The sequence below is a fragment of the Macaca thibetana genome, chromosome 17 (assembly GCF_024542745.1).
Source record: "Macaca thibetana thibetana isolate TM-01 chromosome 17, ASM2454274v1, whole genome shotgun sequence".
Classification (NCBI taxonomy): domain Eukaryota; kingdom Metazoa; phylum Chordata; class Mammalia; order Primates; family Cercopithecidae; genus Macaca; species Macaca thibetana.
Genome location: NC_065594.1, coordinates 31,883,389 through 32,027,567, shown reverse-complemented (window position 1 = coordinate 32,027,567; position 144,179 = coordinate 31,883,389). Strand labels below are relative to the sequence as shown.

Sequence of the window (144,179 nt, the reverse complement as noted above, 5' to 3'; positions counted from 1 at the left end):
ACTACTGGAAATTAATCTTTTAACCAAAGGTGATCAAGAAAGTTTAGTTATGATTGTGTTATGTTATTTAAAATATGTACTTATTTATTCATTCAGTTATGTTTATTAAATATGTATATTGTAGTTATATTTTTATTAAAACAGAAAAAAGGAAACTATTTTAAAAAGTATCAAGAAAATGTGAATTTAAGATAACAAAAAATTATGCGTTTTGTTCCAACACTGTTTCAAATCTTTTAAAAAGATTAACGTTCGTTCCTTGACTGGAGTGCCAAAGTTATTCCCCACCTTTGCGGAGTCTCCTAGGTGATTTTTCATCAGCTTCATCAGTTTATCAGTTAGAACTTAAGAACACACACACATACACACCCTCCCTTCCAAAGTGATCAAACATCTTCCAGAATATTTTCCTCTCTAGGTAGAATCTTTTCCTCTCTGTGAGTTTTAACTTGCAAAGAAAACTTATGCTAAAACCATACAGAATCCTAGTGAAACAAAAAGAGACCTATTATAATAAGAAATGTATTTATCCACAATAAACTCCATCTCACTGATAAAATATGTATAGTGATGACCACATAGCAAGATAAACATGCCTGGAGTTTCACCAACAATTTAAAGACTCCTATGCCATTCTTCTGTGGCTGTGAATGTTCAAAATTGAGTCACAGTGGAGAAAAAGGTAAATATTCTGCTATCAAAGTCATCATCGGGTTTGGAAAAACTAATTTTACCTGAAATTATTTTTAAAAATAGACTTCTTAGTGTTAAAGAGGCTCTGAAAAAAATAGTAAAGGTCAGGCAGTGTCAAAGCCATCTCAGATGTGCCCCTAGCAATTTTGTTCTCAATATTGTATATCTCTGGCTCAGAGAGAGGGAGGTTACTAAGTGATGTTCACCCCAAACATCAGTTTAGAAAAGTCCACAGCCCCTCTCCCCTAGAAGTTGCCACTTTCACCATTGAAGAGTCCTCATGGTTAAGAAAATTATATAATAATCATGTTCTTGTCTTCAGTCTAAGTTCTTGCCACTTTGCAAATTCATTTTCTCTTGTTTTCCTCTTTGGAGACAGAGAACAGCTGGTTGTCATCTTCCAAATGCTGTAACAATCCCTCATATACTTGAAGATAGTAATTAAGTCATCCTCTCAGCCTTCTCTTTTTGAGAAACTCAGATTTCTTTTTAACACAAATTATCAAAAAAATTGCCACAGCCATGGACGTGAAAAATTGTTATTACATAGACTTCCTCTGTAAACCCCTCTTGTTTCTGTAAATACTCTCTCTTTAGAAGCAAAAGAAGCAGCACATTTGCCTTGATGATTTTGAGCTCCCACTGCCTGGGTTTCTACTTCTTACAACATAACATCACCAGTGAACTTGGGTTCTCCATTAGCCTCCCACGCGCACTTTGCAGTTCTCAGGTAAACTTATGTGACTCTTACCTCCCAGTCACCTTTCACTCTGTACCTCCACCTCCTCATATTCTAAAATGAGAAAACATGAGGAGTAGGTTCTTTGGCAACCACGACAGGAGTGCAGTACCAAATATTAGGATACTTGAGCCAAGTGTACCACTCTCAGCTGGGTGAACTTTCATCAGAAGACATTAGTATGGCAATATGATTTTAAAACAACAAATGCCTTTTTTAGTCATATCAATAGTTTTTTAGAATAGCACTCAATGCACAGGACATAAAAGAAAAATAAATCATGCTTACTAGCTGTGTGATCTTAGGCAAATTATTTAATCTTACATTTTCTTCATCTGTATGATGGGAATATTAACCCATCGAGTTGTGTTAAGAAACGAATTAAATAGTATGCTACCTGCCACACTGCTGACAAAATTTTTCTGTCTGGCACCCAGATGGCATTTTCATCCTTTGGTGTAGTGTTCCTCATGAAAGTACAAAGAATTTATGAATGTATTCTCCTGGGTCACATATTTGCATTTAAAGAGGAGCTTTCTAGAGTTTTAACACAAAAAAAGTGACTCTAATAAGCATTCCAAGTAGAAAGTCAAACTTGTAAGGATGATGTTTTGAGGCAGGATTACCCCATGAATACAGCAAGCTCACTCACAGATGTGTGGTTTTATCTCATACAGAAGGCATAAACATGTTTATTTCGAGAAAATATCCTCACCCTCAGTGATCCTGTGTAGTTTATAGCAAGATTTTCTCTGAAATACAATACCACATATTTTGCATTGTATTATCCCACACTAGTAAAAAGGATAACCCTAATCTTGGAAAGATTTGACATGCCAATTTATCTGCAGTATAGATCTAGAATATTAATGCATCATGCTTTTACTTCATTTTGCTTTGAATAAAGTAAGACAATTACTCTGCTTGAGAATGGAATATTTCAATTGTGAAAAAGTTTAAAATCTTTTTGTATATAACTAAAATTTAACTATTTATATTCTCTCTCATTCTCTGTGTGTGTGTGTGTGTGTGTGTGTGTGTGTCCCCTGAAAATAAATTGAGCAGGTAGAAAGAAGATCCACCTTACATGCAGATTTTAATAAATATTATTTGAGAATATATTATTTGAGGAGAATTTGACTATCAACTTACATGGAGTTAATGGATGACTTTTAAAGTTTCAGGATTCCATGATTAACCTGTTTGCTAGTATCCATAGATAATGATTAATGATCTGTCCATTAATTAATGCCACTTAAATTTAGGGACTGCAGAAAAGAGGTGGAGGAAATGTATCTTGTGTAGGAAACAGTCATCATTTTTGTTGGAAAAAGAGGGCAATATTAATTTTCTAAGTAGGCAAGTGAAATGGCTCAACTAGCTACAAGATGAAACACTTATTTATCTAATATAAGCATCTTAAATGTAAGCCAATACAAGCCATCACTTTGCTAGAAAGTTTATCCTTTTGTGTTTACAAGAAAACTATCTGACTGGGTACACAAAGATATGTGTGTGTGTGAATGACATTTGTAAAATGTGGGCTGAGTAGAGAATTTTATATGTGTATATATATTTAAAGCTATTTCTGCTCTTCCCTAAGTGGCAATGTTAACTTGCTACTTAGTGATTCATTTAATATTTCACTTTCATTTTTGAAAAAAAAAAATGACAGTAGCATTTGAACAAGCTGTGTTTGGTTTATGAAGTGTTCTCCCTTAAAATGACTATCAACCTCATAGACCCAAAACAAATGAACACTGAAAGGTAAAACAATATTGATGTGAATGCGGAAAATATGAGTATATTCTCTAAGTATTTCAGCAGCATTTTTCCACTCTCATTGGCAATGCTGACTCCATTCCCCCTGCAAATGATATAATTTGTTGTTTGATTAAAGTTTAATCAATGTTAATACCTTTTCAGGAATTATAAAATTTTCCTTCAGGAAAATATGAGTCATATACCTCCTCTTTGGCATCCTAAGAACTGTACAGAGGAGGCAGATGACTGGGAAACTCTTCAATAGCTAGCCAAGGTGCCTGGACAGAGAAAACTGAGGAATTCAGAAGGCCAGACTCTTAGGGCAGCAGAGACAGAAGAGTGCAAGATTTGTTAAAGTAACTTTTACCTTAACACTCTTCTAGGTGGCAATTAGACCATTTATTTTGTTTGATCACCTGTTTCCTTAATATTGTTTGAAAGTTCTATTCCACTTCCCCGCCATCGTTTCTTCTGCCATTCAACCCCCCCTCTGTCTGGCTTGTACTTCTTACTGATTTGCAAATGTTGCATATAATTTAGTTGTGATTTTAAAGGTTACATTAATAGGAAAAATGGTCTCCAAGACTTTCAAAGTTATCTTCTATGGCATGTTGTATTCATTTTTTGAATGTTCTCACTCAATCGGTATGCCTTTCTTTCCTAGTCTTCTACTCTTTCAGGTCTTGCTTTCAATAAGATTTTGGCTACCTCTCATATGACTCCTTTCTACTTGTTATCTTCTCATTTTTTTTCTTGCTAAATATAGTCATTGGACTATTGATAAGGCACCTATTGTATATCACAACTGAATCCTTCAGAATTACACAAATATATTTCATTTATACTTTTATTCATTTTACAAACTCTTAAAATATACCAGAGCTATATTGACCAGTAGGGATATAAGACACATGTATAATACTTACCAAGAAAATTCATAAATAATTTCTAACAATGCACATCAGCCACAGTCCACACAGCACTGCTCCCTGTAGCACAGAGCAGCTCCCCACCTCCCAGAAGTCTATAATAACATGTTTCCCAACCTTCTTCCCAAGCCAAAAGAAAGGAGATGGGAGGGAGAAGAGAATCAGTATAGTGTGTGTCAGAGCAGCAGTGGATCTAAGAGGCAATATCAGACATAGACTAGTGAAGAATAGAACTTGTGAACACGATGAATCAAGTGTAATAAACTTATTGAAAGAAAATAATCAATGTGCACCATATATACAGCTGAAGGGGGAAGGATATACAAAATGATGAGTTCCCTTAAAGAAAGAGTGTATGTGTCCAAAGAGCTCAGAGAATGAACTTAGGCAGAAGTATACTGAATCTGTCAGCAATTTGCTTGGGAAACTTTTGTTATAAAAGCAAGGGTACGCATGAATCTTCCTAAGTAAACAAAGGAGGAAGAAGAGAATAAAGAAGAAAATTGAGTCAAATGAAGGTAAAAATGCATAAATAAAGGAAACGATAAAGGACACATGTTTTTAATAAAAGGAAGAAAATTAAAAATCCACAAGCATATTACTAATATAATGATCATGTACATATATATACACCTGTGTGTGTTTTCATATGTGGAGAGGAGGATAAGAATATAGAAAATTATCATATATATATATATATATATAAATTGGATTAGTATTTGAATAAATTTTGTGAAATTTTTACATTCAGGCTATTAATGAATTCAGATTCATAGCACGATGGAATAATGGACTACACCTACCAGTATGTAAGTTTGAACTGCTTTTCAATTCCTTTTGTGTTCAGGTAACTTTGCAAAAACATATAAATGCATAAGTAAAAGTAATTAATATATAATGAACACATTTATTATGACCTCGTTATTATAGTGTACAGGCAAAACTCTCATTCCGTGAAGCATATGTCCAATTCAGCCTAGCCCTTTCAAATTCACAATCCCGAATTTTTCTAAATAACATTTTTCAAAAAGAGTTTTAATTTTTGCAAGAGTTAAATCAATCAAAATGCTAAACTTGGAAGAAAATGGTATACTGTACAAAAATAAAAGGATAATTAAGTATAATATTCTAGAATACTTAGAACTGTTTACTTCTTGCAGGCAATGATTTTTCCAAATAAAAGCTCAGGGTGAATTAATTGTTGTAAAATAAATACACAATCAAGCAAATAACATTTTATAATTCAGAATCAAGCATATAATGGAAACCATTTCAAAGATGCCAAATTCAAAGGAACTGGCAACTGGAAGTAGATTTGTGAATTAGCAAACGTGATGATCTGGCACTCTACATCTCCGGTTTTCACTGTTTAAAGCACACTATAGGAAAAACACACAGGAAATTAAATATATGCACTGTATGAAAAATTAAGCAGGTGGAGGAACAGGGAAGGGGAATGAGTGAACAAGTCTAGCGGGAGCAGAAAAGCAGGGAAACTGGAGAAGGAAGAAGAGAGGGAAATGAAAAAATATTTGAGTTCTCAGAAAATATAATTATCTTCTTTGTTCAACATCTTCTATTGATCACCATCAGTGTTGGCAACTAGCTTGAAGCTGTGATCCTGAGTTGATATTTAATTAAAATCTAGTTCTATTTTAATAATATGGTAAACACATCACAATTCTGTTTGTAAATAACATCAGCAGATGAAGGATAAAAGAAGAATCAAAACTAAGTGGTAGGAAGTTTACAAAGAAGGCAAGGAGCGAATCATGCAGAGAAAAACAATAATTAAACCCTGCTTCCAATTTATTGTTATTGTGGCTTTTATTAAGATTCTGCTTTAGTACAAAAGTTATTTTCTTTCTGTCTTATTTGTCTTGCCAAGGAGGAAAACAAGCCAAAATAGCATTACAGTCCTCTTATCAGTAATATAAGAGTGAAGTTTCCCTCAACAACTCACTCCCAACTCTCCATGGGCTGGGTTATTTTCTCGGTGGCCACCCTCAACTCCCTCTGAGTAAAATGTTTTTTTTCCTCCAAATTCTTATGCCTAATTACATTAAAATACCAAGTAATGGGAGTTATATGTGAATTATCTAGGAACCATTGTGCATCACAGATAGATTCCACCAGTCAGCCTAGCCAACTTCTTTGAAAAATCACCATAATTTCTAAGAATCCTGACAGATTCTACTTCATAGATATGGTACAGACTCCTAGGAGCCATTGTCATGCATATATGTTCATACTTATACATTGTATGTACGTGCATGTATAAAATGAGAAAATATTTTTTTTTTGTAATTTGCAAACTTCTTTCTAAATATGAAATAACTTTGTATCTATAATGTTCATCAGTATCATAAATCTGTGGGCATCAACCCAAAAGTGGGCTAAACTATGATTTCTTAGTGGCCTGAAATAGTTACATCTATAGCAAATCTTTGTGTTCTCCAAGCAGGAAAGACTTGCTAAATACCACAGCTTTTCTTTCTCTCCCAGTTATTGGGAAAAGTTCCTCATAAACATAGAACCATTGAAATTTCTACTTTATCTCCTTCTTCCCATTGATCTATTGTGCCTCAGTTCCAGAGTAAGAAAATGGTAAGCAAATAGAAATATCAAATGGATAGCCTCCAACCATTCAGGGTTGAAAGGAGCAGTTGGAAATGCCTTCCAATCCTGTCATGAAGGGAATGAAATGCAAGTTTACTGAGAAAGCACAGTCAAATCATCTATCTCCATATGCTCTACCTCACCTGAGCGTCCCATCAGGCAAAGACTTCACAGAAGCTCCATGCATTTGCAGAAAGGAGAAGGAAAGCATCTGTCCCTCCCCTTTTCAGACTCCCATCTCTTCCAAAAGCATAGGGTCTAGTGCACTTCTGTGCACCATTATTCTGTTCCAAAATAAGCAGATCTTAAAAACCTAAGATTGCTGTACCAGGGGATTCTCAGGGTGAAAGGAATCACCTTTATCATTTGCAAACATCTCAGAGATGTGTGTAGCAAAGTGTCTGCACAGGCGGTAGCAAGAGGAGAGGCTTGTTTTACTTAGTTATTCTATTCTTGAACTAGCCAAAAAATTCAGAAAAAGAACATTGAAGGGGCCAAAAGGGACGATTTTTCTTTCTCCAAGAGAAGGAAGACTGGCAGAAGGAAAGTAAAGCCAGAGCTCCAGCTCCTCCGCAGCTAGGCACACTCTAATTACTTGAATGGAAAGAAGCACACCAATTCCAGAAACATAAAACAGACAGAATAAATTCAAACACTTAAGAAAAGGATGTGATTTGGCTAAATTATTATTTCTGCCTTTCTACACTTCCAACCCACTTTAATTCAAGCAGTTCACATCTGGTGTTTTATATGAAGTCAGGAAGAAAACCTCATTGAACTGATGCAGAGCAGCTCTAGGCTGGGAACTAGGCCCATGTGCTCACAGAGGTAGAGAAAATCACAGAACAGACTGGCCTGCCAGGCTCCAGTTTTCAGAGCCCAGGATTTGCACCTTGAGTACCTTCACTTCAGTTAGAAGAAATTTAAAAAGAAGACATAAAATGTTTATAGTAAGTAAAAATCATACTGGACCCACGATATTAAAGAGTGATGACCTTATTATTCTGCTTTGACCTCTAACAATTTAGGATGCTATTTTTTATATTCTTTTAGAATATCCTTACTTTTGTATTCAAAGTTTAGAAAGAGATTTAATTTTTAGTCATAAAACTTTTAAGGCTGTAATTACAAAGTTAGAGTTGAGATATTCTACGTACTGCATAAATCTGTAGGTCAAAACAAAATATAGCCATATGGAAGCTTGACCCACTGTACTCTCTACCTACATTGTGTTAAAATGAGTTCTGATAGCACCGTGGGTCTCTACTAATGTTTAAAGTTGTCAGGCTAACAGAATAACTGAAGGAAAATATTATGTTCCCAGTAACATTTTTCAAAAATCTGGGTGCATAATTTGAAAAACTAGATTGATGCATGGTATTCCCTCAAGAACTAAAAGGAGAATTTCTGCCCTAGAAAATTCCATCTCTAATCTTACTCAGAAGGCTTGCTGCCAACATCTTATATTTTTCTGTCCAAGTTTTATTCCCATTTATAAATGAGTATTTCAAAGTGATTTATCAGAAGCTCCTTAATTCTGAGTCCAATCTGAGCCGATAAGATAGGCACCATAAATTTGTGAGTACTCCTGGGGTATTTCCCAGTTTAGCCTGGCTTCAAGTTGAGATCCTTTTGTGAGTTAGCTCTCATTATTTTCTTCAATTCTCAGGGATCAGTCAGAGCTTCAGTTCTTATTGCCTATATTCCCTTTAGAGGAGTTCTGAGTTATTTCAGATTACTCTCTGTTTGCCCAAATTAAAAAACACACACACACACACACACTCACACACACACACAGAGAGAGAGAGAGAAAGAATTTTTATTTTCCTCAAGATGTCAGTATTATATGTACATCTGGTCAGTCAGGGACACATTTCGTACTCTGCATAATGGTCTTGTATAAAGAAAGGGTCAGCCGGTCCCACTTCCTCCCAAAATCTGAACTGTATGTGGAGCCATTGCCAAAAATGGATGGTGAATTCTGTGATCGGGGGACTAGTCAAGGCCTTGGCTGGGAGAGGAGAAAACATGGTTCAAACTTCAAGCATGGGCAGGAGGGGATGAAGAAACAATTGGACTACAATAGATGTGTTTATTGGATGTGCAAGAGGCAGGGAGTGTTACAGTAATTGCAGGACCTGGTGAGAGGTAATAAAGGGAGCAAGTAAAGTAATCCAAAGAATGTGTAATGCATTGGTCAATTAATCACACAGGTAAGGGCACAAAGGAAAGGTATCATGGTATTTATGAAAAGCAAGCTACTAGTTAGACATACCTCTTTAAAGATGTTGCTGATGGCTGGACAATCTTCAAAAACCAAAATACCTACATGCATGACTCCTATTAATCACCAATTCAGTCTTGCAAGATGCAACTTTACTTCTTACCTTTGTTTTCCACCTAAAGCTTTGGAGTCTCTAGGATTTTTCAATTCTTGGAATCTGAATTCTTTCAAAAAATAATGGCACCACAAAAGTATATTCACTTTAGCAATTGTCTTCCGTCCTATTTACTAATGATGAAAAAGCATCCAGATATTATAGAAAATGTGACCATGACTCTAAATGAATAAAATCAGCATTATTCAATAATATGAAACATACCCTGTGGCTACAAATGTGTTTGTCTTTCTTTACAGCTCCATTAGTTTGGACCTGAACTTCAGCCCTTTGGAAATGTCAGTCCTGCATAGGTTGTAGAGATAGTCGAATTTCTTATCTTTGATTTATTAATATGAATCCAGTCATGAATTGGTTTGAATTCACAACCAAGGGCATTATGTACCAGCACATTTTCAAAAGATAGTAGAGATGAGACAGAGCTAGAGATAGCAATTGGAAATGGATGTTATTATAGATAAATGAAATATAAATCTTGTATTATTTACACATCTGCACAGCAAAGAACTTTTTAAGAAGATCATGAATATCTCATTAAGGACATATTTTTGATACTTTCTTAAAGAAAATGTCCCTAAAACCACTTTTAGTTACCTTATAATCTCTATAGCATGTATTGTAGATTCTACTCTAGACTTGATATTTGCTTAGAGTTACCTTCAGAAAATAGAATTGTTGAAAGGTGATTGTCAAGGCTTAAATCAAGGGTAAACTCTTCGAGTTTGAAAGAGCAATCACAGATTTTCATTCTATTAATGGATATAAAAACTACAGAATGCCATACACAGCTTGGCTCAAGTGTTAATTGCATAGAATAGAAACAGCAGATCGGGGTTTGGGGGACATGTGAACAAGCTATGAAGAAAAGAAGAGAGCAAAATGTCGAATCACAAGGAAAACAGGAATGTCAGTACGTTGATGTGACAGAAAGTTAAGAAGTGAAATTAAAATGTACAGGAAGGCAGATTATTTTTCCTTCAATTTTTAACATTTCCTTTTTCTGCCATGGCCTCTGATGTCATAAAAGCTATGTTCCTGTATTTAAACTTTGCAAGTACACAGAGGCTTGAGAGTTCATTGTTCAAAAATGAAAACAAAAGTTAAGCAAAACTTGACCAAATATTGAAAAGAGATTTCACTTCAATTTTAAATAGTACCTAATTCATCCCTGCTGATTTTTCATTCATGTTGGCAAGGTTAATTTGTGTCTCATATTATTACACTCTTTACTCACTATTTTTGCAAAGAAATAAAAATAAATGCAATCTCACCTTTGAAGAGTGATAATTACGTTTCTGTCACTTATATGAAAGATCTTAGTAACTCTCTCCTGCTTGAGACTTTTTGAGTTATGGGTCTTTCACCTTCATGACAGAAAGATAATAACCATACTTCACAGGTGAGGCATTCTGCGATTGTGAATGGGAAGAGAGACTCCCAGTTTCTCTTGGCAAAATATCCTCCACTGGAGGTTGGAAGAATCAGCCTACTCATTCAAGGCGCTGATTCCTCAGGGAGGTATTCTTTTCATCAGATAACAGTTTGTGGATTGAAAAACCCAAGATTATCTGAGAACGGAAAACGGAAACACATATACACACACAAATGTGTATATATACACATGGTTATACATAAGCATACATAATCTATTAATTTAAATAATATAAATATATGTGACATATATATATATATATGAAAATAAGCTTCAATCATGGTGTCATTATGTATGGCCTCACAGCAGGCCATATATTGTCAACATAATACCTTTTTCTCCATGACAATCCACTAAATAATTGAAGATTTAATATGCTTATAACCTTAAGCATAATTTCATAATTATCTCATAATTGAGATACAAAACAGGACTTTTGTAAAGATTAAATGAAATTATTCACCTATCATAATCAACAAACTGACACATAATAAAAATAATTTAATTGCTATATTATATCATTTCTTCAGACAGAATGACTTTGTTCTGTAGCAAAGATTTCATGGAAGAAATTAGGCTTTTAGTTACAATTAAAAAGTGATAAACAACCCATTTGTTAGGTTCAACCGGTAAATTGTGTAGCACAAAACAAATTTAAAATTTTATGATATGGAAGAAGTTTAAAGAGTCAGTTTAACATACTAAACCATAATAGATCTGGGAGGAACCTCATTCTAAATTTCATTTTAAAAAACAAGGTTATTCCTTACCAAATATTCAAAGTGCTTCTCCTTCCTTTTTATTTCCCAGCTTCCTTGTATTTAGGATGGGGTCATGTAATTATTTCTGGCCAATTGTTAATAACCTCATATGTATGCTATTGCTGGTACAAGAGATTTAAGAGTGGTTGAATTCTTCAAACTCTCCCAGCCATAAGATGGTATGTCTTATATGAAAATAACAGGGTCTTTGGATGGAAACAGCCCAGATTTCTCAAATATGGTCAGAGATTTCAACACCGCTATTTCAATAACTGAGAGAACAAGTAGACGTAAAAGCAATTTTTAAAAATTATAAGGACTACTTTGAAAAAAACACTGTCTTGACTTAATAACTTGTTCTAACCAACTTGACATAACAATTCTACCCCGTAACAGCAAAAAATACATTCCTTTAATACATCTGGAGTATTTAGCAAGCTAGACAAATTTCTGTTACATACAAGAAATCTAAATAATTGGAAAAGTATGTAAACCACACGTTTTTTAAGTTAGAAGTTAATAACAAAATGATAAATAGCCAATCCCTTAATATTTATAAACTAAATAATATAATTCTAAATAACTGATGGGTAAAAATAAAATTTAAAAATCAAATAAATTTTAAAAATATTTTGAACTGAATCAAAATAAAAAATAAAACATATTAAAAGTTGTGGAATGCAGCCAGAGTAGTATTGAAATGGTAAACATAACATTTATTTACAGTATTAAATAACTGTATTACAATAGAATAAAGTTTTCAAAATTGATGACTTTTGTTTTCATCTTAAAAATCTTTTAAAAATATAGAAATTTAAAGCACACACAAAAAGAAGAAAATAATGAAGACAAGATCAGAAATCAATGAAATAGGAAACAGAAAAGCAATTAATACAATAAAATCTGGTTATTTGGGGAAGTCTATAAAACTGAAAAAAACTAAACATATTAAGAAATGAAAGATAGAGACATAAATTACCAATGTGAAAAATGACAGAGATGGTAACACTATATCTTCTAAAGATATTTATAGAGAAATAATGAAATATCAACAAATATGTGCCAATTAAAAAAAAAAAAACAACTTTTTGCAAACACTCGACCACTTCCTTCGGTGCCAGTAATTCTGGCAATCAATATAAAATGTAAAAACTATTTGACTGACACAAACTATCAAAGCTCACTCAAGAAGAAATAGGTAACCTATGTAGCTCTTTATCTTTTTTAAAGAAATTAAATTTGTAGTTAAAAACATTTCCCCACAGAACACTTAATCCATAAGACCTTGCTAGTGAATTTTAGAAAATATTTTAAGAGAAAAATAATACGGATTTTACATAAACTCTTCTAGAAAAAGGGAGAGAGAATACTTCCCAATTAATTCTACAGGGCCAGCATATTATGGTATCAAAATTGGACAAAGACATTGTCTTAATCCATGTTGTGTTGTTATAAAATAATAGCTAAGGCTGGGTAATTTATAAGGATACGTTTATTTAGATCATCATTATGCAGGTTGGGAATTTCAAGAAGCATTGTGTTGGTATCGGCTAAGTTTCTGGTAAGGGTCATGTGCTATTTCAAAACACGGCAGCGAAGGTCAAAGTGGAAGTGGATTATTTACAAAGAGATCACGTGGTAAGAAAAGGAAGCAAGAAAGAGAAATCAAGCAAGGAAGTCAGACTCCAACAATCTACTCTCTTGGGAACTAATTAATTCCCATGACAGAAAAACTCACTCACCACCACCTCCCCTAAGCCCCACCTTATCTCCCACTGAGCCTCACTTCCCAACGCTGCCGCATGGAAGATCAAATTTCAGCATGAGTGTTGGTGGGGACAAACCATATCCAAACCATAGAAGACATTTAAAAAAACCTATAGGCCTTTAATTCTTATGAACATAGATGTAAAAACTATTTGAAATTTTTTTAAAAATCTAATATAATATAACAATATATAGAAAAGAGAATACATTACAACCAAGTTGATTTTATCCCAGGAATGGAAGATAAGCCTAGTGTCTTAATATCAGTCAACGTAATTGACCATATTAACGAACTAAAAATGAAAAGTATATGATCATCTCAATAAACACAAACAATAATAATTGACAAAATTCAAAATGCATTTCTCATCAGAAAATCTTAGCGACAGTAGGAAAACCTATAACAGCATGTTTCATGATGAAAGCATGAATCATTTTTATCTAAGAACCTTAATAAGACAAGAATGTTCACTCTTACCACATTTATTTAATGTTTTTCCATAGATTCTAGCCACCACAATGGGTCAACAAAAAGGAGTTTTAAAAACATCCTTAATGGAAAGGAAGAAATAAAGTGTTTTTTTGTTTTTTGAGACAGAGTTTCACACTCGTGGCCCAGGTTGGAGTGCAATGGTGTGATCTCAGTTCATTGCAACCTCTGCATCCCAGGTTCAAGCAATTCTCCTTCCTCGGCCTCCCAAGTAGCTGGGGTTATAGGCATGTGCCACCAAGCCCGGTTAATTTTCTATTTTTAGTAGAGACAGGGTTTCACCGTGTTGTCAGGCTGGTCTCAAACTCTTGACCTCAGGTGGTCTGCCCACCCCGGCCTCCCAAAGTGCTGGGATTACAGGCATGAGCCACTGCACCTGGCCGAGTATTTTTTTTTTTTTATTTGAAGACAACATGACCATCCATGGAAAAAAAAAAAACATATGAACTTTATTTTAAAAGCCCTAGAACTACTAAGTTTAGCAAGATTACAGGATACAAGATCAATATACAACAGTCAATTGCATTCCTATATTCTAGCAACAATCAGAAATTGGAGTTATAAAACACACAATGCCATCAAACAGTATTAAATTTATAGGGATAACTCTGGCAAAAGATGTTGAAGACTTGTACACTGAAAACTACAAGACATTTCTTGGAGAAACTAAAGAACTCCTATATAAATGGAAGGATAAACCATGTTCATGAATCAGAAAACTTGTTATAATCAAGAGACATTTTTCCCAGTTGGTCTACTGATTCAGAACAAGCTCAATCAAAAGTGAGCACCTTTATTTGTAGAAATTGAAAACAATTCCAAAATCCACGTGGAATAATAATGAGCCTTAAATTTAAAAAATGTTTTTGAAAGAGAATCATAAAATTCTGTGAAAGAAGACAAATTTTCAAAAGCAATCAATCAAGAAAGGATAGTCTTTCAACAAATGGTGCTGAAACAATTGGATAGTCATACACCAAAAAGAAGAGAAAGAGGAGGAGAGAAGGGGAGAGGAAGAAAGAACTTTGAGTCACACAAATATTAACTCTCAAAATGGATCATATACCTAATTGTAAAACCTAAAGCTATAAAACTTACTATAGAAAAAAAAGTAGAAAATATTTAAGATTTTTTGTTAAACACGGCTTTCTTTGCAACAACACCAAAAGCACAATTCATAAAACTTTAATAAAAAACAATAAAATTGGCAATTTTATTTCACTAAAATTAGGAAAGTCCTCTTTGAAAGGCACTGTTCAGAGAAAGAAAACATAAATCCCAGACTGGGAGAAAATATTTGCCCATCATCTATCTAATGAAAGACCAATATTCTCAAAACTCAACAATAAGAAAAAGTTAATAATCCAATAAAAACAAGAGCAAAAGATTTGAACAGATGCTTCATAAGAGAGTATATAGAGTGCAAAGAAGTACATGAAAAGGTTTCTAACATCAGTGTAGTTCAAGCCATATTGGAACCTGAAACGAACAAATCAGTAATATTAGTACTATATTTAAAATTTAATATTTTGTTTATCGTGAGTATTTTGCAGCAATTTTGTTTTAAAATATTATACTAGAATATGATTTATGATGGTTACTGAATTTTTTGGTATCCCTTTAAATTTTGTGTCCAAAGTTAATGTCTCACTCACCTTATCATAGTATTGTCTCTGATTAAAATTATTAGTTATTAAATAGAAGGAAAATAAAACCCACAATTAAATATATCTACACCCCTATTAGAATGTCTAATGTTTTTTAAAATATTAATATTTTTTAATATTAGTAAGGGCAAAAAGTGACTGGGACTCTCATACACTGGAGATGGGAGTGTAAAGTACTGTAAGCCCCATTTTGAAAAGCAGTGTGTCAGTTTCTTAAAGAGTTAAACATACTGCTACCATATGACCAAATTGTTCCACTCATATATTAACCCCAGATAAATGAAAGCATACTTTCATAGAAAGACTATATACAAATGTTAACAACTTAATTGGCAATGGCCCAAATCTACAAACAACCAAAATGTTCAACACATAAATAGGTTAACAAACTGTAGTTATCCCTAAAATGGAATACTGCTCAGCAACAAATAGGAATAAACTACTAATATGTGCAAAAACAGATACGTCTCATAAATATTATGTCATTTGGGAAAAAAAAAAACAGAAAAAATAGCTACCAAATGATTCCATTTACATAAAATTCAAGAAAATATCAACTAATCTATAGTGATAGAAAGCAAATCAGTTTGCTTGGGGTGGTGGAGGAAGTTGCAGGGAGAAGTGGGAGGTAGATGACAGAGGGGCACAAAGAAACTTTTGGTGGGAATAATATGAACTTTGTCTTCATGGTTGTGATGGTTTTTCAAGTCAGCACATCTGCCGAAACTTATGGAATTGAACACTTAAAATTTGTACCATTTATTGTAGGTCAATTACACCTTAATAAAGCTGTTTAAGAAACATATGGTTGTACAAGAAAGGAGTCACTTACTCTATCCCTTGATATACATCATTTAGAAGTGTCAAGGGAAATGTCTGGAAGTAATCAATGTTGGACTCAAGAAGATAATACATTACGCGTGGTGATAAAAGAAATACAAGTGAAGTTCAGGGTACAGAAAAAGAGGCTGCTATTTTTCATTATAAGGCTTTTATATATTGTTACTTGAAAATTATCTATATAATGTATTGGTTTAATATAATTTAAAATAACTTTAAAAAACAAATTGTTGGTTTCCCTATAAATTCTAAAACTTCTTAAATTCTGAAATTTCCTGACAAAGTCTGATGCAAGGTAAAAGTTAAAACTCACATTATTTTGGTGGTGATACTAAATACTAAAATACTAGATACAATAATACTAAAAACTACAAGATAACAGTGTGTAAAAGAAGTTAAACTTTATTATTTTATGCGAAGAGCCACTGATTATTGGCCCTGTTTTTTTATCTAGAATTATCTAGATGTTAAACAAATGCTATTAATTTTCCCCTAAAATAATAGTTCCTGAAATATTAGGAAACCACCACTATACCCCAAAGTACTTTCAATATGTTGGTTAAAAAGCCATAATTTTATACTTCCTGGGAGGTTCCCAAATATGAAAAATACTTTATCACCTTTCTTTGTTTGATCATATAGTACTCTTATATTAAGAAAGAAGTATGCTCACTGTATGGGTAAAGATAGCATTTTATTAAAAGTAAATAAACTTCATTCACAACAGTTGTTAGTGGTGACCTCTGAAATAACCTCGGTGTCACCATCATACATCAGAGAGCTGTATAATCGTGGGCTACTCATTTAATTTCTTTGGGCCTTAATTCCTCAAATATTAAATGGAGAAGTTAGACTAGTTCTCTAAATCTCTCCTGACTTTAGATGTATTTGGTTCTATAATATGATGACTAAAGGTATATTTTATTGAATCTAAAACGCCATTGATTTATATGATGTATTATTATTTACCTACCACAGAGAATAAAATAAATGCCAAGTAAACTACATTTTACTGTCCTTTGAGATTTTTGTTTTAAAGGTATTGAAAGAGCATTTAAAAACATATTAGGTTTGGCTTTCCTCCCTCCGTGTAGTGTTCTTGCTTATACATCGAAAAGAGAAGTGTAAATTAAATAAATTGTTAAAGGTTTTGCAAAACTTCTTGGTATTCAGAAATCGATTCTTCCAAACTACATTTTTTACTCAGCCAAGAACATGGATGCAGCACTTCTTAAAAGAGCATTTTGCTATTTTTTCAGAGTTTTCTCCAAGCTACTTGTACCCATTCTTCAAGATTTCATCTTGGTGCATTCTTAGAAGAGTTTCAGACTAGCAATCTCATATTCTTTTTTCAAACCGTTCTTAAATGATGTGTTGATTAACATGTCAAGGAGTTACACTTTTTCAGTTATGCCAATACATTCAAATGTGGATAGGCAATGACAACCATGGCAAAACTACCCCCAGACACCATTAGCTGGAAAATGTTCTTGATTTCAGAGGAGTTAAAATACGAGGGAAAACACATTCATCTTAGAACTGATGAGATATGACAATAGCAATGAAGAATCAGTGAAGTATATAAATTACTAACCTAGAGCTTTATGGCAGCTGTACTAATTAAATTAACAAAGGCTCAGGACATATGCCCATGGACTGTCTCTCTCTGTCTCTCTCTATGTCTCTCTCTCTCTGTCTCTCTCACAAACACAAACACACACACATATACACACACACACACACACACACACACAAAGAGGGGGTGACATAGAGAGATGTGCATGCCTTAAATAGACCAAGAATTAGGATATGTGCAAGAAATATTCTTAATATAGGAAAACACCTTTGTCAATTTAGTTTGTTTCGCAGAGTATTAATGATTTTAGTCATACATTAAATCAATTGTGGTTATGCTCAGTGCAAGGAAAAATTTGAAAGAACAATCAAAATATACATCATCATCTTAACCATGTAATAATTTCTGGTGTGCATGCCTCTTACAAATACTAAAGTATGAATATGAACATTTAAATACACAATTTCCATTTCTCCCATCATACATTCTCACGAATGAGCTACTTCTAATGGAAAAATTCTCTGTTGATTTCTGCTTCCCAGTAGTCTCTGTGTTTTGCCTGGTCAACTGGATTTCATCATATTTCATTGCGTGAATGAATGTTGGTTCCTCTCAGGAGTCAATAAGGACTGTTTCCTCTAAGAATTAGAAAAGCAAAGCATTGTAAGGTCATTAGCAGTATTATTGGGGGGCAGGCTGTAAATAGGAAATAAATATACATAGGTCTTCATCACTTTTACTGAAAATGAATAGGCAGAAAAAAATACCCAGCTGATCGGTAACAAAATATGTATTTACTTTTGCTTGCTCAAGCTTGGGAATGAGAGCAGAAGCAAGCTAGCTCTGGGACCAATTTCTCTCTGCCCTTGCTGCCCCGCAAATGACATTCTTACCAGACCATTAAGAAAACTGTTATAACTTCTAGTGAGACCACCTGCTAGGTCTCAGTGCTGGGACGATTACATCTATCGGAAATAATGACCCATAACTAGAATAAAACACATTAATAACATCACATTTACCCAGGATAATGCATTTCACCATTTTATATCGCAGAGACCAAGTTAATCAGTAAAAGCATTACCAAAAAACGACGCAACTAACAGGCACAGAGTAGATAATGAATATAAAAGCAGAATGTTCAGGCTATTTTTTTTCCTTTAGAAATGAGAAGATGTATAATGGGCAGTAATGGATGGAGCATTAGGTTGGGAATGGCTAATCCTGCCTTCTGTCTGTGGCTTTATATGTTAAGGAAAAGCTGGACGTGCCTTCCTCTGGACATAAGAGAAAACATGAGGTTGTGCAGTACAATGGAAAGAGCCCTGGATTAGAAGTTGGAAACCAAGGTCTTATTCCAGCTGTGTTGTTAATGAGCTGTGTGATCCTGTGCAATTCACTTCACTCTTCTGAGTCTAAATTTCTTATCTGCAAAATGAGCAGCTTAGATGAGGTGATCCCTGAAATCCCCTCCAATTCTCGTATGTTGTGATTCAAAGCAGACTGTCGACCTGACATGGGAATGCTGTGAGATGTAATAAAAATGCCTATAAAACCTTGAAGCTTCAGGATCCTCAGAGCTGCAGGCAAAAAGTATAAGATTGCAATGGCATTTAGGAGGCTACTTCAACTTTGGACCTAGGCCCTGGTAAAACACGGCGACTCTCAAAAAATGACACACCTGAACCACAGCAGGGCAAGCCTATGGTTCTTCTATCACTCACTTTCTTAGGCAAGAGTTTGGGTTGACTGTATTTTGTTTTGGAAATTTTCATATGTAAAATTACAGGACAAAACTAGCCCAAAATAAAACTGAGAGTATGCAACCTACATAAACCTCAATTCTTACAATATATAACACACAAAATTTAACCTAACAAGTCCATATTTTTGGAGTTTAAGGAAACACGAGAATAGGAAATTATTTAAAGATCTTGAAGCCCTTGATCTTTCCTACTTCTCTGTTTTGTTTCTGTGACTAAGAACGGTTGTCTTAGAAAAACACATTTCCTAACTCACTGCAGCAGCGTTTCCACTGAGACATAAAGTAATCAGAACAGTCATGAGGAATTGCATATGATGAAACCCAAAGATCTAAAGATTCCAAGGCCAATGCCTAGTGTATCTCTTATCTGCTTCATCCTGGTTTGTAGATACTCAATTCTTAGGACTACTGTCAATATTTTGGAGGAGAAAAGTCAGAGTGACCTTTTCATTTCAATCAAGATGCAAAGTGTTGAGTTGATTTTAGGGAAAGGGTAGAAGTGGTTACAGTACATGCTGGCATTTTACATGCAGAAAACTGCACTGACACCTGCACACCAAACCCTCTGGGACATTAACAACTCTAATCTTGCTACCTAATGCTCTTTCATTTCAGCCTCACATTATTACTTGAATCGAATTTTAAATTAGTCCACTTTAAGAACAAATTACCAAAAGTTTAATTTTCCTGTTTCAACAAATCCCACTACAAGCACCAGCCACCTGAAGCCAAGTGAATTGTACAGTTTTGTCCAAATGCTAGTGTATTAAATATTAAAATCAACTAATTCTCCCTCAAAACAAATATGCAACCCATTTATACTAACAATCTTTGGTCAATCCGTATTTTAGCCAAACATAATCAGAAATGGTTCTTAAGTCAAGCTCTCCTTGTTACCCCAAAATAAAATACAGAAGATAATAGAAAAGCTGATAGCTTCTTGTAGTGAAGCAAAGTGACCGAAAAAAGATGTAAAAATTAATGATATCTGGCTGACATTATTTAAATAGACAATGGCTCTATCAATAAAAAGAAGCCCTAACAAATGTGTTTCATGACAGAAATATATTAACCACTTTTCATCATCTGGAACCTTCATAAATCAATAAGAGATAATATTTACTCTATCCTGCTGGGGTGTCTTTTTGTATTTCTAATAGAATTCATTTAATTCTGGTTTCCATAGTTACGACAGAGTTTTAGAATGAGTTTGTTTCATCATAATTGCTGCATGTTCGTATATAAACAGCCGAACTCTACCTTCAACTAGCAGCATTCATTTGTGAATAAAGAAAATCTCTTATCATAAAGTAATTGAACTAGAATTCAAAATATACCGCTAAGCCCTCGCCCTCCTCAGAGAGTTGGAAAATATGTCTCAAACTTCTTTTTTTAGCATAGTTATCTCTGAACAGCACATCAGGAGTACAAGAAGAAGTTAGAGGAAGATTAAAACTGTTTAAAGTGGTGTGGATATTTGCAGAATTTAAAATAATTTATTTTTGGCCTGTACCATAAGGCATAAAGAAAATTTTGTTTCTTCTAATTGCAACCTTTGATATGTCTTTTTACTAAATATTTGTCAGTTCATGTAAATATTACATTTGAAATGTGTTCTTTCCCAGCCAATTCAGTGCCAATTGGTTCAATATAACTTTATCCATTTTAAAAGCACAACAGCCGGAGAAATTACTGTTAAGCCTGATATCTTTTTCACATTAATTTCAAAAGCCACAGGTAAAGTAAAGGAAAATAAAAATGTGTTTTTTCTTGTTACTTTTTTAAGGTAGTAAAGAACCAGAAAACATAAAATCAGAAGGGAATAATTGGATCCCACCGTCTTAGAAATCACAAGGAGCAGTATTTGTGCCCTAAGCAAAGCTGGTACAAAAATTTCATGGACAAACAAATCTATGCCAGTAGTAAGTGAAATAACAGTTAAGTTAAAGATAAACTGTTTAATTTTTTTTTTTTTTTTTTAGAGGGAGTCTCGCTCTGTTGCCCAGGCTGGAGTGCAGCGGTGCGATCTCGGCTCACTGCAAACTCCGCCTTAGGGGTTCACACCATTCTCCTGGCTCAACCTCCTGAGTAGCTGGGACTACAGGCACCTGCCACCATGCCCAGCTAACATTTTTGTATTTTTAGGAGAGACGAGGTTTCACCATGTTAGCCAAGAAGATCTCGATCTCCTGACCTCGTGATCCGCCCACCTCGGCCTCCCGAAGTGCTGGGATTACAGGCGTGAGCCACCGCGCCAGCTACCCTTTAATTTTTTAAAAACAAATATGTATGTTTATCACTAAGTTTTTTTCAGATGTATTTAACCACTTGTAAAATTCTACAGTGATGCACGTGAAATCCAAAAGAACAAGTCATGAGAATATGGAAGGACAAGGAACTTAAACTAAAATTGTCTTTTCCCAAATGGCAGCTTTAAACAAATAGTCTTAGCCATGCTATTTTGAGAGATACACAAGTTTTAAATAACTGTAGATACCTCAATTATTCTAGAAATGAAAATAGAAATACTTTCACTTACTTGCCTTATACTTTTTCTATTTAGAGGTTACTATTCAATGTATTCTACTTGAAACTCTTCGTTCTCTTTATATTTGTAGAATGTATTGATTTTGCGGGGAACCAGTTTCCTATGTATATGTTAGATTTGAATTGTGACAATTTGCATGAAATTCTATTAAAATGCATGGTTTTGAGCATAAAGAAAAGATGTGCTAATAATTCAAGAGATACAGTGGTAAATAAGACAGTTCTTGCCCAAAGGAACAGATACTAGAAGAACTTAGAAAAAAAAATGGGGAGATATGTTATAATAGGTAATACTATATATTGTCATGAGTCACTTAATGACAGAAATACATTCTGAGAAATGCATCTTTAGGTGATTTTGTCCTTGTGTGAACATCATAGAATGCACTTACACACATCTGGATGGTATAGCCTCCTACACAACTAGCCTGTATGGTATGGCCTATTGCTCTTAGGCTACAAACATGTACAGCATGTTACTGTACTGAATACTGTAGGCAACTGTAACACAATGATAAGTATTGTATATGTAAATATGGAAAAGGCACAGTGAAAGTATGATATTATAATCTTATAGGACTACTGTTGCATATGCAATCAGTTGTTGACCAAATCGTCATTATGCAGCACACGACTGGTTCCATCATATGGGCTGGTTTTGGAATGTGGTAAAAGAAAAGGGAGCAGAGTTTGTTGTGGGATTCAACACAGCAAAGAGATATACCCTTTGAAGAATTAGAAAAGCCTTCAAGAAAGAGGTAGTGTTTGAACTGAGTGTCCTATTAAAGGTAAAGTCAACAGGCTAAGAATAGTGAGAGACATTTGGAAAGAAGGGAAAATATTAGCAAAAATAAAATTGATGACCAGAATAGGATATGTGAAAGTTTGTTCCAGAACCTGGACTAACTTTTCGATGTTGTTACAACCAAAGGCAAGAGTATTAGTCTGTTTTCACACTGCTAATAAAGACATACCCAAAGACTAGGTAATTTTCAAAGGAAAGAGGTTTAATTGACACACAGTTTAGCACGGCTTGGGAGGCCTCAGGAAACTTGAACAATCATGGCAGAAGGGGAAGCAAACACATCCTTCTTCACGTGGTGGCAGCAAGGAGAAGTGCTGAACAAAAAGGGGAAAACCCCCTTATAAAACCATCAGATCTCATAAGAACTCACTCACTATCATGATAACAGCGTGGGGATAACCACCCCCATGATTCAATTACCTCCCACCAGGTTCTTCCCACAACACATGAGGATTATGAGAACTAAAATTCAAGATGAGCCAAACCATATCAGAAAGTTATTAAAAATACATTTTGATTTCGGCCAGGCACAGTGGCTTACACCTGTAATTCCAGCACTCTGGGAGGCTGAGGCGGGCAGATCACGAAGTCAGGAGTTTGAGACCCGCCTGGCCAACATGGTGAAACCCCATCTCTACTGAAAGTACAAACATTAGCCAGGTGTGGTGGTGGGCACCTGTAGTCACAGCTACTCGGGAGGCTGAGGCAGGAGAATTGCTTGAACCCAGACAGCAGAGGTTGCAGTGAGCCAAGATCATGCCGCTGCACTGCAGCCTAGGCAACAGAGCAAGACTTCATCTCAAAAGAAAAAAAAAAAAAAGAAAGCCATGCAACATTTGTGAAAATTTTAAGTCCTTTTTATAAATTGAGGGTAAAGCATATTTTCACCATGCAGCAGGGACCTTGGGAGAGGAAAAGCAATGTTTGAGTGATGCCGGGAAGCCACTGCAGAGGTAAAGAACTGGCTTTGAAGGCAGCCTGTTTCTGCGTGAATACTTGCTCTAGGTGAAACTAGAAAGTTCCTTAACCTTTTTGTGCCAGTTTTCTGATATAAAGGAGGATTATTAATAGTACTTACAATTTAGTATTCCTAAATTGTCATAAGTATTAAAATATGGACAAAACACATAGACGAACGTCCTGCAAATTGTAAGTGTATATTAGTTCTTACTATTATCTGTAGAACAGAGCTGAAAATATTTCGATTCAGATACAAATATTGTTTTGAAAACTGTCTTTTTTTCTTATAAGTAATATCATCCTGCTCTGGAATATCTAAGAATTTCAGTAATGAGGGGAAAACACAGTAAACTAAGCTGGTCAATTAAAGATAACATCCAATTTAAAAGTCTTCTTCAAGTATCTTTTTTCTTGTTGCAGTGGTTCTAGAATCTGGCTGTACTTTTTAATCATATGAAGAATACTCAAAGGTAAGAATGCCAGGATGCCAACTTCAGAGATCATAAGTTAATTGGCCTTGGCTTTACGGAATTTTAAATGCTTCCCAGGTGAATCCGATGTGCAACTAAAGTTGATCGCCTCTGATCTAATGGTTAAATCATCCACCAATTTGAAATTTAAAATCCCCATGAGAACCGTTCACCCCTTTTCACCAAGGTTTTCTCTTCATTATGTCTTTACCCATCACATTGATACTGGGGAAATTGTGACACCTTATAGTGATGTATCTTTGATTTGAGTCTTGACTATTCTCCCCTATCATGAGTTTGGTCCACTTTTATTGGGAGAAGCTTGCACTGATGCCTACTAACATATAGACCCCGTATGAACCCTGCGTTCCCTGTCCTGGTATCAGCCCACATAGCACTTAATCTTACCTAGTCTTGGTAGGCACTTTGCTTGACCTCCTGCTGAGGCCCACAGTCTCACACATGTGCCACATAGGCTTTCTGCTAGTCACTGGTCCTCTTGAAACCTCCCTAAACTCCCTACTCTGTCCTCAAAGCCATGCACATGAAAACCCTTGGGTATCTTGCAAACTCTGTGTAAGCCTTGGTGGTTTGTGGTCCTTCTACAGGTGTGTCTATCTAGACATCCTTTTCCCTCTGCTCTTGTTCTTCTACTCCTCTTGGGCAATACTGGAAGCAAAAGATAGAATAATCTGGGATTTGGCCAGATTTATATTATCTTATGACTGAGACCTAGGATTGTAGATTCTAGTTATGCACAAGGGACTCGGGAGTCACCCCACTCCAGTCTGTCCTCTTCTGGTGTACCTCTTCCTTCCCCACTCCTCATCTTGTTTCTATTATCCTCTTTGCCCCAGGCTTCTCATTTCTATTATTAAGCTTGGCATTGGTCATATCCTCTACACTTTCTATACTATAGCTAAAAGAAAACTCTGTGATCCAAGTCTCCTTGGATTGCCTCTGGAAGTGAAAAGGGGAAATTTCTGGAATTCAGAAAAATCTTTTTTCTATTAGTGAATCCTGGCATATTTTCTCACCACAGACCGAAAACTCTTCATTTGTAGTCCAAACTTGAAAAGTAAACAAATTCTCTTTGTATTCCAGCCCTAACATTTCTGCCTAGATCCTTCCTGAGGCAGTGGATATATCTGGCTGAATCAGGGGACAGCCCAATACAAGGAAGTATAAATAAGAAAAGTACATTAATATATTTCAAACTATATTATTGCCATGATATATGTAATTGCAAATAATTTCAGCATGAATCTTCCACTTATCCTGAAGCACTTAAACCTTCTAGCTCAATAGACAGAATATGCTTTTTTCAGTCTCATGCATTCATACCACTATTTTTTTCTTTCTATCTCTCTCAATTCAAATCTATGTCTGTTAATTCTTATATATTACTCTCTAGATGCTTTATGTACGTGTCACAACATGCCAATATATTCTAAGCATTTAAGAGTAGGAATCTTGTCTTGACTATCTGTTGTAGTCAGCTTAAGCTACCATAACAAAAATACCATAAACTAAGTGACTTAAATAAAATTTTACTTCCTTACAGTTCTGGGGCTAGAAGTTCATAATCGAGATCCATGTAATTTGGTTTCTGGTGAGGGCTGTCTCTTTGTGTTGCACATGGCCATCTTCTCACTGTGTCCTCACGTGACCTCTGTGATGAAGTGAGGGAGTGCAAGCTCTCTGATGTCTCTTCTTATAAGGGCTCTAATCCCATCCTGAAGGTTCACACTCATGACCTCTCAAACATTCCACCTCTGGGTGTCACCATTTGAATTTTGAAGGAACATAAACATTCAGTCTATAACACTACATCTTTGGCCCTCAAAAAAAATCTGCATCCTTCTTATATGCAAAATACAACATCATTTGGGGCTATCTCAGCCCCAGAAGTCTTAATTCATTCCAGCATCAACTCTAAAATCTAAGGTCTGAAGTCTCATCTAAATATTATCTTAATTTGCAGGTGTGTGTTAATATCAATGTGAAGATTTGTCCTGAAGTAAAATTTCTCTCCAGTTGTGAATTGGTGAAACCAGACACATGTTCTTCCAAAATGTAATGGTTGAGACAGGCATAGTATAAACATTCCCATTCCAAAAGAAAGAAATATGAAAGAAAAATGGAGTGATAGGTACCATACAAGTAAAAAACTTAACAAGGCACATATTATTGGACCTAAAGCCTGAAGAATAATCCCCTTTTTCAGTTCAACTTTCTGACCTCCAAGCCCAATATGGGTGACAGCATACCCCAACACAGCTCTACTGGGCAGTGGCCCACCCTTTGAAACCTACGTGAGGAGAGCCTTGCTTTCCAAGCCTGTGCACTCTAAGAAGCCTGTGGTAGGAGTGTCCAACCTAATAATCTCTGAATCACCTTTGGGGTCCTTCTTCCCTTTCCTTGAAAGATAGCACACGTTCATATCTGAAGAACTCTATGGTCTGGTCTCATAGAATCCAAGTCCAGCAGCTATCTTTTATCTCATCTAACATTCTCTGTCCCCTTTAGTTCAAGTTGGCAGTGTTTAACTGACATAATTCCATGTTTATTCCTGTCTTCTGTTGAGATGACTGACCCATGAGTAGCATGGTTGATCTCTTTTTCAAATCTAGGTTCATGCTCAGATGGAAAGAATGCATATTCTGTTTTTGTTGGGTGGAGTGTCCTGTAGATGTCTGTTAGGTCTATCTGATCAAGAGTCAAGTTTAGATCCTGAATATTTTTGCTAGTTTTCTGCCTCAATGATCTGTCAATTACTGTTAGTGAGGTGCTGAAGTCTTCCACTCTTATTGTGTGGTTATCTAAGCAACTTTGTAGGTTTCCAAAAGCTTGTTTTATGGCTCTGGGTATTCCAGTGTTGTTGCATATATATTTAGGATAGTTGAGTAGTCTTGTTTAATTGAACCTTTTATCATTAGGTAATGCCTTTGATTGTCCTTTTTGATCATGGTTGATTTAAAGTATGTTTCATCTGAGGAAACATATCTCAATAAAAGTGTTCTATCTTACTGAATGGGAAAAGCTAGAACCATTCCACCTGATAATGAAGCAAGAAAAGGATGCCCGCTCTCACCACTTCTGTTGAATATAGTACTTGAAGTCCTGGCCACAGCAATCAGGCAAGAGAAAGAAATAAAAGATATTGAAATAGGAAGAGAGAAAATCAAACTATTTCTGTTTGTAGATAATACAATTCTATACTTAGAAAAACCCATAGTCCCTGCCCATAGGCTCCTAGAGCTGACAAACAAATTCAGCAAAGTTTCAGGATACAAAATCAATGTATAAAAATCAGTATCATTTATATACACCAGTAATGTACGAGCTGAGAGTAAAACCAAGAATGAAATCCCATTCACAATAGCAACAAAAAATAATGAAATACTTAGAAATACAGCTAACCAGGGAGGTAAAAGTTCTCTGCAGTGAGAATTACAAAACAATGATAAAAGAAATCAGAGACAATGCAAACAAATGGAAAAAAATTCCATGCTCATGAGCAGGAAGAATTCATATTGTTAAAATGGCCATACTTCCCAAAGCAATTTACAGATTCAGTACTATTACTATCAAACTACCATCATTTTACACAGAATTAGAACAAAACTGTTCTAAAATTCATATGGAACCACAAAAGGCCCAAATAACCAAAGCAATCCTAAGCAAAAAGAACAAAGCTGGAGTTACCATACTACCCAACTTCAAACTATACTACAATCCTACAGTAACCAAAATAGCATGGTACTGGTACAAAAACAGATGCACAGACCAATGGAACAGATTAGAGAACCCAGAAAGAAAGCCATGCAACCACAGCCATCCGATCTTTGACAAAGTCGAAAATAACAAGCAATGGGGAAATTACTCCCTATCCAATAAATGGTGCTGGGATAACTGGCTAACCATATGCAGAAGACTATAAAACTGGACCCCTTCCTTTCTCTATATACAAAAATAAACTCAAGATAGATTAAAGACATATGTAAAACTTAAAACTATAAAAATTCTAGAATATAACCTAGGAAATACTATTCTGGACATAGGAACTGGCAAAGATTTCATGATGAAGACACCAAAAGCAATTGCAACTAAAGCAAAAACTGACAAATGGGATCTAATTAAATTAAAGAGCTTCTACACAGCAAAAGAAACTAGTGACAGAGTAAACAATCTACAGAATTATAGAAAATATTTGCATACTATGCATCTGACAAAGGCCTAATGTCCAGAATCTATGAGGAACTTAAGCCAATCACCAAGAAAAAAAAAAATTAAAAATGGGCAAAGGCCATGAACAGATAATCCTCAAAAGGAGACATATAAGTGTCCAATGAGCATGTGAAAAAATGCTTAATATCACTCATCATTAGGGAAATGCAAATTAAAACCACAATGAGATACCAGTTAGAATCGCTATTATAAAAAGTCAAAAAATAACAGAATCTGCTGAGGTTGCAGAGAGGAGAGAATGCTCATACACTGCTGTCGGGAATGTAAATTAGTTCGGCCACTTTTGAAAGCAGTTGGGAAGCTTCTCAAAGAACTTAAAACAGAACTATGCTTTGACCCAGCAATTCCACTACTACCTATATATTCAGAGGAATATAAATCATTCTACCATAAAGACACATGCATATGTATGTTCATTGCAATGCTCTTCACAATAGTAAAGACATGGAATCAACCTAGGTGCCCATCAATCTAGTCCTAGGTGGACTAGATAATGGAAATATGGTACATACACACCATGGAATACTATACAGCCATAGAAATGAACAAAATCATGTCCTTTGCAGCAACACACTTGAAGCTAGAAGACATTATCCTAAGTAAATTAATGCAGGAACAGAAAACCAAATACTGCATGTTCTCACTTATAAGTGGAAGCTAAACATTGAGTATACATGGACACAAAGAAGGGAATAATAGACACTAGGTCCCACTTGAGGATGGAGGGTTGGAGGAGGTAGGTGAGGATCATAAAACTACCTATCATATACTACGTTCATTACCTGGGTGATGAAATCATTTATACACCAAACCCCGGTGACATGCAATTTACTCATGTAACAAAACCCCTGAACCTAAAATAAATTTGGAAGAGGAAAAAATAAAAACACATAGACAGACCACAATAACAATACATCTTCAAAGCACCTAGTTGATTATTATAGTCGAGCACAAGAATTATGTGAAGAAAGCCTCACTGACACATATTTGTAAGTCTTTAAAAGGATTCATATAAATGTAAGATTTTTCAATGTCCTCAGGAACAGTAATAATATTTAAGAAAATAAGACTTTGATCTACACTCAAACTGTTGTTGTTATTAAATGTAACCAAAAGACAAAACAGCCACTTTGAATATACTGGAGTACAGATATTAGTGATATGTTAACATGATACTCTTTTTCCGAGTTATAGTGGAAGAGTAAACACAGTAACTGTAGCAACCTGAAACTCCTTTTAAATAAAGAAGTACTAAGAAAAATTATGCACCTTCTTTTGGGTTACCTTTAGTTCAAAGTGAAATGGTATGAGATGGGATGAAAAATCCACAAGACATTAGAATGATAAATAATAATAGTGTCAAACCTAGTGTACTCCAACATCTGAGATCTGCTGCTTGGGCATTAGTTGCAATTAATAAACATAGGATTGAAGGAGAAACTCTGGCTTTAGCCTAATGGTTTAATGTTATAGGGAATAGCCCTGTCTCTTCTACCAGATCACACAAAAATGGAATATGATATCAGAAAAAGACAAATGCATGTTCAACCACATCCTTAGTATCCTCTTAAGAATAAATGTTCTCATTTTTTGCAGTATGAATAGTCTGAGAGTTTTCCAAATCTTTATTTTCTGGTTCCTTTTTGCTTAACAATTTTTTTCTCAGTTCATCTCTTTTCTTTCACATTTTACTATAAGAGATCAAGAGGAACCAAACCATTCCTTCAACAATTTGCTAAGAAATCTCCTCAGCTAGATACCCAATCTTGTTGCTCACAAGTTCTACCTTTCACGAAACACTAGAACACAGTTCAGACAAACTCTTTGACACTTTATAGCAATGATCACCTTTCCTCCAGTTTCCAATAATACATGTCTCATTTCTTTCTGAGATCTTATCAGAATTGCCCTTATTGTTCATATTTCTAGCATGTTTCTCAAAACCTATCCCAAAAACTGACATCAGCAAGATGGTAGAATAGGACTTCCCAGCCCATATCCTTCTACTGAAACAGCAACTTGAACAACTGTCCCACATATAAATACAACTTCACAAGAGCTAACAAAGCCAGGTGAAAGATTACAACACCTGTGAGCAACAGAGAAATTTTAAAAGATGAATTGAAGAGGTTAGAAAGGAAAGTTTTATATTACCCAAGTTTTCTCTCTCCAAATCCCAGGCAACACAGAATGGAAAGGAGAGAGGGAAATGAGCACTAGACTTTGCTTCAGACTCTGGGTTTCTAGGCCTATCCCACGGCCAAGATGGTCTGGCAGCCCCAGCCTCCAGACTATTCTCAACATCTGTCTGATCCACAGGGCCTCAGGCCTCAGCTTAGCATCAAGCCAGCTTAGAAACTCTAGTCATCTGGCCAGCACTTGCAGATCCAGTCTTCAAGCCAGTCCCTATGGATACAGGCTCCAGGTCCGCCAGCACCAGGCAAATCCCTGAAGCTCCAGGCTTCAGACCTACCCCAGATTTCAGACTATCCCAGAGCATAGCCTCAGGCTTTGTACCCTTTGTACCCTTCCCCCCCAGTCAACAACACTAGCCTCAGACAGCAGGCTGCAACCATGGACACAGGCTCCAGGCTTACTCTAGCATATCCAGGGTTCAGGCTCATTCTAGTAGACCCCACTGCCAGGCCAACCCCCAAGGATGGAGGCTGCAGGTCTGTCCCTGCAGAGCAAAGACTCAGGCCCAACTCTGTGGACTCAAGTCCCAAGCCTGTCTCAGTGCCATGTCAGCCCCCATTAATTCAGTCTCTAGACCCACCTAGTGGCCACAGGTGCCTGACCCATCCCAGCAACTGTCAGCTCCTTTGGACTCAGGCTTCAGACCAACCTCCATTGATACAGGCTCTAGACCTACAACATAGACCCAGGCACCTGGCCCACTCACATTCTGACCCAGGCACCAAGACAACCTTGCTGAGGTCTCCAGCAGCTGGCCCATCTGTGGGCCATGCCAGACAGGCTGCCTTGAATCTCTGGATGGGGTGACTGGTGAAGGACTTTCCTAAACAAAGCCAGTCTACAAAGGCTGGAATTCATCCCTATTTCTTCAAACGTACACAGATCAATATAAGGCAATAAGAAACATGAAAAACCAAGGAGACACAGCACCACCGAAGGAACACAATATGCCAATAGCTTACCCCGAAGAAGTGGAGATATGCAAAGTGCCTGACAAAGATTTAAAGATAATTTTTTTCAGGGAAGCTTAGAAAATTTAAATAAAATATAGAAAAATAATAAAATAAAATCAGTAAAACAATAAATGATCAAGATAAGAAATTTAACAAAGAGATTTAAATTATTTTAAAAAATCAAACAAAATTTGGAGCTGAAAAACAATGAAACAAATAAAAAATGCAATAGGAATGTCACCAAGAGAATTGATCAAGCAGGAATATCTGTGAACTTGAAGATAGGTTATTTGAAAATATCCAGTCAGGAGAAAAATTAAAAAGGATAAAGAGGAATGAATAATGCTTGCGGTATTAATAGCAGGGCATCAGAAGAGAAAATATTTAATTTATAGGAGTTTGTGGAAAAAATAGAGAGACAAAGGGATAGAAAGCTTATTTTAAAAGATAATAGCAGAAAACTTTCCACATATAGGAAAAAATATAAATATTCAGATACAGAGTACAGAAAGGCCAAACATCCCCAATCAGATTCAATCCAAACAAGATTACATCAAGAGATATTATAATGAATCTGTCAAAAATCAAAGACAAAGAAAATATCTTGAAAACAGCAGGAGAAAAGAAGCAAATAACACATAAGGGAGTTTCAATAAAGTTAGCATCAAATTTCTCAGTAGAAACATTACAGGACAGTAGATAGTGGGATGATATATTCAAAATGATTAAGAAAAATAACTGCTAATCAAGAATACTGAATATTAGACCCACTTGTATGGTTCCTGAAAGAGACTCACTTCAAATGTAAGGATACACATGGATAGCAAACAATAGACGACAAAAGATATTCAGTGCAAATGGAAAGTCAAACAATGTAGGGGTGACTTTATAGGTTGAGTATATATTATCTACAATGCTTGGGACCAGAAGTGTTTCAGATTCAAATTTTTTTTGGTGGGGGGAGGGGAACTGGAATAGTTGCATTATACTTACTGGTTTTGCATCCCTAATCAGAAAATCTGAAATCCAAAATGCTCCAGTGAGAATTTTATTTGAGCATGGCCATTGAGCATCACGTAGGCATTCAGAAGTTTCAAATTTGGTGCATTTCGGATTTCACATTTTCAGATTAGAGATGCTCAACCTGTACCGTATACCACAAGTACCATTGTTACCATTTTGGTATATTTTCTTTCATGAGTTCAGAATACATTATGATCAAATACATAGCTGCCTTTTTCACTTTAGAATATTGTGAGGATATACTCATGCTATTAAAATGTCTGAAAATGCTTGTTTCACCTGTTTTTACTCTTATAAATAAAACTGTGATGAAAACAGCAACAACAATATGAACAAAATGTAATATTACTTAAATTTATAATTGTCATGCACAAGCCTCACTCTTCAACATGTATTATGTCATATAATCCTCAAAGACACTTTGTCAGTCATTATTAGCATCATATGCATTTTATAGATATGGAACCTGGGAGATCCAATTATTAAAATAATATGGCCCATAACACAACAAATATAAAGATGTCTTCTGTGGCGTGTGACACTACATTTTATAGTTACTAAATCTCTATTTATGTGGACAGTGGGACTCCTGTTATAAAGTGATTTGTGTTCATGTGCTCTTGCTCACTCTAGGCTCAATTATGTACCACTCTTTGAATGAGGGTGTGAACTTTTCTGCCCAATACAGCCTGGCAGTCGTCTCCAAGGGAAGGTTGAGTGAGGTCAAGGGATAGCTATAGGCCCTGTCTACTAACACCACCACTTTTGAATATACCTCTCTTTACTCCACGTCACACAGATGGCAGGACCCACCTGAAGCACCAGATATACCAAATGACCTACATGTAGGACTGCAAAGTAAGTGGCCCCACCCATGCTGCCCACAGCACTGACAGAATTTTTTTATAACTTCATCCTTGGTGTTCTCATGAAACTCCAGAGTAACAAAGATAAAGTAATAGACTGAAGAAAGTATTATTCTCCCCCAATGAGTATGGCTTTTCTTATTCCTTCTATTCTACACTTATCCTAAAGCTATCTTGAGTAATGCTCTCCAAATGGAAATGAGCTAACCTGAGATGGACTTATTAAGCAGCCAAGTTCTTTCTCCATAAAAACCTAACTTGTAGATTTTTAAAAAATATTTTTCTCCAGCTGTTTAATTTAGCTTAGTTTACATCCAACAACTACAACAAAAATGGAAAAGAAAACCTCTACCAAATGATATGAATACCCATATATAGATTTTTCACATTTGCTTTCAAAAGAAAACAAGATTTGAAGCTAATTTATGGTGATGTAATACCTTATATTTAGACTAAGACCTGAATCAATGAAAGCTTTCACAATTTGAGCTACCATGGATTGTGCTTGAATTAGGTTAGGCAATGTCTAACATTCTGTACTTCAATTTACATTCACCAATAATTACCATAATATTTTTATTCTCTCCCAGAATTCTGCTACTCGCTTCTCTGCCCTGGCCTCTAACTTAGCCTGCCACTGTGAAGTTTGTCTTGGTTCATTAATTCCTATGTAGGTTTCTGACATGCCTCCAAGTCATGGAGAGGATTTGTGGCTCTGTAAAGCTCTTGCAAGCACCTAATCCATGAGGGTCCTTATAGCTGTGCAGGAGTCACCTCTGGCTCTGGGCTGCCCATATCCACAGGCACAGCTGACTGGTTTTCTCTTAGGTCTCAAGGCCAAGTATTGCACTGGACCCAAGACTTTAAGGCTGAGTAAGAAACTGAACTCCTTAGGAATGGAGGGAAGCCTTTAAGCCTTTTTACCTTATTACCCAGCTCTTCTCTTTGGGGTAGTGAGAGCTACAGCAAACAAAGACCCTTTCTCTCTCTTCCCTGTAGAATTTCTTGACTAATATTAAAGCTGTCTCAAATATCCAAGTTCTGCTATCAATTTTATTTCTGATCATGTCGTTTGTGGCTATTCTTTCCCACCAGTCAGGACAGACTTGTCCATGTTACCAGTGCACTTCATTTCCTTTATTCATTCTCAAATCCCACCTGCCAACACACTTAAGGATTCTATAAGAAGTCACTCAAGTTTCTTATTTATTTCCTTCTCATATGGTCTAGTTTATTGAAAAGAAAACTAGCTTAACATTTGAAATAGATACAAAAGAAAAAATCTAGAACCAGCTAATAGAAATATCATCATCATCATTATCATCATCTCTAACAATTACATAGTATTAAAAGGTACCAGGCACTAATATAACTGCTTTACACATATGAATTCTTTCAATCCTTACAAGTTAACAAGGGAGGTAATAGTATTGTCCTTATTTTACAGATAAGGAATCTACAGCACAGAGAGAATAAATAATGTGTGCAAGGTCACAGAAACAGTAAATCATAAAGGCAGCATCAAAACTGGATTTAGACACCCTGCTCTAAATCCCAGCAACATGCAGCTTTCCTACAATGTCAATTCTTGATGGCTTCCACAAATCACTATTTCATGTAACCAAACACTCTGTCTTTTGGGTTTCTAATTCTCTCCTGAGTGCATATCATGGTGAATTTACCCTAAAGGGATACTCAATGAGAAATTGAGCAGGTATAATTATCAAACAGGCAAGTATAAAAACTGAGCTTGAATATCCACAACAGAATAGAAACTTTGACACCTGCATACCAATATGTAAACTATATCAAAACGGTTTTTTTTTCATTTCCAACACTTATTTTCAGTTTGGGGGTACATGTACATGACGGGCAGGTTTGTTACATAGGTAAATGTGTGCACTGGTGGTTTGCTGCACAGATCATCCCATTACTCAGGTATTAAGCCCAGTATCCACTAGCTATTTTCTTCCTGATTCTTTCCCTTCTTCCACCCCTCACCCTCCAATGACCCCAGCACGTGTTTCCCCCACACCATGTGTCCATGTGTTCTTATCATTTTGCTCTCACTTGTAAGTGAGAACATGTGATACTTGGTTTTCTGTTCCTGTGTTAGTTTACTGAGGGTGATGGCCTCCAGTTCCGTCCATGTCCCTGCAAAGGACATGATCTCATTCTTTTTTATGGCTGCTTAGTATTCCATGGTGTATATGTACCACATTATCTTTATCCAGTCTATCACTGATGGGCATTGAGGTTTATTCTATGTCTTTGCTGTTGGAAATAGTGGTGCAGTGAACATATGTGTGCACGTGTCTTTATAAAAGAACAATTTATATTCCTTTCAGTATATACCCAGTAATGGAATTGCTGGGTCAAATGGTATTTCTGTCTCTAGGTCTTTGAGGAATCGCCACACTGTCTTCCACAATGGTTGGACTAATTTACACTTCCACCAACAGTGTAAAAATGTTCCTTTTTTCTCCACAACCTCACCAGCATCTGTTACTTTTTGACTTTTTAATAATAGCCATTCTGACTGGTGTGACATGGTATCTCATTGTGTGGTTTTGATTTCCATTTCTCTAATGATCAGTGATGTTTAGCTATCAACAACTTTTATGTAACAGTATGGAAAGCATTGCCCCATTTTATGGAGGAGAAAACTAAAGCTCGGAACATTCAAATATCTTGACCACCGTCACGTATGTAATGGCTGAACTATTTGATTATCAATTGTATATTTTTTTCCACTTTAACACACTTTCCATTCAATAAAGATAGTCTAGTAAATTGTATAAATGTCATAACATACTCTCTTACACTTAATCCTAGAGGCAATTTTCTTCCGCTATCAATATCCTGTGGTACTCAGAAAACAGATCCACCATCTCCATAGCCTTCTCTTCAAATTCAGATTACCCTCCTGAGACATTCAAATGTGGACAGTGGCCTAAGGTAGAGGTAAGAGGAACTGTTAGATGGGCCCGGCAAACATTACACAGAGACAGTCTATCACGTATGCTTCACAGCCACACCCTTAAAGTTTTCTGTGATTCCACAAACAGCTGAAAGTATTTTCTTCAATTTCTCTAGTCAGCTCATTCAGTGACGGAACATTCAAACTAACTTCTCTGCTAGGGGATAGCCAATCACTTTGCCCAAAACACATTTGCAAAGAGCAAAGTTTCACTGTTCACATTTTTTAGAGTCACTATGGTGTGAAGTACAGAAAACAAACAAAAAAAAAGCTTTAAAAAAGCAACAATCAACTAATTCAAGTCTACTGGTAGTAATTCACTATCAGTGCGAACATGGGAAAATATCCCCCAACCCCAGTTTTAGTTAATTTACCTATAAGTATATGCAAATAGTATGTATTGATTAAAAAATAAAATAAAAAGGAAAGAGGAGGTGGACCAAAGTTTGAAAGTGCTAATGTCTTATCTTTCAAATCATACAGATAATAAGTATATTCGTTAAAATTAAAAAAATCTATATATGAGGTGGGAGGATTGCTTGAGCCCAGGAGTTCAAGACCATCCTGGGCAATATAGTGAGATCTAGTCCCTACAAAAATAAATTTAATTAGGCAGGCATGGTGGCATAAACCAATAGTTCTAGCTACTCAGGAGGCTAAGGTGGGAGGAACACTTGAACCCGGGAGGTCCAGGTTGCAGTGAGCTGTGATTGTACCATTGCACTCTGGCCTGAACAACAGAGCAAGACCCTGTCTCAAATATATATATATGTGTATACGTGTGTGAATATATATACACACACACACACACACACATATATATATATATAGGCTTTATGCCTAACTCTAGGCTCTATTATGCACCACTCTTTGAATGAGGGCTTGAACATATATATTTTTATTATTTACATCAATATATAATATACATACATGCATACACATAATATTGATATTAATTTTTTGGATTAGAGAGAGACAGTAAATGTCACTGTATCTTCCACTGTAGAGTTTAGAACCAGCTAAGAAATAAGAGAGAAGAAAAGGGTAAATCCTTAACAAAATGCCTGATTTTTTGACAAAACTGTTCAAAGACCATAACTTTAGTTCTGCAGCTGCGTTGGGTTCCTTGAATGTCTCCAATATTGGGCATGATTATTCCTCTACTTATAGGTAGAGTAAAATAAGCTCTAGCCACTGGCATCTAGACCAAACGGAAATCTACTCCTGTGTCCTGAAGACATGTGAGCTCTGCCAAGAGCAGACCCAAAAAGCACAAAGCCAAGCATGCTAAGCTCCTTCTACCAGATTTATCAGTAAGATAAGTCAATAAATTCCCTCAAAAGAGGAGTCAGTGAGGAGGAAGAGCTGAAAGTGTTCCTTTAACATTTTTCTTCTGTGGAGTGGAAATTTACTCCTCATTATAAATTCACAAGGGTGATGTTTTTAGCTCAGAACTCTCTTATGCATACCTAATTGCATGTTGAATATTTCAATTCAGATATAACACAAGTACCTAAAATTTAAAAGCCTGAAATTGAATTAGTTATCTTATTTCTTAATTTATTCCCCCTCTAAAGTGCCCCATCTCAATAAAAGGTACCACCCTCCTTTCAGGGACTCAGACCAAAAATCTAGGCTTTCCTAATGCTTCTCTATCTGACTTTATTGAACTAAACACAAGATCTTACCTAATTCTACCTTCTAAATATTTCATATAAATCTCAATTCTCTCCCCATTCCCACCATTATCATTCTCTTCCAGGACATTGTCTTCTCCTGGATTTTTGTCTTACGTCCTATTTTCCTTTTTCTACTCTTGCCCTCTACCTTATCATTTACTTGAACTAATTCTCCTAGCAATTCCCAAATTTACTTTCCAAATATGTAAATTGAGTTCCATTTATCTGATGCCAAGCTATGATTTCTTTGGATTTCAGCTTAAATCTTAAAGGACTTTATAATCTTCTGTAGAATTAGTTTACAGCATCCTATTATTTACTTTGTCTTATGATAATATTCATCATACTTTAATTGCTTTTAATGTCTGTCTTCTCCACTAGCTTCTGATTTTCATCAGAGAAGAAACCAGGGTCAAATTGTTCACAACTGTACACAGAAATTCAAGCAGCAGAGCTGGAGCATAACAGGTGCATAAAAATATTTAATGAATGAGTGAGCTCTAAATTATCATATTAATCTTTGCTGATATTGAAAATATCTAATATGAACTACAAATGAGTCAGTCAAAAACCTCTGACCAGTCAGCTTGCAGAAATGATAGTCTAAGAACTTATCAGATTTTTCTCCTGCAGAAAATAACTATATAAGATCTGGAAACAATACAAAAATCAATTTCATAAAGGTACTGGAAGTTAAAAAAAGCAGACAGATTCTAGCATGAGTACATACTCAAGAGGAAGAAAGTGGGGTGATTTACAAATAAGTTCCCATCTTTATGGCTTTTAGCTTAGGAAAGTACAGTTGGTACAGTGAGATGCTGATTGAAAAAATATAGTCTCTGTTGCCTAGGTAACCAGACAACTGAAGCAAAGTGAATCATGGTTGTTGAAGACAGCAATGAAATCTCAGAAAGAAAAGAGAGAAGGGGGATTCCCCGTTTGTGTCTACCCACATCTCTGATTGAGGACTGGGCCGTAAATATCTAGAACAAACCAAAGCAGAATTTCAGCTAAAGCAGAATTTCAATTCATGTAATTCTGAGCTGAAATCAGAGCTACCACCCAAAAGTCTGGGTTTTCCCTTTGTGTCCAGATTTTTTAAAATGCCTGCTCAGAAAGAGGAGAAGGAAGAGGAAGAAGAGAAACAACAATACTAGTTGGAAAAAATAATAGAATCCTGAATATTCACAACTTTACATTCACAATGTCTAGGATATAATCCAAAATTACCTGATGTCTAAAGAACCAAGAAAATGGAAAATATTCGCAAGACAAAAGAAAATCAACCTTCCTCAATCCCTAAATGAACATAATGCTAGAACTACCAAATAATGAGCTAATGATTACATTTTAATGCTAACAATACTATCACATCACATTTCAGTGCTATAGCAGTTAATCTAATTAACTGTTAGAACTTTTCTAAATAATACAAAGTAAAATAAGTGTACAATACCTTTTTAAATATATAAAAATCCAGCAAAGAAACAGAACATATAAAGAAGAACCAAACGGAAAGGTGAGAACTGAAAAGATACAATATTGAAATTTGAAAATCATTGGATGGACTTAACAGACAAATAAATATTACAAAGGAAATAGTACATGAACTTAAATGTACATCAATAGAAATTACCTTAAGGACTTCTCATGAAAACCATGGAGGCCATTAAGAAATTGTAACACATCTTTAAAGAGCTGAAACAAACCAACAAAATCTTGCCAACCAGAATTTTCTAACTAGTAAAAATATTTGTGAAGACTCACAGAAAATAAAGATATTTTGGATAAAACAGCACATGATAAGAACATGTGCTGTCAACATTACTCCATTAAAATAAATGCTAAAGGAAGTTCTTCAGGTTAAAGGCATACGATGTAACGTGAAAACTTAGACACTCAGTGCAGAAGAAAGAATATCAAAAATGTTACATATCTTGGTAAATGTCGAAGACTTTTTTTCTTTTTGATTTATTCCTCTTAAACTATACAACTGCTTAGAACTAAAATTGTATTATCTTATGGGCTTTATAAATGTATTTAGATGAAATTAATATTATGATATACATTAATTTTCTATAGCTGCCATAATAAATCACCAAAGCTTAATGGATTAAATAGCACAAATTTATTATATTATAGTTCTCTAGGTCAGAATATCTGATTAGAATCTCACCAGGCTAAAATCAAGGAGGTGGTATGTGTTTTTCTCTTAAGGCTCTAGGGAAGATTCTGCTTCCTTGCTCATTGGGTTATTGGCAGTAGTCTCTTGTATGTGTAGGACTAAGATCTCTATTTCCTTCTGGCTGTCAACTAAGGGAATTCCTAATTTCTATGGGATACTCTTATTCCTTGTCTCATGAACCTCTTTCTTTAGCTTCAAACAAATAGCAGGTCAAATCCCTTTTTCAATCTTTTTTTCTTTCTTCCATTTCATCTCTGTAACCTAGCTAACAAAAACTCTCCTCCTTTAAAGACATTATGATTAGATTTGGTCCACCATATAATCAAGGATAATCTCCCCATCTCAAATATATCGGTGAAATATGTTTTCCCATAGAAGGTAACATATTTTCAAGCTCCCAGAAATTAGGACATGGGGATCTTTGGGAGCCTATAGTTCTGCTTATCACACAAAAGTACTAAAATTTGGGGAAAGAGAATATACAACTATAGCATTGAAATTTTAAAATATTTTACAGAAAGTAATACAATATTAATTGTAAGAAAAATATAAAAAGTTAAAAAAATGCAACTGCAAAGACATTTTTAATATTGCAGAAAAATATAGCTAAAATTTTATAGACAATTTTTAAGAATTGTAAAACAAATTCAAATTTTTTAAAGTCTGTCAAGAAAGGAGGAAGTGAGGACCAAAAACAAAGACAAAGAGAAATAGTAACAAACGGTGAAAATAAAATTCAAACATACTGATAGTTACATTAAAGTACAATGAACTAAACACACACCAATTCAAAGGCAAAAATTGTCCTAATAAAATTTAAAAGATAAAAACAATTATATGATACCTGTAAGAAATGCATTTTTAATATAATGAGCAGACTGAAAGTAAATAAAGAGGAAAGGACATACAAACAGTAAGCATAGAGTGGAGTGACTGTTTTTACCAGATAAAATATATATTCAAAGACAAAAATTATTCTTAGAGGAAAGAAAGTCTGACACAGAAGGCCATATAATATATGATTACATTTATATGAAGTGTCCACAAAAGGCAAATCTGAAGAGACAGAGAGTGAATGAATGGTTTCCAAGTGCTTGAGAAAGTAAATAATGGAGAATTACTGCTAATAGGTACAGAATTTATTTTGAGAATGACAAAATGTTTTGAAATTAGATACTATTGATGGATGTAAAACTCTGTGAATATACCAAAACTAACTGAGCTCTGCACCTCAAAAGAGAAAAATTTATCATATGTGAATTATATATCAATACATCTATTATTTAAAAAGTATTCTGAGAGTAAATGTATAACTCATAATAATAAAAGGGTCAATTTATCATAAAAGACAGGATAATCATAAATATGTATGTACTAATTAGTTTTAAAATGCACAAAACAAAAATATTACCATATTTAAGGTAGAAATAGACAACCTCACAATCATTGTTAGCTATTTAAAGACCCTCCTCTCACTTGATAAAACAACTAGACAAAAATATAGCAATAATATAAATGATCTGAACATTATCTACAACATTAAATTAATAGACAACTGATGATAGATGATAGATTAGAGAGAGAGAGAGAGAGAGATAAAAGAAGGGAGGGAGGAAAGGAGGAAGGAAGGATGGAAAAAAGGAACTATACCCAATAGCAAAATACTCATTTTTTAGAGTACTTAAGGTGCTTTTCCCAGAATGTATCATATAATGTGCCATAAAAGAAGTCTCAATACATTTAACAATATAGAAATCACACAAAATTTGTTTCTGAACCTCAGTGAGACTAAACTGGAAATCAATAATAATATAACTAGGAGAAATATAAATATTTGACCATTAGAGAACATACATTTAAGTGATAGGTGCATTAAAGAAGACACTCAAGAGAAATTATAACATCATTTAAACTTAATGACAATAAAAATATAACATATCAAAATTTACAAAATATAGTTAAAGCAGCATTTACAGAGATATTTATACATGTAAATGTCTATGCTAGAAATAAATATTAGAAGATAATTATTTTAATTCCCATCTTAAAAACTAGACAAAGAGAAAAATGAACCTAAATGAAACGGGAAGAAGAAAATAATAAAGGAAGAAATCAATGAAATGCAAAAGAAGAAGAACAATAGATTATTATCATTAAAACCAAAGCTAGTTATCTCAAATATAAGTAAAATTAAAAATCACTTGTCTATGCTAATAAAGAAAAGAGGGTCCAGGCACAGTAGCTCACACCTGTAATCCCAGCACTTTAGGAGGCTGAGGTGGGCAGATCACTTGAGGTCAGGAGTTTTAGACCAGCCCAGCGAACATGATAAAACCCAGTCTCTACTAAAAATACAAAAATCACCTGGGTGTGGTGGCATACACATGTAATCTCAGCTACTTGGGAGGCTGAGGCAGGAGAATTGCTTAAACCTGGGAGATGGAGGTTGCAGTGAGCCGAGATTGCTCCACTGCACTCCAGCCTGGGTGACAGAGCAAGACTCTGTCTCAAAAAAAAAAAAAAAAAAAAAAAAAAGGAAAAAAGAAAAGAGAAACACATGTGAGAATATCAACATAGAAAGAGGGTACATCAGTACAGATCCTACATACAATGAAAGCACAATAATGGAATACTATAAACAACTTTATGTAACATATTAACATCCCAGATGAAATAAATTCCTTAAGGTCATAAAGTACCTAACTCAACCAAAGAAAACACAAAATCCTTGAATACCTTATATAAATTAAAGAATGAATGTATAATTTTAAAATCTTCCCACAAAGAAAACTCCAGGATCAAGTAGCTCTGCTGTTGAATTCTATCACATATTTTTAAACCAATTCTAGACAAATTCTGTCAGAAAATAGTGAAGAACACTTACAAAATTCCTTTATCTGGACAGTGTTACCCAGATCCTTAAATCAGAAAATATTATAAGAATTATAAAAGTATAAGCCAACATCCATCATGAACATGACTGCAAAAATTTTGAACAAAATTTACAAATCAAATCCAACAGTATAAAAACAGATAAAATGCATCATGACCAAGTGAGACTTATCACAGGAATGGCTAAGTAGGTTTAACATCTGAAAATCAATGTAATTCACCGTATAAAAAGCATAAAAGAGAAAAACTATATTTATCTTTTTTTAGTGGCTTAAATCAACACACATTTATTATTTTATGGTTCTGGAGGTCAGAGTCTCACTAGGCTCAAATGAAGATGTCACCAGGTCTAATAGCTTCTGACGACTCCAGGGGCAAATTCATTTCCTTGCCTTTTCTAGCTCCTAGAGGCCACCTGTACTCCTTGGCTCCTGCCCCCTTCCCCCATCTTCAAAGCTGGCAGCACAGCACCTCCAAATGTCTCTCTCTGACTCTCAACCCTGCCTCCATCTTACAAGGACCTTTGCAATTAAATGCTCATCTCTGCATCTCGGGATCCTTAATCATTCATATTGCACATTCCTGTTACTGTGGGAGGTGCCTATTACAGGCTCTAGGGATCAGGCATGGACATTTTAGGAGGTCATTATTATGTTTACCACCATACTTCTCTCAAGGGGCTCCAAAGAAGAAAAGGCTTGGGAATGGGGCTGGACTAGGGCAGGGAGTTCACCCAATCAACAAGCCTCTATCAGAACTGGGAGTGCCACAGGTGTTCCTATGGACAGGCTATGAAGAAGATGCTGCTGAGCAATTAACTCAAGCCCCATATTAGAGTATCTGGGTTTGGTGAGGTTTAACAGGCCCAGGAGGTACAAGCCGATGCTTACTGTGATCAGTGGTGAGTTCCTCATCAGTGGAGGTATGCAACTAGAGGTTATGAGATGTTTGACCCTGGTCATCTTTTTCTCCTTTTTAATTTATTTTGAAATAATTTTAATTGTAAAACTAGTACAGAGAGTTCTCATACGACGTCACCCAGCTTCTCCTAATGTTAACATTGCACGTAACCACAGTACACTGACACTGACATACTTTAACTCACTACTCTGCAGATGCCAGTGGAGTTCCACCCATTTACCCCCAAAATGTCCTTTCTCTGGTTGGAGACACCACCCAGGGTCCCACATGCATTTGGTTGCCATGCCTTCTTAGTTCCTTCCAGTTCAGTACAGTTCCTCGGTCTTTCATCGCCGTGACACTTTTGAGAAGGGAGCATTGGCCTGTTATTTTAAGAATGCCCATGAATTTGTGATTGAAATTTTTCATGAACCTTTCAATAGATGCAGAAATAGTATTTGACATGAGTTATAATAAGTATCTGAAAATGAAGAATAGGCAAGTTTCCCAACTTATTTAAAGACAGCAATGAAAATCTGCAGCTAATATCATACACAGCTGTGGCATGTTCAAAAACTTTTAGCCAAGATCAGGAAAAAAGCATGGATGTCTATTCTCCCCCACTTCACTTTAATATTGTACTGGAAGCACTAGCCAACTCAGTAAGGCCAGAAAAAGTAATAAGAAGAATAACGATTGGAAAAATGGAATCACATTGTTTATAGAGGACATAACTGTGTTTATAGAAAACCCTTTAAAAATCTACAGAAATATCTACTGGAACAAATAAGTGATTTAAGTAATATATCAGCATACAAGATCAAACAGCAAAATCAACTTAAGTTTTACATATTAGAAATAAGAAATTTAAAAATAATCTTTAAAAATGTAACTATTAGGCTGGGTGTGGTAGCTTATACCTGTAAATCCAGCACTTTGGGAGGCCAAGGCGAGTGTATCACTTGAGGTCGGGAGTTCGAGACCAGCCTGGCCAACATGGCAAAACCCCCATTTTGACTAAAAATAAAAAAATTAACAGGGTGTGGTTGTGAATGCCTGTAGTCCCAGCTACTTGGGAGGCTGATATGGTAGAATCACTTGAACCCAGGAGGTGGAGGTTGCAGTGAGCCAAGACTGCACCACTGTACTCCAACCTGGGCAACAGAGTGAGACTCCATCTAAAAAGAAAGTAACTATTGCAATAGCAGGAAAAACAAGTAAATTTAACAAAAGATTTATAAGAACTGAGTGATGAAAACTACAAAAAATTGCAAATAAAAATTAAAGACCTAAATAAATGGAGAGACATACTATGCTCATGGTTCAGAAAACTAATATTAGTAAGATGGCAATTCTCCACAAATTGGATATATAGGTTCAATGTAATTCTAATAAGATCCTAAGAGGCTTTGTTGAATAAATTGACAAGTTATTTTATACTTTACATGAAAAGAGAAAATAACCTAGAATAGCCAAAAACAATCATGAACTCAAGAGTAAGCTTGAAGTATTAGCTTTATTTGCCTTCATTACTTAAAACAAAGCTGTAGTACTCATAGCAGTGTGGCATTGGTATAAGTTGACAATCCACAAACAAACTCACGCATTTATGGCCAATTTATTTTCAACAAAGGCACTGAGGTAATTCAATGAAGAAAAAGTCTATTCAATAAATTGCACTGGAACAACTGGATATCTGTAAGAAAAAAAAATAATAATAAACCTCAACCTGGGTTACACAAAGATGTCTTAGACAAGACACAAAAGACTACTAAAATAGTGACAAACGAAACTTCATAAAAATTAAAACCTTTTTCTCTTTGAAAGACAGTTACAGATCATATAACTGGCAGATGGGAAATTGGAATTCCATTTGAGGTATCTTAGACCCTAAAACCCTAGCCTTTTTCACCACTCCATGTGGTCTCTGGTACTCACTCCGGAGTAAGGTAGTCTGGTCAGAAATAAACAGCATATATCAGCATATGTATCTAAAGAAGCCTAGGAAATATTTGATATGATGAGTCAAAGATCAATGATATTAGCTAACACATGTATTACATAAAACTAAACTTTCTGGAAACTTTCTGCATAGTGTAAGAAAGTAGATACCTTTTGCTTCTTCATATTAAGTAGATAACCAATAAAAAAGATGACATACAAAGGAAAGAAAGGCACCCAGAATGGAAATAGCACTGACTGAGCAGGGATCTGGACCCTGTTCTTAACTCCTTACTGACAAGGAGTATGGCCTTAAATTTCTGCACATTAGATTCCCTCTACCTAAAATACAAAGGTTAACTTAGAAGGACAAACCCTCATGCTCCTTTCAGATTCATAATATTAGAAAAGATTCTCCAGTCCTTTAGTCAACAACTTTTATTGCCAAGTTCTAACTGTGCATAGTTCCTTAGGTTGAGCGAGGAGTGTTAGAACAAACAGAGTCCGAACCCCAGATTTGAAGTCAGGACCATCACGATGGCTGGCGCTCCCCTTTGGCAGTTGAGCTGCATAGTCCCTGCTGGGGCACCGTCTGTCACAGCCCTATGAAGCCAGAGGATAAAAGGTGGGAAATGTTCACTAGCTGTGGTGTTTTATGTGGTGGGTTATTTTTCACCAGCTGCAGATGGCTCTGCAAGAAAAAAAAAGAGAGGGCATCTCAGTGACTGGCAAATCGCACCCAACAGCTTCACCAGAGATGAATGAGCTCTCTGTCTAACTGGGAGCTAGGCCTGGAGATTCACTTTGGGGAGAGTCCAGCCTCCTCTATATTTTCTGACAATCTCCATCCAAACTCCCCACAGGCCTGTGGTGTCTAGTACTGCACAATCTCACAGCCCCCATGTACTCAATTCACAATGATTAATGATGCGATGCAGTGCCTCAGACTCATCCACCCATTCTAGAAGTCCCTATAAAATAGCAGTTTGTACCTGGCCCACAGTAGGTGCTTGACAGGATATTTATCCAAATGTATTACATTGAAAAGTCCTTCACATCTATCATTGAAAACTACAGATGGAGCTTGTTCTTTCACCTCTGTCAAATATTTTCTGAAAATAAAGCTATTTAAGCATACGAGGTTGAACCTGATTCTATCTGATTGTCGCTGTTATTCCAAGCCGTCTTCCATTGTCCCAAATTCCTGCTTTAATTTTGAGCTAACTGAAATTGACCTCTTTTACATCCAACACAGCTGGGGTAATGAGAAGTTCTAAAATTAACAATAACAGAGTTAGGGCTTGACCTAGCCATTAAATGGTGAAATTTGTTTGGGGCATCCAAAATATTTCCTTTTTGCACCAGCCAAAATACCACTGGCTGCTCTTTTTCACTTCTCTTCAAAAACTTGCTTTCAGAAAATGCTCTCACATCCATCATATATACCATAGCATAAGTTTGTCAATGTGATGGAATTCTGAGGAAATTTACATCCTAAGGCATAATTCTAAATGTTTCATGAAAACTTTAGCCAACCAAATAAGCAATTCAGTTGGGAGAATTCAGGGAGAGGTTCTGTTTTTGTTTGTTTGTTTGTTTTGTTTTGTTTTGTTTTGTTTTGAGACAGAGTCTCACTCTGTCACCCAGGCTGGAGTGCACTGGCACAATCTCGGCTCACTGCAACCTCCGCCTCCCAGGTTCAAGTGATTCCCCTGTCTCAGCCTTCCGAGTAGCTGGGATTATAGGCGTGCGCCACCACACCCTGCTAATTTTTGTATTTTTAGTAGAGACAGGGTTTTGCCATGTTGGCCAGGATGGTCTCAGTCTCCTGACCTCGTGATCCGCCCGCCTCGGCCTCCCAAAGTGCTGGGATAACAGGCGTGAGCCACCGTGGCTGGCCCTGTTTGTTATTCACAATGATTAATGATGCGATGCAGTGCAACATAGAGACTATGTTACCTAAAAGTAAAATAGGCCTTAACTTTTTGTGTACTCTCCTCCACTACTTCTTTTGACCTTTAGCTACCTATACACCTGATTCACCGTGTTAATGCTTTTGATGCTAAAAGGCGAAATGGATGTCTAATGACTTTAAAAAGCTACTACCAAGAAGTGACTAACGGTCTGGAAAGACACAAGCAGGCAGCATCATGAAATACACCTGTGCCTTCAAAGAGTTAATGTATTTCTGAAGGTTTCCTCCGCCTTAGAAAGATATTCCTCACTTTGAAGTAGAAAAAAATCTAGGCGTACCTGAAGAGGAATGCTAAAAGAAGAGAGGCTGCTTTTAGGAGATATTGAACTCCAAACTTTAAATGATTTAAATGCAATCCCCATGTGCAGCTGCTAAACCAAAGCACCTCACCCCAGGGAAGAGATGAGAAATTTTGAGGGCAATTGAACACTGAGAATTCTCATTGTGGCTTAGCAAAAAGTGACTTAGCACATGTGTTTCAGTAATTATGAAGCGTCGGAGTGCTCACTGGCTCTGAAACACAGTCACAAGTATGACAACTCGGGTGCTGGTGTAAGAAGCAATCAGATGAGGCAGGAATGAACACCTTTTGCCTTTGCAATCTGCTCATGCTCTGGGCAACTTTTCTTCTGGGAATGGATGTCTGGGTTGTGCACTCACACCAAGATTATTCATTACTTTTTAAGATTAGCTGTGCAGAGCTAATCAGGGGAAGAAGAAAGGTAGAATATTTATTAGGTAACCACCATGTATTCAGCGCCTACTAGGAACCTGGAATTTTACATATACTCCTTAAAAACAAAAAGTTAAAAAAGAAATTGTGAGATCTCACACACATTACAGAAAGATATAGAAACTGCAAGCTCCTCTGTCACTCTGCACAAATCATAAAATACAATGTTGCTAGGCACTCAGAGGGCCTCTGCAGATCCATGCCTTAGAATCACCTACCTCTCCCCTAAAGGTTAGCCTCATTTATGTCACTCCTTTTACCATATATATTCCTTGTAAACATGCATTTATAAAGGCTTGGTTTAGTTGTGCTTGTTTCTGAATTATATATAAATAGAATTAAGCAGCATGAACTCCTTTGTATCTGGCTTCTTTCATTCAGAACAAAGTTATGTTTATGATGTTCGTGTTTTTGTTTATAAATGTAATTTGTTCATTTCATTGCTGTCATATTATATTACATGACTATATCACAATTTGTTTAGTCAACTGTTGATGGGCTTTGGGTTAGAACTACTATAAATAATCAGCTATGAACATTCTTATACCTGTCTTTTGAGGCAGGTGGGCATGCATTTTTAGATATATACCTAGTGATAGAATTGAGGGTCATGATAGACTAAGGGCCTATATGGTCAAGTTAGTGTAGACAAGTAAGTCCATTATGTTATTCACACCTACAGACATTTATGGAAACTATACACAAGTAGTTTGAAATCAGGAATCATCCAACTGATAATTATCTTGAATCTCATGCAATGTACCATAGTAGACCTGCAAATGGGAAACTCACAAATGGTGACTAAATCAGAACCAACAAAAGTCATTCATTCATTCATTTGACTTTTTTCATTGAATACTAGCTATGTACTACATACTGTGCTAGGAGCCTGCATTGTTCTCTGCAGAGTAGGGCTTTCTAATAGAAAATAAGAATCACAGAATCGCAGCAGGTGTATAACTGAAAAGAGATAATATAGTTGAGGCCATTTATTAAATAATGAAATTCAGAGCCACAGAGAAGGAAAGGAATTTATTCAATGTCTATAGAGAGCTGTAGGATCCAGGTCTCTTGGTTCTCAGATCCAGAGAAATCTTTTCTGAGAAGGAAGAGTGGGGTCAAGGAAAGGAAAGTTGTGTGCTCATATTAATTAAATTCAACTGTTTCTGAGATTCTATTTTCCCTTTCTTCTCCCTTTTAAAGGCTAAAATAAGAAGTAGACAACTGACCAAGGTACAAAGTTTGTTTCTTCTCTCAGTCTCCAAAGACTTTGCCTCTGACATGGTCTACATCTTCCTTCCCCAGGTACCTATTCTAGCAACCCTGAGGTGCTTAAGAAACTCAATCCAACTCTTCTATAACATCTATTGATTTTGTTAATACTCCAAAAAGCCTTGCCTTCTAAGCCTCACCCACCATGTTGCCACAGCAGCTATGGCATGAAAGAACCACAACTGCAAGAAAGTAATGCACCTTTCCCAGATCAGATACAAGCTTTCTGGCAAATGAGATTTACATGGTCACTTTAGCCTCATTAAACCTAGTTCAGTTTGTACCTTTCCATACATTTCTCAAAAAGTTTTGAACAGTTACAATTCAGTAATCATAGAAGCTTCATTTTGACCTATTTTTATTTAAGAAAAAAATAGGACAATGCTATTTTCTTCCAAGACATCATTAGTACTCTTGGGTTTCTTCTCACTAAAAATTGGAGAGTTCAATATTCTGTTCAATGGTAGAAAGAGCATGGGAACTGGGGGACAGAATACATGATTTACATCCAGGCTTCCAGACACACCATCACCTCTGTCTCAAGGTTGTTTATTATGTATAATCCATTTGAAAAATTGTTTAATAGTAAGTACTTAAAAATGTTACCCCCTTTCTGTTTTTTCCTTTATTTATTTTGGCTTAAATTGAGTTCTGAAAAAAGTGCTAATTTAACTCCTCAGAATAAAAAGACTGCAAAGTCTTGTCAAGCTCTGTATGATTCCGCAGAAACAGTGTTGTGTCTAGTTCCAATGGCAGCTACAGTCCCCAGCCTGAATGCAGCAATGTATGAAAAGGAGCATAACTATCTCTGGGAAGACCAAACTAAATTCAGCTTCTCTTGATGACAAATCTCCACTTTGAGAATCTGCTTCTTAAAACAACTATGTCTTTTCCATGTTTATTCTTCTTCTACCTCCCCAGCATTTCTTTTTTAAAATCTGGGGAGTCTCAAAAAGATATGAGAAAGTTCTTTTTAATTCGTCTGTCAGAGTGTTATTACCCACTACATAGAGTCTCATAAGTTGTACCCCATAGAGCAGGCAATCAAAGATTTAAAAATGACATGTTTAGATGAGCATTTTTAGCTCTGGGCTAAAAATCACTACTGGAAAGTGCTGGAACATGGCTCATCTTGCTGTGAAAACACTCAATCAGGGCTCAACCTACAGCAGAGTTAAATTAGTAGAATGCTTATCTTTCAAAGTGTTCAATTGGGAGTACTCAAATTTTGATGCATTTTAGTTGGGTACTAATTAGCAACTAGCTGACTGCTAAATGGACTGTCACCTTTCCTTTCAACAATTCACTGAAAATTAGTCCCTCAACGTTATTTGAACACAGAGGAAATGGGTTGGGAGGGCTAGAGTTAAAGATGGGATTTCATTTGGTGCATTTATGTGAGAACTTTTAGTGTGCCGCTGATATTTAAGGACTTCAGTAAATGCAAAAGAGGGGAAAAGGTTGGGAATGACAGACAGTGAGTTCTGCTCAGCAGGCGTTGACGCTATAGTCAAAGTATGAATGGATCCAGTTCTTTTTAAATGTTAATAAGCCTTTACACTGGAAAGGATTTCATATGTAGTTGCTATAATATCAGGCACTGGCCTATTCTGCGGTTGCTGAGGTAGCTTGGGTGTTTGAATTATTGCCAATATTAGGTGAGAAGGAATTCAAAAGAGATGTTTAAATGTTAATACAAAAAAAAATCCTACATTTGAAAAGTAAATATAGACTATAGGTATTTTCTTCACATCTGTTTCTTAATTGTATTATTTTGATATAGAATTGAATTTCAGTCCATCATGACATTAGCTATCTTAGTAATAGAAAATGCATGAAAGGCAAGCATAAGCATGGGCTGAGGTAAGTAGGATTTCTCCTTTCCAGTGCTTAGAGAAAAGTGTTTTCCTGAGTGTGCAGTCATTTTATTGCAGGGTTTGGATCTCAAATCTTCACATTCTTCCCTAACTTCTTAGACAGCAAATGTCAAAGAAACAAAGTGATGTGAGAGGAGGTGAAGTGATAATAATTTGGATCTAATAAAAATTAAATGATAATTGTCTTGGCTTCCAGAAAAAAAAGTCAAACCTATCTTAGGCAGAGTTTAATATTGGAATTATAACAACAAAAAATTGACTCAATATGCTCTTACCAGATGTATGCCAGGGTCTAGATGCCAAAGTCACCCAGGCCAGAAATGGTCCCTACCCAGTCATCTAGAAAAAAGAAAACAAATAGCCGTTGGAGAGAAACTGATTGCATTAGTCCAAACGCTGAGTCCAGTAAAACAGAGAAATCAGAGTTTATTGATGTTGAGCAACAGCATTGAGCATTTCCCATAAGACCTTCTGAACAGGGTGATCTTAACTCTCAGGCTAAGAGACCTATAATTTTAGGTGTATGAAACAACTCCTGGTACAGAAACTTAATTGTCAAGAGAGAGAAGGCAGATCCATCATGTGGGAAAAAGGAGGACAGAAAGTATAAATTACAGGACTATATAAATGTATAGATTCCATGAAATACAAATGATGATGGGTTTTGGAAATAAAATAGCAGATTAAAGTTCATCTTAAAAACATGTATGATACCAAGCTTAAAATAAACCTTGAAAAAGAAGGGTAATGAGAAGGCGTATGTCCTGCCTAATAATAAAACAAATATAACTGTGACGACAGTAGAATGCTTATGTTTGGCCTGTGAGCTAAGAATGTTGTTTGTTGTTTTGTTTGTTCGTTTGTTTGTTTTACATTTTTGAAGCTTTGGTAAGAGGCGAGGGAGGGAGTGGAGGAAGAATCAATGCAACAGAGGTGTATATGGCCTACAAAGTCTGAAATATTCATTGTCTGCACCTTTTCTGAAAAACATAACCTTCAATTTATAATGTACATATACATTATTTTATATTTTTAAAATATATTTTATAATATTTTTTTAAATTGACTGCCTAGTCTCTCCTCTGCTGGAGGAAATGAGAGGAAAAGTCAGTTACCTATGTAACAGTGATCTGCGAATCTTTGCTTGGGGCAAACACTGAAATAATAGGATACCATTTTCTTCCTTTACCAGCTCCACATACTCACTGCTAAGAAAGATGACCTACATTCCAAAGGACTGGATCGAAGGTTACATACCAGGTATGAGACAATAATCATTGGAAATAAAAGCAGGCCCCAGGACAGCTGATTTCTCTCCTCTCTCCTGAAGAGGAAGTTGAAGTGAACTGAAAAGGAAAGGGAGAGGGTCGGGATTTGTGGAGAAAAAAACAAAATATTTGCTCCTCTTGATGACTCCAGCTCTCCTAGGATGTGCCTTTCAGGTCCTTCTCAAAGTTTGGTGGTTCCCTGGGACACAAAAGACCACCATTTTGTTTCTCATTTACTCCTCCATAGACAAGAAAGACATTGGATGGGGTGTACTGGGAGAAAACAGAGCAGTGGGAAGAGCAGACTGCAGACAGTGCCAAAGGAAGACGCAGGACTCAGGAATATATTCCTCCCTGCCCTTACTCCCAGCTCAAGGCACAGATTCATGCATTTCTTTACCTATGGTGTGGGCCCAGAGTGAGCCAGCGGAGTTCAATGAGGTCACGAGGAATAAGTTAGCCTCCGTTGCTATCCCTATCCAAAGGTTGTCTGGCATAGCAGGAAAACTCGTACAGCAAAAATAAGAGGAGGTACGCTTGTGGGAGCAAAGCACTGAGTGAAGAGAAACTGAGCCTTTTTAAAATCACCAGTAGGTGCAGGAGGGTGTCCAGGCAGCCAGGACACTTAATGGGCCACCCCTTAGAGCTAACAGTAAAAAGTGATTGAGGGCAGCCAGATGGCAGCATGAAAGCTGTGTGCTCTTGAAAATTGGATACTAGTAAGTGGAAAATGCCCAGAAAAAGGGAATACACCACTTCATCAAAACCTCTGCCCATGTGTTTTCTGTACATTTAGATGTTTCTGAATTGCCAATGCTTATCCGCTTAACAATAATAAGCAACAACTTAATAATAGCTAACTAGTAAGAACTAAACTACCCTGTTGGAAGAACTAGATAAACATTACTTATGGGAAAGGAATCACTATTATGCTCTCTCTCTCTCTCCTCAACAGGTCAGCCTCCTTCCTACATATTAGTTATATTTAGAGTGACCACAGAATTTATTTGGAAACTTTTGAGAGTAAAGAGTATGTTACTAATGATTTTGCCAGAACCAGGAATAAACAGATTCTGTCTGGAGCAACCAAGAAGGCATGGTTACCCTAGCAATATTTGTGCCCTTTCATTTTCACAACCACAGGCTTCGTAACAATAAAAGCTGTCGCAAGGAAGTGCCTACAATGTCAGGTGTTTTACCTATGTTGTTCCATATTATCCTCAAAGCTACCCTATCAAGTAGGTATTATTTTCACAGTTTTATAGAAGAGGAATCTGAAACTCAGAAAGGTTAAGTAACTTGCCTAAGGTCACACAGCTTTGATCCAACAAGAGAAGATTTTATCAAGCCGGTAATATACGTGAAGTCTTTTGCTAGCTGTTTCCACATTTGATATGCCATGTTAATACTTAACCTTTGAGAAGTGGGTAAGGATGTATCTTTACAGATGAAGAAATAACATTTCAGAGGAGTTATTATGTTATTCAAATTCAGCCAATCCAGGAAGTACAGAAGTCCAAGTTGAACCCAGGGCTCTCTGAACCTGATGTATAGGGTTCTCAGCTTCCCATGCTGCCCTTCAAGGGGCTGAAAGGGGATGTTCTCAGTCTTTAATTGCTGAAGCCCAATTTGGTAAAAAAAAAAAAACAACAAAAAAAAAACAGAGTGAACAGACAGCCGATGATGAACTTCAGGTTTTCCATTACTTTTATCATTGGAGCTTTGTACCTGTCAAAGATACATTTGTTTAAGATGCCTAGAAAAAAAAGCCCTGCTAAATTATCAGCACCACAAATGAGGCATAAACCCGTAGCTCTCCATACCAGAACAAATCTCACTAAGATGCTACCAAAATTAGAGAGAATCATGTTTATGTGCAGTGTTCCCAGATAGCCTCCTGCAAGGCACACAGCGAACAGAATGCACTCATCCTTACTGACTCATATCCAGGCCTTTCAAATGACTTACATGGAACCAGGGTAACTACACACTCCATCTCTTCAACATTGGGACATGTAGCTGCAAATCCTTTTCGACCCTCAAGTAGATGAACGGTGTGCATACAAGCTATCTAAATTTGTGAGTAGCCAGAAAGAATTGAAGGTGGTCAGGAAGTGTGCAAAAATTAGAGAAACAGTGCCTCAGCCTGCCTTCCCTGGTGACCTGAAGGGAAATATAATAGAGTTGGTTTTTGTAACATGTCTTATTACTATATTAGGATCATGTTAAGCATACTGTCAAAGCCTGATACAGGTGAGGTAATCCTAAAGAAAAGACTAGAAAAAGTCTAACAGTGAGTTATTTTCTGAGGGAAAATAGATATTCCCAGGACACCCTCGAAAGCAGAGGTCTGTCTCTGAAAATTAGTTCATCCTTCAGCTTATGAAGTCACCTTCCTGAACATGAGATGAGATTAGGACCATGGGTTTGCTTTCAGGCAGAGTTGGATTAAAAAGTTAATTCTGGGACTGACTGACTTCTTTCAGCTTGGGTTAGTTTATCATCTGTGAGACTCAGTTGCTTCCTCTATAAAACATGATCCTAACACCGACTTCCAAGGGCTGTGGTAAAAACTAACCCGAGAGATCATATATGTGCACACCAGGCAAAGAAGACAACATGGAGTCATGTAGTAGAGGCTTAGTGAAGGTTAATTTTCCTTACATTGCTCTAAATGTGTGACCTTCTGTGAGTCACTCAGTTCCTCGAAGTTTCAGTTTCTTGATTTGCAAAATGTAAATAATAAAATTTGTGAGCATTAAACAAGAGAATATATGTAAAGTACGAATCACAATTCCAGGCACAAGTCTAGCACTCAGTAAATATTACTTCATATCCCTCCAGTGCTATTTCTCCAGGCAGACTTTCTGTTCAGCTGCACTAGTAGATACTGCATTATATTTGCCCAAAGTTTGCACAGAATCATAGGAGTTAAAATACTGCTGCTATTCCTGAGCAATGAAAGAAGTGAATGGTGTCTGCCTGGTTTTGGCCGTCACACCAGTTGAACCAATCTAGAATATGTGGCCTTTGCATTAACCCAGAGCCTTCCAGCCTACTTCTACCACTCAACTGCAGCACAGTGACCCACCTCCTGCAGAGGCTCGTTATCATAGACACTGATTTGTCATGCTGGGCCTTGCTAGCAGCTTTCTAGTCACTCACTTCATACTTCTCGTGGCAAATTATATTTGACTTTCAATTTAAAATCCAGAACACTCTGAAATAAAACCTCAGTGTAATCATGGTGATAAAGCAGTGGCACGTGCAGTTTTGACAGGATGAGACTTTTTGTTGTTGTTTGTCATGAAGAATCTCCTTCTGCATAGACCCATGCCCAAATCTGACCTCCAAAAGCCCCACACACATATCAGGGAATGACAGAAGATTCACTCATCCACACTACCTTGAACTTATAGGGAGCTCACAGCACTAGAAGTTTCTTTTAGAAGCAGAGGATTACTGTCCTATTGAAAGTCATGGAGTCTTAGTTAGGCTTGGTTCAGTGAGCATGAAATGAATGAAGTTAGAAATGGAAAGAAAAGCCATATCTCAGCAATAAAGTTTTCATCTTATTTAATCAAACACATATTTGCATATTTCTTTGGCAAAGACATCAGGTTCTCCAGTTGACAAGCTAAAGCAAAATCTGCCAAAGGAAATTGTTTTGGTTCTCTCTCCTGAATAAGAAACATTAACTCCAATTTTTCAGCATTAAACTTTGGTGGCTATTACTGCTATTTTCAAGTCCATTTGACTATCAAGTCCATTTGACTTAATGAATTTCAAAAACACAATCTGGGATTCCAAGTATTTAGAGAAAGGATACTTAATTTCAATAGATTATCAATTGCATGAAAGTTTGCAAAGGTTGGTCAACTCTGGTTGAGCGATCAATCCAAAAGTATTTACATTTGGTCCTAAGCTACAAGCATACTTACATTTAAGTATGGATGTTGGACTTGTATCATATAAAGTACTTGATATCTTTAGCATCTTGGCCTTGGAAACCTTAAAATTAGCTACAAATTAGGGAATTATTTAAACCTAACTTTTACAAGCATTCTTCATGATACTTCTTCACATATAATGTTGTCATACTGATTTATACATGATCTCCTCCCTTAATGCCTTCCAACTGGAAAGCAAACCGTTGAACAAGCCAAATTTAATTCTGATATTGAAAACTTTATAAGTGCCAAAAATATAAAGCCCAAAGATAATTCAACTTGCCATTGGAGATATGCAAATTATATATTAAAATTTACAGCTTATCAGATATTTTCTATAAAAGCATTTCAGCTGCATAGAAAATTGGTATTTATAAATATTTGACAAATTTCCCTATGCCATAAATTTAAAGAATAGGCAAAATGCTGTTTGCCCCCAATGACATTGTAACCAAGGGAAAGAGTTGTGTGATTCGACCTCCAAAGAACTGTGCAGGGACTCCCCTGGCTGTATTTTCTTCAATCTCCCCATTTGCCACTGATTTCAATGGTTCCTCTTTTTCTCACACCATCTGGTATAATCTGGCCATGATTATTTTTATGACTTAAGAAGAAGAAACACTGCCTCAACACACAAGAGGTTTCCAACTTTAGTCTTTGAGAGCCATTGCCAGGAAAAGAAAGTTGGGGATGAAGACAAAAATTCCAGAGACTGACCAGATGTGAGCAGCACCTGTTAATGTTCCCCTAACTTCTCTGTGACTGGGGTAGATCTGTATCATACACTATAATCAGAAAGCAGTACTGTGCTCAGCCAGCTTCTCATCTTATGCTCTCATCTTAAGACTTCACAGTCTTACTCACAATTAAATTAATATGACAGGTTATCTTTCTTGTCAATAAAACCATTGTCCCTGGAATTCCTCTTCCAACCATATATTTTTCTCAAGGCCCTTCTTTGGTCCAAGATCCATGTTAATATAATAGTCAATATCAATTGAGTATTTACCTTATATTGGCCAATTTACCAAATTCTTTATATATTTTAACTCAAAATAACGATATTATTACCATTTCCATTTTATTCATGAGGAAATGAAGGCATAGACTGGTGGAAGCATTTAATGTGAACTCCAGAAGACTAAGTCCCACAAAGTTAGGCTTAGCATCTTCTTACCCTTACTGTTCTCCAGAAACAGTACCTTGTTTTCTCAGCCTGGCATTATTAGTAAGGTCACATATTTGATTCTTAACTTTTGAGCTTCTGATTCCTAATTACCTTGGTGAAAATGTATTTTGAGTTCTAATTATGAAATTGGCACTCAGTCATTACTTTAAGGTACATGAAGCCAACCAAAAACCCATCTCTAACTACCATCATTGGCTTCTTCCACCAACTGATCCATGGATCCTGACTTATGCTGGCTCAGAAGGTAAGGAAGTTTTGATTCAGTAGAGTCAAGAATATTGTCCCATTCCTGGAGTCAGGGATTCTCTTACAGAAGAGAAGGGAATAGTGCTCTGAGATGAGCCCTCTAAAAATACCTAATCTGCCTCATTGGGAAAGATTCACAAAGGAAGAGAGGAAGTATGTTGTAATAGGAATTATAAAGGCACTGTGATGTGGCCTGAAAGTGAGAAAGACACCAGAAGTACAAAAAATTGTAACAATAACCACAGAACCCATTTGTGAAGCATCTGATATATGCCAGAAATATACCAGTGATTGTGACAATGATGATTATGATGCTAACAATAAAAAAATGCTTATATAGTGATTCTTATGTGCAGGCATTGTTCTAAGTTCTTTATATATCATAACAAATAGAATCTTCACAACAATCCTATGAGTTATATGTTATTAATATACTCTAGAGATACGAAAGGGACCCTTATGTTGAGCAATTTGCTGCATGTTGGCTCAAAGATGGGTTCTAGAATATCCTCTCATAATGAAGCCCCAATTTGCAATATAAGACATAGTTTGGTACTGAAAACCCAAAAGACTTGACACTTCTCTGAACTTTCAGACAAAGATGGGTGGGGACGAGGAAAGAAAACAAATAACAATAAAACCTCTACTCAGGAATAGCTACCACAGGTATTTCAAAACACAGAAACAAACTAACTTTATAGAAAACAACCAAATTACTCATGAAATGAAAGACTATGTCTTGGGATGTAAAAATGTTGGAGATTTCATAAATAACTTCAAAGTATATATTTAATTTAATTAATTAATTTATTTATTTAGATAGGGTCTCACTCTGTCACCCAAGCTGGAGAGCACAAGCTGGAGAGCTGGTGGCAGAATTCTAGTTCACTGCAGCCTGAAACTCACTGTAGCCTGAAACTCCTGGGCTCAAATGACCCTCCCACCTCAGCCTCCAAAGTAGCTGGGATTACAGGTGCACACCACCACATCCAGCTAATTGTGTGTGTGTATGTGTGTGTGTATGTGTGCGTGTGCATGCAGGTAGATGGGGCCTCATTATATTGCCCAAGTTGGCCTTGAATTCCTGCCCTCGAATGATCATCCCACCTTGTTGCCCCAAAGCATTGGCATTATAGGTAGGAGCCTCCATGCCCAGACTTAAAATAGATATTTTATGAATCTGAAAGAGTTAATGACAAAAATACCATTCTTAAAAGAACAAGAGATTATGAAACAAAAGAGACAGATATAAATCTAATATTAATAAATATGAAAAAAGCTGTCAATTAGAAATTCAGAAAATAAAAAAGTGTAGCCACTGAAAAACTTTTGCAATAGATGATATAGAGTAGTAATATTAATAGTACGGTATACGATTCCCATAATTGATTGAGAATCATTAAACTGAAAGATAGTCCTAATGAACTTACCCAAAATCATTATAATGAACACAAAAATGTGAAATAAAACCTGTTGTAGTATTAAGAAACTCCAACTATAAATTCAAGAATAAGCAGAAGCAATATTTGAAGAAATAATGACTACAACTTTTTAGGAAAAAATTAAAAACAGGAAAACTCACATTTAAAAGACACAGTGCAACCTTGGGTTAATTACAAAATAAAAACAAAAAACAAAAGCAAACGGTAAGGTATACATTTGTTATTTGACTCAGCAATCTTTCTATTAGAAATTTATCCTAAGGATACACATCAATAAACTAAAACAATATATGCACAAGTTTATTCATGGTGGAACTTTTATTATACCAATATATTAGAATAACTTCAATGCCCATCCATAGAAAGCCAATTGAATAAACTTGATTTATCATCGTAATGGAATATTATACAGCTGCTAAAACGGATTGAGAAAGATCACTATGAATTCACATACAGTGATTTAGAGGATACGTCATTACATGAAAAAAGCACAGAAAAATATAAAGAATATGCAGTGTTTTCTGTTAGAAAGTCTGAAAATATGTATGCACATATGTTTATTTTGGCAAAAAGAAATACAAGACAGATTGAAACAGAAACAAAAATAACAACAAACAGGTCACCTAGAACTGGTGAGTAGGAACAAGATGAAAGGGTTAGAGAAGGGAATAAGGCTTCTCAGAATACACAGTGAAACAAAATGAATATAGAAAGAAAGCAATGTAGTCAATAAATTAAATAAATTGGTTTGAAAATGTTGGCAAATCTGTTAAGTAACATCTTTTTTTTTATTATTATTTTTTTTTTTTTGAGACGGGGTCTCGCTCTGTCACCCAGGCTGGAGTGCAGTGGCCAGATCTCAGCTCACTGCAAGCTCCGCCTCCCGGGTTCACGCCATTCTCCTACCTCAGCCTCCCGAGTAGCTGGGACTACAGGCGCCCGCCACCTCGCCCGGCTAGTTTTTTGTATTTTTTAGTAGAGACGGGGTTTCACCGGGTTAGCCAGGATGGTCTCGATCTCCTGACCTTGTGATCCACCCGTCTCGGCCTCCCAAAGTGCTGGGATTACAGGCTTGAGCCACCGCGCCCGGCCAAGTAACATCTTTTTTAAAAGAAGCCATTATTACTATACTTCGTTAGTTTAAAAATACTCGAAATAGAATTCTATCACAACAAAATTTTACAAATGCTAATTTCTTTGTCTTATTTTTGTAGGAAGAGTTTCTAAGATCCTTTAGTCATGGTTTAAAACTATATTAAATATGTATGATAGAAATGTAACAGTAATCTCTAAGAAAATGAAAATAATTTAAATCTTCCAAGCTAATGGGAAAAAAGCATCAAGACAATTTTGTCAAAGAGATGAAAAAAAAAAAAAGCTAAGTGAAAGAGAACCAATATAAAATGGCTACAACACATCATAATGTTTCAAATATAAGGAGATTAAAACCAATTTGACAAGGCTGAAGAAATAAATAGTCGAAGATAAAGAATGTCTGAACATTGGACATAGAAATATTCACACATGGCCAGGTGCGGTGGTTCATGCCTATAATTCCAGAATTTTGGGAGGCTGAGGAAGGCAGATCACAAAGTCAAAAGATCGAGATCACCCTGTCTCTACTAAAAAATACAAAAAAATTAGCTGGGCGTGGTGGTTCACGCCTGTAGTACCAGCTACTCAGAGGCTAAGGCAGGGGAATCACTTGAACCTGAGAGGCAGAGGTTGCAGTGAGCCAAGATGACGCCACTGCACTCCAGCCTGGTGAATAAACGAGACTCCATCTCAAAAAAAAAAAAAATTTATATATACATATATACACACACACACACACATAAATAAAAATGTGCACCACTGCCAGCTCTCCCATCCTCAGACAGTCAATTCTCTCACTTTTGGGAACCATGTGGAAAAAGCATTGGAGAATTTGGAGAATCTGTAATTTCACAATTAGAAGAAGGAAAGTAAATATTTTGAACAAATATTATTGAAGCAAGTAAATATTTGTTCAAATTAATTTACCAATGAAAAATGAAATATTAAAAAACCAGAAGCACCTTAAGAAAATGAATTTGGGGACAATATTCTAGGCAGGGCTGACTTGACAATATCCTGAATCCTTCTGCCCAGAATCATACAGACACAAACACACAAACACTATTTTCATGTGATCTCATGGTTTGAAATTCCACCAGTGAGAGATGCATATGGGTTAAGCGTCTAAATATACGAACACATCAGGGTTGATGGAAATTCTCTGCTATATGTGGAGGGCTTAGAGGGGAGAGGGTGAGGGGAGTACTAATTTTGGAAAGTGAAAAGAAAGGAGTGAGTGCACAGAAAATGAAAGTGATGGGAAATTAGGCAACTGGGTGCAAAGACAAAAGGAAAGGAGAAGGTGCCAAAGATACTTCATCTACTCACAAATCTTGCTTTAAGCTCAGATCATATGTTTAAAAGATGCAGGAAAAAAGGAGTTATCTCATTCTCTCTTCTGACTCCTCCCGAACTGCATGGCTCTTGATAGCAGGCGATGGCATTTATGGCTCTGCTATCAGTCCTTCTGTTATGCCAGGATTAGAGATGCTTTGGCTGCCAAACACAGAACTAAATTAACCTACACCAATATTTCTACAAGCTATTGTGTTCCAAGACAAGCCATAGGCGTGAAGCAGATGTTCTCAAAGCATATATTTGACAAAAGATTAATGTCCAGAGTGGTATGTATTCTAAACAACTGATTTACACACATAGATTTTGCACATAACTCCTGTGTTGGTTGAGTTTTTCCTCTTTAGAATTACTTTGATATTTTTCCCCATTCATTTTTCTTTGAAAACCTAATGTGTGCTGGGTACCTCAGTGGATGAGGGCTATACATGGGTAAGTAAAACAAGACCCTGCCTTCAGAAAGCCTTGACGGGGTAGCAGAGGAATTCACTGCCAAGGCAAAAATTACCAGATGAAAGAGAGAGAAAAATGTAAAAGTTGGCAAAGAATAAGAGTTCAGTTGGGTGTGTTTTCTTTCAAATCATTTATTCAGTTTTTCTCATTGCTTTCTACTAAAAGCCTGATTTCATTAAGAAAGTACTCATGAAATTTCTAAGACAACAGACACAAAAGAAATTTTTCAACAAAATCTGCCTAACATATCTCCCCCATCTTACTCCTTCCACCCCATGGAGCAGACAGCTGGAGTCAGCTGACTTGTTCATATTTGTGTATTTGCAGGGTTTAACCTCTTCACTGCACCAACAAGCCAGGCATGACCATTGAATTGTCACTGTTCTGCCCACAATCCATACTCTCCTCAGAGACAACACTGTTGGCAGTTTTTTAAAGGATTGATGTTGCATAATAGGCACTATGCAAAAAATGCTCAGTCCCCAATGCAGCCTGCTTGCCATACTCCAGAGGTTACACTTTGCGAAGTTCATGCCAGAATGTTCTGCTTTCACTGAGTGCTTAAATGCTCTTAGCAGGAAGAGAGGATAGGATTTGTTCCCCATTGAGACTCCGGAAATAATAAGTAGTTTGCAAAAAGTGAAACCTCTCAGTCAGCGATCTGTGCTTGGGAATGAGCCTTTGACCCATAGGAATTTGTTAAGTTTACTTTCAAACTCTTCATTTTTAAAAAAGTTTTTTCCTTGTTGTTGTAGAGAATTGTTTCATTTGATGCATCACTAGCCTTCTCCTGTTGTTATTTTGTTTTTTTGTTTTTTGTTTTTAAATCAAGGGCTGTGTGTTGTACTTTGCCCTCCAAATAAAAACCACTGTGGCTACAGCCTTTGCTGAGAACCTTACCCGGCAGAGACTGAAGCATTTGCTGCTTCTGATGAATCTGATCAAGCCCATCTTCTTCCAGTATCTCAATTCTGAGTGCAGCCCCTTGATTAAAGGAAAAATCAACCTTCTGCAGCCCTGGGCCTAACCCGACTTTTTCCCTTGTGTAGTTTCGTCTCCAGACTTTCCAAACCTGGCTCCTTTCCTGGCTGCTTCCTCCCTGGCCCCTTGGAACAACAACTGGCATTTAAGCACCAACATTTACAAAGGACTTCCACACACAGAATGGGAGGCAAAATAGACTAATCACTTACTGTGAGCCAAGCACTGGGCAAGACACTTGAAAAACATTACTATACCTAATCTATAAAACTCTGTTGGGTTTTTCTATTCCCATTTTACACATGAAGAAAACAAAATATACATCTCCTCAAGGAAATCTAGCCTCATGATTATTGTGTAAACTACAACAAAATGCATCATTCCATCATCTCAGTATCTGTTTCCTAAAAAGACTTATGATGATTAGAAGCCAACAAGATATTTATGATTCTATCTCCATCTTTTATAATCATCTCATTCTTAATTAACTCAGCAACATTTCTTAAACATTTAACCATTTGGACTTTATTGAGTCCTTTTATAGCATTCAACTTAGTTTATGGAAACCACAGTCTTTCCTTTTGAGCTCATATTTCAATGGCTTACATAATGATATATTAAAACATGCAAGTGCTGTAGCAAGTGCAAGTGGCAAAAACAGGCTTGGGAAGAGCCCAACTGGCTTTTCATGAGATAAAATTTCAACTAGTGGCTGCCAGAGTGGGGAGACATACTAGAGAGTAACCTTCTAACCTCTAGCTTCCGAATGAGCATTTCAGAAAATGGAGGTTAGCAGTTTTACTGCTAAATGGTGTGTATGGCATGATCATGTTCTTTCCTCGTGTGTATGCCTGTATTATTATAAACAAAGCAACTGAAATAGGCAGAGTATCCTTTAAATGTTTACAGACTCCCCTGGGTTTGCTGCTTTTAGCTTAATTAGCTGGCATATGAGGGTGTGGCCTCTGGAACAGGAGGTATTTTTAAGTGCTAGACAGAGACTGTGACCAAGAGCTAAGTCTGGACTAACGCAGGATCCAAGGTTATATGAGATATCATCCCACATCAATCAGAATGGCTATTATTAAAAAGTCAAATATAACAGATACTGGTAAAGTGGCAGATACAAAAGAATACACTGCTGGTGGGAAGGCAAATTCGTTCAGCCATTGTGGAAAGAAGTTTGGCAATTCCTGAAAGAACCTGGAACTACCATTTGACCCAGCAATCCCATTACTAGGTATATACCCAAAGGAATACAAATCATTATACCATAAAGGCACATGTACACAAATATTCATTGCAACATTACTCACAACAGCAAAGACATGGAATTAACCTAAATGCCCATGAATGGTAGACTAGATAAAGAAAATATGGTACGTACACACCATGGAATACTACACAATTATAAAAACGAATGAAATCATGTCCTTTGCAGCGACATGGAACAAGCTGGAGGCCATTATCCAAAGCAAACTAACACAGGAACATAAAACCAAATACTGCATATTCTCACTTATAAGTGAGAGCTAAACACTGAGTACATATGAGCACAAAGAAGGGAACAATAGACATTACTTGAAGGTGGAGGGTGAGAGGAGGGTGAGAACCGAAAAACTACCTATCAGGTACTATGCTTATGTTACCTGGGCGACTAAATAACATGTACACCCAACCCCTGCAACATGTAATTTATCTATATAACAAACCCACATATATACCCCTGAAACTAAAAGTTAAAAAACAACAAAAAAAGATGGACAGTGCTTTGTAACTAAAATGCATTTGTTTATTCATCCACTGATTCAACAGTATTTACAGAGGATTTTCTATGTTTTTAGGTGAGGAGGATGCAGTGATAAAAGCAGACATGGTCCCTCTTATAGTTTTCAGGCTTTAATGAAACTCTTAAAAAATAAAAATTATATTACAACTACAACAGGTGCTATAGAGAAGAGCTTCTTGGTGCTTCAATTTTATGTAGTCAGAAAGGTCAAAGGAGATATTCCTGGGTAAATGATACCTGTGAGAAGAAGGTGTAGAAATCAGCTCCATAACCAAGGGAAAGAAGTACATTCAGAAGGAGGGAGAAACATGTAAAAAGATGCTGTTGTGGGAGCAAACAAAGCAATTTCAAGGTAATAGAGCTATCAATAAACATAACAAAGTATCTTCAGTCAGAAAGGTTATCTCAGAAATAATACTGGGCTTGGTAATAAGCATCTCACAAGTTGGAAGGGGGAACTTACAGAGTTCCCCTTGGTGACAATCCACAGCATCAAAACCAAGCAGTAGCACTGAATGTCTTAAAGAAGGACATGTGAGAACTAAGCTCAGGGATCAAACTCCCAGGGCACTGGGGCTGTACAGGGAATGAGAATGACCAGATAGGTCTACAGAAAGGTCACCAGGCTGCACATCAGGGGACCCGGGTCATAGCCCTGCCTCTGTTAAATAACAGCTGTTTGACATTTGGGAAGACATTACTCTTTCTGGGTCCACAGATTATGATCACCTTTCTGGGTCTAAATTGTGACTCTGCCCCTTATTAGTATATAATCTTGGGCAAATTACAAAACTAATCTGAATTTCAGTTAATCCCTTTGAACAAATAGAGATTAAAAAATCCCTTCCTCCTTGAACTGTAAGGATCAAATGAGATAATATGTGTAAAGTGCTTAGTTGTAGCAGATGCTGTTGGTCCTCCACCTATATGCCTTGTAGCTGCCAGTGTTCCCTGACAGACTTCCAATTGCCAGTAACTTCATTTTGTGCCTCAGGACATTGTCTCCAAAATCTTGAAAAGTCACTTTGCCCATGCAAAATTAACACCTGCCTCCCTTCCACAGCAGCCATTAGGCAATGGTTCAGAAACTGCACATAAATGCTTCAGTTTCTTAGCCCTTTAAATGGATTACTTCTGAGGTTTGGGTTTTACTCCTTTTCTCAGATTTTCCCATAGAATTAAGCTCCACCCACCCAAATGGAATAAACCACTTGCATTTGAATCTTCATCTCAGGGTACACTCCTGGAAGAACCCAAACTACGACTCTGTACAATATCTTTCATATAATAAGCACTTAATAAATATTTTATTAATTAATGACTTATGTTTAAGAGAGAAATCCATTATATCTACTAAAGCAAATAAGTTTTCTAAGACTTTAAAGATTGTTTCAGTTTCTAGGAGAACTCTAAAAATTGTTCTAGCACAAAATAACTAAAAAAGATTTATTACTTTTTCCTGGTACAAATAGAAAGGTAGCTATATGGGCAAAGTAAAAGGTAACTAGATTCAAAGCACAAGTCATCTGGACTGTTAAGAAAGCCAAGCAAAGACCTGAAGATAGCAGCAGATGGCATCCATAAATTATTTGAAGGAGCTTAAAGAAGCTGCAAAAAGCAAAATGATGATGCTTCCTCTGGGAGACAGCCCAGACTCCTGTTAATACTCCAAACTTGGTAGCAACTGGCCCCTCTTTCTGTCTTCCAATATTTCAGGATAGCCAACCGTATAAAAATGCAATATATTATGTAAGTTTACATTATAGAATTTAAGCACCCTCATGGCAGTGCTAGGTCTAGAGAAGGCTTTGCTAATCAATGAGGGGGAAGCTGTGGACTTACAAGGATTTTTCAAGCTTGTAAGAAGCTTACATTCACAACCAGCTACCTTGACAATGTCAAGCCTCCCCTTTGGGTAGGGTAGTAATGGTAGCGAACTCTAGCCAATTAGAACAGTATACAAAATAAGTGAACATTCAAGCCCTGAGCCATGTGGGCCCTCATCATGGAACTGAAGCTAAGGATAATTATTCTACTATTTTCACTATTAATTATTACTACCTTAATAAAAATTTCTTACAAAAACTATGGTCAGCAGTTTTTCAGATGGAAAACACTAATTTATCCAGTAAAATATGTTTCCCAGGTATTTTTGTGCATATTCAAGCCAAGAGAAGGAAACTAACTTTCAGACTTTAAATTGATCTTCAAAAATAACAATTTTTATCACCATAAAACAGAAAATAGAGGGTGCAGAGAAACATGTTATCAATGCCACAGGTATGCAATCAGCAAAATATAGACCATGGGAAACTCTACCAGACAACTAACCAAGTTTCTTATGAAAATTGAAGAGAGGTGGAATGTACATGTGTATAAAGGAGGGGAACTATAAATTAAAGAATACTTCAGGAGACATAGGACAATAATGATCACAATTTTCACTATTTACTATGTGATACACAGTAGATGAAATATTTTGTGTGTATCATTTTATTTACCTCATAACCATCCTCTGATGTTACATGTGGCTCCATAACAAACCATTTTAAAACTTAGTGCCTTAATACAACAAACCATTTATTATTTCCCATCAGTATAGGACCACACTGCTCTGGATCAAAATAATTAAGAACCTCGTCTGGGACAACTGGGTTGACCTGGCTCTGCTCCACAGGATCTCTCATTCTCCAGGAGGCCAGGCTTGATCTCATGGTATAGGCACAGATTCAAGAGAACAGAAGCATGGGCTTGGTACTGGCACATCTTTTCTTCTACCATGATGTGCTGCCATAGCACTGACTCAGGAAGTCGGGGGAAAAGATTCCATCTTTTGATGAGAAGAACTGCAAAGTCACATTACAAAGAGAATGGATACTGAAAAGAGTAAAGAATTGTGGTAATTTTTAAATCAGTCCACAACATCTGCTAATTGTTACGATTGTCTCACTGCTACTGTAAAAAGAAACAAAACAGCAGATCTTGGAAGTCTCAAGGTTTGCAGGCATTTGCATGCAGTCAGGGCAAGGATAGGGTTAGAATTCTTTAGAATCTTCTCTTCCGGCACCTTTTAATTTTACTAACTAGACTTTTCCTCTGTTTCTCTGGGAAACCCCCACTCAATCCCCTGAGGCTCTTATACATCCCTATAGCACTCTTGAATTCTTCAGCCTTGGCTCTCATCATATTGTATTGTATTTCTTTGTTTAACTCCCTGACTTCCTTTAGAAGGTAGTTGTCTGATGGCAGAAACTGCCTTTTCTCTTCATCATTATATCCTATGCATATCAACTGCAGAGTCTGACAAAGCATCACCACACAAGAAAATACTGTATTATTTGCTGAATGAATGAAAATTCAGAAAAATATGAATGAAAATAATAATGAAAGCCACTGTGTGACTGAGGGGACACAGAAGCATGGTTGCTTTCATTATTATTCAAGTGAAGATATAGGAATTCCCTATGATAGAGAAATCCCAGCAGTAAAATGCTGGTTAGCACACAGCCAACTCCATTCTTGCTCTTTTCCCATGGGTAACTCTCCACTAGCGAGAGAACCATAGCATTTTAACACCATAAAAATTGCAATCAGTTATTTGTCTGCAGGCTCTTGTGCAATTGAAAGCTAAAAGTCTATCAGAGGGTTCTAAACAAGGGTGTATTTCTTGATTGAATTTCTGTTTACCACAGAGCTTGGAAATAAATTGTCCTCAATTTTTGGTGAGGTATACAGATCTGCTGAACCATTTTCTTTTCAGCCATGTTTCCAATCACTAACTAATTATTTTCTCCAATTCCTATCTAATAAAACTTTATTTGGATCAAAATTGAATAGTCTTGGTTATGTGGAACTGGATCTGAAAAACATCGAGTAGTTGGAGAAGATATTTGAAGATATCAGGTTGCCTCGCTGGATACAACTAGCCTGTACAATTTCAACTTAAAATTCACTAAAACTTAAAATAATTTTTTTAAAAAAGAACAACAAAATAAATGTAATACAGTTACTTTTTTCTGCAACCATTTTTCTTATAGTATTTTAAGCTTGAGCAAAAAAAGTATTAGGTTACATGTGATTTTGCTAAAATAAGCCTCAATAAGACAGACTTCCTGATTATAAGTTTTTGAAATAAAATTCAATAACAGCTTTATCATGTTCTGAACTTCAGCATATTTATCAAGCAATTCAACTCTGAGAAACAAGTTAAAGGCTTCATAAAAATAAAAGAATAAATATTTATAACATTTGACCCAGCAAAGTTACCTATAGAAATTTATCTTTCAGATGTCCTTTCATGTGTTCACAAAAATGTAATTCAACAATACTTATTACAATTTTTACAGTAAAATATTAGGAACAATCTAAACATTCAATAAAAAGCTGATTAAATACATCATATATATATGTATGTGTATGTGTGTAGAAATAATGAACTGTTATGCAGCAGTTAAAATAAGGCAATACACACATATTTATATCAATATGGAACTTTCTCCAAGATAAATTGTTAAGTCTAAAGAAAAAAAGGAAAAAACAAGGTGATGAACAATGTGATTGAATACTAAAGTTTGTATTAACTATTTTTAGTTGGTATAAATATCTGTATTCTCTTGAAGAATGCACCAGACACAAGTACGAGTGATTGTTACCTGGTGAGACATGGGTCTGTGGAACAAGGATGAGAGAAAGAGTTACTTTCACTTTAATAGTTGTATATCTTTTGAATTATTGACCTTGTAGTTGCATTACTAGTCTTGAGCAAAATAATAATGCTAAAACAAGTAAAGCAAAACTTACGTCTGTAAAGCAGAATATGAATGCAAAGGCTTAATTGCAATCAATATTTCAAGTAGAGACCAACCAGAACTTGAAAATAATGAATACTGCTTTAATATATGTATGTAAGTTACAAAGCCAAAGATAAGTGTATTTAAGATATCTTGTTATGACTCAAGAATTAGTTTCAGTGAAAAATTACACTGGCTTTTTGGCCACCTATTTGGTTTACATGCTACTCCCCAAAAAGCCTCTATCTTAACTAGGAAGAGAAAAGGGCACACACACACACACACAAACACACACACACACACACACACAAAGAGAGAGAGAGAGAGAGAGAGATACACAATCATTGGCCATCCTAAGACAGAAAAGTGTCACTTGTTTGGATACCTCATTTCTTCAACGGATGAGAAATGAGGTGCCTTCATTTGGATGCCTTCATTTCTGGCCTATTTTGGAGAAAATGAGATAATTCAAGATTCATTAATGGTGATGGTATCATTTAGAGAATAGAGGCTTAAAAAATAAGCACTGTGTTATGCAGAGTAACTTACTTTGAAATAAAAATACTAGTTTGCCCTTCGAAAAAAATGAAATGGTTAAACAAATAAACCTGAAAGGACACAACTTCCACTTCTGACTATGACAATGAGAATGTGTTCAATCCACACTTCTGCTGAGATCAACTGTAAAAGCTGAATAAAATACAGAGCAAAAACAAAAGAGTTTGAGGGCATCAGTGAGCACATAGGCAGATAAGACAAAAGGTTCTGAGATGCCATAGAGGGGGCAAGTGCACTGAGCTGAACCAAAATTCTCAGCCACTTTTTCTCCTAAAGGCATAAGCCAATTTCTCCATGGCAAACAGGGCTTCGATGCAGAAAGCAGTGGCTCTGAAAGTTTTAACCTTTGTCTTGAAATGAGGAAAAAAATAACTGCAGTTCAGTGTGCCTAAAACAACCAGGAATGGAGGAACCAAGACCTTAGAGAAAAGATAACCTCAGAGAATTGAGGACATCATTATTTTTCCCTCAAGCCATCTGCAAATTCCTAGTCGATGATACTGAGAGGCCAGTAAACAAAGCAGACAGAAGTAGCTAGCATGCTGAAAAGCTAAAATAGAGCTTTTTCAGGAGTCTCAATGGTAGGAAAATGAAAATAGAAATCAGAACCCACCACCAATAAGAAGCCCTGGTAACCACTCCAGTTTTTCAATTAAGAATAGTGAGGGCTAGGTGCAGGGAAAGGGGTAAATAGGAGATAGAAAGGTGCCCATAAAGGCCAAAACTTTGCCTCAAATTACTGGAATCCCTGATTTGAACAAGGTAACCTGCCCCTATTCTAATAGCAATTTAATTTTATTAGAAATTAAATACAAAATATTAATATTGACATTTAATATTAATATTTATTAATATTGATATGTCTAAGTGAGAGCTTTGCTATCTCAAAGTAGCATCATAACTCTAAGTAGCATCCATCCTAGCATTTGGTCAATTACAGAACACTGATGAGATTGTCTGCAATCTCTGACTGCCTTTCAAACCCAGTTTCATGAAGAATTTCCAAGCAAATACCCACTGGTTGAAGTTATCTGGGTTGCCACCCTATATTTTCTCAGGCAACATATCATTTTATTACCATCTCTGTGTATATTTTCTTTGACTTCTTACATTCGAACAAATGAAAGATTTGTTTAATGCAGTTTTAAGTGTATTCACACATATTAGAATGGCTATAATTTACGAGACAGACAATACTAAGTATTGACAAAGATGACAAGAATGTACACCAACCGGAAGTCTCGTCCTCTGCTGGTGAAAGTGGAAATGAATACAAGTTTTTAGAAATGTTTCATAGAAATTCCTAAAGCTAGAATTACTTATTAATCTACTCTGATCCAGCATTTTCACTCCTTTGTAGATACCCAAGATAAATGAGTGTTGATGTCCACTGAAAGACACATACAAGAATGTTCAGAGAAGAATTACTTTTAACAAAACCACAAACTGGAAACAATCCAAATATCTTTCAACAGTAAAATCAATAAGTAAAGTATAGTATACTCACATTATGGAATCACTATATGAAAGACAGAAAGAATCACTAGTACACTGATATGGTTTTGCTGTGTTCCCACCCAAATCTCATCTTGAAGTGTAGTTCCCATAATCCCCACATGTCATGGGAGGGACCCAGTGAGAGGGAATTGAATCATGGGGGCGATTATTCCCATGCTACTGTTCTCATGATAGTGAGTGAGTTCTCACGGGTGATGATTTTATAAGGGGCTTTTACCCCTTTTGCTCTCTGCTTCTCCTTCCTGCCATCATGTGACGAAGGATGTGTTTGCTTCCCTTTCTGCCATGATTGTAAGTTTCCTGAGGCCTCCCCAGCCCTGCAGAACTGTGAATCAATTAAACTCTTTCCTTTATAAATTACCCAGTCTTGGCTGGGTGCAGTGGCTCATGTCTGTAATCCCAGCACTTAGGGAGGCCAAGGCGGGTGGATCACCTGAGGTCAGGAGCTCTAGATCAGCCTGACCAATATGGTGAAACCCCATCGCTACTAAAATTACAAAAATTAGCTGGACATGGTGGCATGCGCTTGTGGTCCCAGCTACTCAGGAGGTTGAGGCAGGAGAATCGCTTGAACCCGGGAGGCAGAGGTTGCAGTGAGCCGAGATCGCACCACTGCACTCCAGCCTGGGTGACAGAGTGAGATTCCGTCTCAAAAAATAAAATACCCAGTCTCAGGCAGTCCTTTATTATAAAGCAGAGTGATAATGGACTAATACATACAAATAACACAGACATGTTGCTTTTTAAAAGCCAGAAAATGAAAGTGGACATGCATAATGATTCTATTTTTATAAAGTTCAAACATAAATTCAAAGTTACCTATGGTTGCAATAAGCCAAGCAACATGTAAAGGTAGAGGGCATAGTCACCTCAGGCTTGCCCTCTCTTCAGATACCAGCCTCAAGCTTGGTGTCCTCAGGGCCACCCTCACTTCAGACCAGTTAACTGCAAATTTGTGGGTCTCCACAACTGCCCTGAGGTTCTATAATTTGCTAGAAAAAATCATAGAACTCAGGAAATTCTACTCTACTTATGATTATATTCTTATTAAGTGAAAGGATACCATTGGAACCAGCAAAGGAAAGGAAGCATAGGGAAGAATCTGGGAAGATTGCAAATGAGAAACTTCCTTATTCACAGGGACACATTACTGTCCTGGAAGAGATGTGTCACAGTATACATTGAGAATTGCCAACCAAAGAGGTTCACTGGAGCCTTTGGGGTCCAAAGTTTCTACTGGGGCTTGATTAGTTACTGTTTGCAATAGTTTCAGCCTGTCCCATAGGTTTGGCTTAATGCCTTTAGTTTCCAGCTTTTCCAGAGATCAGAATTGATCTGTTAAGTCCCACCTTAAATCACAGTCATATTGTTAGAATTTTTGGTGGCCAAAATCCTCAAGCAAGCAAAGACCCTGCTCTCAGATGGGACACTTCAGAGGCCTAGAGATCAGCTTCAAGTAACCAAGGGTAACATCCAGACCTCTCTTTGGGTAATATTAATTCTTCACTACACAGTATGATGGTCAGAAAAGCAGTTACCTTTAAGGGCATGTAATAACCAGAGAGGAGCAGGATCTCATTTCCAGGGTCCTGGTAATGTTCTATTTCTTGGCCTGACAGTGGTGGCACAACTCTGTTTATTTTACTACATTTATTGGGCTGTGCTTTTATGATTTGTATGCTTTTCTATATGTGCGTTATACTTCAATAAAAATATATACTTAGGGAAAAAAAAATTTAAACCCAGAGATACGACTCAGCCCAAGCAGCTATTTAATAGTATAAAACAGGGATTGCTATACAATTCATGGCTTCTACCCAGTAGGGAAGCACTTTTCAGGTTGAACTCAACACAGAGGCTGCACTCTTCCTGCCAGAGAAACAGCTGCAGTGAAACCCTTCCTGCTGCTAAGGGGCTGAAAGGCCATTTCAACCCAAAATGGCATAGGTCATGAATGGTGTGTGGGCCAGAAAATATCAATGAAGGATGCAGAGCAGTGTAAGAAAGAAAGATGGGGTTGAAAGAAGAGGAGGGAGAAAAGGGGGAAAAAGGAGAAATAAGATCAAGACCAAGTTGAAATATTATTTCTTTAGCTGAATATTCACTCATGTCTTAGCATTTCCCAGAACAGTCTCTGAGGCAGGATTTGTGTAAAAGTGATTTATAAGAGAGTAAGGGAGTTGTGATTTATAAGTGATTCATAAGAGAGTAATAGGACAGTGAAGGGCAGCAATTCAAGCAAGGTGGCCATCTTAGGCACAGTCCCAGCCTCAGCCTGATCCCACAGAGGAGCCCTATAGTATAAATTGTGCCTTAGGGTTCATCTCTACTCAGGGCAAGGGAGCTGGATTTCCATACTCCTCTACTAGTTGGTCACTTGCAAGGGGCAACATTAAGGGGGTCATAAGCTCCCAGGCATTTGCAACTCGCTGCAACTTCAGACAAAGCAGCTCTAATATTTTGAGGACAGTCCTCCAAAGAGAATTGTCATGTGAGCTGTTACAAGCTAAAGTATACAGATCAAGACAGAAGCCTACAAACTATGGAAGGGACCTGAGAGGATCACAGTGGAGCAGTAACTGTTCACTACACCAAGTGACAAAGAATTGCAAATTAATATGCAAATATGCTATATATTTGTTACACATTTATGTACACTTTCTTGTTTGTTAAATATTTAGTACACCCCAGCCAGGCACAGTGGCTCACGCCTGTAATCCCAGCACTTTGGGAGGCCGAGGCAGGTGGATCACCAGGTCAGGAGATCTAGACCATCCTGGCTAACATGGTGAAACCCCATCTCTGCTAAAAATACAAAAAAAAAAAACAAAATTAGCCAGGCGTAGTGGTGGGCGCCTGTTGTCACAGCTACTCGGGAGGCTGAGGCAGGAGAATGGTGTGAACTTGGGAGGCGGAGCTTGCAGTGAGCTGAGATGGCACCACTGCCCTCCAGCCTGGGCAACAGAGCGAGACTCCATCTCAAAAAAAAAAAAAAAAAAAAAAGCATTTAGTACACCCCATTCCTTGTATCCTGGTATGACAGTCATCATTCTCAGTCAATCTTTCATAATGTTCCAAGTTAGATAGTCTTTTAAATTATTGTTAAAGATATTTACTCAAACTGGCTGAATTACAGCCAATAATTTCAGTCACTATTTTAGCGATCAGAGAAGGAAGACAAGAGAAAGACGTCTCTGATCCGAATGTAATTTAGTATAGTCACTATGGAAAACAGTATGTAAAAATAGGCCTGCCATATGATTCAGTAATCCCACCTCTGGGTACATACCCAAAGTAAATAAAATCAGTATGTCAAAGAGATATCTGCAGTCTTATATTCACTGCAGCATTACTAACAATATCCAAAATATAGAATCAATCTAAATGTCCATTGGTGGATAAATGTATAAAGAAAATGTGGTATACATACATAATAGAATACTATTCAGCCATTAAATAAAGAAAATTATGTCACTTGAGACAACATAAATGAACCTGGAGGAAATCATTTTAAGTGAAATAATCCAGTCACAGAGAGATAAATAATGCATTATCTCACTTACCTTTAAAATATAAAAAGTTGAAACTCATAAGGAAAGAATAGAATAGTAGTTACCCAGGGCTGGTAGAAGGAGAAAGGGAGGAGATTGGGGAGATGTTGGTTAAAGGATACAAACTTTTAGTTAGACAGGATAAATAGATTCTAGAGATCTATTGTATAGCACAGTGACTATAGTTAATAATGAACTTGGGCCAGGCGCGGTGGCTCACACCTGTAATCCCAGCACTTCGGGAGGCCAAGGCGGGCGGATTACGAGGTCAGTAGATCGAGACCATCCTGGCTAACACGGCGAAACCCCATCTCTACTAAAAAAAAAAAAAAAATGCAAAACATTAGCTGGGCGTGGTGGTGGATGCCTGTAGTCCCAGCTACTCTGGAGGCTGAGGCAGGAGAATGGCGTGAACCAGGAAGGTGGAGCTTGCAGTGAGTTGAGATTGCGCCACTGCACTCCAACCTGGGCCACAGAGCGAGACTCTGTCTCAAAAAAATAATAAAATAAAATAAAATAAAATAAAATAATTGCTAAGAGATTCGGTCTTAAATATTCTCACCACAAAAAAAGATAAGTTTGTGAGGTGACGGATGTGTTAATTAGCTTGATTTAATTATTTTACAATGTGTACATATTTGAAAACATCACATATAGATCATAGATGCATATATTTTTATTTAAAAAATATATCTTAATAAATCTGGAGGAAAAAATGGAACAAAATGTTGCCCATGAACTTATGCTATCCTGAAAAATCTTAAGCCTGTCACAGTGAGTTATGAGCTATGATCATTCATTTAAAAGGCAGTAAGTGGGGAAGACATTGTGCTAGTTTCTAGTGATACAAAGATAAACATACATAGAACTTGCCCTTGAGGAACCCATATTTTAAAGAAGAAAGTCAAATTATAACTTATAAGACAATATGGTAAATGGTATAATAAAAATATAAAAAACATACTGTAGAGAAGTACTATATTTGAGTAGAACTTTACAAAGCAAGCAACTTCAATAAGCATTTTCTTCATTCGATACACTTTTGCTGAGTATCTTTTATGTAATTATATTATTCTGTGCCCTTCCGACATACTACCACATTTGAAACAGGTAAGGAGCAGTGCTATTTAAGAATAAAGAAACTGAAGTTGTGGCAAAGACAATACTCAAACTATTCATTAAAGGTTAATCTGTATGCTTCATAAACATGATCCAGCAGAAACTATTTAAGGACAATATTTCTTTTTTTTTTTTTTTCAGTCAGTTCTTTTTTTTTTTTTTTTTCCTTTGAGACACAGTCTCACACTGTTGCCCAGGCTGGAGTGCAGTGGCATGATCTCAGCTCACTGCAACCTCCACCTCCCAAGTTCAAGCAATTCTCCTGCCTCAGCCTCCCATCAGTCAGTTCTGAAGAGGTCAGCAACCTACTGCCCACAGACCAAATCCACTCCAATGCCTATTTTTATAAATAAAGTTGTATTAGAACACAGTCAAGGTCATATATTTATGTATTGTCTATGGCTACTTTCCTGCTAGAGAGACAGAAATGAGATGTGACAGAGATCAAATGGTCGTCTAAGCCTAAAATATTTACTATCTAGCCTGTAAGGAACTGTTTGCTATTTTTTTTTCCAACATAGTAGAATAGAGGCTCTCCCAGCATACCTTACACACTTGGAAATAGCAAAATAGTGTGTAGAGAGTCATACTGTGAAGTTAAATTCAAGAGGAAATGGAAGTTCAACAGAAACGTAAAAGAAAACTTCAAATACTGCTAAAAAGAAAGGAGGCAGCAGCCCACATGGTGGGGTATAGGGAAACCCATCAATGAATCCCGGGTGTGTGAGAGGGGAAGTGAGTGCCTCCATAATACATATTCCCACTGGGGAGTTAGGTAATTGAGGCCACAAGGGAGTTCTCTGACCTTCTCAATTCCTGGATCTGACTTGCAGATAGTCGGGAGGCGGTAAGGAGGAAGGGCACTGGGACATACCCCATGTGCACTCCCAGACATAGATGCCAACAGACCATTCCTGATCCTAACTCACAGCAAGCTACATGAGAACCTGCCAGCCAGCATGCCTTTCTTGGGCTGGGAATTAGTGATCTGGTCTCAGGCAATATAGGAACCCCAAAGGCCAGAACTGATAGGCAAGTGTGGCATAGGCTTTAGCCACAGGTGTTGGAGTTGGGCACCCCCCTTCATGGGACCAGACTGGGAGGGGGTAGCATAAAGGATTGAATTTTACCCAGGTAGCAAGTTTTGTGGCCTGGAATGGTTTTGTGATCTGAAGGCAACCTGCATGTGACTTGGCTAATAGTATCAACTTGCTACCAGTATCAGGCCATGGATGGGAGCTCTGCTGGGTTGACAGAGTGAGAGAAGAGCGGTTCCCACTTGCTTTGAGTAATTTTTGCTACCACCACTGCCCATGCCACCGCAGCTACTCAGGAGACTTTGAGTTTGCTCACTCGCTTGGTATATCACTCACTGCTACAACCAGCATTTCAAAAAGCCACCACATTAAAGCTATTTATAACCAAGGTTATTATACTAAGTCTACACTACTGAAGACACCCAGAACGAAGGCCAAATGGCCATCCTCAACATACATCATAATTACATCCTCAAAAAGAAAGATAGCCCCACCTCAATAAGAAAGTTAATTTTAAAATAAGAAGTTACTGTTTCTCCAAATACAAAAATAAAATAAAATAAAGATTAAAAAATCAGCATAATATTACCAGGCTCAAACAATCCTCCTGCCTCAGGCTACCAAGTAGCTGGGACTACAGATGCACATCACCATGACTGGCTAATTATTAGTATTATTTTGTAGAAACAGGGTCTCCCTATGTTGCCCAGGCTGGTCTAGAGCTCCTGGGCTCAAGTGATTCTCCAGCCTTGAACACCCAAACTGCTGGAATTAGAAGTATGAGCCACTGTACAAAACCAACACAGAATATTTTTTAAAGAAAAACCAAACTGAACTTCTAGAAATAACAAAATAATAGCAAAAAATACAAATTACAGTTGAAAGTTTCAAAACCAGACTAGACCGACCACAAAAGAGAAACTCAGAACTTGAAGACAGGTTTTGTGAATTAATCCAGTCAGACAAACATAAATAAAAAAGAATAAACAAAGCCTTTGAGAAGTATGAGGCAATCTAAAGTAACCAAACTTACAAATCATAGACACTCTGAGGGATAAGAAAAAGCAAAAATCTTAAAAGCCTATTTAAGGAAATAATTGATGAAAACTTCCCTAGTCTAGCAAGAGATATGGACATCCAGATACAAGAGGCCCAGTGAACTCCAGGAAGTGCACTGCAAAAAGGACTTAGCAATAACAGTCATCAGTCTATCTAAAGTAAATATGAAGGAAAAAAATCCTATAATCAGCAAGAGAAAAGTGTCTTGTCGTGTATAAAGAAACTCCATCAGACTAACAACAGACTTCTCAGCAGAAACTGTACAACCCAGAAAAATTGGGTCTCTATTTTCGAAGTTCTTAAAGAAAAAACTACTAATCATGATTTTTATATCCTGTCAGAATAAATTTTATAAATGTAAAAGAAATAAACTCTTTCCCAGACAAGCAAACACTGAGGGAATTTGTCACCACTAGACTGGTCATACAAGAAATGCTCAAAAGGGTCATAAACATGGAAATGAGAAATCAATATTCACCATCATAAAAACAAATGAAAGCATGAAACTCACAAATCTCATAAATAATTACATAAAGGTAAAAGATAAATAAATCAACGGTCAACATGTCATAATGTCACCCAAAAAAAAGTCAGAGAGAAAAAAGAAACAAAGAATTCATAGAACATCTAGATAACAATTAACAGTATGATACAAATGAAACCTCACATATCAATATTAACCTTGAACATAAATGAACTAAATCCTCCACTTAAAAGATATGAACTGGCAGAATGAATTTTTAAAAATGAATCAACTATATGCTGCTCACAAGAAACTGACTTTACTGCTAAAAATACACAGTGAAGGTAAGGGTTGGGAAAATATATTTCATGCAATTGGAACCAAAAGCAAGCAGAATTAGCTATACTTATATAAAATAAAATAGACTTTAAATCAACAACGGTAAAAAAGAGTCAAAGAAAATTATTATGTAATGATAAAGGGATCCATTCAATAAGAGGAAATAACAATCCTAAATATCTATGCACCCAACACCTCAGCACCCAGATTCATGAAACAAATATTCCTAGACATAAAGAAAGAGATGAATAGCAACACAATAATAGTGGGGGACTTCACCCAACTCACAACACTAGACAGATCATCAAAACAGGAAATCAACAAAAACACAGAACTTAATTAGGACTTTTGACTAAATAGACTAGACCTTTACAGAACACTCTACCCAAACACAGCAGATTATACATTCTTTTCTTCAAAAAATGGAACATTCTCCAAGATAGACAATATCCTAGGCTACAAAACAAGTCTCAACAAATTTTTTAAAATAAAATTCATATAAAGTATCTTCTTAGACCACAGGAGAATAAAACCAGAAGTCAATATCAAGAGAAGCTCTCAAAACTATACAAATACATGGAAATTAAATAGCATAATTCTGAAGGATTTGGGAATCAATGATAAAATTAAGAAGGATATTTAAATTTTTTTAAATAAATGAAAATAAAAATCCTGAAACAACCAGTAATTAGTCGCAAATTAAATCAGTAATTTAAAAAATCTCCCAACAAAATAAAAGTCCAGGACCAGATGTATTCACAGCCAAATTTTATCAAACATACAAAGAAGCAGTTACAATCCTCCTGAAACTCTTCTAAAAAATTGAGGAGGAAGGAATCCCTAAACCATTATACAAAGCCAGTATCACCCTGATACCAAAGACAGACAAAACACAACAAAATTAAATTAAAACTACAGATCAATATTCCTGATGGACATAAATTTTTAAAATCCTTAACAAAACACTAGCAAACTGAATCCAACAGCACATTAAAAAAAATATATACCATGATCTAGTGGGTTTTATTCTAGGGATTCAAGGATGCTCCAATATATGCAAATCAATTAATGTAATTGATCTATAAATAAAATTTAAAGCAAAAACTACATGATCCTCCCAATAGATGCAGAAAAAGCATTTGATAAACTTCAGCATCATTTCATGATAAAAATTCTCAACATACTAGGCATAGAAGGAATATACCTCAAAATAATAAAAGCCATATATGACAAACCAATAGCCAACATCATACTGAAATGGGAAAAGTTGAAAACATTCTCCATAAGAACTTAAACAAGGTTGCCCATTTTTACCACTCCTGTTTAACATAGTACTGGAAGTCCTAGTCAGAACAATAAGATATGAGAACAAAATAAAAGTCTTCCAAATTGGAAAAGAGGACATCAAACTATTTCTTTGCTGATAATATAATCATATTTATAACTAGCAAATTCTAAAAATTTCTACAAAAGACTCCTACGTTTGATCAATTAATTCAGTAAAATTGTAGGAAACCAAATCAGTGTACAAATATCAGTCACATTTCAATATACCAATAATGATCAAGCTGAGAATCAAATCAAAAAGTTAATCTCATTACAATAACTACAAAAAACACAGAAATATATATAACCATAGAGATAAAAGAACTCTACATGGAAAAACTACAAAACAATGGTGAAAGTAATTGTAGATAAACAAGTAGAAAAACATCGCATGCTTATGGAATAAAATAATCCATATCATAAAGTGGCAATTTTATTATATTGCTATACATTGCATTGAATCTGTAGGTAAGCTCAAAGCTTTAATAAAGTTTAATATAAGCTTAATAAAGCTTTAATAAGCTTATAACAAAATCATTTTTCAACAAAATTAGAAAAAAAATCATAAAATTTATGTGAAATTTAAAAAGAACCTGAATAGCCAAAACAATCCTAAGCAGAAAAATCAAAGTTGGAGGCATAATATTACCTGGCTTCCAATTATACTACAAGGCTATAGTACCAAAACAGTGATGTGCTGGTATCAAAATAGACACATAGATCAATAGAACAGAATAGAGAACCCAGAACTAAAAGCACATGCCTACAGCCAACTGACCTTTGACAAACCCAACAAACACATATACTGAAGAAAGGACACCCTATTCAATAAATGCTGCTGGAAAAATTGAATTGCCTTATACAGAATAATGAAACTGGACCCTCATCTCTCACCATATAAACATTCAACTAAGGGCTGGGTGTGCTGGCTCACATTTGTAATCCCAGCACTTTGAGAGGCCGTGTTTTAAGAATCACTTGAAGCCAGGAATTCAAGACCAGTCTGGACAATATAGCGAGACCTCATCTCTAAAATTAAAATTTTAAAAAAAGAGGAAGAAAAAATAGCCAGGTATGGTGGTATATATTTGTAAACTCAGCTGCTCAGAAGGTTGAAGCGGAAGGATCACTTGAGTTCAGGAGTTTGAGGCTGCAGTAAGCTACAACTGACACTGCATTCCAGCCTGGGTGACAGAGCAAGACCCATCTCAATAAATGAATAAATATATCAATCAATAAATAAAAATACAAAAATTAAAAAATCAACTCAAGATAGTTAAAAGATTTAAATGTTAAACTTCACACTATAAAAATATCAGAAGAAAACGTATGAAAAACTCATCTGGACATCAGCCAAGACAAAGAATTTATGACTCAGACCACAAATGCACAAGCAACAAAAACAAAAATAGACAAATGGGACTTAATTAAACTAAAAAGCTTCTCAACAGGAAAAGAATAATTCACAGAGTGAACAGACAACCTGTAAAATAGCAGAAAAGATTTATAAACTATGCATCTTACAAGGGACTAATATCCAGAATCTACAAAGAACTAAGCCAAATCAACAATAAAACGAAAAACAGGTTACCCCATTGAAAAATGGGCAAAGGACATGAACAGAAATTTTTCAAAAGAAGACATACATGGCCAAAAAGCATACGAAAAAAATGCTTAACATCAGTAATCATCAGAGATATGTAAATTAAAACCACAATAAGACAACATCTTACACCACTCAGAATGACTTTTATGAAAAGGTCAAAAAATAATAAATATTGGCAAGGGTGCAGAGAAAAGGGAACATTATATACTGTTGGCAGAAAGGTAAATTATTACAATCTCAATGGAAAACAGTATGGAGATTCCTCAAATAACTGAAAATACAATTATCATTTGATCCAGCAATCCCACTACTGGGTATCTACCCAAAGGACAAGAAATCCACGATATCAAGAAGATAACCTGTGCTTGTAAGCTCATCACAGCACTATTCACAATTGCAAAGATTTGGAATTGATCTAAGTGTCTGTCAACAGATGATTAAATAAAGAAAATGTGAGATAGATATATATATATATATATATATACGTGTGTGTGTGTGTGTGTGTGTGTGTGTATGCAATGGAATACCACTCAGCCATAAAAAAGAAAGAAGTCTGAAAAATCAAATGCCACATGTTGTCACTTAAAAGGGGCATCTAAATAATGTGTACTCATGGATATACAGTATGGCATAGACACTGGAGATTCAGCAGGGTGAGAGGGTGGGCATTGGGGTGAGAAAGAAGAAATTACTTAATGAGTACAATGTACTTTATTCAGGTGATACTTACACTAAAACCCCAGACTTCACTGTGCAATATACCCATGTAATAAAACTGCACTTATACCCCTTAAATTTATAAAAATAAGAAAAAGAATACAAAGAAGAAAAAAGAGGAAATGTTCCCTGACCACTGTTATATCACATTAGGTGTAAATTATAAAATTTGAAAATATCTGCTTGGAATTTACTTATAGCTTTAAAAGAATTATACTCTGTCTATGCCTTCTTAGAAGCTGGATATTGGTGTCATTTTCTATCTAATGTACTAAAACTCTGGGGGCAGAGGTAATGCCCATTTACATTCTTTTCACTCACTACTTTTAATACTGAAATGTAAAACCAGGTCTTAAAAATAAATGTTTGTGATGACTCATTCCTTAGCCTTTCTGTTAGCAGTAAGTCTTCCAACAGATTGTTGAAGATGGTTGGTCGATCTAAAGGCAGTGAGAAAATTAAATAACCAACACCCCATAAAATGGATGAGATTCCCAATTTAATATTCAAGAATAATATAGAGATAAAAAAAAGAATAAGATAGTTTTGGTACATTTCCAGCTTCTAATTGGGTCCAAATATATGAAGGACAGAGTTAGAAGAAAACATATCATGGCCTTCTTCAAAAAAACCCATGAGAAAAATGAGAGTAAATTAAAGGTATTAATAGTCTCAAAATTTAGAAAGTTGGAAAATTTGCATATGTTTTGCAGATGTGCAAACAAATTTAAAGGTATAAATTACCATTTTATAAAACACACCAAGAAAGGATTTTAAAACTGAGGTGAGGACAGGCGTGGTGGCTCATGCCTGTAATTCCAGCACTTTAGGAGGCCAAGGCGGGTGGATCACTTGAGGCCAGGAGTTTGAGACCAGCCTGACAAACATGACAAAACCCCATCTCTATTAAAAATACAAAAATCAGCCAAGTACGGTGGCACGCACCTGTAGTCCTAGCTACTTGGGTGGTTGAGGCATGAGAATGGCTTGAACCTAGGAGGTGGAGGCTGCAGTGAGCTGAGATTGCACCACTGCACTCCAGCCTGGGCAACAAGGGAGACCCTATCTAAAAATGAAAAAAAAAAAAAAAAATTGAAGTGAATAAATTCTTTAAGAAAGAAAAAAAGAGTAGTATGTTTATAGCAATTATCACCAGTTATTTGGCTTTGTTTAAATAATTGGAAAGTCATTCAAAAATTCCATAAACAACTTATGTCTTAAAAAAAAGAAATACTTGTTTTCATCACAATGGTACTTACTATTTACATTTTTGAAGGACTTTATGGTTCATGGGGCATGCCAATCATATCACATCTAGTTGTGTAGCTTCTCTCAAATTTTATGATTTATGTCCAAGTAGATTTGTCCATAACCTTATTGTAGTTCAGCAATGTGGCTGTCTCCATTGAGAATTGATTTGTACAAAGGTCTTTGGCTTCCTGCTGTCAGGAAAGAGAACATATAAGCTCCAGGAATGATTAAAGTAAAGGCTGAAGTAAGTTTTTCACTTTAGAAAAATTTCAAAACACTTCAAGATTGTGCTTTCTTAAATCTAACTATGTGGACTATAAAATTCAATTATCACTAACTTTTAAACCTTATAAATTTTCCAAGTTAGTTGAGGTTAAGTTGGAACTTCTGACTCTCAAGACACTATCATGGTCTTACCTCTCGATGAATATGCTTCCTGATCTTTGTTAGTTTCTGTTTACTCTGATACAAAACTTTATATTAAGAAACCGAACTTCCATTAAGTTTGCTTTTATTTAATTTCGTTTTGAGCCCAATAAACAGCCTTCAGCGTGGAGCATATAGACTTCTGCTCTTATTATAAAGCCCAAACAAGAGTCTTGGGAAGTAGCGTCCCGAGGATTTAATAATAAAAGCAAATCCTTGAAAGCCTCAGCCCCATTCATTAGCATAAATCAAACCCCTGCAACTAACTGTGGGGGTAGATCTAAGGTGACTCCCTTGCCAGTCAATATTTAAATAAGAAGGTCTGTACCTACAGAATTTGAATTATTACAGCAGGGAGCTGAGTTCAAGCCATAAATAAAACAAATAGCTTGCTCCTCATAAAGGTGATGCTAGGTGGGAAATCAATTTTCCTCTCTGCAGAAAATGACCAGTCTTCCATCACCCAGAAGGTTTGTTTGGAACAGTGCCAGTCACCTAATGGGTGCTCGATAAATACATCTAGGATTATTCCAGTCAAATCCTTTACAGTCTTTTTAGGACAAGTCAATGTATCAGCATGATCCTCGACGTTGTTGTCTTGGGGTCTTTCTTGCTTTTAGAGTGGGAATTGTTTCCTTAATCACTCTGAACTTTGGCTTAGTGCTTTTTTTTTTTTTTTTTTTTTTTTTACTTGGCAGTTCATTCCAAAAATTCTTCAATAAAACAGGTTTTGCCCTGGAGATCTTTTATAACTGGACAGAAAACCCCATCTGACCAAAATAGTTACGTGCTGTCTTTACTGCAGGTCAGATACCCAAAGTAAACATATTTTTATTGCTTTTCCTTATAATCTTTTAAGTTTCTGATTTCAAAATCTACACATAATGTTCTAGAAGAAGCTTTTTCTAAGTGGACCCTTCAATGGGCCTGACATAGTCACTCTGTACAGAGATTCTGGTTTATATATTAAGAAGTATCTTAATGCCACTCCAAAAAAAAAGAAAATAATAAAGTTATCTTTTTAACGTTATATTTTGTTCTCTCTTTGTAACTGAAATGAACTAACTCAGAAATCTAAAATCTTTTGCAGCAATAACACAAAAGGTTCTTCTTCTTATTTCCATAAATAGAATAATTTAATCCCTGTCTATCATTCACGATTTTTTGTACTCGTCTTCCCACTCCTTACCTCACAAGCCCTACAGAATAGTGTCAATGTGGAAGGTGAGAGTTTTAAATACTTTGAGGCCATGGGCCAGGTTTTATGAACAGTGCATTTTACACATCCTTATTCTCATTCTCATTCTCTCTATCTCTTTCTCTCTTGCTTTCACTTTTTTTCTCACTCAACTTGTTTGTTTACAAATGCTTCCACTAATTATACCATTTACTGCCTAGAACAACTCCAAGATTCATTGTTATTACCTCAATTTTATTTATTTTTTATATTTTTATTGATGGGTCTCATTCTTTTACCCAGACTGGAGTGCAGTGCCACAGTCATTGCTTGCTGCAGCCTCAGACTCCTGGGCTCAAGTGATCCTCCTGCTTCAGCCTCTCAAGTAGGTAGGACTACAGGCATGTGCCACCACACCCACCTAATTAAAAAAAAAATCACAGAGATAGAGTCTCTCTACATTGCCCAGGCTGGCCTCTAACTCTTGGCCTCAACAGTTCCTCCCACTTCAGTCTCCCAACGTACTAGGATTACAGACATGAGCCACCATGCCTGGCCAACTTCCACTTTAAAGATGAGAAAACTGAAATGTACAGGCTTATCCAAAGTAACATGGTGATTCATTCATTCATTTAGAAACATTGAAACAAGAGTCTACTCTATCTTCTGCCTAAAACCCTTCATCGTCTTCTAGCTGCTCTTAGAACAAAGCCCAATAACTTTGACTTAGATGAGGAGGCTTTTTCCGACTGGCCTCTGCCTCAGTCTCTCACCTCTTTCAGTCTATCCTCCCTATTGCTGCTTCCCCTCCAGCCACATTGCACAGCTAGCAGTGCTTTGGAGTTCTAAGTCCTCTCTCACCCAGGCCACTTTGCATATATTATGGATCCATATACATGGATCTCTCTTCCTGGATAACTTACCTATCTCTTAATAAATTCTTCAAATCCTTTATTTTGGGCTTAAATTTTAGTTCCTCTGAAAAGCCTTCTCTGATTCCCTCAGACTACAGAGGTTCCGCTCATTTACATTCTCATAGAAACTAGCATTTCTTCTCATATATTAACCAGAATTGTTATCTAAAAAGTATTTGCTTAATTATAAGCTTCCTGAAGGCAGGCACTGTTCAGGATATTTTACGCATAGTTGGTAATCAATCAATATGTCTGAATATGTATAAATATATATGAAAGAATGAAGTGTATGAAAAAACAGTATCTGCCTAGCAAAGCAATAATCTTCCTATAATGTTTTAATAACATAAAAAGTTATTAAAACTTAATGACTGTCATTTTCCATTTGAATTTATTAATTTTGCTACCATTTTTTGTACGCAATAGTCATAGACAAAATTATAACAGTATATATAATTACCTGTTTTCAATCACTTTTCTCTTAACAACTACTTTATCTTTTTCATTTGTAAACATCTTTGATGATAATCTAAGAGAATATAATAATAAATTATTATTTATACTGTGTATTCATTGACCATGCAAACATACACTAATAATACATACTATTTTATCCCAGTTTTACATAAGAGCAAATGAAAAGTTTAGACTTCCCCAAAGAAATAGAAACATGGTATCTGAATGGTTTTGACACCAAAGCCTATGCTTTTAATCCCCATTTTGGATCATCTTCCCAAAATGTTTCCCAAATATTCTCTTATCCATCATCAAATCCCCTCATATACAATCTGGGAAAAGTATAAATATACCCTTAAAAGGCTTAACAAGTATGCTATTGGGCTTGTTTATAGCGTTATATATAATTCGTAATTACAGCATGATTGGCTACACAATGTTTTCAGTCGGGTGCTGAAGACTCATGGCAATTTTCATGAATAAGTATTATGTTATACATTATTATAATTATTGATTATTATAATTAATGAACAAATGTTTTGCTCTTTAACTCAATTCATAATCTGCCTAGAAAGTACAGACAATCCCCAACTTATTATTTTTTGACTTTACAATGGTACAAGAGCAATATGTATTCAGTAGAAAACAGACTTCAAATTTTGAATTTTGATCTTCTTCTGAGCTAGTAATATGTGGTTTAGTACTCTCATTATGCTGGATCAGAACATGCCACACAAAACCAATTTTACAATAAAATGATGAATAGCTCATGTAATTCACCAAATACTGTACTGACAGAGTACTGAGAATGTTTAAGGCAGGCTAAGCTAAGCTATAATGTTCAGTAGGTTTGGTGCATTAAATGCATTTCAACTTCAATATTTTCAACTTATGATGGATTTGTCTGAGCATAACCCCATCCTATACCAAGGAGCATCTCTAGTTAGTATACAGTCAGGATGTCAAAGATCTTTCGTATCACTGGGATTCAAATCACACGTATATAAAATAGATAACCATACAAAACAATAAATAATTAAAGATAGAAATAAGTAATACATAGAAAGCCTATTGTGGATAGAAAAACATATTAGTAGGGCAAGAGTTTTTTGTTCTAATTCTTTCAAATCATAATGTGTATGTAGTTACCATCTGAATCCTTCATTTGGCCCTTATACTTCTTGACATAATTACCTTCTACATGTTTTCTGTACTTTCTGAACTAGATTTTATTTTCTTGAAGACATATCTCAGAGTCTATAGGGTTTTTCATATCCCAGGTATCTTGAGAATACATAGAAAAATTGGCATTCAATTAGTATTTATTTACTCTCTGCATAGGAGCAATGGAGTCGTGTTGTTAAGGCTTTTGAAGACAGTAAAGAACCAATTCAGCTTAATCCCAATAGCAAGGTAAAATGTCTGAATGTTTTTGAGGGGAGGAAATTTTTTATGAGATGTATGTTTCAGTGACATTTATTAAAGATAGTGGGAGAGTAGACAAGGACAGGAAAAACTTGATCCGGGTTAATCAGTCTGGAAGCTCTGAAAAAAAAAAAGAAAGAAAAAGTAACACTGGGAGAGAAAGAGTGAAGGGAAGAGATACTTACAGGTAGAACTAGAGATAACTTAGTAAGTTATTTGTGAGGTGGGGCTGAAAATACCTCATGAGTCAAAGATATCTTCAAGATTCCAAACCTGGGTAATACAAACTATGGTTTGGTCATTTCTAGCAGTAGGAAATTAGGGAAGGATATCAAATTGGGATGTCAAAAACATAATGAGTTGTGCTTGAGATGAGAGAAATAGCAGTAAAACTAGGTAGGAATAGTTGAAACATTAACCCGAATCTTGAAGAAAAACTAGGTTAGAGATATGGATTTTGTAATGAACCCCATAAAGCTGATAATCACAGCCATGAATCAGATGAGTAAATTATCATACTCAGAACAAACGCAATGCCTATTTTCTTTCTTTCTTTTTTTTTTTTTTTTTTTTTGAGATGGAGTCTCGCTCCATCACCCAGGCTGGAGTACAGTAGTGTGATCTCAGCTCACTGCAACCTCTGCCTCCCAGGTTCAAGTAACTCTCCTGCCTCAGTCTCCCAAGTAGCTGGGACTACAGGCGCGTGCCACCACGCCCAGCTAATTTTCTGGTTTTTTTTTGTTTTTTTTTTTTTTTTTGGTAGAGATGAGGTTTCATCGTGTTAGCTAGGATGGTCTCAATCTCCTGACCTCATGATCCACCCACCTCAGCCTCCCAAAGTGCTGGGATTACAGGTGTGAGCCACAGCACCTGGCCTGTAATGCCTATTTCCTTTTAGGTAACTACCTCTAATTTTTAAATAATTTGATAGTATTCTATTACATACATATTTATAAAATGTTCAGATCTTATTGTATTCTCTTATATTTTTGTAAGCTTATGTTCTTTAAAATAAACTCAGAACCTCAAAACACTGAATTTTTTTATAATTATTAAGGTTTATTTCTTGGAAATTATTTACAGTATTTTTTTAGTCTTATGCTGTATTCTAGAAACCCAAAATGCTGCACTGTGCCAGTTGGAACTGTTTCATTCTGTCTTGTGTTTTCCCTAAACATTGCTAATATGATTAATGAACCAGAGTAGAAAATTGGAGTGCTTTTTTTTTTCTCCCACCTCCTATGGATGTAAATGCAGACGACACTTTAAAAAACATTCTCTATTCCCTTCCCTCCACCCGAGGGAAGAAATGTACGCTTCTGTTTCTAAGTTACACATCCTCTCTGGCATCAGACTTATTCCCAAAAGATTTTCGACTCAAAACACAGTGTGTTTTCTGTGCAAATCACATAACCAATCTAAATTTTAATAGCTTCAACATCGTGCCTTTTGCCATGTCTACTGCAAAATAAAAGTGCAAGGGTAACCTTTAGAGATCCCCACTTCTTCTGGAACTCTGCACTCAGTCATTGTGAAAAACAGTGACCCTATTTTAAGTACGTCCAAATGATTTTTGAGGACTCCTATCTTTCATGATAGCTTCTGAAGTCTTTCACATTGCTTCTGTTTGCAAAAGTCATTTATCAAGCACTGGCTACTTAGCTGTTACCAAATGCAACCAAGAATTTTAATGGAGTACTATTTTAATATTAAAATAAAGAAATGTTGTTAAAAAGTAGTAATTAAAAGGGATTATACAAGAAAGGCAAATATATGAGCCAAGGGTACACACAGGCTCCGTGTTCTATTTAAAAGATAAACTTTGGCTAAGATACATAATTGTGCATTCAAGATGTACTCTGTCCTTGGGAGAAAAGTTCTATTTTCTTGTGAGAAGATCTGATGAGAAAGACTTTTGGAAAAGCAGAAATGAAGGATTCAGCAAATTATCCATAATTGAGTAAAAGCCAAGTGATATTCTGAGATTGTCTTCAGAGGACCCAAACAATCTGCCCAGACATAATGGTGGTATCTGGCAATTACTCGGCCTAAAGGAGAATAACTGTTATGATTTGGCTGAATATGCATAAAAGCACAGAGAAAACTCGTGAGGGTGTTTGTGCATATGTTTTGTGTCCTAAATTATATCCAAGAAAATGGTGCCCTGAGTCGTGCAAGCATTGTAGCAAGACGGTTGGCCTAGGATGGGATTATCACTCAAGAATGAACATATTTTGTCAATTGATTCACATTACCCATTCTTTAAAGAGTATTATTGATAAATCAGGATATTAACATAAAGAGTATTGATCAATAAAATATAAATATAAAGTGAAACTAAAACAATTAAGTCTAAAATCTAGACACCTACAAATACTATCAAAGGATGTGGAACACCAACTTGGTAATCTGAAAGTATTTTGTTAAACCAAGAATCAAAACAAAATGTTTTGGATAGTAATACAGCACATATAATTTCTATTATATTTGAGGCTTCACAGTTTGCCCTTCTAGTAATTTAAATGTTTCTATTAAATATTGTCTCCTCAACTTTTGACTAATTTAGGGGCTATTTCTGATATGGTCTCACCCTCCAGTTCTCATAATATATCCCATTAAGACAACTGACATTTGTTTGAATTTGTCATTAAGTCACTTTCCTTCATTTGTCATATTATAATTCAAAGTTTGTAGATGATGTGGAACTGGTAATATTTTAAGTTAACTGCTTTCTGCTTACATAAATAAAAGAATCTTTAACCCATCAGGAAAATATTTCTAGTCTACATTTTTCAGTGGATGATTTCTTATCCTCTTCTGAGAACTAATTCATTCAACTTACTTTGCAAGGTGAGGCAGCTCTCCTTATTAGACTGTCCATATGTAATTGCTTTTTTATTTTAATTTTCTCTGATCACTTTAGGTTTTATCCACTCTTTACAAGTGTTGGAATAAATTTGATTTACAGATTTGTTTCCCAGTGTATTAATAACCCAATTCAAATGTAGAAAACCACTGGAGACCACCCGAGGCTACCCGCCAGTCAATCAGTGCATATTTGTTGATTGCCTATCAACATGCATAAAGGTGGAGAAGATACTGTCCTCGCCCTCTGAGATTTTACAAAGTAATATGTGAGAGAATTACACAAAAAACTAATATACAAGGCACTGTTTTAGAGGAAATTTCAAAGAAGCACACAGTATCCTAGAGGAGTCAGAGAATCAAGAAAGCTCTCTGAAGACATGGACTTTGAAGAATGGGCATGATTTTGACTGGCAGAATTGGGTAAAAGCACATTCCAGATATAACAACTTTTTCTTCCAGCTTCAGGCAGAAAATAATTCTGTGTCTTTTTTGCTTATCAAAGTCAAGTCCTCAAATGCCTTACATACATTTTTTATATACTTTTATTCATTCTATGGATTCAATTGATCATAACTATTAGTGATATTTACATGTCATCATTTATTGCTTTCAAAGTATGTGGACCCAATTGATAATACTGTTTTTGATGACAAAAATTTCAAATTATTTTATTCTAAATATGGTCAGTGTTTATCTATAAATTGTTAGTTTTCTGAATATGAAACATAGTACCCAGAATGCTGCCTCAGAGCTAACTGAATTAATATGGGTACAGCGACCAAGGGTTCTATCAAGAAAGCAAAAAGCAAAACCTTTTATGTAAAGCTTGATTATGGTGCAACTGCTTTGGATATTATAGATGAATCCATCAATTTCTTTGTAAAGCTCTTTTGTATTTCCTGGGGATGAATATGTACTTAGTTCATAAGACCACACTTTAGAAGACATACTCTAGAGCTAGACTTTCCCAATTCAAATTCCAGATCCAATACTTAGCAGATCTGTAACCCTAGACAAGTTATTTAACCTCTCTGTTACTTCATGAATAAAATGGGCATAATAAGAGTAGTCACATCACCACAGTGTCAGGGGGATTACATGAGTTTATAGATGAAGACTGTTCTCAACAGCACACTGGAACATCACAAGCCATCAGTAAATGACACTAAAACTCAAACTCAGCACACAGTAAGCATCATACAAATGTTTGCTCTTATAATTATTGTTGCCCTAAATGTTAGATACATTTTTTAAAGAAAGAATGCCAACTGATGACAACCCAAATTGACATGATAGAAGAGTTAAGTGGCTAAAATAATGCAAAGTATTTATTATCAGCTTGTCAGGTGAAGACATTTCCAGGAGAATAAAACTTTAAATGTGGTTGATTCTGTAAGTCAGAAATTTACAAGTGGTCTATGGCTCATTAATGAAGCACTAAATTGGACAATCAGTGTTAATGGGAATTGCACAGTAAAAGCACTACACATCAAGTTGAGACTCCGGACTAAATGCGTAATCACACACTTCAGCAATTCAGTTCCAAACACCCTTTGTGTCAACCTTCAGAATAGATAGATGGATAGATAGATAATCATTATTTGTAAAGGATGTTTTATTTTGTCATTTATTAATTATATCTTACCTAGTTCAAAGAAAGAATTACAATCAAAAAGGGCAGTTAAAGTAGATGGAAAAATACTAAGTTGGAGCACAGAAATAGAATAAAATTTATCAAATAAACTAATACAGTTATTGTGATTGAATATAAAATTGAGTTGAAAACTTCCTGGTCATCAAAAATAAGAGCAAGTGTTTCATTTTATTGGTAACTCTCTTAGCAAGAAATTTTTTGAAATCTATTTCTCTTTTTTATACCTGACATGCTTTTTTTTTCTATTAAGTATGTAGGAGACACTCTCTAAATGCCCCACATTCATTTCCTGACTGCTTTAAAGTTTTGTTTTCCCTTTATTTAATATGAGGAACTGTCCAATTGTTGCAGAGGTTTCTTTATCATGTCTCCTAGGAAACCTAGCTAATCTTCAAGCAAATAAGCCTATTTGTATGACAGCCTTAACTCCCAGAGTTCCCCCAGAGAGAGGTGAAGAGTAGCAGTCTACACACTACTCCTCCTTGAAGAGCTAACCTTTTGCTTGTGTGATTAGGCATCTGAAATACATCTCACTTTTCTTTTATAGCTTATATTTCCTGGACAGATGATTGACATGACACCTCACAGTTTAGCATCATAGAGCAGTTAAATCCGACTCCATTACCTGTCGAATTTAGTTTCTTAATCGCAAACACAATATGCACACAACTTAGCCCTATCCAGCTTTTATTTAAAGCTCATGTCACGGTGCTTTATGTGGAGTCAAGAAGTATTAAACGGTGTGGAGTGAAGCAAATGGAAAGATTAATTTTGCAATGTGACACTAAAAGGAACACTTTAAAACAGGGATTAGGGGCTGGGTCTGTTTGGGAAAAATACTGAAACGTATCCATTATAAGCACCAATGCCTCAACCTACTGCCATGAGAAAACCCAGCTTTATAAATACAACTTCTATATTCTTAGGAAAAAACAAACATAGAATAGAATAAAAAGTTCAACGTTTCTGGCTAGAAGTAGTCGGGTACCTTTCTGATTTATCCCCTCTACCCCACTGACCACCACCTTTAATCAAAAGTTTTTAGAGGAAAATAAAAACCTAAGTTTCTACAGAAAAAAAAAGAAATATCTGTGAATGTAATTTACAGAAAACTCAAGCTCCTGGAGCACTGCAAACAAGTCTAATAATTAGCCTCTCAAATTAATCATTACAACCATTTTGGAGAATATAAGTATGTCATCGCTTTTCTATGAGCAAAAATACAAGAGAATTAAAAGAATAATTCAATTTTGATTTTATTTAGTTTTTGCATGTTTCCTCTGGTGTTCTTTTGAACACAACTACAAGCAAGACTTCCTTGTTAAAAAGTATATATAATGATCATTTGAAGGTCCATGATTTTGTCTTAAGAAGCAGCTGAAGGAAGCCATGAAAGTCCAAGTATATAAAGGGCTATCATCAGAGAATGTTTGAAAGACAGTGAAAAGAGGAAATGGCAGGAGGTATTCAGACAAGAACCAAGGGCAAATTTCTTGATAGTTAATGCTGATAAACCATGGGATGTGGTTCCAGAGGACGCTGAGGTATCTCATTTTCAGAAATATTTAAATACATGGTCGAGTCTCATCTCACTGAACAATAAAGCTTATTGAATTTCTGTTCTAATTAGAGGACTTACTATAGAGTCTTGGGAGGATCAAAATAAACAGAGGGCATTCTCTAACTTTGAAGAACTTTGAGTGGGAAGATGGAAAACATAACTATGAAATATTTTTAAATGTTGAGCCAAAATTAAGCTGGTGAACTCTCTTTAACTGCATAGTCAGCACTTCTCAATTAGCTAATATTTAAAAACACAGAGAATTATGACAAAGGAAGGTTTTCCAGGCAAAAGAGATATTGTAGGAATCAGAGAAGGTCTTACCAACCATAGAAGTACTGAATTATATAAAAATAATATTGGTGTATTCTGTTTCTTCCTCTGGAGAGAGAGAACAGGAATAATTTCTTCACATGATTGTAAAGCTACAAAAATAATCTATATAGCACATGGATCAAGCAAGAACTCAACAAATTGAAACCGTTCCTATCATCATCACCACCATTATCATCATCACGAACATCTTCACACCACTTCTACTACCATATTACTATCCTATCACCAGTAATAGGGTTGAACATATCAGGTAGAAGTTTCCAGTGTTTCATTTCTACTGCAATCTGCATTAAAGCTGTTTCTTCTAACCAGCTCACATTCATGCTGGTTAACATGCCTAAGGCTTTGTGATTCCTGCAGTGTTAAGCAGGATCCAATAAACGGAAAATAAAAGATTCTTTCATTTCACTCTAGGTTTAATGGGAGTCACCCTTGTCTGAACACAGGAAAGCTAATGTCTCAAACCCAAACTCTTGGGCAAATAAATCAACAAGTTGAAGCCACATTTATGTTCAAGATTAATTTTTACCTGCCATTTCCTCAAAAAAAGACCTACACTTATGTGAAGGATGTTTTTCACGTTTTTAGATTCATATTTATCAATTGCATGTGGGTGGTGAATGATTTTATTAGTAGTATTCACTCAGCCCTATAATTTGGCAACTTCCAGCAGATATACTCACTAATTTATTATTGTGAATTCTCTCTTCAATCAGAAGCAAAAAGTTCATTATTGCATTCAAAATAGTCCTTAATGAATGTGCTAATTGGGAGCACATTAGCACATTTCATTTGCTTCTGTGTTTATTTCTTTAAAAAAGTAGTAAATTTGTTTCCTGTATGTATTTAACGTGAAGTAAATTTCTACTGTAAGAAAACCATTTTCAAGTTCTTCATCTCAGCAGCAAAGACTTGAAAGATATAAATAATTCACCATCAAGATTTTTTTTTGGTGTGTGTGTGTGTTTCAGTAAAACTTCATTTATTTATTTTTTAAATTTTTTAATTTATTATTATTATACTTTAAGTTCTAGGGTACATGTGCATAACGTGCAGGTTTGTTACATATGTATACTTGTGCCATATTGGTGTGCTGCACCCATCAACTCGTCAGCACCCATCAACTCGTCTTAAAAGTGATCTTATTCAAAGGAAAATTGTTATGACTTTCAATAGAAATGACTGAGGACACTACCGGTATCTTCTGTCTTGTTACATGGAGGAGTCGTTCATGATGTTGACCAACAGGAGTCTACTGAACCCCTGAAACTCAGCAAAATCCCACTCAGTTTCAAAATGGCTAAAAATTGATAGGCTTAGTGCACTTATATTTACTTAAATGCTCACTGAAGGACATTTCACAAGGTAGAAACATATATATGTTTTCTAGAGGAATCATTAATTTTAAGGACCCCAATTCTGCCCAGTTTTCAACCCAAGTTTACAGTTTAGAGATTTTGTTTTTGAGCAGTACACATATCTGATAAAACGCTTTCTTTGTCTTTTGAAAAAATGTTTTATTCTTTGTTCTACAAGCATCCTTTTATTTTGAACCCTTATGGAATGAAATTCAATGGTCAGTGAGAAACAGGACACTGCTCTTGAGGTGGAAACACACATTTCATCGCCATCCTCCTTCAGGACCAATTAATTATTCTATTCAATAATGATTTTGAGTTTTGTTATAATTCCAGTAAATGAGGAGGAGTAAAGCAAACTGAACTTTATGAGTCGGGGTTCTCCAGAGAAACAAAAGCAATAGTAGATATATGAGAGAGACACAGAGAGATGAAAGATAGATAAATAATAGATAGATAGCTGAAAGATAGATGATAGAAATATAGATTATAGACACATGATAGATAGAAGACATTTTTAAAGGAGTTGACTTACATGAATAGGAGGCTGAGAAGTCCCATGATATGCCATCTGCAATCTGGGGAACCAGGAAAGCCAGTAGTGTGGCTTAGTTCAAGTTCAAAGATCTAAGAATCAGAGGAGCCAATGGTGTAACTCTCCGTCTGAAGCCAAAGGCCTGAGAAACTGGGAATCTGCTGGTGCAAGTTCTAGACTTTGAAGGCCGGAGAACCTGGAGTTCTGATGTTCAATGGCAGGAGAAAATGAGTGTCCCAGCTTCAAGACAGAGAGGGAAGAATTCACATTTTCTCTGCCTTTTTATTATATCCAGGACTTCAACAGATTGGGTGGTGCCTGTCCATACTGGGTGAGGGTGAATCTTTCTTACTCAGTCCACTCTTTCAATGCCAATCTCTTCTAAAAATAGCCTCATACACAGGAATAATGCTTTGCCAGCCACTGAGTATCCCATAATCCAGTCAAGTTAACGCCTAAAATTAACCATCACACAAAGAAGACAAATAAAACAATAATGGCCCTGAATTTTAAAGGGAAACTTTGTTATAGGGTGGAGAGCAAGGGGTTCAGACAACATTGCTTATTCTTTACACTTCATTCTCTGTCTTTCCAACTATCGCCAGTCTCTTGAGTTCTCACTCATATTCCACTCTCTCTGTAAAGCAACCACCAAAGAGCCAATAGTAAGGTGTATTAGGTAGCCCTTTTTATGAACATATTTTAAGAGGAAATCAGGTCAGTTTTTACTACAAATTATTAAACATTATCCTCATCATTTCATATCTATCTTATTATTATTATTATTATACTTTAAGTTCTAGGGTACATGTGCATAACGTGCAGGTTTGTTACATATGTATACTTGTGCCATGTTGGTGTGCTGCACCCATCAACTCGTCATTTACATCAGGTATAACTCCCAATGCAATCCCTCCCTCCTCCCCCCTCCCCATGATAGGCCCCGGTGTGTGATGTTCCCCTTCGCAAATCCAAGTGATCTCATTGTTTAGTTCCCACCTATGAGTGAGAACATGTGGTGTTTGGTTTTCTGTTCTTGTGATAGTTTGCTAAGAATGATGGTTTCTAGCTGCATCCATGTCCCTACAAAGGACACAAACTCATCCTTTTTTATGGCTGCATAGTATTCCATGGTGTATATGTGCCACATTTTCTTAATCCAGTCTGTCACTGATGGACATTTGGGTTGATTCCAAGTCTTTACTATTGTGAATAGTGCCACAATGAACATACATGTGCATGTGTCTTTATAGCAGCAAGATTTATAATCCTTTGGGTATATACCCAGTAATGGGATGGCTGGGTCATATGGTACATCTAGTTCTAGATCCTTGAGGAATCGCCATACTCGTTTCCATAATGGTTGCACTAATTTACAATCCCACCAACAGTGTAAAAGTGTTCCTATTTCTCCACATCCTCTCCAGCACCTGTTGTTTCCTGACTTTTTAATGATTGCCATTCTAACTGGTGTGAGATGGTATCTCATTGTGGTTTTGCTTTGCATTTCTCTGATGGCCAGTGACGATGAGCATTTTTTCATGTGTCTGTTGGCTGTATGAATGTCTTCTTTTGAGAAAGGTCTGTTCATATCCTTTGCCCACTTTTTGATGGGGTTGTTTGTTTTTTTCTTGTAAATTTGTTTGAGTTCTTTGTAGGTTCTGGATATTAGCCCTTTGTCAGATGAGTAGATTGCATAACTTTTCTCCCATTCTGTAGGTTGCTTGTTCACTCTGATGGTAGTTTCCATATCTATCTTAAAATGCAACACACCTAATACTTAAGTGCATCCAATATACATATTTATAAATACTCTGGTTTCCCTGTTTCCATTTCCAACTGGGTGTACTGCAATTCAATTCACTTCTGGCACCAACTAGAGTAGTTCAGAACTCACATGTTAAGGGCTCAGTCCTCTACAAGAGTACCTTCATTTCAGATGACAGCCACACTTTGAGGATCCCCAGCACATCCGCTCTTCTGACTGCCTAGCTATTATTCATAGGTTTCCACAATCCTATCCAGTTCAGTAATTCACTAGAACAACTTGGGAATGTGCTATGCTTATGATTCCAGTTTTATTATAAAAGATACACCTAAGTAAGATCTGAAAGGGAGACTGGGCACAGTGGCTCATGCCTGTAATCCCAGCATTTTGAGAGGCTAAGGCAGGTGGACCACCTGAGGTCACAAGTTCGAGACCAGCCTGGCCAACATAGTGAAACCCTGTCTCTACTAAAAACACTAAAAATTAGCCAGGCATGGTGGCACATGCTTGTAATCCCAGCTACTTGGGAGGCTGAGGCAGGAGAATCACTTGAACCCCATAGGCAGAGGTTGCAGTGAGCCAAATCACGCCACTGCAGTCACTGCAGCCTGGGCAACAAGAGCAAAACTCCATCTCAAAAAAAAAAAAAAAAAAGGAAAGAAAAAAAAAAGATCTGAAAGGGAACACGGAGCTTCCATGCCCTTTCCGTGTGAAATCATGTCATCCTCCCTGCATGTCAATGTGCTCACCAACCTCCAACACAGTTTTTATTGGGGTTTCATTATGTAAGCAAGTTTTATTAAATCCTTGGGCACATTACTGAACTCAATCTCCACTCCTCCTGTCTTTCCCTGAAGGTTGGGCTCGTCAAAAGTTCCAACTCTAATCATGTGGTGGGTCTCTCTGGTTACAAGGCCCCATCCTAAAACTATCTAGAAGTCTACCATTAGTCTCTTCATTAACATAACAAAGACACTCTATCACTCACAAAATTTCAAATGTTTCTGAAGCTCTGCATGAGGAACTGGGGACATAGACCAGATATATTCTCCATTATACAACAATATGTTACACTTGTTTATTATTTATCCTCCAGTTAAAAACATAAATTCCATGATGTCAGAGATTTTTATCTATTTCATTTGCCCCTGTACCCTAGCACACAGATGAGTTGAAGCACACTGTGGATGTTCAATATTTATTAACTGAATAAATGTATGGGTGAATCAATTCTATATTGCAACTTTTTCATTTGAATCTTGACATATGTAGTATTCCTGTCCTCTTAAACCACAATATCTATAATGATTATCACTCATAAGCCCTGAACAAATAACACCTGGATCTGGATAGACTCAAGATTGGAAAAAGTTCAGTTTAATTCAACAAGTATTTTATTGAGTACCTACCAAGTTCCAGACACTGTTTTAGGTGCTATGTGTTTAACAATTGGCCCAGGTGATTTTAACTTGAGCAAGTTTGAAATCCGCTGTGATCTTACAATCTGCTGATGTATCCTATAAACTATCTATCTGTGTTACTCCATTCTCGCGTCACTATAAAGAAATAGCCAAGACTGGATAATTTATAAAGAAAAGAGGTTTAAGTGGCCCACAGTTCCATACGCTATATAGGAAGCATGATGTTATCTGTTCGGCTTCTGAGAAGACCTCAGGAAACTTACAATCATGGCGGAAGGTGAAGGGGAAGCAGGCATATCTTACATGACTGGAGCAGGAGCAAGAGGTAGGGGGAGGTGCGCTGCATATGTTTAAGCAACCAGTTTTTATGAGAACTCACTATTGTTACAACAGCACCAAGGGTGGGGATGGTGTTAAACCATGAGAAACCACCCTTATGATCCAATCACCTCCCACCAGGCCCCACCCCCAGCACTGAGGATTACATTTCAACATGAAATTTCGGTGAGGACACGGATCCAAATCATATCACCAGCTCATGCAGTACTTGCCATTTAATCATTCTGAACACCACTTCTATTATATCTTTTCTAGATCAAATCCTTGGAATTGTATCTACAGACTAGTGGATCAAGTCCAGGATCTATCACCTGCAGACCAACATAATCATTCTCATTTGTATCAACCCTAGGATTAATGCTCTATTTTTCATGGACATCGGAACTCATCTTAGTTGCTCCTACTTTCAAGCACTTCCTGCTTCATTGCACCATCCAGGAATGCTATGCTCTGACATCTCCATTAATCTTTGTCTGATTGATCTATCTGTTGTGATCCAGCAGAAGGTCCCTGTTTGGCGGCTTCCCCAACCTTTCTACCTATGAAAACTATGAAAACCTTAATTCCTACAGTGTTTGTATCTTAAACACTCATTTGGTACTTGCCTACTGATTATATAGTTTATGTGAATGTACTATAAAAGATTATTACTGATATATTTTGAATCTAAATCAAATGTTAACTGATACTTTCAAATTGCATTCTCTATATTTGGAAAAGAACTCTGGAATATTGTGGAATATTAGGCTCTTATTTTCTGTCTTTTTAATCACTTATTTATTTATTTATTTATTTATTTATTTATTTATTTATTTTGAGACGGGGTCTTACTCTGTCATCTAGGCTGGAGTGCAGTGGCATAATCATGACTTACTGCAGCCTCCAACTCCTGACCTCAAGCAATCCTCCATCTCAGTCTCCTGAGTAGCTGAGACTACAGGTGCATGCCACCACACATAGCTAGTTTTATTTTTTTAACTTTTTGTAGAGATGGGGCCTTACTATGTTGACCAGGCTGATCTTGAGCTCCTGGCCTCAGGCAATCTTTCCTCTTCGGCCTCTCAAAGTGCTATGATTACTGGTGCGAGCCACTATGCCCAGCCACAGTCTTATTTTAAACATTTAGATACCTAGAGTTTATTGTCTGAATCTAACTTTTTACTATTCTCCAAAACCAAATAGCAATACACAAAATCATCTTAGATATAACCTACTTACTTATAACCATTATTATAGATTTTCTGCTAATTAATTTCTCCAGAATTTAATAAGGCAAACTCTTTTTTTCTAATCTTCAAAATCTCCAATAGATATAAGAGCATTTTTAAAATCTGTGGTTTAAAAGTATATAGAGCCTATATGCAGCTTTCTTTAGGGGCCATTCCAAAATAAGTGGAGTTATTATATAATTGTGTATTTGTCACTCACAATAGAAAATTATGTGGACAGCTTTCATTATAGCTGGGTAAATTTAGATAAATGAAATGTGTCAACTTAGTAATTACTAAATGTTATATGTGAAGCCATTAAAGCACGAATGCTTTTAGACACTGTTGTAGCTACAGGCTGTTTTTGTGAATTATGATTCAAAACAATAAGAGCTGGCTTGAAAGTGAGTCAAAGGAAGAAAAAAAGGTGAAAATAACATAGGAATCATTCTACTTTCAGGAAGGTTGTATTTTACTCTTTGGTAATACGAGTGTAACAGTGAGATGCCTTTGTGTAATGACATCCTCTCCCTTTATGCTCAAAAAATGTACAATGCATAATACTTTTAATGTTTCTAAGAATGTAACTGAGGCAAAGATATTGTACTGTTTCATAGATTAAATTATGTTTCACTAACTGAGGTAAGACAAGAACCCAGAATTTACTTATTACTTATTAAAACATATCCTCTTGACACTCCTAATATTAGGCCATTTCTCAAAACCAGCAAAGTTTTGAGAATTCCTTTACAATGAACAAAATAATACAAAGTCTAAATTCCCTTACAATAAACAAAATATAGCATACATAAACATAGTACAAAGCCTGAATTCCCTTACAATAAACAAAATACAGCGTACATAAACTTCATGGCAATAAAGCTATTTCAAACAATGGTAATTTACAGATGGTGTCCTAAAGCAAGCTGATCAATGTTCTCTTTTCCTTGTAAATATGTTGCAATAAGATCAAGCCATGCATTCATTTTGTTAAGCTCTGTGAATTCTCATCAGTTCAGGGAACTACCAAGCTTACCTATATTGATATTTGGCTCCAACTGAAAATGAAAAATCAATATTTTAGAGAAAGAAGTGCCCCTTGCTCTTTAAATATTCCTTTAATAGATAAGTCACAAATAAGCCTCCCTCCCTCTTTCTCCCACTCCTTCTCCCTCCCCCCAGCGTCTTGCCTGCACCCTGCCCGCCACCATCCTGTTCACAACATAGTGATAACTAACATCTGTTTGGCTACTATTTTTAAATCATTCACTGAATGCTATCAGGTTTTTAAAGATCTGTCAATTGTCCTCACCGTTTGATTGTTTCTTGTCAATGATATCTCTACCAGGTAATATAGCCCAGGAAAGGTTATACAGAACATGGTCACAGAGACAATAAATATTCTCCCAATCTCTGATTTTAAGCTGGGTACAAGGCTGCCCAGAATAAAGCAACATTTCCCAGCCTACATTCTTTCTTTTCTTTTTTTTTTTTTTTTTTTTTTTTTTTTTTTTTTTTGAGACGGAGTCTCGCTCTGTCTCCCAGCCTGGAGTGCAGTGGCGCGATCTCGGCTCACTGCAAGCTCCGCCTCCCGGGTTCACGACATTCTCCTGCCTCAGCCTCCCCTGGACACAGGCGCGCCGCCCCCCCCCCCCCCCCCCCCCCCCCCCCCCCCCCCCCCCCCCCCCCCCCCCCCCCCCCCCCCCCCCCCCTCGCTGACCTGTCCTCAGCCCACGAGCTGCGTTTATCGTAGCCTATGACAGATGCTGCTTGCTGTATTCTCTACGTTTGGACCCTACAGACTTAAAAGTGGCGCTAGTACTCACGATACAAACATTCCGCCATGAAAATGTTCAATGCAGAGCACTTTCTACCGTAAATATTAACACGCCCCTCAAGCCCCCTATCCAGAAGTATGCTCGCCCCCACCCTGCCACCCAGACCTCCCCCATGGAACTACCGCTCAGACTCAAATTGCGACCTGTGATATATATATATGAACTGTGATTTTTATGTTTTTTTTAATAGAAACTAGTTATCTGTAGTGAGGCTGAACGTAGAGTTTCTACTGTTTTTAGCAGCATGGTCCTCAGATTTGTCTGACTTCGTCTCATCCTCCCCCCTCCAAAGTAGCTGGGACTACAGGCGCCCGCCACCTCGCCCGGCTAGTTTTTTTTTTTTTTTTTTTGTATTTTTAGTAGAGACAGAGTTTCACTGTTTTAGCCAGCATGGTCTCAATCTCCTGACTTCGTGATCCACCCGCCTAGGCTTCCCAAAGTGCTGGGATTACAGGAGTGAGCCCCTGCCCCCGACTTCCCAGCCTACGTTCTTTTAGGTGGAATGTAAGCGTATGTCAAAGGTAAAAACTACAGGATGTTCCTAAGGGGACATGCCCTTTTTCAAACTATTTCTTCTTCATACACTCTGAAATGGGAGTACATGGTAGCTAGATCTTACGCAGTCATCTTGGATCTCAGCGTAGAAGACACACATTGCTGATAATAAAGCAAGAAGATAGAAATAAACTGAGTCTTTCTATCTTCCACGGGGGCCCTATGCCAGCCCGTGGCCGATTGTTCCTGCCAACAAATGTAAAAGTGCCGTGGCTATCTTTCTTTTGCTATTTTTCTTTTGTCTGAATATGGACTTACAGAAATCCAAATGATGGGTGCTCTTAAGAAAAGAACACATCTTCCATTGCACTTGTCACTTAATTAAATTTATCTTTTCCGGTCACCTCTAATACTGAACTCTAACACTTTAAAATATGTTTCTAAAATAATTGAAAGCAAATATATATATGTATATGTGTGTATATGTATACATAGATATATTTAAAATTATTTTAAGAAAATGAAATCTGTGCAATGCTGGTGAAAATGAAATCTGTGTGAACATTAAACCTATATCTTCACCCTCTTCAGGGCCACACTGAAACATCCTGGTGTTATTTCACATTCTTAATAATATCCAATTCGTTAAGCCTATTCAGTCACAAAAACCTATTATAATTCCAAGTGTAATCCAAGTGTCTACCACTTGAATGTCTTCAAGAACTCTAGTCATCCTGTGTCACCTTTTCCTTTAATGTGTAAATAAAACAGCCCCAGTTCTACGCAACCCAGCAACAGCAGTGTGTCGTAGGAGTCCTTGGAGTGCTTAACTTCCTCTTGATCTGAAACCCTCCAGTTTCTTGCCCCCACGGACTCCCTGACACCCATTCTCTTCTTGCTTTCTGAATCGACTCTTTCCTTTCTTCTCTGCTTTACTCCACACTGGACACGAAACCTATTCTTACTTTAAAAAACCACACACAGGCTGATACATGTGGTTCAGGTCAAATTTCTGATCATAGACACCACAGAAATTTCTCACTATCCACTTTTGCACTGTAGCTCCCAATTTGTATGGATTTCTTCCCCATCTTTCTTCTCTTTTCCTCAGTTTCTTGGCTCTAAGAAACCATTCTCTCCAACTCTCGAGAATGTCCCCTAATTCCTATTACCTTGTTTGAAAATCAATGTAGTCATCTTTGATGTCATCTTTTATTGCAGTCCAGAAAAGAAAATGGGGAGAGGGGGACCCATAGGATCTTTCCTTTCCCAATCCAAAGTATCACTGAGGTAAAGGAAAACAAATGTCATCATAAGAGACATAGTCTATATCTTCTGTTATGAATATAGATCAAAAGATTAGAAGTATTAGTTCTTCTTAACTTTGGGCCAGGTTAAAGTTTAAATATTTAGGGAGGGCTTTATCCTAAATGAGAAAAGTCTCTGTTAATGAAAGGGATAGCTGTAGAACATCTACTCCTGTCCTTCAGATCACATTCTGCAGGATTGTGATTTTTTTTCTTCATCATTACGTAAACCCATCCCCCTCTACATATAACAGCACCAGGGTCTTCTAGGTGACTTCTAGGGCAGTGCTCTTTCCATTAAATCCCATTGCTTTTCAAACCATTTTATTGGAGTTTCTAAACCCATTTTGATCTCCTGTACAAAAGGAACAGTCGTTAATGACCACTTTGAATAGTATGTCTCTTGAGTGAATTAATGAGAAAGCTGTCTCATTCCTTTGAGTAAGGGCATGACCAGACCACATTTACTTTTCATAAGTGAAGAAACTCTCTCATCATAACTATGTAATCCTCATATACAGAATGAAAATTATTTCTTAGAAAAAAAAAGTCCTGAAAATGAATTCCTATAGAAGATTCAGTCTCAGAATTTTCAGAATCAGTTCAGTTTTGTTTTTCAATAGATTATGATCTATTGGATACTTTTTATCTGCTAGTCATCACACTGGTCACTAGAGCTATTTAAAGATAAGTAGGATTTAATTGTACATTCTAGAGGAGGGGAAAAGTAGAAAAGAGATATGATAAAGGTATGATAAGGAGCTATGTGAGTGCAAAGAAGGGCCCTTATTCCAGTCAGAGAAGTATCACCTGTGGTTTCATGAGGGATACAATATCTCAGCTAAATTTTCAAATTTAAAAAAAAGCCAGAAAATAAGGGCTCAGAGGATATTTTATTCAAGGGAAACAATATGAGCAAAGATTTAGAGGATTAAACTTCATGTGCAAGGAATTTAGAATTGCTGTAACATTAACTGCAAAGTGACAAATGGAAGAAAGTAAGCTGTGCTTTCCTTATGTATGTATATACATATTTGTGTTCCATCTGCATCTGTCTTCCTTATTAGCTCTTTGAGAGTGGGAGTTTCATCTATTTTTTTCTTCTGCACCTAAAACAACGTTGGTCACATATTAGATTAAAAATATTGGTTGAATGACTGAATGACTCTAAAGGTAGCCAGGGTGGGAGACAGTATACAGTATAGGGATGAAGAACATGAGCTCTGTCCAAAGAAAACCTGTATACACAAAAAATAGAAAACATGTGTAAGAATGTGCATAGCAGTACTGTTCACAAATAAAAAAATTATGGCCACAACCCAATGCCAATCAACTAAAAAGTAGATCAATAAAATGTAGAACATTCACAAAATGGCTTATTATCTAGTAATCAGAGTATAATAATGTAGATCAATTTTAGCAATAATAAGTCCCAAAAGATTCCATACATCATGATAGGTTTTTTGAAGTGAAAAGCATCTAACATAAAAATATATGTTTTGGGAATACATATAATAGTAATAAGACCATATAAAAAGAAAAGTAAATTCTTAATAATGGTTACTTCAGGGAAATAGTGGAAAGGAAATAAATGAAAGGACCACATTTTGTAAATTATTGTCAAGGTCTTACCTTGTGTTTGGGATAGCACTTGGGGGCATTTATCACATTATTAAAAATAATAAATTATCCATGCATGGCAACAATAAGAATGTGTCATGAAACAAAACACTAAACCAATTTTGTGTAATTACAGCTCAAAGAATAAAAAGAAGGGGAAAAAAATGTTTTCCTGGACACTTGCTTTCTCCTGGTAGTGGGGGTAGGGACAAAGGGTATTCTGTGCTCTGGTATCAGGTCGTCTGGGTTCAAATTCCAAACATACAGCATCCTAGCTGTGTTATCTTGAACAAATTCCTTAAAGGCTTTATGCCTCAGTTTCTTCAACCATAAATAGCAGTTAAAACAGCACCTTCATTTTACAGTTGGTTTGAGATTACATTAAATATACATAAATGCATGTGCCTGGCACTTAGTGCTAAGTAAATGTGGTGATAAATCTGAAGAATAATTAAATATTGGCTGTTAACAATACAGGGCTAGAAAATGGAAGACCTTATGTATTATACTAAATAGTTTCTGCTTTACCTGCAAAGGCTTTCAGATTCCAGGAATAGTTTAAGTCAGGAAATAACATCATTAGATTTCTATTTTTCAACAGGTCTCTCTAATTGCAATATTATGAAGGGGTGTAATACTTCCAGCAGGGAGGCCAATCAATATATTATTACAATAGTTATGATGAGAGATTATGAAAGTCTTAACTAAGGCTCTAATAGTGGAGGAGGAAGAGAAGGGGACAGAAATTGTGAAATAGTAAGGAAATGGAATTTTGTTGCACAGTTATGCATGAAATGAGGAGCTTGGAATGACTCCCAGGATTCAGGATCGTGGGGTGAGTGAGTGTTGACACTGTTCCCATGATTGGAAATATAGAAAGAGTGGAGATTTCTCAGTCTTGGCATCATTGACATTTTGCTGTGAACAAGTCCTGTAAATAAAGAAAGAGAATATTTAAAGGGAAAGATCATGAGTTCAGTATTGTATATGTTAAATATGTTGGCTTTGAGATGTCTGTGGGGCATACAGCTAGTGCTAATAAAGATTTGGATGGCAAGAGTATGCAATTCAGAAGAAACGTCAAAATTTCCAGTATAAATTTGGACTCTTGATTCATATACTATAAGCCATAGGAGGCAATGAGTTCACCTAGGTGAGGCATGTGGAGTAAGAATATAAAAGCATTCAGGATATAAGTTTGGAGAGCACACCAGTTCAGGATGAGCAGAAGATACACCAGTGTGTAAGTTAATTTTAGGCATCAACTTGACTTGATTAAGGAATGCCTAGAGAACTGGTAAAGCATTACTTCTGGGATTGACTGTGAGGGTGTTTCTAGAGGAGATTGCCATGTGAGTCAATAGACTGAGTGAAGAAGATCCACCCTTAATGCGGGTGAGCACAATCCAGTCAGTTGGGGGCTGGATGGAATCAAAAAGGCAGACAAAGGATGATTTTCTCTCTTTCTTGGGTCTGGGACACTCTTCTTCTCCAGACCTTGGACATCACAACTCCAGGATCTTTGGCCTTTGGATTCCAGGACTTATACCAGTGTCCTCCCTTGGTTCTCAGGCCTTTGGCCTCTGACTGAGAGTTATTCGATAAGCTTTCCTGGTTCCGAGGTATTCAGAGTTGGACTGATGCATGCTACCAGCATTCCAGGACACCAGCTTGCAGATGGCCTTTTGTGGGACCTCTCAGACACCATAATCATGTGAGCCAGTTCCCCTAATAAATCCCCCTTTCTATATCTATGTCTGTCCTACTGATTCTCTCTGAAGAACCCCGTCTAATACAACCAGCAAATAGATTTTTTTCATTGTGTTATTGCATCCTCTGGGACCTCCACTAGAGTGCTATATAGCAGTGATACCAAGCATTAGTGTGTTTTTCTCAAGTACAATAAGAGTGCTTCCAAAATATTCATCATTTGGAATGACGTTTCTGGCAAATTTTGGTAGACATCAATGGGAAGATTGTAAAGAGATTATTTCTAAGGAGATTAAAAATAGATAGACCAAGCACACAGGTGAAGGAATAGGCTTGAACAAAGAAGCATACAAAAAAGAATGTAACTCTTTCTCCAAGAATAGAGAAAGGAGGTGAGAATGGGTTTTGGCTGTTTTCTAGTAATTACCTCCTTTTCTTTTATATAAAATATATGAAGTGCTTAACTTAGTTAGACAAACTCTAATAACCATTCTGCCAATAAAATCAGAACAATATTTTGGACTGTAAGTTTGTAGGTTTAGTGGATGAAGAAGAGCTCATGCCTAATAGCCTCAAGTTTTTTGTTTTTGTTATGTTTGCTTTTTTTTTTTTTTAAGTAGTAGGCCATCTGGATGCAGATGTTTTTAAATGGATTCAAAGTGCCCCCCGAAGGTTAGTCAAAGCTATATTTATATGGTAGACCTGAACAAGGCTAATTCCACTTAGAGAAAGTAACCCTTAAATATGATTTTTCTCAATGTTCAAAATAAATTATATTGTTGCTACAATAAGTCAAATTCTACTGTTGCTACAAACTTCAAAAACATTTGAAGTTTGAGAAAGTTCCTTCAGACTGAGATTAAATAATCCTCTTGGAGAAAAAGGAAGATGGTGAAACAGACCATACAGAATCAGGGGTTGGGGAATACACCAAACTGCAGCCCAGGAACCAAATTCTCCTGTTTCTCTAGAGCCCATGGGCACCGCATGAACCAGCTAGCATTATGAGGTGCATAGGGCATCTGCACTGTGTCCTGATCCACAGCAGCACCTGCCCTCTAGCTGGCAGCTGAGTCTTGTTGCTACACAGGACCAGCACTCTCTGACACCTGAACATTAGGGACTTCACTGTCAGCATTGAGTGGTAGAATCTCAGTCCAGGAGTCACCTCACCACCAGACCCCAGCCCCTGGAATCAGTTCCTCTTCCTCCAGAGAATATCTCCACTGAAACACAACTGCATGTGAAGTTTGCCCACCACTGAGGGACTGTCCATTCCAGGCAAACATAGTGGGAAACAGCAGGCGTTTTCTCTCTCAAGACATAAGTATCCTCAATTTTGCCTCTTAGCCCTACAAAGGCTAAAACATTTACTATCTGGAACAGAAAAAGTTTGGTGATCTCTGGCATAGATCAATTAGTGGAAACAGAGTAAGAGAAGGAGCCAAAGATAAAAATTTGTTCCATAGAAAATTACATCCATTTGCCTAGCTACGGAAAACGTATCCTTTTCTTCCTAGATAAACTAAATTACCATTTGTAAACAATATGACTTTGTTATAATTAAGGTAACTCAGTATTTCTCTACAAAGCTACAATTAATATTTTAGGCTTGAGAAGTCCTGTGTACTGAAGTATATTTAGGGCCATCCCTAGCCCATAATAATTGCTGCAGGTAGCAAACCCCCTACCCTCACCCAGCACAGTTATGAAAATCAGTGTCGTCAGATATTGCCAAATGTAGCCTGGGGAGTGGGGCAAAACTCACTCTCAGTTGAAGATTACTGGAGTAATTAATTGGCAATGAACTCTCCTAGATTTGTCCACTTCCATTCTATCACTATTTTAACTTTATAAAAATTACTTCATCACTTCAGGGAAATTATTTTAGTCGTATTCTTTCCTCAATCAGTATGAGAACTTTAATCACTGAGACATCTGTACCAGAATGCTCCCCTAGTGATGTGTATAGGCGGGCAGGAAGAATGGCAAGGAAGGACGGGATGTAAAAGAGGTAGAGGGCGAAGTGGGGAGGTGAAGGAGGCAGAGGGTGAAAGCAGAGAGAGGAAAAGTGATTAGGCCAACCATGATGCCACGCCCAGCCCCCACATCCACTGGACACATGGAAACCAAGGAACCAGGACCACAAACTGAGGATCTGTTCTCTAATATCTTGAAGTAGTCCCAAGGTTTGCCAAAGAGAAACAGGCCAGAAGCAAGGATTAAAACGGGACTGCAGAGCTAGGAAGATGATGGCAAGCACAAGACATCACACAGAAATGGGGAAACATCTGAGACAGTTGCTTTGAGAGACTTCGTTGGCTATGGCTTTTATTTGTCATCTACCATATGGCATTTTAACTGCCTAGCAACGTTGAAAGGGCCAGAGTAGATAGTGACATACTGATCTGATCTTTTTGGGACATATGTTAGCTAAGAGAAGTCAAATTCTTCATTCAGAAATCACTTTCTGAGATGGAAGACATGGTGATGCACCTGTGGTTACATGAAGACAAATTATGTTTCCTAAGGCTTCAAGTTTTCTGTGATTCATGGACAGGAAATGGGGCTTAGTGTGCCAAAACAGCCATCCAAGCTAAGATGGAACATATATAGGAACTCCCAAGAGGCGTTTGAGCAGAAAAAGCTAAGAGCGGTAAGGTCTTCCTGTTGCTTTGCACCCTCACTGTTGCAGCCCACCGAACATCTCTGTTTAGTCTTTTTTTTCTACTAGTTGCGAATGTGTCTTGGTATTCAAGGGCTTGCCAGACAATCCTCTGTAGGTCCTGGTTCCTTCTTTCATCATAGCAACATCCTTAACACTCAGATAGTGATGTACAGGATTACACATGTCTCTGAATATAAGTTTTTTTTTCTGTGTATTTTCAGTACTTTGTGTTCTGTCCCTCTTATTTTTATTAGAGTGCCTTGTTCCCACATAATTCCCTGCTGTGACTGGGACAGTTGTCTGCATCACTGCAGGTTCTTAGTAAATGCTGCCCGCCTGCCTGACCACTCAGACAAGGACTCCCATCCCCAGCATATTAATGACAGGACTTCTGTTGAGATGACATAGCTGTTGTGTTATGTCTATGCTGGAGAGTCTTTGATCTCTGTTGGTCTCTGCCTCATTATCTCTTTTTCTAAAGGCTTTATCAGTCATACACACAAGAATTCTAGCCATGTATTTCCCTTAGGAATAAGAATATGGGCAAGAATAGCAAAATGAGATTCGGCTTAGAAAAGTGCACAGAATTTTTCCTAAGAGATTCTAAGAATAAGGGGAAAAATTCAATGAATTGGAGAGGAGTAAATTTAAAAGAAAGAGAGAGGAAGACAAATAGCAGAACAATAGTACCTCTCTTGATGGTTTGCCCTTGAAGACTCCTGATCAATTTATACTTGTCTTAATGAGAGACCACAGTCTCCTTGTCTCCTTGAGAGCAATGTCCAGTGTGTGTGTGAGTGCGTGTGTGCGTGTGCATGTGCATGTGCAGGCACATGTGTGTTTTAATCTAGTACCCCTATATGTACATATAATAAACAGCAATTATCCTTCCCTCTACGTAACCCTTAATGTTCTTCTTACAATAATATTCTTGGGAGACGCTGGAGGACAAGTTATAAGATCAGATAGTTTTGGAAACACCTTTTCTCATAGGCGCATCCCTCACATCCTCATTGTTTAACTTTGCATTATACTGTGTGTCCCAGCTTTGTTTGACCCCGAAGCCCTTCCATCATGTCATTCCTAGTTCTATTCCATTGCCAAGCTGGGAACACTTTGCATTGCAGGGTGAGGTTAGAGAAAGAACTATAGCAGCAGCTAGAGACTGCTGTCCTAAATGCATCTCCCCTCCATTACTATATTCTTACCAGGGGGCAGGAGAGGACCGGATGGGGCAGCCTCTCTCTCCTCTCAAAGCAGAAAGCTTTCATTCGCAGACTCAGCTAGGAACAGAAAGGATGAAACACACACACTTACTCCCTCGTGACTTTCCAGAAAGCATTCCAGAGGATTCCAGAAGGCAGCCTGACGCCAGCAGCGGGACCATGTCCAGCACTGACCCAGGCAGGAGCCTGCTGGGATTTGGATGGGACTTTGACAGCCAAAAGACTGTCAAGTCAAAAGAGTATCTTAAAAGGGAAGGTGGGCGAGAGAGACACCGGCCTGCTGTCCTTTTCTCGTAAAAACAAAGGCTGCAATAAACCATCATGACCTCCCAGGCCAGGCAACTCACTGGGCTTCCTTTTGGCTCTTTTCATTCTGCTTGGAACCCTATGAGTGACAGTTACGGTATGAAAAAAGAAAAAGACAAGTCACGACACCTGTTCTTTCTCTTCCTTCCTTAATATAAGCTTCAAATCCTGCAGAAAGGCCAGAAGTTAGACTATGACTCTCTGTACTGTCTGCTGTTAATGAGGCCTCCAGTGACATTTCCCCACTAGACATTGAAACAGGTAACGATATTGGTTCTGAAACAGGAGAGGTGGATCACACCTGGGGCATCCATGATTATTTCCATCTGCTGACCCCTACCTTGGGGGAACCCTAGCTATGGCAGGTATACTAATCACAGCAGAGTGGCTGGGATAAAAGACCCTGGATTATTGGGGTGATGGTCATGCTAGCCTACAGACCTTTGTGCCGATACTTCTCTCAGGGAGTCTGCAAGTGAGCTGCCTGTGTAGGGAGAGATACTGGTTCCTGAGAGCTTTTGCAGTCCTTCAGCTACTTACAGGGAAGAAGATACCTCTAAGGCTTATGCCATGCATTTGTTGATACTCAGTAGGTGGGTTATGTCGGCTTCATCTAGAATCTAATCTGCATGCAAACAAAAAACAACCTGTTACCAAGACTAATATGTTTGCTTTTCCAAAGTCTGTCACCAGTTCAAAGCCTCTGAGAATAAGACTCTCAGAAAATGCTTCCTAAGATGGTGATGATTATGGCTGCTTCCTGAGTAGGTTGATGTCTTTGGATAGAGAGTGTGAACATCTATACTTCTCACCATCCCACCCTCTTCAGATATCATCTCTACAGGCTAATGCATGCAGCTCTGCCTTGGCACAAATGTTGCCCATTTGTGTTAGTCATGAACTGGCTCTTTCATCTGATCCATTTTATGCTCTCATTTTTTCCCCCTTCAGTGTGTCATTACATTCCGAGCAATTGCCACTTCCCTGACTATGATTGATCCCCACTTATTTCATCCTGCATGCAAAGTATTTGATTTCAAGTGTGGTTCATTCTGCTCGGTGAACTCATTATAAAGTCAAGCTGAACATCTCACAGATGTGAAGCACCTTGTCTTCGAGGTTCAGCAATCTAATTTGGAATCTCATTATAGAACTTCTACTAGTAGTGGGCACAGGGGCAACTACCTGGCTGGCATTTTCCTGCCCATCTCCTATCCCATAAAGAAACTGTCATTTCAATACAGGCATGCCAGAATATTCCCCATTTTGGAAAATAGCTTTATTTATCTCTCCACAAATGCCTCTTGGCACTGATGAGAGAGTAATACTTTGTAGGCAATTTTATTAAGCATCTCAGGAGGTCAGGTGCTGAAAGAGACAGCTCACAGCTGCTTGCCTCCCATCTAGTTAGTAGGCTTCTTTATGGATCTGATGTTACATTTTCTAAGGTTTGTAGTGTGGTTGTCATTTTGCTAAGAATCTGTATACCAAGAATCTTTGCTTGGTACCGTAATGCAGTTTAACTCAGGGAGCACTGATTTCTGGTGTGTCTATGGCGAATGAAGGGAGAATGGGGTTGAAATGGAAAGTTCACTTTATTTCCAGAGAAATGCATTGATTCTGAAAGATTGATGCATTCATTTTTTTTCGCTTATTTGGTGCTTTCAAAACCAATAAGCATCCAAGGCGCAGTTCTCACTGCTAATGAAGTTTTTGTGGTTTGTTTTTTTTTTTCACTTTCGATTTTAAAACTTTGGTAAGGAGAATATTTGCTTTTCCAATTGCAATTGTTTCCATTCACCTATAGAGCAGGCTGAGCCTTCAAGAGAACTGTACCTTTGTTTCTTTGCTATGAAAATGTAAGTAGATTTATTTAACCACATAGAAGGAAAAGTGAACTAATACATATATTAATGAATAGGGATAGATTCATGTGGTTATGTTCAGCAACACACATAGATTTTTATCTTGCAATTCAGTTCAGCAAAAATACAGATTTTCTGGGATCACACCCCATCTCCTGACTTCTCCATTTAATCTAGAAAAGGGGTCAACAAACCACAGCCTGTGAGCCAAACCCATCCGACTGCCTGCTTTTGTAAATAACATTGTTTGGAACACAGGCACATATATTAATTTATGTTCATTCCTGCTTTCCAGCTGCCCAGACAGTTTAGTAGTAGAGACAGAAACCATATATCCCTCAAACCTAAAGTGTTTACTATCTGAACTTTTACAGGAAAAGTTTGGTGACCTCTAATCTGGGAAAAGAGACCTTACAGTTCTATTTAATTCACATGTAACAAAGCATGTGTTTTGAAAATAATTTTCAGTAGGATAACTGAGAGGAGAATTACAATGAGCATGGAATGAGAATCTGACCCTACTGACTGTCAAAAAAGGTTTATGAATGTTAAACCTCTGCTTTTTCTACCCAAGAGGTCTTTGAATGGAATGATAAATTAATAACAACAATGTGATATAATTTATTCATATTTGAATGGTATTTTTGACTTGGAAAGCTTCCTCTCCACTGACTTTTGATTTCCACTTATGGACTGGGGAATTAATTATTTCATTTTATTTTTATTGCATTTCATTTGGGTCAGATGCATTGCTCAGGAAAGGTGGAATTAGGAATAAGTGACACTCAAGTTTTATAGCACATTCACCTCATAAAATTGTCTCAGTGCCTTATTTCCCCCCGTTTGGTGCCCCCTTCTGACAGTTCCCTCTCCTTGGCATGACCCTTCAGGAAGTACTGGCAGATTCAGTACCATAAGGGCTGGCTCCTATCACACATCACTGTGCAGTTGGGAGGATGTCACCACATGACTATTCCTCCTGGAGTCAACTCACAGACTTTGAGTTACATCCAATCATTCAAACAGGTACAGTGAGGCAATGAAATTAGATGGATGAATACAGGCAGATACCTGTAGATAGATGATGTAGATAGGTAGATAGATTAGACAGATAATAGATAGATGATAGATAGATAGATAGATACATACATACATACATACATACATACATAGATCAATAGACAAAGGGACAGAAACAGAGACAGGCAGACAGAAAACACAAGACTAGGAGTTCAAAGACCTAGATTCAAGTTTTGTCTCTGCACTTACCTTAGCCAAGCCAGGAAGGTCAGGTGCTAAAAGAGACAGCTCACAGCTGCTTGCCTTCCATCTAGTTAGTAGGCTTCTCTGCAAATAATAATAATGTATTGTAAGAATGTTATACAATATTTTACAAGAAAATATGATAATATAACTGAAAGTACTTTTAATTTGTAAGTTAATCTAAGTTATTACAATTATGACAGGATAAAAATTACTTTTTACCTCAAAGTTCACAGCCTCTCCTTTGACCCACAAAAGAGATTTCTCACATTGCCCAAGTCAACCCGCTCCTTCCTCCTTGCTTTCAATCAGAAGGAAGTGTGTGCCGCTAGAGATGAGATAGGTCAACAAGCCTTGTTAAGGAATGGAGTGTGTGGAGACACAGAGTGTAGGAGGAAGGACACTGGGTTGGGGAATATGCCATAAGTCTGGGAATTGCAGAGAAAAGCCCTCCAGAGCAACTTCTAGTGTGTGATGGAAACGAGAGGAGAAAAGAAAGAAGAGTTTTCGTAAGTGCTACTCGGGTGATACAGCTCACTACCCGTCACAGGCTGAGAGATGCAAATTAAAATTTGTTACTTTGGAACTTGTTGATTGCTTGAATTTGTTTTATTTAAACTGGAAAATACCAATGGAAACTGAACAGAATAGTTCATTCAGACTTTTAAGGGTGTATTATATGTTTTTATTATTTATGGGTCCCTGGTTTGATTTTATACTATTACTTTTAAGAAGGCCTAAATTTATACAAATGTGTAATTTTAGGTATATATTAAAAACCGTCTGATTTAAAAAGCTTTTCTCTAAAGCCAGTGAGAAATGCCTGATATTGATATTTTCCAGACAATGTTAGGGCACCATTTCCTGTGTGTTGCAGTCAGAAGATTAGTTCAGAGATTTTTCAAACTGGGGAATGTGTGAGGTGTGATGAGTGTATAGTTTGAAAGAAAATACACATACTCAACCTATTGTTTTCTGCAAACAAACTAAAGAGAATATGACACACATCTCTCATCCATTGGTGATATGGAAAATACTGAACCAGAAGGCCCTTAAAGGATACAAATCCTAACACATGAAAAATGTTTAGAGAGATTGAGAAACCTGCTAGTCAGTCACTAGGACTCTAGGATTGAGTTAGCATGATGATAAACTTGCCCTAAAGTATTTGGGAAAAAAGTTAAACATATATATGTTTTACACAGATTATTCCATTTAACCCACTCGATACCTCTTAAAGAAGGTATAAAGGTCATTATGGTATAGAAACAAGGTTGAGATTTACAAACCTGCTTATATATAGTAAGTGGTAGAGGTGACATTTGCACCAAGGTGTTTTGGTTCCAAAGCCCTGTTTCTACTAAGCTGTAGTCCCCTGCTGGGTGACTGGCAATGTCAGGCCCACAGGCTTCAAGATGAGTTGACTTTATGAAGGGTTTAAGTGACATTCCAGGGTGGCATAATTAATTAGTGATGTCCTAAACTCCTAATCTTCTGAATCACATTCATACCTATTCCTCAAACTGCAGATCAGATGAAACAGACAAATAGTACCTGGGACCAGCTCTCCAGGAGCAATGGAAAGGCTTGTTGGCTTCCACTAATGGTGCTGCTTCTTAAATTTTTTTCTGTCAGTATCTTCTGGTCATCTTGCCTTTTTTCTCATTTTCTATATCAAACAAATATGGCCCAAATTCAGATTTTGATATATTATGATTTTCACAATTTCTAGAAGAGAGTCAAACTGTATTAGTTTCCCATGTCTACCATTTAAGAAACTACCACACAGTTCATCACTTAAAAATCAAAAATTTATTTTCTCGCAGTTCTGGAGACCAGAAGTACAAAGTCAAAATCAAGGTGTTGACATGCTTGGTTTCTTCTAGAGGCTCAGCGAGAGAATCCGTTCCATGTTTTTCTCCTGGCTTCTGGTGGTTGCCAGCAAGTCTTGGTGTTCCTTGGCTTGTAGCTGCATAACTCCAATCTTTGTCACCATCTTATCTGGTCTCTGTGTCTCTGTGCCTTCTCCTTTCTTATTTCTTATAAGGATACTCTGCATTGGAGTCAGGGCCCAAGCTAAGTCCAGGATAATCTCATTTCAAGATCCTTAATTTAATTACATTTAAAGATGATTTCCAGATAAGGTTATATTCAAATGCACTGCATTAGGACTACAGATAGGTTTGAGTAGACACAATTCAACCTAGTACACCTCAAAGACGTTGTGACCCAGGAAGCGATTCACTAAGCCCACAGAAGCAATAGGCTCTACACACCATATTCCAACCATAAACAAAAGGAGGCTTCTCATTCTAACCTCTCAGCATCATTAACATGTATGCTGCCAGCTGAGATTTTCAAGGATTCAACAATTCAGACTAGGCTATGTTGGAATTAAATGAGGTTCTTGGAGAAATGGACTGTGTTCTGAACCCCAATAGCTTGGCACAAGCCAAGATTGTGCCATTGCACCACCCTGACCTTAGGTAAGTCATTAAATGCCCTTCAGCTTTAGTTTCCTCATCTATAAAATGGGACAACAATAGTAACATCTATAACCAATTTTTCACTGCTATATATAAAAGTGCTTTGTAAATTACACAATAGTTATTTTCACTATTAGCTAGTTCAAAGCCCAAGTAAATAACTCTGTTTCCTTGTTTATTTTGTATAGCTTTTCCTTCTTCTGTTTTTTAAGGAGCAGCATTATCCTTACAGCATTTTTTGAAGACATTTTGTGTATCAGACCCTGGGCATGATCTAAAATGGCTTTCTGTATTTTATATTTACAGTGAAATGATTATATACAGGTGTGTATGGGAAAGCAGAGGTGACATTAACAACAGTTAATTTAGGAAATCAAATGCTTCGTAAGTAGGAGATGTATCTAAATATTTCACTATATTCATGACTCAAAATATGGCTCATCCTAATAGCAGATACCCAAGAAAAAAAGAGAGGGAAAAGTTAAATGTCTTTCACAAATATCATGTAAACTTGTCCTTCTGAAAACATTTTCATGATCATTTAAAAGGAAATGAATAATATAATTCAAAAATATAAATAGATGATCATATTGGACTGCAATGAGAGCAGATGTTTTAAGTTATGTAAAATCTTACCCCATCTGGTAAACAGTAAAAATGTCTCAACAGCAACCCACAGATGAAATGTTGCCAATAAAGCAAGTATAGCGGGGACTGACTAGAAGTCAATTTTACTGGATTACTTCATAAAATGCTTAAAGGCTATTAATATGCACATAATAATTTTACCGCTTACAGCAATTACCATTCTGAAAACTATTTTTAAAAATTTTAGAAATTTCATCTAATTTCATGATAAATTTCACCATAAATCACATTTGTTAAATTAAACAGCTTATTTTCTCCCAGAGTACCTTGAACTTAGAAATATATCCTGGAGTAGTTATATGTTTAAGTTAATTAAGACATTTACTCCATCTCCAATCTAATCAGGATGAGTACCAATAAGACAGAATAAAATTAGAGATGGACCAGACTCCCACTGTTGCAGATCCCATTCTGTTTGTGAAGAGTAGGTGGATCTATCAGGAACATTTGGTTTATGTCAGTTTGCCTTGTAGCTGGGTTTCATTGTGTGAACTATTTCCAGTTTTTTCAGCTACAAATAGGTGGCTACCAATATAAACTTGCTGCATTATTCCAAGTTGAATTATTACCAGAAAACTTTTCTAAGAGCAATAGACTTGGATCTCTTCGAGCAGAAAGTCTGTTCTTAAGATTCTTCCCCATTTGGGTCTAAAAGTTGTTATTCCCATCACATTTCTTGTCCCCTTCTTTAAACTATTCTATGGAAACCCAGTACCATTTCATTCATTCATTCTAAACAGAAGAAAGGCCAGAAAGTTACCCCACACTACAAAGAAATCTGTAAAAAGTTAATTACTCCCAGGTATGTGTAAACTCCTACTTAGAACAATAAAGGAATTTTGTAAATTTATGAGGAGTAACCCTAAATGAAGAGAGAAATAAAGGGAAGGGAGGGGATTTTATTACAAAGACAAATTATTGTACTAGTTTTTTAATGTGTTCTGTGAATTCAATTAAAGGGGTGTCACACTCACACAAACAGATACCACCCCCCACTCTCCAGGGCTCTATTTATACTAGAAGATTGTTTATTATTGTTTAGCCAAACCTTGTTCATAAATCAGTAGAAATGAAACAATTAAAACTAACTGACCAAAACAAAGAACATGAAAAATTTGAATTAAGTATTCTTTTATTTTTAATGGTTTTATTCACAGAGTCTTTGAAGGTTCTTCAAATGTTTCATATGAAGAAACAAAGACCATTAATATTCAATTAGAGTAAATAAGCCCTCTTCTTATAAATTGATAGTTTAATTCAACAATTATCTATATTATCTTTAAAAATACATATCATTTGACTGGGCACGGCGGCTCATGCCTGTAATCCCAGCACTTTCGGAGGCCGAGGTGGGCCAGTCACTAGGTCAGGAGTTCGAGACCAGCCTGACCAACATGGTGAAACCCCATCCCTACTAAAAATACAAAAATTAGGCTGGAGTGGTGGTGTGCACCTGTAATCCCAGCTAGTCAGGAGGCTGAGGCAGGAGAATCACTTGAACCCGGGAGGCAGAGGTTTATGTATTTTATATATATATATATAATATCACATTCCTGCTTAAAACCATGCAATGGCTTCCAACTATGCACAGTCTGGGCTGGGCATGGTGGCTCACACCTGTAATTCCAGCACTTTGGGAGTCTGAGGCAAGCAGATCACTTGAGGCCAGGAATTTGAAACTAGCCTGGCCAGTATCGTGAAACACTGTCTCTGCTAAAAATACAAAAATTAGCCAGGCGTGGTAGTCTGCACCTGTAATTCCAACTACTTGGGAGGCTGAGGGAGGAGAATTGTTTGAACCCAGGAAGCAAAGGTTGCAGTGAGCGGCGAGATTGCACCACTGCACTCCAGCCTGGGCAACAGAGCAAGACTCTGTCTAAAAAAAAAAAAAAAAAAAAAAAAAAAACAAAAAAAAAAAACCACACAGTCCAAACTCTTTGTTCTTGTCCTGAATGATCTGGTACCTGCCTAAATATCCAACTCTATCTTCTACCTGTCTATCCCTTACCACAAAATGACTTCTGACAATTCCTGCCTGCCTTAGGACATTGTTGCCACTCTTCGGAGTGCTCCACTGCCATTTCTCATCTCCCAGATCACCACTACAAAGAAGTTAGCTCCTATACTCTATCTAATAAAATATCCCCCTCCCCAAGACTCTCTTATCCCATCACCCTGTGTGCTTGCTTTATAGCATGTATCACAGTTTGTAACTGCTTTGTTTGTCTATGTTTCCCATCTATTGTTATTCTCCTGCCAGTGGAATATCAACTCCATGAGAACAGAGACTACACATGCCTTCTCTTTGTTTCCCTGGCACTCATCACACGTGCTCAATAAATGTTCTTTGGGAGTACTACTTTTTGAAAGAAAAATTGTGAAAATGTTTCATTGTCCTCTGGCCGGGTGCAGTTGCTCACATCTGTAATCCCAGCACTTTGGGAGGCCGAGGTGGGCCAGTCACTAGGTCAGGAGATCAAGACCATCCTGGCCAACATGGTGAAACCCTGTCTTTACTAAAAATACAAAATTAGCCGGGCATGGTGGCGGGTGCCTATAGTCCCAGCTACTCAGGAGGCTGAGGCAGGAGAATCACTTGAACCCAGGAGGCAGAGGTTGCAGTAAGCCGAGATCATGCCATTGCACTCCAGCCTGGGCTACAGAGCAAGACTCTGTCTCAAAAAAACAAAAAAACCAAGAAAAAAGAGAGCGAGAGATTCATTATTCTCAAGGAGCTTACAGTCTGAAGGTAAAGGGGATATTGAAACACAACCAGAATACAGAGAGGAATGTAAAAATGTTAAAACTACAGAATGAAAGCAAAGTGCTATAGGAAGAGAAACTGGATAGTAATGATCTAAACAGAGTTACTACGAAGATTAAATGGGAAAAAAATGATGAAATTTGAAAGGAGTCATTTAATGTGATAAGAATATCGCAACAGCCAGGTGCAGTGGCTTACACCTGTAATCCCAGAAGTTTAGGAGGCCGAGGTGGGTGGATCACTTGAGGTCAGGAGTTCGAGACCAGCCTGACCAACACGTTGAAACCCCGTCTCTACTAAAAATACAAAAATTAGCTGGGCATCGTGGTGGGTGCCTGTAATCCCAGCTACTCGGGAGGCTGAGGCAGGAGAATCGCTTGAACCCAGGAGGTGGAAGTTGCAGTGAGCCAAGATTGCACCACTGCACTCCAGCCTGGCGACAGAGCGAGACTCTATCTAAAAAATAAATAAATAAAATAAATAAAAATAAAAATCAGGAACAAAGACATAGAAAGGGACAACAAGTTCAAGAAAGTCTGCAGAATGATGGGAAGTTTGGGATGGATACGACATAGGGTATACGTGATGGAAGTGAGGTGGGAAAGACAAGGCGGGCTGGGGCTGAGGGCAGGGAAACTTCAGGCTTTGCCGAGGTGTCCAGAGTGAACCTTAAGGGCATGTGGGGTAGCACAACTTCACCAGAGAGAATGAGCATGATCCCCACAGAAGCGTGTGCTCTAAGAGAGCCAGAGCAAAGGGAAGCCAACAGGAGTTCTCGCCGCAGCATGTGCCTTGATGAAACCCTTTTCCCATCTCTTAATCTCTGCTTGCTTCAGCATCTCAGACTCTTGATTGAATAAGCCCTCCGGGGATAATGCTTCTATCCACTGTGCCTCAAAAGTGAAATCTAACATTTTACCCTCTTTAAGTGCATTTCATTACAAGTAGTTACCTTACTCCCCTCCAATTCTCAAAGGCGCTGGCGAATGATAAAGGAAGAGAAGTAAGGACTTAGGTATTTGAGGTTTATGTTTCTAAGTGATGTTTTTAAACCCATGTCTAGTTTTATCAAGAGAAGAAATCGGGCAATTTTTCACAGAGTGAAGATAATGGCTTATGCCTGTGGCAGTTAAAGTATCTCCCAGCGCCCCTCTCTCTTTTTCTGGCTTTAATACCGACAGCAGCAGCACTAAACCTCCACCAGACAAAGGGTGACACTGTCAGCAGACTGTTTTACCAAGATAAGAATACAAGTGAAAATAAGTCTTTATGCTCTAAGCACCTATGTTTTATTCGATGATAGCAAGAATCCCATCTATTAGCTTTTTGGAAAGTGGGTTTCTAGTTGACATAATGGAAACAGATTTTTAAGTCATCAGAAACAACACCAAAAATCCCCTTGGGTAAGACCTGCGTTCTCCTAGATTCCTTTTTGAAATCTGCTAATAGTCTAACTCTGTAATGCTATATGACTCAACATTTTTAATGTGGGGAGTTTGGATTCCCATGTATCTTCCTACTACACATAATGACATCATTTCTGTGATATTATTTCATTTTCTTTCTTTTTTTATTTAAGTTTATTTTATTTTAGACAGGGTCTCACTCTTTCTCCCAGCTGGAGTGCAGTGGTGCAATTATGGCTCGCTGCGGCCTTGACCTCCTGGATTCACACAATCCTCCCACCTCAGCCTCCTGAGTAGCTGTGATGACAGGGGCATGCCACCATGACAGGCTATTTAAAAAAAAAAAAAAAAAAAATCTGTAGAGATGGGGTTTCCCCATGTTGCCCAAGCTGGTCTCCAACTCCTGAGCTCAAGCAATGTTCCCATCTTGGCCTTCCAAACTCCTGGGATTACAGGTGTCTCTAACCACGCACCCACCCGCACACACATACAAACACACACACAAGTAAAATACATAATAACCTCTGCGTTCTTTATATAGGGCCTTTGTAGCCACGTATCTATAGACTTACACATTAAAATAGGTTGACTGATGTAGAATCCTGGTGGTTGGGGGAGGCAGGGACAGAGCAACCTCCTCAAGGAGGTTTTTTCGTTGTCCAAAAAAAAAAAAAAAAAAAAGAGATATATTTATTATTAACAGATTTCCTCCCACCTTATAAATTCATATCTCAGTTATCTATAAGTCGATACATTTGGTTAGGGTTCCTTTTCACTTCCTGACAGTTGCTCAAAGAAATTTTCATAACCTCTGGGTTCAAAGACTTGCTTCTCTTTGAACTCCTAGTCTCTGAACTTCAGGCTGGGGACACATGGGTCATTTGTATGAATATTTTTTATTTTTGTGTTGTGTCTTTCGCCTTAAACAGTAAATGTTTATCTTCTCTATGTGTCCAAAGATACTACATAGCAAACATTAGATACAAGAAATATTAGAATGAATGGTGTAAGAGGAAGAAAAACTGAAATCTGTGAACTTAGAACAGTATCGGTGTTGTCAAGAACTCCAAGTTATATCAATATGCCAAGGATATTTAGAAATGCAAAGAAAATGGTCATGCTGTCCAAAACACTAGTCTGATCCTATCTCCCCCAACTTAGAAACTTTCAGTAGCTTAACATTGCACTTAGAACAAATCCGAATGTCTTCCCATGACTAGGAATGCCCTGCCTGCTCAGACCTTCCGTCCATGACACATCACTCTTTCCTTCTGCCCATACGCAGTCTGCACACTTGAGTACAGTTTCAGTTCTTCCAATACATCCAGGTTTTCCCTACCGTCAGGTTTTTGTGCCCATTGCTTGGAAGGTCCTCACCTTCCCTGAGGCCACTATTTTCATAACCAACTCCTTTTATTTTAGGTCTCAACAAAAGGGTCAAGTTCTCACTGAGACCTTTTCTTATTACCTGAATTAAGTAAAACACTGTGTGTGTTGTTTGATGATTTTCATGGTTTATGAGCTCAGCCCCTTACTGTGATCCTCCATGGGCCTTAAATACATCTTTCCAATCAATCTATTTCTGTGTAGCCTTAACTGTGCACAATTGCATGTGTGTTTCTGTCTCTCATAGAATGTCAGCTCCATGAAGACAGCACCCCTTTCTGTTTTGCTCACCACTCTATCCTTAGCAACTAGTACAGGGCCTGGAAAATGTCTGTTGATTTTAAAATTGAAGAGTAGGTGCCAGGTCACTGGAACTCTACTGTTTCCTTCTAAACTCCATCTCTGGGGGAACATGTCTAATGAAAACATTTTAAAACATAGGTTTTTCAGACTATTCTTGGAGCAATGAGTCATTAACTTCTGTAGCATCAGGGTCAAGTGACTGGCTACTTGGACTGGTTGAGCCATTTAAGTATAATCCATCTGTAAGTACAACTGCAGGTCATTTGGTGAGTATAAAATTGCATGCTTAAAGGGAGCACTCCCTTTTGGAAATTTGGCTCATTAGTAAGTTGAGGAGTAATGGAGTGTGATCACAGCTTCAGTGCTTTCCTTGGAGTCAGTGGCGCCTTGGGAACACTCTCTAATAACTAATCCCAACTTGCTATAGCAGCAGGACCCGCCCCGACTTTAGGAACTGAAAACCTGTGCCTGAGGGCAACAGCCATATGCCTTGCTCCGGGCCTGCTTTGTTTCACAGAATTACAGGCCTTTCTTTCAGCCTCCAAAGCACACTGCTGCTTATTTAGATAATAAAGAACAATCTAAATATCAACCACATGGAAGGTTCAGTGCCAGATGTATGCTCTCAAGCTGTCAAAAGAAAAAAAAAGATCTCTTTATTATTAATGGATCTCCTCTCACCTTATCAATTCATATCTCAGTTCTGTACGTTGATACATTTGGTTAGGGTTCATTTTCACTTCTTGACAGTTGCTTTCCTTGTTTAAAATCCTCAGAAGTTCATCCTGTATGGAGATGAAATGCGGAAAAGTCCCTAGAAAATTTAACTGAAAAGACAATGGCTATGTCTGTCAGTTTTTATCAGAAACCTCAGTTCCCATTCCTAGTGCTGCATGTCTTGCTTTGAGAAGTGCACCAAAGGTCAGCTGGAATTCAAGTCTCATCAAGTTACCCCTAATCGTAAAGAAGGCACACTCTAGATTTTGAACAGCTAACAAGTGTTTTGGCACTTCTGGAGTTGCTCGCGAGGCAGGTCATGTTTGTTGACAGTGTAATAACCACATAAATGTACTTCAGTTGTCCAACTGAAACTTTACTGAATTGATGCCTTTCTGAGTAGAGTCAGTACTCTTGGAAAGTTTGACATTGCTAAAAACTGAAATAAAGTGTTAGTGTAATTACAGTCTTGAAAGGGCAGTCACACAAGTTTTACAACAATATTAGCTACACCAAGAGTAAATATTTGAAGCAACTACAAAAATTGAATGCTCTAGTTAAGGCAAAAGATGTGTACATTAAAAGTTAGAAGACAGTATAAGGTAAGAGCTCATAAGGAAGAGAAAGTATGTACCTTCCATTCCTTAAACTTTACAGTGGCATCCTATTACATCTAAAAAAGCAACTAGGCTCATTATCAGGGCCTCTACAATCCCCACGTGATTATTCAACACCACTTCTCCAACCTCTTGTTCTCCTACTCTCTCCTCATCCACTCCATGCCAAGGTTGTTTCTGCCCCAGGGCCTTTGCACTTGCTGTTCTCCCTGACTGAAAATTTATTACTTCAGATGGAAGAAAAGACCTAAGCTCGCAGAGTATCCTCTTTTCTCACCACCCCCCACCTATGTTTCATTTCCTTTGTAGTGTTCATCAAAGTCTGAAATGATCTTATTTACTTTTTTGTTATTAGTTTATTATTTGTCTCTTTGCTACAGAATGCAAGCTCCGTGAGGGCAGGGACTTTGCCTGTATTATTGTCTGCTATACATGTAGAACCTATATCTGCCACACTGTGTTTGTGTGGTTTTTGTTTGTTTTTGAGACAGGGTCTCACTGTCACCCAGGCTGGAGTACAGTGACATGATTATAGCTCCATGCAGCCTTGATCTTCTGGTTCAAGCAATCCTCCTGCCTTAACCTTCCGAGTAGCTGGAACTATATGCACATACCACCATACCTAGCTAATTAAAAAACATTGTTTTAGAGATGAGGTCTTGCTGTGTTGGCCAGGCTAGTCTCAAACTCCTGAGCTCAAGCAATCTTTCCACCTCAAACTCCCAAAGTGCTGGGATTACAGGCATAAGCCACTGCACCCAGCCACACTGTGTGTTTAATAGATGTTTTTTGAATGCATAAATTAATAATAAATAAAATATTAATAATAGTAGCAAATACCTCAACACTTTCATGTGTTAAAGAATGGCATTAAACCATGATGTGAGAAAAGTATAAAATAGATGGAATAGATACAAGGACTAGAGCAGTTCAGGGGAGAAGGAAACCTTATGGGACAAACCCACCAGAAAAGCAACCTGTAAAGAAAGGGTAAATGTGGGGACAGAAAGCTTGGAGAAAGGAATTTACTGGAATAAATATGAAGGAAGAAGCAATACATTCAGCATGTTGGGGTCACATAAATCAACCAGAAGTTATAGAAGAGGGTTCAAGTAGGAAAATAATGGGAAAGAAGACCAGAGCCTATAGTGCAGAAGGCACTGAATGTTAGGCAACAAAAAATGATAGCATTGTTGAGTGTTATGAGCACAGATAATAAAATGACAGATGATGAAGAAAATGGTACCCATAATTATCAGAAAGTGTTGCCTGTGGGTACGGGTAAGTGTTGCCTTCTTCTGATGTCACAAGGGAACTGAATCATAGTAGGCTGCACAGGAGGTTTCTAGAGCACTAGCAACCCTGTTTTTATTGATTGGGCTAGTGCTTATACATGTATCTGTCTTACAAGTATTCTTTAAATTATGTGTGTGCGTGTGTGTATGCTTTTTTATGTATATGCTATCTTTCAGAAGAAGACATATAATTTTTTTAAAGGCACTAAAACAAGAAAATTAGAAGGATAGGCACTGGTGTCAGACTGCCTGGGCCTAAATGTCAGTTTTGCCACTTACGAGTTCTGTGTTCTATAGCATATTACTTAATTTCTCTGAGCCTCAGTTTTCCCCTGAAAAACAGTTATCTCCTGAAAATGGGGATAATATACTACTACCTCCATGGGTTTTCATGAGAATTAAATTAAATAATACAGGTAAATCATCCAGTAGAGTGCCTGGCAGATTATTTGTTCATATTAATTTTGTAGGATTTTGTATCCCAAATTGCATTTATTGGAATCATATCTTCACTATGTTGTCTATGCATAAACCAAAGAAAGTGCCATGTTACTGCTGAGAAGGCACTGATTCACCTAAGAAGAGTTGGTTGACAACCCTCCATTCCAGCAATCTGCCTATGTCCCAGCAATATATCACAGATGCTCCAGTGACTTAAAAGTTTGAAGATTCATGAGCATGCAGAGGACTCTAAGATGCAATGTATTCTAAAATGGATTATTACAAAACCATGATGGAACTGAAACCGGCCCACTACTCCCATAGACTGTTCTTTTGGATCAACATAGAAATTGGCCCTTCTGCTCTTAAAGCCTGAAACCTGTATTTGTTTTATCTGAGTTCCTTCTTCAGGAAAGGACCTTCAAGCCTCTCAAAAAAAGTATCAAAGAACTGAAACTCATTAGATCAGGGCACCAGATGTATCCTTTTCCCTCCCTAGTTCTTGTTTCAACACTTTGTCACATTTCTTCCCTGCTATATAAACCCCTAGTTGTAGTCAGTCAGGGAGATGAATCTGAGTCTGAGCTCCCATCCTCTCAACTGCAGCACCCAACTAAAGCCTTCTTCCCTGGTAATACCTGTAGTTTTGGTGATTGGCTTTCTGTGCAGTGAGCAGACAGATCTAGACTGAATCCCTGGTGTTTTGGTAACATAACTTCAAACTAAATTTGAAAAACTGTGAGATCGATGTGTCAATTATACTATTGTTAACAATTTATTTTTATGTCTATACCATCTAAAATCATATCATGATATATACACACACCAATATTGCTGCTTTTCACAGTAAGGATTTTGAAAAATTTAATGTGTAGATAGCACTTATTATAGGCCAAGCCTATTTTAGGTATTTTATAAATATTAATTCATTTAGTCCTTATAATGGCCCTTTGAGATATTTAAGGTTTTAATGTAGAGGAGTGTTAAGAGTCCAGGTCAAAAATCATGTCAGTGTATCAGGATTACCTGGTATACTAGTTTTCTAGGGCTATTGTATCACAGTAAGACAAACTAGATGTCTTAACTTACTGTGTCACAGTTCTGGAGATTAGATGTGCAAGGCCAAGTTGTTGGCAGCGCTAGTTCTTTCTGAGGGCTGTGAAGAGCAATTTCTTACGTGCCCCTCCCATAGCTTCCGGTGATCTCTGGCAAATTTTGGCACTCTTTGCCTTACAGAAGCATCATCTTGATCTCTGCCTTCACATAGTATTCTCCCTTTGTGTATGTGTGTGTGTCCAAATATCAACTTTATAAGAACACCAAGCATATTGGACTAAGGGACCCATCCTACTCTAGCATGAACTCATCTAAACCTACATAATTACATCTATAATGAGCCTATTTCCAGATGAGTTCACATTATGAGGTACTAGGGGCTAGACATCATCATATGAATCTGGGAGACTCAGTTCATCCTATAACACCTGGAAAGCTGTTAAAAATAAAGACTCCAATGTGATACATCTTGTCAGAAACTCTGGGGGTGGGGCCTGTTTTGTAATAAACTTCTTGGGTAATTACGGTGCAGCCATCTTGTGGCAAGTCCATACAGTTATACTTGGAAACAGTCAATATAGCCAAGGGGATAATATGGAGAGTTTCTTAGCAATGCAAAGGGAGGTATAACTGTGAAGAATGCATGACCAGGCTTAATGAATATTTGAGTGGATGGAAAAGTAAAGAATAGGGTCCAGTCTAGTTTGAGAATTCAAGTCTTAGTGGCAGGAAAGGGTTATAAAAATATTGAATCATTCCAGAAAAGAAAATGATTTCCTCCTTCAACGCTGAAATCAGTATATATGAAGTGCTCAGTGAGTGAAGCCATCGCCCTAGGTACCAGAAATCCAAAGATGAATGAGATGCCATGCCTTACCCCAAGGAGTTCACAACCTATTGGGGAAGGGGGCAGATAAAAAAATTAAAATACAGGCCAACTGCGGTGGCTCATACCTGTAATCCCAGCACCTTGGGAGACCAAGGCAGGTGAATCACAAGGTCAGGAGTTCAAGACCAGCCTGGCCAAGATGGCGAAACCCCGCCTCTACTAAAAATGCAAAAATTAGCTGGGTATGGTGGCGGGCACCTGTAATCTCAGCTACTCAGGAGGCTGAGGCAGAGAATTGCTTCAACCTGGGAGGTTGAGGTTGTAGTGAGCCAAGATCATGCCACTGCACTCCAGCCTGGGTGACAGAGTGAGACTCCGTCTCAAAAGATAATAAAATAAAATAAGGTAAGATAAGATAAAATAAAATAAAATTTGATAAGGACTGTAATCCAGAAGACCAAGTTCCTATGGAGGAATCCAGGGAAAGATGGTGGGTTTCTTTAGAGTCACTCAGAGGTGACTTCAGGCTCAGGCATTCAGGAGGCTTAGACTCAAGAGAGAGCCAATCTATTGACATCTTGTCCTACAGAATAAAGGTGAACCAAAAGTGGGATCCCCATTCAGTCTTGGTACAAACAGGACCAAGATGGAGGACTGCTGCTCTTGTTTCTGCTTATTGTACAGGAATGTGCAGAAGTAATGGAAAATATTCAGCGCACCAGGTGGCTGTCATCCCTGTGATGATTCTTCCCTTTTATAGGTTAAATGCTTTTGTTTTTGTTTGTTTTTCCCAGTTCCTGTTCTCTCTGATATCTGTCCACTAAGATATTCAATACCAAGTAGAAACTTACTGAGTTTTTGTAAAGAAGCAAATATAATTGATGGCAAAGAAATTCATGGAACTTCAGGAATTATCTGCCAAGTCATTGTCATCCCTACTCCTCCAGAATGGTGTGTTTGCTATGGAAACAGATCATATTAAAATCAGAAGTTAGTACTCCAGTAATATTCAATGGAGCCTTTTCTAGGATTTTTTTTTTTATCTTTGGAAGTCTGTCTACGAGTTGGCAAGAAGAGATTACATGTGTTTATCTCTTGTAGTTTCCCAATTTATTTAGAAAAAGGATATAGATTTAAGCAAAACTTAGGTGGCTGCAGAGAGCAGGAGAAGCATCTTTCCACATTTTTCCTCTTGTTCCTTGTTCCTCCTGAGTAAAGCTGTTGCTGGTCTTTGCACATAGACCACATAGACCTGCCAGAGTTGGGAAAGAATAATTATTGCTATTCCACAGCTTTTATATACTTAGGTTTACATTTTCCTTCAAGAAGATCTTACAGTACTTATTTATGGATTTATTACTGTACTAGCTTTCTATTGCTGCAGTAAATAAATTACTCAAACACAGTGGCTTATAACAATACAAGCTTATTATCTTATAGTTCTGTAGGTTAGAAATCTGACCAGTCACACTGGATAAAAGTGTATTTGTCAAGGTGCTGCCAGGGCTGTGTTCCCTTCTGGAGCCTCTAGGCGAGGATTAGTTTCCTTGCTTTACCTACCGGGCTACCTGCATTCCTTGGTTTACAGCCCCTTCTTCCATCTTCAAAACATTATCACTCAAATCTCTGTTTTTATAGTCACACCTCTTCTGATTCAGTTCCTCATGTTTTCTTCTTATAAGAACACTTGTGATTATATTGAGCTCACTCAATAATCCAGAATAATCTTCCTATCTCAAGATCCTTAATTTAGTAACATCAGCAAAGTCCTTTTGCCATAAAAAATAATATAAACACAAATACTGGGGATTAGGACATGGGATTCTTTAGAGAATGAGGAGAAATTGTTCATATACCACACTAAGGAGGTGTTTACAAGTTTTTGGTTCTCTTGATTTTCAACCTCACTCTATTTCCAAGAAGACCATATCTTCATCTCATGGAGAGAGCCTATTAGCCATTCCTGAATAATACATTTGACTCCAGTTTGCACAGGCTTCGGAAAGCCAGACCCTAGCAGCACCAAATGGATTTTTCACCTAAGATACCCAGTTTTTTAAAAGAGGAAGGCAGATAAGATTAATAACTTAACGAAATTAAGTATGTCTTTGCACCATTAAACTTCAGTGTAAATTTCTTGTGTCTCCAGCAGAGCTTAGCATATTGTCTTGTACATAGTAGGTATAGAGTAACTTTAATATTAAGAGTGAAATAACTTGTTACAAAAATAAGTGCAATTTTACATGCCAATATCTTTGCATGGCAGTATCGCAATTAATTTTTTTTAAAGGATTTTAGTCAGATTGCAGGGACATAAAAACACTCATTTGCAGTTATTACTGGAAAAGTGGGAGAAACTCCCACTTCAACATGGTCCTCTAAACTTCTTAAATAACACGTTGAAACAAAAAACAAATAGAAACATGCGTTTATAAAAAATGCATACCTTTAGAAGTATTTTACATAGGCATGTTTTTCCAAATATTTACTTGAATGCTTGATAGTGACAAGTGAAGGTAAAACATTTTAAGGTGAATTGACCGCTTTCCTGGCACAGGAAAGTGTACAAAACTAGAGGTGTTAACTCAATGCTACTCAAACAGCATTTTATCTTTTGCTTGCCATCCCCTCCTACTCTTTCTAAAATAAATGTGGTAATTGAGCCTTGTTCATTTTGTTTCATTTTCTATGAAAATCAAGTCCCATTCATATCTCTACATCCTACAAGTTAGTTGTAAATCTAGACATAGGTAAGAGCAAACTCATTTCCAATAATATACTTAAAATTTTCCCCCACAAAGCAATGAAAATAATAATAATAATAAATACGGACTCAAAATTTTCCCCAACCCCTCCATCTCACGTCACATAGGAAAGTAGCAGCCATTCGCACTACCACCAAACATTTCTGGGTCTAGCAATCTCTTCATTCTACAATCTTAAGGGAAAGAAAAAACATTTTTCTTACATACTCTTTAAAATTAATAGTATACAATACATTTTCTTTCTGAGAGTGGGAGAATGAAATGTAAAAACATGCTTATTTGTTCTCTCTGCTGAAAATATCTAACATTAGAAGAAGAAACTTTGGTTTCCACAGAAAATATTGGCTTCCCCATTAGCCATCTGCTAGATGGTGGGAATGTTCTGTGTGGCTTTCTCAGCTGGAACATTTGGAAAATGAATACATTGTTGCAAAAACTCACATTGTTGGCCATAATGTTTGTGATCATGTTGTTGACTTACCAGATGTCCTGGAAATTCCTGGGGTGGAAGTATCTCCAGTCGTTCCAAATCCCTCTGTCATGTTGCAGAATGGTGTTTGATATACATGACTCTTAGCTATTTCTCATTGTTTACTATGGAAATTTTCATTCAGTCAATCATTCTGTAGACTGACACAAGATGGAAATAGACACCATGGAACATGTTATCCCAACTTGCACACCTGTGCATAAAAGACCTATTATTTACCATTCTTCAAAATAATTTCTTCTCCAACCCCAACTACGTGTATATGTCTATCCATATTTAAGATTAGATAGGATGACCTTCATTGTGCTTATCTCCAGCTGGTAAAGAAGCAACAAAGTCTAACAGTTGAATGCTTTGCTCACTCATGCCTGAGAAGTTTGTTCAAAATGTGAATAACCCCTGTTTTCAGTCTGGGCCTTCCCTTTTGAAATTAGATTAATGGAGTGATGAATAAAGTAAAAAAAACTCTTCTACACTTTTGCATGCAAATAGATTGGACTTTGCCTCTTGCAAATGGAATTATCTCTTACCAGTCTGTTTCTCTACTTGTTTTCATTTAAAGCAAGAGAATACTCTGAGCAGAATGAGAACATGTTCTAAGTGGGGATTCATTTTAATACTCCATAGAATTGACTGCCATATGTATGATTATTCTGACATAATCATACATGACTATAGGTACTTGCCAAACTACACTTCATGATTAATTTTAACTTTTATTTCTATCAAAAGGATATAGCATGAGGATTTATATCCCCAGAGGTTTTTAAAGCACAACAATTTATCTTTGAGGCCCCTATTCCACCACACAACTCCAGTTCATTTGCTTCTTGGAGTTTGCATGCTGCCGCAGCAAGTAGGTGACTCATCCACTCCTACGTCTCTCATCTTTACCAGCATCCTCCGACCTGTCCATCCTCTGGCCCAGTGCTCTGCCATCGGTGTGCACAATTGCTACTGAGATAACTCGATGTCCCAAAGGCCCCTTTGGGTCTGGTGGTTCTTGCTGTTGCTTACAGACAGGGAATACCTGATAAGCTATTTATGGCGTATATTCTTAAACAGGCCTCACAGCCATCTTCTTGTTACCAAAGCACCAGGGGATCTGGTGAGGTCCTGCTGCTCACCAAACAGAAAGCCAGTCACTAAGCCAACGAGTATTGCCAGGGAAGAAGGCTTTCATTGTGTGCTGCAGCCAAGCAAATGGGAGATCAGTCTCAAAAGTATCTCCCTGACTGACTAAAATTAGGGTTTAAATAGTAGGGAAGAAATATAATGACATGCAGGAAAACAGGAATTAGGAAGAGGTAAGGAAGAGGAGTTGGTAAACAGGAAGAGCAGGTGGTCACTTAGGCAATCATGACAGGTGAGGGGTCTGGTGTCTCATTGTCCAGATGTGGCAATCTGGCAAGTTTCAGTTTCTTTATACTATCTCAAAGGCCTGATGGTTGATTTCCTGAGAAAAGAACTCACATAGGACAAATACAACTTTCTTAAGTTTTAAGACTGGGAGGATTATCTTCTATGTTTATTGAGAAGAAACCATTAAATACCAGTTCTATGGGACAATTAGGTTGGTTTCACCTCACTGAGTTTCTCCATTGTCGGCGTGATACGATTTGGCTCTGGGTCCCCACCCAAATCTTATGTTGAATTGTAATCCCCAGTGTTGGGGATGGACCTTGAGGGAGCTTATTGAATCATGTGGGCAGATTTCTCCCTTGCTGTTCTCATGACAGTGAGTGAGTTCTCATGAGATCTGGTTGATGCTGGGCATGGTGGCTCATGCCTGTAATCCTAGCACTTTGGGAGGCAGAGGCGGGTGGATCACCTGAGGTCAGGAGTTTGAGACCAGCCTGGCCAACATGGTGAAACCCTTTTTCTACTAAAAATACAAAAATTAGCCAGGCATGGTGGCGGATACCTGTAATCCCAGCTACTCGGGAGACTGAGGCAGGAAAATCGCTTGATCCTGAGGGGAGGAGGTTACAGTGAGCTTAGATCATGCCATTGCACTCCGGCCTGGGTGACAGAGCAAGAGTCCATCTCAAAACAAAACAAAACAAAAAAAACAGAAAGCACATGGCACTTCCCCCTTCACTCTGTCTCTCTCTTTCTCTCCTGATGCCATGTGAAAACATGCTTGCTTCCCCTTCACCCTTCACCATGATTGTAAGCTTCCTGAGGCCTCCCCAGTTGTGCCTTCTGTACAGCCTGTGGAACTGTTAGTCCATTAAACTATTTTTCTTTATAAATTACCCAGTTTCAGGTAGTTCTTTATAGGAGTCTGAGAACAGACTAATACAGGGAGTCTCCATTATGGAGAATGGGCTTAATCACCCTTTTCCTTAGCTTTTTTTTTTTTTTAAAAAAATATATTATTACACTTTAAGTTGTAGGGTACATGTGCATAACATGCAGGTTTGTTACATATGTATACTTGTGCCATGTTGGTGTGCTGCACCCATCAACTCGTCAGCACCCATCAACTCGTCATTTACATCAGGTATAACTCCCAATGCAATCCCTCCCCCCTCCCCCGTCCCCGTGATAGGCCCCGGTGTGTGATGTTCCCCTTCCCGAGTCCAAGTGATCTCATTGTTCAGTTCCCACCTATGAGTGAGAACATGCGGTGTTTGGTTTTCTGTTCTTGCGATAGTTTGCTGAGAATGATGGTTTCCAGCTGCATCCATGTCCCTACAAAGGACACAAACTCATCCTTTTTTATGGCTGCATAGTATTCCATGGTGTATATGTGCCACATTTTCTTAATCCAGTCTGTCACTGATGGACATTTGGGTTGATTCCAAGTCTTTGCTATTGTGAATAGTGCTGCAATAATCATCACTGGCCATCAGAGAAATGCAAATCAAAACCACAATGAGATACTATCTCACACCAGTTAGAATGGCAATCATTAAAAAGTCAGGAAACAACAGGTGCTAGAGAAGATGTGGAGAAATAGGAACACTTTTACACTGTTGGTGGGAGTGTAAACTAGTTCAACCATTATGGAAAACAGTATGGCGATTCCTCAAGGATCTAGAACTAGAAGTACCATATGACCCAGCCATCCCGTTACTGGGTATATACCCAAAGGATTGTAAATCATCTTCCTTAGCTTTTATATGCCCTTCTTAGGTTGTACTGCCTCCTCATCACCCCTCCTGCAAACAAAGCCCACAACGTATCTCCTGGGCCCACTGAGGTCCCTGTTCTCACTCCCTCTTCATCTCTTTTCATTCTCCTTTATTACCTTTCATTCCACCTTGGAGAATTCACTAATCTGGAGGGCATTGCCTGTATAAGAACAATCTCCTTAAACAGACAAGGTTTGAGAACCTAAACTTGTATATGGCTTTTTTTTACCCTTATTCTTCCCCTGAGGTGAAAATTACAAAACCAACTATTTGCTTGAATGCAGGAATGGAGTTGGGAAAGAAAATACAGGAAGGAGAAATTTAAAATCATATTCATGTCTAAAAAATATTATGCCACCACTTAGCTGTAATCAGAACAGAGAAATAAACAGAAGAAAAGGCCAAAATGGAGGAAGGAGAGTTGATAACTTTAATCAGCAATTTTCTGCTGTTCAATAAACTTTACTCGAACTACCTTTTACAGAGGTTGCTATCAATATAATACACTTCCAGATTCATGGTCCCTGCTACATCATGTTCAAGTAAATCCAGGTCCCCTACTTAAAACTTTGAATTTGATAAGAATTGTCAAGAGTTATTTAACCTATGATTGATTTAATGAGTAAATACAAATTAGTGGCAAGAAAAATATTGATCACCCTATATTTTTGTCCTTCAACACCACATGCTGTTCTTATGAAAAGCTTTTTTTAATTAATAAGTGTTCTCTACTTTGGGAATATCTACATAGAAAGAAATATTATGGAAATGTAAGAATGAAGAATATACATATCTATCACCTGGGGAGATTTCACAGCTGTGTATACATATATATATCTCACCACAGACAAACTAGATCAGAATCTCTAAGGTAAGCATCTATACTATTGGTATGTTTTAAAGCTCCTCAGGTGATTCTAGCACACTCATTCCTACCTACATCTCCCATTTATACAGGTAGGTTGTGATTTCTCTAAAATACATCATCATATGTAAAAGAGCTTAAAACCACTTCTCCTGATCCTTTGTTACAAAGTACATTCGTTTCACCATACCCCACCAAATCTCAACACAGAAAGGTTCTTCTGCAGTTTATTTCAATGTCGAAGAGAACACATAGAAATACTATCAAATTTTACTCACGTGGTTTCCCACTTAAAAGCTGTAACTTTTGTTCTTATTTCCCCAAAGAATGACTCCATAGCCCACCAACCCCACCCCATCTACATGTTTGATAAATGTTAACCAACACATTTATGAGATGGCATGCCATTCTAAAATGACATTTAAAAGCTCTGAAGCTTAATTGCTGCGGATAGCCATCAATCATCACTGGGATGCCCTGGGATAGTGGACTTTGAGGTGTGCCATCCATCTCGTGGAGCCAATGTGGCTGGCTGCCGCCCCCTCTTCGTCACTGGGTGATGGGGCTGATGGAGACTGGCTGCTGCACTTTCGAAGTGCCGCCTGTTCCCTCACCTGTTCTGCATGACTACTGAACTGAGCCGTGTTGTGACAGTCTGCCTGCTCTTCCCTGTTCAGATTAATGAATACAGCTTTAGCTGTTAATTCAAAGCTAGTCAAGCTTATATCCAACAATTAGAGACCAATTTTCATATTCAGCTTGAGTGTATGTGTAGAAGGGTGTGGGAGAGGAATGCAATTTGGCATAATTTTTTATATCTAGGGCAAACCCGAAGAAGAAGGAAGAGTAAGGGACTCTGAAGATAATACCTGAAATTCTCATTGGGCCTGGCTACAGTGAAATGTTTCAAGCCTCAACATCTTTGCAAGCTACAACAATGTGACCCTGGGGGTTTGAGCTTCCTGCCCTGCAGCCAGACTGTAATCCATCAAAAATAATAAGCACACACGGCAGGCCCCTGTGCACATCTACCTTCAAGGGGGGGTCAGCAGCTAAGCTGGCATTTCAAGAAGCTCTAGAGTCAGAACCCATACTCTCCTACTCCTCATTTCCACCACAATAAGAAATGAAATTCTTACTTATATATAGAATTATGTACGTGACCTCATATGCCCCTGTTCAAGATCATCCAGGGCAATGGAGACTTAGTACTTAATTCTAAACCCTGGATTATCCTCCCTGATAAAGCAAGGGCTGCACCTGCCCCCATCTTGCATGGAAAAGCTATGTGTGGACCCCAGATGCTAAATCTGTCAAAATACATTCTTACTAGAATTTCTACCTACAGAAAGGAGAAAACAAACCTGGCCACGGTATTCCTGCCCCTGGTTACTGGTGGGAGGGGAGGTTCAGAGGAGCACATGTCTATTCAAGGTACATAATACCTTTGTCCTGGGATTTGAAATCTCCCCTTTGCCACTTTGACTGATATTCTTACAGTGGGGGGCCCGTGACTGGAGCACAATACGCAGCAGCTATAGTATGTTTAGTCGCATTGATGACTCTAGTTGCTTTCCTTATTAAATTCCTTTTTGTTCTACTTTATTTAGCAGTCGTCTCTAGTGTTGGACTAGCTCAGCCATGCAATGGGATTGTTGTCCTTCTTTGGGCAGTGTACCCTTGGGGACCATGTGGAGATGGTAGTGGTCATTCCAGTTTGAATGTCTCCATTCGGGAGGTAAAACACAGGCAGAGTCAGGGCAGCACATGCAATAGCTATTTTTCTGGATCTCTATTTTGCTCAAATGCTTGCAGTTTCTGTTTAGTGTTTTTTTTTTTTTTTTTTTTTTTTTTTTTTTTTTTTTGAGACGGAGTCTCGCTCTGTCGCCCAGCCCAGGCTGGAGTGCAGTGGCGCGATCTCGGCTCACTGCAAGCTCCGCCTCCCGGGTTCACGCCATTCTCCTGCCTCAGCCTCCCGAGTAGCTGGGACTACAGGCGCCCACAACCGCGCCCGGCTAATTTTTTGTATTTTTAGTAGAGACGGGGTTTCACCGTGGTCTCGATCTCCTGACCTTGTGATCCGCCCGCCTCGGCCTCCCAAAGTGCTGGGATTACAGGCATGAGCCACCGCGCCCGGCTGTTTAGTGTTTTTAAAGGGTGTCTATTATCTTGTCTGTAACCTAGTCATTAAAAAGACCTAACTTACAGACTGGATGCTAGGAATAAATGAGATAAATGTAAAGCACTTAGTACAATGTAGAGTGCATAGACAGAATTTAACAAATGATAGAGTGTAAAATGTGTCAATAATTGTTCCTGTGTTTTTGGAAGTTTGTATCTAATTGGGGACAAATATACAAAACAATTGAATTGGTAAATAGATGCTTGTAGACTAAGAGCTAGCTATGATCAAAGTTGAAAATCAAAGTTACTTTGATAGAGAATAACTGGGAATGAGGGGGCTGTTTTGGAATGAGGGCCATCAGGGTAAGCCATGCTGAGAAAATGCCATTTAAGCTGAGACCAGAGAAGGAAGAGCGAGAAGAGCTGGGTGAGTGGCACTCCATGCACAGCAAACAGAAATTATGAAGCCTGTGAGGTGGGAAACAGATGCGAGTGGCTGGGATGCGGAGAGAGACGGGTGAGAATGGGGTGAGGTGAGGCCGTTTGGATTGTACTCCAAGTACCTGCTACTCAAAGCGTGGTCCGCACATCACCTGGGAGCTTGCTGAAAGTGCAAAAACTTGAATGCCACCCCAGACCCCCAAGTCAGAATCTGCACTTTAACAAAAACACCTGGGTGAACTCTTTCCCATTTTGAGATTAATAAGACTGGCTTAGGAAGTCACTGAAAAGTTTAGACAGCACAGTGGTGCGATCTGCTTTATATTTCTTAAAGAATCACTTTAGATGTTATAGCAAACATTGATTAGAGGGCAGTGTTTTTATTGCTATTTTATTACTCCTTTTGAAGTCTTCTGCCTAGTTTACTGCTCATTCCAAGACTGGATCCTACTGCAATCTGGCCATCTTCCACCTGAAATCCAGCCCACTTGGCCCCAGCCCTGTGTTTCTGCTTATGCAATGCTCAGTGCCCCTGCCTACCTCCCTTGTACTTTTGAGGGTCATGTGCTCTTGTATTCGCCATATCCCAGCTCTGACCAAATTAGAAACCTCCACCCTTGTACATCCTGATGAATGCCTCTGAGGCCAGAGACAGTACCTGTCCTTGACTGTGCATGCCACATCTTCAGCTGGTTCTTCCAGACCCAGTCTCTGCCTCTGAGGTGGTTTCATGCCACATCCTTTGGTTCCCACTGCATGCCTCTTCCATGCCCCAGAAATTCTGGGACCATGTGAAAGAATGAGCATTCCAAGTGACTTTAATTAGATTCCAAAGATGAGAAAGGAGTTCACACATAAATGCTAGCCACCCTTATATTAAAAAATAAAACTTTTTAATCGATTGTTGGGGGGAGCTGTTAATGAGCTAACTACTTTTAATTTAATATTTGACAGTAATTGCAACAGAATTACATTTAACAAGACAGGAACCTCTATGGGTTTTTAGCAGGCAAATGAGGTAACAGAACAGTTCCTGTTAAGGAACTGAAATATAATCAAAGGAGGCTTCATGCCTGTGGCTGAGTCTGAGTGACAAGACTACCAACAGTAACCCCCAAAGACGGATGATACTGGTTGTGTGGAATAAGAAACAATACAAGATTTCCCTGTGCTTGGCATAGAACAGTCAAAACGCAGGGCCTGATGGAGCATATAGGTTGTTGAGGATGGTTGGAGATCTTGTTCAGCTAAAGCTGTCAAGGAGGCTGGGAGCCAAGGGAATAAAAGGCACTGCTTAATGAGTTCTAATAGAAGTTAACAGGTAACTTTCACAGTGATGCTACGAGTAGATGTAATCCCTCTCCATTATGTGGCAATATTAAGGAATACTTTTTTCTCATTCCATGTGTGCTCTGGAGAGAAAAAAAAAAAAAGCAGTTCGTGTTGCTGCTCAGCATCCTCTCAGAGCGGCATCATAAAACTCAGTCCTTATATTAGCAAGGTTCAATCAGCCCCACGAAATGAGGGCAGCATTAAAAGAGGTGTTTCGATGAGGGATAGAGGCAGGTTGGTGGAAGCATTGTAAGCATTTAATCAGGTCACGTTGCATTTCATCCTAGGGCTGCCATGGGAGATCTGAGTTAGGCAGCTGGGAGTACCGGAGAGGCATGGCTCCAAAATTGTCTTCATTATGCACTTTCTTGAAACCCTCTGAAGAAGCTCACCTTTCTCACCTCAAATGGCTATGTCATCACCTTTATTTCGGCTCTAACTCTGGCTTTAATGGATTTTCTGAGCTTCCAGCTTTGAAACCCATATAGAAAGAATGACCTCAACTGAGTACCATAGCTGTTACTCAGATCAAATGTCACCAGTCCTCAGGGACAGCTTTAACTTCACAATGATGTTCAAATTTGGACAGTGTAAAGCCAAGCAAATAGATTCTATATATTTTCAATGGTCTCTAGAAAAGGCATCAGAAAGAAGACTCATTTTCTCTCAGTTTAACACTATATTTGTTATAAAACAAACAAATAGGTCAAATGCCATTTTTATACAATTTTATGGGGGGAAAGAATGTGAGAAGAAAGAAAAATAGCTAACAAAATATTCACATTGCTATATAAGGAAAAGGAACCTTTGGATACAAAGTTCATATCTGACAGGTAATGTGACAATAAAAGAGGGAAAAACATGAATTAAAATGCAATGAAAAGTTCATACTCTCCGTGCACAGAGAAATAAGTGAATGTCCTTAAATTGATCACTTCTCCTGCTGGAAGAAGGGCTTCAAATGATTGATGGATGTGTGATGCTTTTTTTTAAAAAAAAGATATATGTTGAACTATAGTGAGATTAATCTAAGTCATTTTTCAAATAATATATAAATGAATTTCTAATATACTGTGCTTTGCATACAGTAAGAAGTTAAAAGTGCTTTTAAGATTAATTCAAAACTAAGGGATAGGTTGATAATAGAGAACTATGAACCATACATATTTAGTACGAGGGAAAAAATGCTCTAAATATTGGGATTAACTTGAGAGTTAAACCTAAAAGATGGTGTCAGACAGAGGCACATTGTGCAGAGAGCCAGTAACAGTCATCACAGTGACAAACCATTGGGTGACTCCTCAAATTCTCATCAATGAAACCTAGCAGACCCATCACCAATTATACATGGCAAGATATAGGTTTTTATAAAATGTTGAAACAGACCCAAATTGCATGCAAAAATGTAATTCTCCAAATTAACTGCTCATGAAAATTACATGGGAAGTTTCTGAGAGAAGAGGCTTTAAGATCCACTCTACAGGCCAGGCGCGGTGGCTCATGCCTGTAATCCCAGCATTTTGGAAGGCCAAGGGGTGGATCACGAGGTCAGGAGATCGAGAACATCCTGGCTAACATCCTGGCTATGTCTCTACTAAAAAAACATAGCCGGGTGTGGTGGTGGGTGCCTTGGGAGGTTGAGGCAGGAGAATGGCATGGACCCAGGAGGTGGAGCTTGCAGTGAGCCGAGATTACACCACTGCTCTCCAGCCTGGGCAACAGAGCAAGACTCCATCTCAAAAAAAAAAAAAAAAGATCCACTCTCCACTGACTGAATCAGTACCATAGTTTGGACCCCAGAATATTTCCTGTAGTTCAAAGCCTCTGCTCTTTTTCAGCCTAAATAGGCATATTTTTTGATGCCAAAAAAAAGGAAGGGGCACCATGTTTATAATTGTAGTGCCTGCTACAGCTGCTGAATGAAAAACTTTGCAAGCATATCTGGACTATGCTGACGATCAGTGATTGGGAATGATTGATTTAGAACATAAGTTTCAGGAAGACAGAAACTATCTTCTCCACCATTGGTTTCAGATGCTTACAAGGTACCTGCCACATAGTGATCACAAAGCATTCATTGAACTAATTAGGAGATTGGGGGACCTGCAACTATCTATTGCTGTTTTTTTCTCTTTCATGTAAAATTGAAGATTTATGAATGTCACATCCAGAGGCAATACAGGTCAGGCACAGCGGCTCAGGCCTGTAATCCCAGCACTTTGGCAGGCCGAGGTGGGTGAATCACCTGAGGTCAGGAGTTCGAGACCAGCCTGGCCAACAT

At 37.2% G+C, this 144,179-nt stretch overlaps 1 long non-coding RNA gene across 3 annotated transcripts; it reads right to left on the bottom strand.

Annotated features, from left to right (window-relative positions):
* Window positions 1–45,677: 45,677 nt before the first annotated feature.
* LOC126940679 (uncharacterized) lies at window positions 45,678–135,137 on the bottom strand. 3 transcript variants are annotated; one of them, XR_007720879.1, is made up of 9 exons: window positions 133,988–135,137; window positions 131,593–131,993; window positions 126,468–126,571; window positions 118,348–118,462; window positions 116,800–116,877; window positions 53,204–53,292; window positions 52,222–52,285; window positions 46,600–46,780; window positions 45,678–45,844 (listed from the first exon to the last, which is right to left on the bottom strand). It is a non-coding gene; the product is annotated as an uncharacterized LOC126940679 (long non-coding RNA). The 3 variants fall into 3 exon arrangements; XR_007720878.1 differs by having other exon boundaries at window positions 131,593–135,137; XR_007720880.1 differs by lacking the exon at window positions 131,593–131,993.
* Window positions 135,138–144,179: the final 9,042 nt, after the last annotated feature.